Source organism: Lemur catta, chromosome 13 (genome assembly GCF_020740605.2).
Source record: "Lemur catta isolate mLemCat1 chromosome 13, mLemCat1.pri, whole genome shotgun sequence".
NCBI classification, from domain to species: Eukaryota; Metazoa; Chordata; class Mammalia; order Primates; family Lemuridae; genus Lemur; species Lemur catta.
In genome coordinates, this window is record NC_059140.1 from 67,480,937 (window position 1) to 67,625,115 (window position 144,179).

General features: G+C 42.5%; 1 protein-coding gene across 1 annotated transcript; it reads left to right on the forward strand.

The window, feature by feature from the left end:
- Positions 1 to 10,385: 10,385 nt before the first annotated feature.
- FOXO1 (forkhead box O1) lies at positions 10,386 to 107,538 on the forward strand. The gene is made up of 3 exons (XM_045567212.1): positions 10,386 to 11,460; positions 102,381 to 103,732; positions 104,212 to 107,538. Exons 1-2 carry the CDS (start codon positions 10,822 to 10,824, stop codon positions 103,716 to 103,718), a joined length of 1,977 nt encoding a protein of 658 aa, XP_045423168.1. The 5' UTR covers positions 10,386 to 10,821; the 3' UTR covers positions 103,719 to 103,732; positions 104,212 to 107,538.
- The last annotated feature ends 36,641 nt before the right edge of the window (positions 107,539 to 144,179 follow it).

Here is a 144,179-nt window from a genome sequence, read left to right on the forward strand (position 1 = left end):
TGGCGTAAACAACAGGAATTTATTGTCTCACAGTCTGGAATCGAAGACCAAGGTGGCAGCAGGTTTGGTTTCTCGTGAGGCTTCTCTCCTTGGCTTGCAGATGGCCACCTCCTTCCTGTGTTCTCACATGGCCGTTGCTCTCTGCAGACACATCGCTGGTGTCTGTGAATCCAAATTTCCTCTTCTTGTAAGGACACCAGGCAGATTGAGTTAGGGCCCAGCCTAACGGTCTTATTTTAGTTTAGTCACTTTTGAAAGGCTCTATCTCCAAGACTGTTCTGAGCTACCAGGGGTTGGGACTTCAACATATGTATGAGTTTGGGTAAGGGCAAACAAGACCCATTTAAAAATAATTTTTCCATTAAGACCTGTTTAGGAATTGATCATCAAAGGTAGAACCAAGAAGGTCCTTGCTAACAAAAAAATTTTTTCACACCTTTAAATGATTTTCGGTAACATTTACAATACAAATTCTTACCTTGTCTGTGTACTTTGAGCAACTTCTTTTGTTTTTAAATTTCAGGTCCTCCTGATATCTAATTTAAGACGTTTCCATGGTTCTCATCAGTTTTTGTTTATTAGTGACTGAATTTGTTGTATATTTAATTATGCTGTGAAAATAAGGTAGCATTTACACTATCTTTTAATAGAATCATGATGTGTACACACATACACACACACACACACACACACACACACACACACAAGTTAACATGTGGCTTTACAGTACAACTGCCAAGAATAACTAGTCTAGGAATAACTGCAGAATCTGATAATATAGGTGGTGTGCCTTGTTAGAATAATTTGTCTACATGAAGAGACAAGAATCTCTTTTGATTTTAAAAATGAACATCAAAATTAAGCTACTGCTTTCTTCCTAAATAAGTAATTAACTAGTCTTAAAAAAAGAAATCAAATCCACAAAAAAAAGATCCAGAACTTAGAAGCCACTATGTTCCAAGTCCGTTTAAGTAGTATACTTGTTACTATTGCTCTGTACAGTTTACTTTTCTCTTTTGAGAGAGCTAATTTTATAAGACTTTTTTGTTTTCTCTTCAGGAGACAGTCACTTTTCTCCAATTTTCGTGTTCTTAGAGGCAACATCTAACTCATACAAAATACATTGGGGTGTCTGAGTGGGTTTAGTTTTTAAGAATTTTATCCAAGAAAGAGCTGCAGAAAACCAAATAACACATTGTATTAACTCTCTTTTGCAATTATTTTCGAGAAATTTGCAGGATTGTTAAAATTGTTGTGCTGTTTTCTATGATAATATTATCTGTTAAGTGAAAGCTGCCAGTATCATCATCAGCTAAACTCCTGAAATGAGTCAGCTAACTTTATTTTTAACTGCTTTTTAATTGCCTGCTGAGACTATCAAGAATAATATGAGGATTTTTAAAGCTTTTATAGAAAATTTTGGTATATCAGATCATATAAAAAGGTGGATTAAAGATTCAGAATTTTTAACTTACTTCCATATATTTTTTCTTTTAAAACTCATAGCTATAGGGCATAAATAGGTAGTAAGAATCCCTGAGGCTGGGCTCTGTGGCTCATGCCTGTAATTCTAGCACTCTCGGAGGCCAAGGCAGGTGGATCCTTTGAGCTCAGGAGTTCGAAACCAGCCTGAGCAAGAGAGAGACTCCCCCGTCTCTACTAAAAAATAGAAAGAAATTAGCTGAACAACTAAAAATATATATAAAAATGATGAGCCGGGCATGGTGGCGCGTGCCTGTAGTCCCAGCTACTTGGGAGGCTGAGGCAGAAGGATTGCTTGAGCCCAGGAGTTTGAGGTTGCTGTGAGCCAGGCTGATGCCATGGCACTCTAGCCAGGGTGACAGAGTGGGACTCTGCCTCAAAAAAAAAAAAATAAATAAGTAAAAAGTCCGTGAAATGGGAGTCCTTCCTAAACTTTTGCTATGACGTTCCATAATTATACACATTATCTCCAAATTCACAAAGGACCACTTGGATTTTGCAACCAGTGTGCATAACACGTGAACACGAAGGAGCTGTAGTACAATTTAGAGCAAATATCAGTGATTTAGAAATCATGTATTTACCTGAGTTAAAGTAATTTGTATAGTAACAAAAGCCTACCCACGAGGTTGTACCAATGTCAGAGAACAAACATTTCATCCCTGCTTCAAAGTGCTTTAAGGCATTATTTTAATCCTTACAACACCTCTTCGAGGCATGTAGGTGGCAAGTCATACCAAGACGAAAATTCAAAATGCGGAATAAATGGAATGCTACTCGGGGAATAAAAGAGCTTCTAGTTGATCATGTGTTGTTGATTTTCTGCTTTTCTTCAGAGATCCATTTGTGATTTCACTTTATCATGTTTTACACATAGGACTAGCATCATGGCACACTTGTCTGTGAAGAGCCTCTGTGTTCCCACCGCTTTCTACCCACACCAGCTGTGGCTGGAGACGGCCGAGGGCCCCCACAGCCCACAGGGTGGGCTGTCACATCCAGAGCCCAGCAGCGAGGTGGGGGCACTCCCTTCCTCCCCCACCCCGCTTCCCCGGGCTTTGTCTGGCTGTTAATATGGCTGTGTCTACGATGAAAAACCGAATGAAGTATTAAGTATACAGCTATTAAAAAGAGATAATATATTTGGATGATTAATTTTGTTTTACTTGGTTATCATACAAAAGTTGGCATTAATCTTCAGCATCTGCTGATGTCTAACATCAGCTGGACGCCCTTGGCCAATGTCCAATGGGCAATTAAAACTAGCCCATCTCCTGGAGATGGGAAAACACCCAGGAGTGATTTTCCTTTTGTGATTTATTGGCAATTTAAACTGTTACCAGCTGAAAGGATGGTAGCCACGGATAAGCTCTTCTGACTAGTAATGGCCTCTGGTCTGTGGTTGGTAGAGGCGGCCTATCCTTCTCTGTGATGTGAGACTGAAGAAAAGAGAGCACTGCCTCAACTCTTAGATGAAAACAGGGGTCATTGACACCTGATCCCACCCCATTAGCATAGGAAGTTTTTCCTTTCTTTCCTCCCCACCTCCCGCCCCGTCTTTTTTGTTTTTCTTTTTTTGTTTTTTGAGACAGGGTCTTCCTCTGTCGCCCAGGCTGGAGTGAGGTGATGCAATCAGAGCTCACTGTAACCTCAAGTTCCTGGGCTCCAGGGATCCTCCTGCCTCAATCTCCTGAGTAGCTGGGACTACAAGCGTGAGCCACCACAGCCAGCTAATTTTTCTATTTTTTTGTAGAGACGAGGTCTCACTACGTTGCCCAAGCAGGTCTTAAACACCTGGCCTCAATCAATGCTCCTGCCTCAGCCTCCTGTCTGGGATTACAGTGTGAGCCACTGGGTCTGGTCTCTTTTCTTTTTTTGGAACCAAGAGTCTAGCTATTTTGTCCAAGCTCGACTCAAAGTCCTGGGCTCAAGTGATCCTCCCGCCTCACCCTCTACGGGAGCTGGGACTACAGGTGAGCACCATTGTGCCTGATGCAGTAAGCTTCTTTAAAGGTGCTTTAAAAATATTTTTGATACTTTATACTTACTTGGTGGGAGAAAGGGACATTCTCTAATTCACTTTGAGGCCAACTTCCAAATAGACAACACAAGGGTTTGTTTGTTTTGCATTTAATTTTGTTTATTGCCTCATGAAAGTAAATCTTGTGGCTCTGACTAATCCCCCAGTAGGTCCAACAAGAGAAACATTAAATATCAGAATAAAGCCCACGATTTTAGTTGTGAAATGTATGTTCATTTGTTCTAATCTAACTGCAAGCTTCTGAAACTCAGCTGAAAAAAAGGTTTTCTGATAAAAATTCAATGCTAATCACTTTGTTTGGTGGGGCTACAGCTCAGTGTGGCTGTTGAACTTAGTTTGATGTGTCTTTATTCAGGATGGGGAGAATTTTGGAAAGAGTTTCAGATAAATTAACTATTCCGGAAGGGCTGGCTGCCCTCATTGTATATGGTCTGAGACTTGTCTGTTTAAATAAGCAAGTGCTAATGGCTTGAAATCCCCTACATGGATTGTGTCATACACATGCAAACATCAGCATTATTATTGTTATTTATGTTCCGTCTCTGGGCTTCTTTCATTAACATAAACTGAATTGGTTTCAGACAGAGTTGATTACTTACAACTATCACCAGCCGGATCAATCCCGTCACGGCCTCCCAAAAAAGTCCAGATGTCAATTTCCTAAAAAAAAAATTTGAATCATCAAATTAAACTCTGGTTAATTTCTAGTCCCCTAGAAAAATCCCCACATTTTATGAAGGCAGAAAGTATAGTGTTAAAAAGCACATGAGCTCTGGATTTGGATAATGTTAAGTTCAAGTCTAATTATAATTACACAAACTTCTAAGATAAGCCCTTAGGTAAGTTTCTTAGTTTTTTGTACCTTAGTTTCAATTTCTGTAAAATGTGAATCATAATAACTCACATATTATTGGGTGGTTTGGAAGATTGATTCAGATAATAGTTGTAAAGTGCTTGGGTGCTTGGTCTATAGTTATTGTGGAAACTGTTAGGTATATATTCTGATTCTGGATATAAAATGATTCACAGTTTAGAACTGAAAACATTTCATACTTACATGTACATTTATTGATTTATAAATATCTTGTGTCAGATGATCTGCAAAACAAGAGGAAGAGTTTTCCAGGTTGAAATCTTCCAGAGCTCAAGCATGCAACATAGCCATCATATGTTCTGTTTTCAGTTTGTTGTTGTAACACAAAATTATTTAAAGTACACATGTCATCATATTAGACAAATCAAGTTTTCCTCCAGCACTGTATCAGCGATCAGTTAATTAGAAATTCTGTTTTTAAATGTTGAACTTTAGAATATAGAATATTCCGGAGTGTTTTAAAGGCTGTATTTACCACAAAATAGAAACCTGATATCCTGGAGAAATACTCACTATCCATCTATGCTGACTCTCTGGCATAGCATACTTTGCATATGGGTGGGCCCTGTGAGCCAGCCAAATCTGAAACTTGATAAGCTCTTACCTCCTGTTTTTACACCCTAACTGACACAGTGACTCCATGTATCATATTAAAAACACATGTACTCTAACTACACAGTCATTGCCTCTTGTTACTGATTTTTATCAACAAATGACAAGCAACAAGGCTAGTTACTAAAAAATGCTAACAGTTTCTTCTTCCTTCCTTCTTTTATTCCTGTCCTAGACTCTCTTAGTCAGTTTGTTTGCAATCACACTTGACTCGCTTTCCCTACTATAATGTTATGGAAATAGGGTGATTAGATTTGAAAAAACTAATTGATTATTGTAAAACAGCAATTAATTTCTTAGTGCTTAACTTGAACATTCATGCATATTAGTTTTCCAAGTAAATAAGTAAAATGCCTTGTTAAACTTCCTTTCTGCCAGAAATGTACTACCATCTGTGTTCTACATGGCAGCATTTTCTTATTCAATACATATGTCCCCCCTTTTTTGGAAGTATGTTAAGAGCTTTAATATGACAAGAAACAGAAATAAAATAGTGAAAACACATTGTGTTTCAAACACGAATGCAAGATTCACATTTGTGACATTCAGAGAATTTGGAATTTCATGTGCCATCCATTAATTTGATGGCAATTCTATGAGTCCTCAACGTTAGAAAAAGTTTTAATTCTAATGTGTATGCAGTTTGGGGCTTGGGAGAGTCATTTTATTGTCTCAAAGACAGGTAAGGACCTAGTGTTTAAAATAGGTTGAATTTCATCAAACAGTCTGAAAACTTCTACTTAGAAAAGGTAATGTCATGGACAGCAATGCAATAGAATGCAAAGAGTTTTGGTGTGAATCACACTTAGGAAATCTGAATTCTGGTCCCAGCACTTCACTAACCGTACAATGTTGGGCAACTAAATCACTTAAATTCTCAGTGTTTCTGTTTTCTGGCCTGTATAATGTCGGAGTTGTGTTAGACCAATACCAATCACCTACAAATCTATCACCTGGATACAACCATGGCTAATATTTTTAGCTGACAGAAGCAACCTCCAACCTTTCAAACATTGAATCACCAGTATTGTGGGAATGTCATTGCAACTCTTTGTCTAAGATTTAAATGCCTGCATTAAGAGTCTACCTTACAGATATGCTGTTATTTATTTAACCATTCTCTAGTGTTGGTTATTTAGATGATCTACAAATATGAGTTAGCATTCCTGCAGAGACCCACAAGTAGTTGCTCACTAACATGTAAAGTGAAGAAATAGTTTATTGAAGCTGACAAACACTGGCCTTTTACAATAGAGTTGAAAATGAATCGCTGGTTCATTGCCCAATGCTTTCCTTCTGTTATAGGTTAGTAGGCATCATCTTTACTTGTGATAGATAAGTGATTGGAGGTTGCCTCTGTCTTTTGTCCATTTGGAGTAAAATCATTCCAGCCCTGAGGACTAGTGGCCAGAACTCATACTCCCAATGCCTGCGGATGGTACATTTATTAAGCTTTCCCATTTCATCTCATTATTTCCCTCCAAAATGGTGACTGTGATAATATTTCAATTTTTTTCCTGCCTTAGCATTCCTTGTATCTATCAAATATTATTGTGTAATTTCTCCAGATAAATATTATCAATATGCATCACTAGTTATTAAAGAGTGACATTCTTAACTGTTATCAAATTATCATATCAAGGAAAATAAATCATTTTTGATTTCAAGGAATTTACCATCAAAACAATGGACTCTAAGATGCATACCACCTAGCATGTATGCAGTAGGCACTCTGTAAATATTTGTGAAATGAGTGACAAAACCCACAGGAAGTCATCTCTTAAGAGAAATGAGTGATTACTTTTGATCTCACTACAACTACCAGTTAATATGCCAGCTTTCAGGACATTGGTTTGAAGACCCAAGGCTGTGTGTTTTCAGATTTTTACTTTCTATAGGCAAACTGAAGCAAGGCTATTTCAGGCTGATAGCAGAACCTCCTAATAATTCAGATGAAATATTGGAAATGGACAACTGTTGGGGAAAAGGAACATGAAGTATGAAGTGAAGTACCACGACTGAAAAAATAAGCATCCAAGTTTTTCATGTACTCATTAAATTGAACTTATACTACCTGTTTTGACAAGGAAGAATTTAAACTAGAGATCCATCAAGTGCTGGTGAGGGGTAAATGTATTAATAGAAGTTTCTGCCTGGGAATTGATCAAGGGAGGGCCATCCCTCAGTCTTCTTGTTAAGGGTTAAGGAAGAGTCAATAGTTACCCTGAAAACTGCACAGAAAAGAACATCACACTGGTTTGTGAGATGGGCTTTGTAAGGATAAATTTCCTTTTTCATTTTTATTGTCCTTACCTGACATAAAACATTTTTCTTCCTTGTTTTCTTTTTTTCCCCAGTTTGGCCTCATGCAGCAACTAACAAGTGATAATGATTAGAAAAAAGCCTTCAAAGCAAGCAGCAACCACAAAACTCACTGAAGGAGAAGAGGACTTTTTCCTCCTAAGCAAAACCAGTGCTGACCTAATTACTTTGGCACCCTTCAGAGGGAGAAGACCTTTACATTTTTCACAAAAAAAGTAAAACCACTTCTTTTGTGATCTTTTTTTCTTTCATTATCTTACTATCATCTTTTTGTGTTTGCTTTCTTAATCTTTTAAATCAAACCTTCATTCAGCTCAGTGGAGTTCATCTAACTAAAATTATTAAAATCTGTAGGTTGACTGGAAGAAAATACACCACAAAGTTCCAATGGTTATTATTGCTTTATTAGGATTACAGGATATTTATACTTTTCCGTCTGTGTATTGAGGTTATTGATGGGAAAGCAAGAAATTGGAGCTCTAGCCCTGGTATTACCACTATCAGTGACCTTGGGCAAATCAGTTACCCTTGTGCATCTTTGTTTTTCTATCTATAAGTTAAAGGGGACCACCAAGGTGATCTCTAAGTTTAGTTTCAACTTTAACACGCTGTGGGTCTACATGAAAAGACAGTTTAGCTGGTTATGACCCTGATGGAAGGCCATTTGGCTGTGTCTTTCAAAATTACAAATCCATATACCAGCTGACCCAGTGACTCCCATTTCTGGAAATTCTTCCTATCGATAGATATATTTGTACAGATGTAAAGTGATAGTTATACAAGGTTATTCCTTAAAGAATAGTCTGTGATAGCTAAAAACTGGAAGCAATCCAAATATTCACCAATACCCTATGGTTCAATAGATATTTCGATACAATGGTAGGGTAGTTAGCTATAAAAACCTTTTAACATATATTTTTAATTTTTTGGACTTATGTGTCAGAGACATTGATGGTACATAGGTTCTGTGTGCCTGCTTCAAGTCAAAGCTTTTAAAATGAGCAAACAAAAGCAAACTATGACATTTAAAGAAACAATTGGACAGGATAGCCTCAAAGATTTCAAGGATTTGGGGAAGTCTGTAGGAAAACTCCCTTACCAAATAAATACTCTTCTGTGATTGAGGCCCTGAAAAACCGGAATAGAAAAGAAGGCAAGGCCAAATTTGCAGCTGGCTTCCTTTGCCAAGAATGATCCATTAGGGCACCGCCTATTTTTAGGGTGCGGCTGTTTGAATGGGGGCTGCTGTGGAGTGTAATTGGAAAGGTTAGGGGTAGCAACAGCTGTGCACTGGGGCCTTCCTTTAAGCTCATCGTCTGGGTTACTGAGGTCCCCTAGCGGCTGGCAGAGGAGGCCCAAACTTTCCAAATTTCCAAATAGTAAATGTGAAGAGACCACCAGAGGAGGAAGGTGGGAACCAACGCTATCCCCAATCCATCTGGCTCACCATCCCCACCCCGCCCATCCTCTGTATCAGTAGGAAGCTGTTATAAATGGATTATGAAGAGACAGGGGCGTGGACTAGACAGATGACAATGAGAATGTAAAGGAAGAAAGAAATCTCTCTAAATCTTTTTAACTTTTGTCAAAGAGGCCCAATTTTCTTTAGATGCCACTTTTTCAATTGAGGAATTACTTTTAAGAAAGAAAGGGAATTTTTTTAGAATTGGGAGCTGTCCTTTTGGACAAGATATTTAAAACCATACTGTGCATATTCCATCCTAAGTGATCCCATCCCTCTAAAAAGGAAATGCCTTCCATATTCTTCCTAAAAAAGCAAAACAAAACAAAACTTGAAAATTGTTTCTTCTGCTCCCTGAGACACAAGGGCCATTGTCTTCCTACCTTTGGCCCCAGTGATCCTGGACAGAACGACAGGACGTCCTGGACCTGCAGCCCAGATGAGAAAAGGTGGGTTGGGGGGGGGGCTGCCTGACGCTTGCAGCAAGTAGCCTGAAGGAACTTGCGCCCCAAGATTTTGGTCCTATACCCTTTTGAGTTTTTACTCAACATCCCATCGCTTCCATTCGAAATAAAAAAGAAGTAACAGGCAAATAGTTAAACTTAATTAGGAGTAATAAAGTGATAAGGTTCTAGTTAAATGCTCTGAGCCCTGAGCTCTGGACTCGGTGGACAGGGTATGAGGTTCCCGCCTAGAGTAAGAGGTTCCCACAGAGGGCATGAGGTCTAGGGGGCCTCTGGATCTGCGTGTGCAGTGAAACAGGAGTATCTCCTCCCCGCGCCGAGCCCCTCTTCCTCATTTCTAGCCTCTGAATCCGGCTGGCGGCTGCGGGGCTGGCAGGCCGGCCCCCGGCTACCCCGACAGGCAGCGGCTCAGCCCCGGGCGCGCACAGGTGGGTGCCGGCCGCGGGGGCGGCGGGGAGGCTCCCTCGGCGCGGACTTGACCGCGGGGCCGCGGCAGCGCGGGGTGGGGCGTGTGCCGCCCGCTCGGGGACGGAGGACTTGACAGGTCGCAGCGAAAGAAAACATTAAACAAAAACAAAACCCACCGATTCCCCACGTTGCTCCGCAAAGACACCGTGGGTGGAGCCGGGAGGGGGCGATTGAGCAGAATTCCGCGAGGCCGCCTACGCCCGCCACCCCGCGCCCCGGAGCGCGGAGCGGCCCCCGGCCCCGGCCCCCGGCCTCGGGCTCCGCATGGGGGTCGGGGCGAAGCGAGCGCCGCGTTCCGCCCGGGCTTCCCGAGTACTCGGCTTCGCTCCTCCGTAGTAAACAAAGTGTCGCCGCCGCCTCCACGCTGGTTTGCCTCCCAGCAATCAAAACACTGAAAGGGCGAGAGACTCACAGAAACACTCGAGAATTACCAGAAAATAATAACAGAGATCCAAAAAAATAAAAAAAGTGTGTGCGAAAGACAAAAACACCCCTCTACCCCCCACCAACCCACCGCCGCCTCCCCGTGGAAAACCGGCCCCCGCCCAGGCCGGCGCCCACTGGCTGCCTGGGCGGCGGTGCCGCGCTCCCATTGGCCGCGCCGGCTGTCAGTTGGGGGCGGGTCAGCGCGCGCGCCGCCGCGGGCGGGGGACGGCAGCAGATCCCGTAAGTCGGGCGGCCGCGTAGTCTCTGCAGCCGCCGGCGGCGCCGCCACATTCAACAGGCAGCAGCGCAGCGGGCGCGCCGCCGGGGAGAGCGAGCGGCCCGCGGCGTCCGTCGGTCCTTCCGTCCGCGGCCCTGTCAGCAGGAGCGCGGCGCCGGCTCCGCCCGGCCCGGCGGCTCTGGTCCGCCGTCCACTCCGTGCAGCGGATCCGGAGGAGCCTCGATGTGGATGGACCCACGAAGTTAAGTTCTGGGCTCGCGCTTCCACTCCGCCGCGCCTTCCTTCCAGTTTCCGTCCGCTCGCCGCGCCGACCTCGCCGCCCCCCCGCCCAAATCTCGGACCGGCTCTTCGCGCCCCCTCCCCCTCCGCCCCCAGTGCAGCGCTCTCCCCCTTTTTGGCTCTCCCGCGGCTGGGGGAGGGGCGGGGGTCACCATGGCCGAAGCGCCCCAGGTGGTGGAGATCGACCCGGACTTCGAGCCGCTGCCCCGGCCGCGCTCGTGCACCTGGCCGCTGCCCAGGCCGGAGTTTAGCCAGTCCAACTCGGCCACCTCCAGCCCGGCGCCGTCGGGCGGCGCGGCCGCGAACCCCGAAGCCGCGGCGGGCCTGCCCTCGGCCTCGGCCGCCGCTGTCAGCGCCGACTTCATGAGCAACCTGAGCTTGCTGGAGGAGAGCGAGGACTTCCCGCAGGCGGCCGGCTCCGTGGCGGCGGCAGTGGCGGCGGCGGCGGCGGCTGCCGCCACCGGGGGGCTGTGCGGGGACTTCCAGAGCCCGGAGGCGGGCTGCTTGCACCCGGCGCCGCCGCAGCCCCCGCCGCCCGGGCCGCTGCCGCAACACCCGCCGGTGCCCCCCGCCGCCGCCGCCGCCGCCGGGCCGCTTGCGGGACAGCCGCGCAAGAGCAGCTCGTCCCGCCGCAACGCGTGGGGCAACCTGTCCTACGCCGACCTCATCACCAAGGCCATCGAGAGTTCGGCGGAAAAGCGGCTCACGCTGTCGCAGATCTACGAGTGGATGGTCAAGAGCGTGCCCTACTTCAAGGATAAGGGCGACAGCAACAGCTCGGCGGGCTGGAAGGTGAGCTGCCTCGGGGCGTGCGGCCAGAGTTTGGGGGCGCGCTGGGGCAGGTGAAGGGGGCGGCTGTGCAGGTTTGTCCGCCCGCAAGTGCAGGGCGCGAGGGCGGCGCCTGCGGGGAAGAGCGAGCGGGAAGGGGCAGCCGCCGTGGTGGGCTGCCCGGGAGCAGTCGGGGGGCGGCGGTAGGTGTGTGCACGCGAGCGAGAGTTCGACTGGGACGGGGAAAGGGGCTGGTTTGGGAACCAAGAAAGTACGCCGAGAAGTGGACGTCAGAGCGGGCCGAAAAGTTTGTCAGCGAAAGGAAAAAGGGGTTCACTCGGAGCGGCTCCGGCGCCTGCCCCTTTTCGTCCCGTATCTCCACGGGGAGAGGCAGCTCCTCTCCGCCCCCGCGGCGCGCGTCCCCGGGGCCTTGCGCCGTGGAGCCATTTCCGCCGCGGCCGGCGTGGGAGGGCAAGGCTAGGGGCCCCCGAGCCCCACTGCCCGGGACCGGGCTACAGGTGGAAGGGCAGGCCGGGCACGGTGCAGGGCCGGTCGCCGAGGTTCTGGAGGTCAGTGCACATTTTGCTTTGTTTTGGTTTTATCCTGCGTGTCCTCAGCCCGAGGTAGCGCCTCCGACACGTGCGAAGGGGCGGCCACCGCCTGCGGAGCGCCGGCGCCCGGCTGCGCGGGGCGAGCTAAAGTTCAAGTGTGACCCTCGGCGGGGGCGGGAGCTGGCGGCGAGGGAGGGGCCGCGGGCGCAGGAAGCGAGTGCCTTTAAAGGGCCAGCGCGTCCGGGCCGTGCGCGGCGAGGCCAGGACTTTTCCGCGCGGGGAAGCGCCCCCGAACTTGGTCTTGCCCGAGGTACGCGGCTTTTAATTAGAAACTCAGAAGCTGTCTTAGGTGACCAGGCTGAGGACGTGTGTCTTTTCTCTTGCCTATAATAAAGTGTTACCGAACACGGAGTACAGATAAGGGGCAAGGCTGGGGGGCTTTGGGACTGTCTTGGGGGCGTCGAAGGGGAGGTGCGTGTCAAAGGAACGGTCGGGGACTTCCTGCCTCGATAGAGAATTGTAGATGAGGCCTCCTTTCCCGACGACGAGGCTAGGGGAGACTCGGTGAGGGCAGGCACATCTCGACCTCGAGGAGAGGGCCCCGCGGCCCTCGGGAGGACGCGCTCTGGGGAGGCTTATGCGGGCGGGGTCCAGTCGCTCTGCGGCCTCCCCACGCTGTTTCTTACTCCTCGGCAGGCGGAGAGGATTGCTGTAAAGGCTCTCTGATTGAACCAAACACCTTTCTCACCTTTCCTCGCCCCTCATCTTCACTGTGCAGCTTAATAAAGATTGGTCTTTGCCTGCGCAGTAGCACCAGGTTATTTTACGCATACTGTCATCCCTGTGGTTAATGTGTGTCAAAACGGTCAGGTTACTCACATCATATTGAAGTTCCTGGAGAAGGAGCTAGGATTCATTTTATGTTTTCCAAAGTGGGTTTTAGAGTAAAGGTGTCAATTATAACCTCATTACTAGGCATTACAGGGAATTTTACCAAGTGTTTCAAAAAGGTGAAGTGCCCCCTTAAGGCATAGATAAGCTGGCATCTGTTCTTTTAAGTCAGAAAATCGTCATTGTCTGCCAAATCTTATTTTACTTAACATTTGAATTTAAATACTTGACTGATTTGCTCATCTATCAATCCTACTTCAGTTATTATAAAGCATTTACTAGTAAAGAAAATTTTTTTTGGCATTCAAAGTACAATGTGTACTTACACCATTCTTTTATGTCCTTGGAAGTGGATACAACAATACTTCAACTTGGAGTATCTTTCTTTAAAGATAGAGAAAGGCAATGTTTTGGGATATTTTTAGTTTTGCCTCTCAAATGGCATTGTTAGTTAGGGTAGTATTTTTAAACTAGGAATATAACATCAAATCATCTTCTCAACCATTTTACTAGGTTCATACTTTTTCTAATTTTTTAAAAATGTAAATAACTTTAGTTTTTTTTTTTTTAAATTTACTTAGCAGAGCTAGGAGACCTATTAAATGTTAAGCATGGACTATCTGGAACTGGAGGCCAGTGGCAGGTCCTGGTGGGAACCTAGTGGGGCTGTGGAAGGAACTGGCTGGCTTTCTCAAATGAGTAAATGTTTCAGGTGTAACGAGAGGCAGTTGGTGCAAGTCAGATTACAGCAAGTGCATTTTCAGTTTGAGTAAAAGGGTATTTTAAGAAGAAAAGAAACAACCTGAACTGTTTTAACTCATAACTAGTCTTCTGGTTTGAGTTTTCATAAAAATAAGTTACTTGCTAAAACCAAGTTTCACTCTCAGATCTGAAAGTCTCTCCTGTTCTAAAGATTCATAAAAGAGAAATTTTACTATGACTTTTAACTTAAAACAAAAAAAATTCTAGTTCTTAAATGCAAATCAACCAAAACTTAACTGTTTTAGTATTGAGGAGACGTTGCTTTGGAACAAAATAACATTTCCTGTGATTTACTACTGGGAATTAGACTGAATCTTTAATTAAATGTAATTTCTTATGCTCTGTCTACTTCCTGAGGCCTGCCTGAAAATTTGAAAGCCATTTGCGTAGGACAAACTAGTTGGAAAGCTGTTAAAAAGTTCAAAAACTTTTAATATTGGTTCCTTAGGCAGTTAAGCACTGGTTATATATGAGGGATGTGCATGTGTGTTACAGTGGTAGGTTAAATCTGTCTTACACTTGTTTTAATCTTGGCTAGAACTGTCACGTCACATACAAAGTGGAACCTAAGACTTTTGGAAAATCCAGGATCTTTTAAACCTAGTGCAGTGTTTATAAATAGTGAAACTTCATTTCCATGACCTATTTTCTCACTTAGAAAGCCTTCTATGCTTGGGAAGTAGTATTGTGAACTTTGATTTTTTTTTTTTTTCAAATGGCAGTTTTGAGTTGACTCTTGTTTTTTTGTTTTGATGTTATTTGGAACGCTTTAGGTTAAAAGAATGACTTTGACTTCAGCACTTATTAAAGACATTTTTAGATTGTTTTATTATGTGATAGCTCAGATATTCTTTAATTTGGAATGAAGTTTCTTTAATTTGGCCTATGAACTGACAGTGGGATTTTCTTATATTTTAAAATTCATATTCTGCAATTTGGGCTTTTAATCTGTAGGTGAGTAATTTAGCTGCAGAGATCTCATTACAAAGATGGCTGCTTTCTTCCTGCACGTTTGATTTAATCCTGAGACTGAGGATTCAGTGGACTTGAGTAGAGGACCTGAGGCATCTTTTTTAGGTCTGATTTGATACTGAAATTACCTTAAAACCATTTTTATAGTCGGGTAAAAATTTGGATACTATACATGTATTGGGGGAAGTGAGAATGAGGAAAGAGAATTAAAAATGGGTGAGGGAGTTATGCAGCTGAATGTGATATTTTGTTAACGGCAGTAAGTTACTTGAACACGTCTGACTAAACATTTTGTTAAGAAATTCCAAAATAAATGCCAAGTCTGAATACCTTATTTGAGACTCATAAGAACTTTATTTTTACTTTTTGCCTATGGTTTTGTGGCACATCCCTGGTTTGGGAGATGGTGGGCATCTCCCAATATAAAAACTCCGGTTTTATATTATTTATTTTAGAGACAGGGTGTCACCCTTGTCACCCAGGCTGGAATACAGTAGCATAATCATAGCTCATTGTAGCCTCAAACTGCTGGGCTCAAGTGATCCCCCTGCCTCAGCCTCCTGAGTAACTAGGACTACAGGTGTGTGCCACCACGCTCAGCTAATAACAAAAATTTTTTGTAGAGATGGGGTCTCATTATGTTGCCCAAGCTAGTCCTCTGTTTTTGAATGATACTCACCTTTCTTTTTAAGTGGTAAACAATTTGACTCCTGAGAAGGCATTTTAATCTCATGTAAACTTTTCAAAAGTTAAAGTTCTCTGAGACCCCTAAATTGCCAAAAAGGTATCATGTTGGCAACAGACGCATATATCGCTCTCTGTATTTATGCTCTGCACAGGGCCCTAATAAGATGGGGATAAGGGGAAAGAATATTCTGGGGTAAGATAGAATCTCTTGTAGACTGTAAACATTTTGCCTGTCCTTGTGCTTCTAACCTCTTCATCCAAGTTCCTAAACTGCAGTTTTGTATGCGACTTTCTAAGAGCAGCTGTCTGTATTTGTCTGGAATTTCTTTGGAGGGAAGCCTGAACTATTTGCATTTTTCTGGAACACTGCTCTTGGAAACTACCTAGTACCCTGGCATCATGGGAATTTACTGTGTGCTGTAGCTTTGGGGCTTCCTGGGATCCACTTGGAAAGGCAGTACAAACCTCATAGTGATTGGGGAAAGCAACTGTTCAATTGCATGGAAGACCGAGTGAGTTTGTCCTTGGCTTCCCTGAAATTCCAAATTTGTCCTGGGCTTTATTGCAACAACTTGAGGAGACTTGCCCAAACCCCCAGCTTCCCTTGGGTCATTTAACCACCATTGTGCATACAAAATTCTGCAGTTTATGGTGGTGGTCTTGAGTTGTGAAACAGAGGACCAGATGAACTTGAAAAAATGTTTATTTTGGTATCTAAGGGATGAAGGCTTGTATTGTAATGGGTGTGCTACATACAAGTACACTTAAGTGTGGAAGAATTATTCCTCTTTCCTGATTGCTGATAAGGATTAACAAAAATCAAGTCAGTGGCACAGAATTCTTTGTAGAGATTACTACCTGTTATTTGTGGTCATCTAAGGAACAAATGAAACATGAAAGAAAGTAAATTTTTGTACATTGGTGTTTTCGTATGGTTCATCCTTTTAAAACACTACCCCCCTACCCACCACACCTCCGCTGGCATCCCAGTTGCCCCACCCAGTCTGCCTCTGGTTTATCAGTTTATGGGTCAAGCACTGCAGATAGTGAGTCTTGGGTTGACTTTTTCTTACCACCTGGAAGGCATTTGTGCCATCTTCCTCCTTTGCTCTTTCATCCATCCTCTCACAGCTTTGAAAAAAGCTTAAAAAAAAAAAAAAAAAGGAATGGAGAAAAGCACGTTAGTTTTGGTATTAAATCTAATACAATTGAAAAGCTAAATCAGCAACCCCTTTTCAGCGTATCAGTTAGTGAATTTTTACCTTAACAGATTACTTAAATAAGGGCCTAAATTCAGTATATGTCCTTTGTTTCAGACCTTATTCGTTACAGGGGAAGAAATTGAAGCGAGAGCTGTGAGTGTGATTAGCCTCTGTAGCCCCTGATTTTCTGGTTTTTGCTCTCATGCCTACTGAAGCTACACTCCTTATGGTCAGCAGTCACTAAGGCTGGGGTGGGTTGGGGGCCTGTGTCTAAATCTTCCTGTTTTTAAGTTCGCTTTGAGAAATCTTTTCTTATCTTGGACTCTATCCTTGTCTTCCCCCCATCTGGCTTTTCGGATTGGTTCACTCATTTTTCCTCTTCCTGTCCTCATAAGTATACATCAAGTACTAGTTGTGGACTTTTTTCCTGGTCTTTTTCTAGATGACTTACTCTCCTATTGCGCTATGTTTCCAGTTTCCTAAAGGCCGTAAATGTCCCCCTTTTACCTTAAGTTCAATGTGTCTAAAACAAAAGATACTACATGGTATATTTCCCCCTACTTTCAGATGAGATTCACATCTTTAGGTCCCCGGTTGGGTTAATGGTCTAGATAGCCCTTTCCCTACTTTTCATACCTGGATGTCCTCTTCATCCCTGTCATCTCATGGTGTTTAGTGTCCCCAAATCTGTTTACTCTTCTTCCTCAGGGTCTCCTGAGACTTTTGGTTTCCAGCCCCTAACCATTCCCTTAGTAGACCATCCTGTGCTCAGGGCTTGGATCATCTTGTGCCCCTACTGGAAATTCTTGCTTAGTCTCCAAGGCTCAAGTCAGTTCACCAACTTCCAGCATTCGCTCCTGCCCAGGGGAATTTTTGCCTTCTCTGAGCAAATTCCTGGTAATCTCTTAATTTATGCTGCTGTGTATTATAATTTAACTTAATGTGTACATGTGTTGGCTCCTCAGTTATATTGTAAATATATTGTTTGGGAAAAAAACTTATCCTTGAAACATGGATCTTTTATGTTTTAGCTTCCTGTGTGTTAGGAACATCACAGTCTGCATCATGTGAGAATAATTTAAGTAGTAGTATAACAGTGATTATTGTATTTTGAATAGTTTGTTAGAGTATTTTTTTTTTCCATTTATTTGTGAAATGATCACTGTGTACGAGATGTGCTTTCGAATGATAGAAATAACTCCAAATTTAGATGTAGTAGGGAGACCAGATGTGACATGTAAATAACTATAATAGTGGTAAGAAGGGTAAAGTGCCTTAGAAAAATATGAAGTTATGTATTGGCCATTGAGCTGGACCTTGAGAATGGAAGGTTATTCCCTTAATATTTCACTATGGAATTTTTCAAGCATTAAGCAATGTTGAATTCTACACTGAACGCTCATACACCGTATCACCTAGTTTCTGCTGCTACCATTCTATTACACTTGTTTTATCTAAATGCACATGTATCTTCTATCCATCCATTTTATTTTTTAAATTTATTTTTGGGATGACGGATTGGCATTCATAAAGGCAAGAAGATAGATGTGTGAAATTCAAAGTTCCTAAAGTATAGGTAGGAGGATCTCTATTGTCAGATTAAACTTGGACTTCTTATGAAAATTTGATTTTAAAACTGACATACAGGGTTTGGTAATATGCAGAACAGATTATGTAATTGACTTAATGTGAATAGTTGGCATTTACAAAATGTTTAGCTCTTTGCTTGATCTGTTCTTTAAAATTAATTTTCATGCACATTGTCTTGGTAGAGTGATTCAAAAAAAGGAAGATTACTGTTAAACATAAACCTTGTTTTTTTGAAAAACGAGACATTCTGAATTGAAGTCAGCAACTTCAAAATATACTTAAGGAAATTGTGAGGAAAAGTTAGGTTGGCTTAAAAAATGCTTCAAAATTTAAATGTCAGTTCTAATGTTGCATTAACTAAATAGTAGACATCCTGATAGCTTTCTCATTGCACTATATCTTTATCCACTAACCCAGATATAAGAACGATTATGAGGACTCAAGTATAAGAATGAAAGATTATGATGAGCCAAAGGAGATTAAATTTGGATAGACAAAACCCAAAATTGACTCCAAGCAGGCCTACAGGACTGAATGCATTCAGATTACTTGGAGTCATTCTGACCAGTTGACAATGAACCAAAAGGTTTATGCAATAAAAACGACATTGTGACATATGGAAAAGGACAGATTATTAAAACTTAACCATTTTACTAGTATGTTTCTGCCTGTGGCAGCAAACATTTTATTTAAAACATACCCTGCTGAGGGGTAGGAGACAGTTAAACAAAAATAGACTGAAAAACCCATTACTGTGGGGTTTTTGAAATGTGTAAGTTATCTTCCACGTGGAGAAAATAGCTTTCGAAGTACACCAGGATCTCACCAGGATCTCACGCTTGGGTGATTATTAATGAGGCCAGGTGAAACTAGTCAAAACCAAATAGGAAACAGCCTGAAATTAGCCAAGTCTTTTTTTTTTTTTAATCACTATTAATGTTTGTAGATCCAGTGAAATTTGAAATTACAGCTCATCTGTGTTCTTTTCATTTGTAAGTAGAGACGTTATGTAAAACATCTTTGTCCTTCAACTCATCTTGGGTCTAATTTTGAAGGGAAGAAGAAGTGTAGGGTCTTATCTCCCTCAGGGAGGAGAGGTAGAGGTCAGTTTGTAGATCTGTGGGGGAGACAGATCATGTCTTCTAAGGTAGCCTGTCCCTGCTGACATTAAGTTAGGTGAGTCCTTTAATTCTTAGGGACCTCTGCCTTGTCAGAGGAGAGTGCTACCTCTAAAATGTGGCCCATGAGTCTACACTGCAGCATGCTGATCTGGGAAGTATTATTGTCTTCAACCAGCCCAACCTTCTCTACAGCCCTGGCCTGCCACACTTGGAAATTTTGAGGCTGCTACCTTTTTCAGTGTCACTTGGTTCCAGAATCTCTGTACAGATTTTGGAGATCAAAATGAAAATTTTTTTCTACCTTGATTTATTTTTTCCCCTAGATGATATTTGTCTTAATTACAGTGTTGTTTTTTTGTGTGGCTTGAGTTACAGAGCTGGTCCTAATGACATGCCCCATGACTACCTGTTTCTGTTTGTTCTTTTTTGTTTGCTTGAAGATATTTCTTGGATAAATAGGTTTTTCTCAATTGCTATTCCTCACAAATATGGAAAATGGGTCATAGTTTTGGTAATCTCTACTTTTATTGTGTTAGAGATTTGATAAGGAACTGAGTGGAGAAAACATGTTTTTCTGTTTACAACCCTGGTTCCCCCATATTGAAGTTGTTGCAGTACTGCCTTGGCTCTGCTGGTGAGACGCCTCCACTATTTGCTCAGTTAAAAATTTGAAAGTAGCTAAATTAACCTGGCATCAGGGAGAGAACCTCAGTGGTTGCATTTTGTAACTGCAGTAAAAAACCAAAGAACATCATTAACCCGCTGTCTTACTTGGGTTCTAGGCAAGAGGGAAGCCTGAGGAAGGAAGGAGGGAGAGGGAAGGGGTTTGGACTGTGTAGGAAGATAAAGAAGATACCTTCAGTACTTTGGTATTCTGAAGAGTTAGCCCAGGCCTGGAGGCACTGGGCTTGCCTTCCTCAGGATTTCTCCTTTCTCCTTTCCTATCAGTTTAACTTTTTAAAATTTAGGACATTAGAGTTTCTCCTCCACCAGTTCCATGCCCTGGAAGCCTCATGCAGGTGGCCAAGGAAAGACCCCTCCTGTTGTCTGAGTGAGGAATCCCATACACAGAATGGGAAGGTCTTTGTCCCTGCAGGGTGGCAAAGGTGAGAGCGAAAAGGAACCCTACTTATTCTGTATCTGAAAAGAAATGTATTTAGACTTCAAATCCAACTTGGAGAGAGACATTATGATGGAATCGCCTAATTCCCAGGCTTGTAAATATTGTGTCCTTCAAAGCTTGAAAACAAGACAACCACATAAATATTTGAAAATGGTCTATACAAGTAAATGTCAAATATTTGAGACAGTTTGGGTGCTTGGAAGCGAGGTCAGAGGAAATGATTTGCATATGGTTTAGCTAGAGGCTCTTATTTTGGCAGATTCTCGAGGCAGTGACAGTCAGATGCGGATTTTATTCTATTTTGACATGAAAAAGGTTTTTTTCAGTTCTCACATAACTGTAAGCATAGGGTTGCATAAATAACATGAAGATATGTACGTTCAGTCACCATAATTTTGTATCAGAGATGATGTACCTTCATCAGTTGTGAGGCTTAACTTTTAGAATCATCAGTTTGTCATACCAGTGAGGGTTTAGTGTCAGGTTTCAGCCATGCTGTGATTGGAGTACAGGAGAAACAGGACTGCCTTAATGCAGTTACCTCCTCTGTGTCAGAGGAGCTCCCTCTGGAGGGGGAGGGAGGAGAGGGAACCTTGTAGAACTTGTAAATATCAAAGGGGGGTGGTTGTTTGTGTACTTGGTACCAAACTGGTTGCATTAGAAACATTTTCTCTCTGCATGGGTAGGTATGCAGACCATTGTGAAATTTACATGAGATGAATAGGAAAGCTTCCTGTGGACCATCCTCCCCAGAGAATCCTGCAATCTGTGTGACTGGTGTCTTTCCTTCAACCTTTTAGAACTTAATTTTCTCTTTAGCAGCCCATTATGATATTTACATACATTGAATTTGAAAGATTCTTGTATTCTCTCTTCTGTTACCTTGCAGCAGTTTCTTGAATTTGTGAAATTTGTGAGATAGAATGAATTATGTAAAGCCTAGATTTATGTTTGTCATGCATTTGTATTAGCGCAAAGACTTTCCAGTTATAACGCTAATTTTAAAACACTTAGCATTTGATGACTTTACATTTTAGAGGAGGTCGTGAAAGTGGTTTTTATTGCGTTTTTTTCTCTCTTTTGAAATATTTGGTATAACTAAAAAATTAATGCTAAGGAAATTTATCAGGGTTAAAAATTGTTGTAATTAGGGGTGTTTTGATATTACCCTCTTTAATGGTTTTGTAATTTGACACTTTGCAGTAGTGACCACTCTGTTCTATAGTAGTCCTCCTGTAGTATTGTGTTCTAGTAATCCTGGATGTTGCTTTCGGGTGCTTTATGTTTTTTGCTGTGCCATTTTGACACCTTTGATGATTGGAGTTATGCTGAGAGTATACTTAAAAAGTAAAAAGAAAGAACCATCTAGCTCAGCCAGTGTGGTAGCATATCTGTAGCCCCAGCTACTTTGAGAGGCTGAGGTGGGAGGATCCCTCGAGCCTTGCAGTTCCAGGCCAGCCTGGGCAACACAGAGAGATACTGTTGTTTCAAAAAAAAAAAAAAAGACAGAAAAAAAGAAAAAGTAGAATCCTGATTATTAAAATAAAAATTTAAAAAGCGTGGTTGTCATGAACTCCAAGGATTATCCTGCCTGGTCTTGAGTATTTAGGTGGTCCCTTGGAATCGGCCCTGTTCTTTTACTTAAGGAGTGGTCCCCCAGGGTCTGCCACAGCCCTGTCAGAAGCTGCCCTTCTTCATAATCTTTTTAGCCTGAAATTCTCCTTGGTGCCTAACCAGAAATAAATATTCTGAAAATAATCTATTCAGCTTAGTTTCGTTTCAAGCCTTTTAATAAGTAGTTGAATGTTAAGTTTGTGCCATCGCATTCTTTAGTGTGATTGCTTTATTTTGAACTAAAGGTAGAGAATGTGGGAGATGTGGAATAAAGTGGAAAGAATATTATGTTGATATAGATGTAGACCATATTTATATTGAATGCCCCCCAACACAAACTATTGGAGGGTGTATGTTTGAAGTCAATTTCTGTATTCATTGCATTTGATTTCATGCCTTATATGTTTCTGAGAAAAAGTTGTGCCATGTGATTCCACTGAACTGTGTAAATAACCTTGGGTCATCAAATGCTGAATATATTTATAGGAGGACTCTACTTAATTTCCTTTGTGATGAGAGTATGGAGATATTTTAATCAAAGACAAGCTGTTGATGGTTTATGGTTCTTAGACTAACCATGACTTCTGCCTGTGTTTATATAAAAGAGGCAAGAAGGAAAAAAGGAAAACACTTTCAACCACGGAAGTCATCAGTTGTCATGACTGACAACTTGGGGACCTCCAATTAAGCCTCATTTACACTCCCCACCCCCATTTTTGTTTCAAAGAACTCATTTTAAAGAGTACTTGGAGGAAGAAGTAACGAAGTCAGAGGGATAAAATGAGAATTTTAAACACTTCAGAATATAAGGTAATGCATCAGAAGGGTTCATTCATGACGAAATCCTTTGTGATCCTTAACTGTGTGAATATATCCCTGGGATTTGAAATGAAGACACCCTTCCCTCCCCTTTAGTCCTGTGCCCTGTTAAGCTTATGTCTGTGTGGCTTGTTGGGACTCGTTTAAAATAATGACATTGACTTTCGTTAAATTTTCAGTTTTGTGATGGAAAAAATAAAAATTTGTGATGGGCTTTTTGCAGGAAAGTTCACCTCCAGGGGAGGTGTCACTGTTCCCCGAGGTTGTTATCTTGTTACTCAGGCCTGAAACAAGTTAGCAGCCACCTTTCCGCAGACCTCCGCGGGTCATGTCACATCCTGGGCCCCCTGATCAGAGCGTAATGACCTGTTAGACTGTGTTTATTGTACAAATGAATTTGAAAGTTCATGAGGACAGCATATCTGAGTAGGTTTAGAAAACTTAATTTTTAATGTCCCTCCATCTTTCATAAGGCTGAAGCTTTTGGGTTTATGGTTATTCATTCTGGCTATAAAAATATTAATAGTATTTTGGTCTGGCCAAATATGGGGCATGACCTTTGACATCCTGCTTGGCTATGCTTGGGAATTTGACATCCTTCAATTTAGATGGAATGCCCTTGTTTTGTTTCCTGTGATAGTGTGGGGAAATACACATTTTGGCTCATCAGCGGAGGAAGACAGGAAAAAAATAAAATCAGAATGTACAAAGAGGGTGTTAATGATTTTATTTCTGCTGGGTTTGGATGAATAGGCATGCTTTTTATAGAAGTCTGAATTTAGGAAAGTATTAGTGCACAATATGAAGAAAATGCTCTAATCATATTTAGTTTTTGTTTTCTTTGATCTGGATTTATTTTTTGACTAGTTTGATATTTTAGGGGTTTTGGAGTGTTTTGCACTTAAGTACACATGGTAGAAAGGACTTTTTATGATTCCTTTACCAGTATTACCAGTACTAAGGATCAGCAGCTGAGAAGAGCTGCCAAAGGGAACTGGGGAAGCAGGTCTGTTTGTATTTCTCCCTGAGGAGGGGAGTGTTTTGCTACTACGAACTAAAAGTTGACATCTGTGATTCTGTTTCCTGAATATAATCAGAACCACCATCAATAATCACCGTGGTAGGGGAGTGCAAAATGGCTTTCCTCTCCCCTGCTAGATTTTTTTTTTTTTTTTTTTGCCTGGGCTGTTGAGTTAAATTGACATAAGGCAGATTAACAAGAGAACAAAAAACTACTTTAATTATATACGCACAGGAGTCTCACAAAATGTGAGACTGAAGAAGGGTCAGATAATTGAAGATTATATAGCATCCTCAGCTACAGGTTATGGGATTATGCAGATAAAGGGAAAAAGATAAAGAGACTCTTAACCACTCTCACTTTGACCACATGCTGCTGGCAGAGATCTGGGAGTCTGATGTGGTAAGAAGTCTTACCTATAACCAGCATTTGTCACGGGTGCCAGGATCCTGCAGCTGTAGCAGTCCTGGAGCCAGCAGTGTCTCAGCCAGTGAAGGACACTTCACATGGGGCACCAGAAACTGTAGGGGAGTGAAAAATGGCTTCTCTCCACCCTTATAGGTTCTTTGGCTGGTCTGCGAATTAAATTGACATGAAGCAGAATCTAACAGGAGGCAAAAAATCATTTCATTGCTTACGTACACAGGGGAGTACCACAAAATGTGAGGTGGGTCAGATGATTGAAGCTTATATGGCATCCTGAGTTATAGAAAAGAATAGGGATTTGGGGCTTGGGAGTCGGGGGTGGTCACACAAGTTGTGGGAGGTTGAGGGGAGGAATTGTATGGTGAATAAAGGTTGTCTTGTAAATTGCAGATAAAGTCTCAGGTAATAAACAATTGTCTGGAACAGCCCTCTTCCCCCTAACTGGTACTTTACTAATGTAGATTTCTTATAAAAATGTAAATTTCTTTTACAAAAGGACAGCTTTTCAGAGGCTCCTTCTGTGTCTGCAGTTTCTTAGAATAACCAGCTGGTATATTTTGGGGTGGCATAGTCTGGTCATATTTTAGGGTGATGTGTTCTGAGCCCCCAAAACTCCCCTTTGAATTGTCAGGGAATTCAAATATCTGAAATTTGATGAAATAGAAAGAAATTGTTGAAACCAGTTTTATAACATTTTCCTTTTAAAAGTCACAAAAGTCAACTTTTGCTTTAATTGCTTTAAACAGAAAACCACGATTCCCCCTTGCCCTTACATAGCCTATTAATAACAACAAAAAAGCTTCCATTGTGTTCATTAATTTGTTTTCATTTCCCATCTAAGGCTAGACTAGTGGAAAAGTTAGACTAGGCTAAGGGTAGACTAGTTGAAAATGTCCGTTGTAGAGAGTCTGTTCTGTTCTCAAATATGCACTAAATGAGGAGTGCCAGGGGCTCTTGAAGGTGCAAATCTAAATGGCCTGTATTACTGGAAGACTTCTTTTTGGTCACCTCCTACTCCCCCTTCCTACTTTCTCATCTCCGCTTTGCTTTCCTTCTCATTTTCAGCTCCTTCACTTAACATACTTGATTTGAATAAACTTCTTTAACCTTGTGCATTAGATGAAAAGTTTCTAAAAGGTCAGTACTGGTTGCAGGTGTGACTTTTACAGTCGCTACAACAATCCCCTTGTATTTATTACTGTCTTTGGAAATGGTCATTAAGTTATTAATAGAACTAATCCCAGTTAGAAGTGTTAGCAAGGAGATTTAATGTCTGACAAGTTGTATGTGTAGGAGTTCCTAGTGTTAGTATTCCTGTTTGCTTCTTGTGTTTTGGTTCAAGGGCTTTCACATTTATTGAACTGTGTGATAGAAGGTATGAAGTCATGGAGTCTTAGTTTGAACAGATTTTAAAACTATCACCAGATGCAGGAATCTTTGGTTTGCCATGTGGAGGTTTTGAGAATCCACTACCTTCCACATTGCTAAAAAAGTTTATTTCTGTATTGAGCCTATGATTCATCCTAAAATTCCCTCTTTTCCAACTCCTGGTTTTAGAATTGGGAGCTACATTGAATTAGCTTAATTTATTAGGCTATTGAATATGAAATGTCTGATTTCCTTCATTACTAAGTTTGACAGTTGCTGTCTCTGGCATTTCACTTTGACACTTCTTGTTTTATTTCTGTTGTGAAGGTACATCCTCAATCTTTCAAGCATATGATTTGGCTTGTGATTATCTTTCCAATTTTTTTTACAGCAATTTTTGTGAACCTATGGATAAATCAAAAATTCATGTTATTTTCAAATATGAGTTCCATTGTGCAACCAATACAGTGCAGACAGTTCGAAATATCAACGAAGTGTTTGGGAAGGGTGCGGCTAATGAACACACAGTACGTCCATGGCTTGAGAACTTCCATTCTGGTGATTTTAATCTTGAAAATGAGCCACATTGATGACCTGAGACCAAGGTGGATAATGATGAGCTGGAAGCCGTAGTGGAAGCGAATCCATCTCAACCTACATGTGAATTAGCAGCAAGGTTTGATGTTACTTTCCCAGCAATATTGGACCATTTGGACCAAATGAGCAAGGTAAAGAAGCTGGAGAGATGGGTTCTGCATGAATCAAATGAGCATCAGAAAAGAAATCATCTTCAAGGCTTGCCTTTCTGTGCTGTCACATGGCAAGCCATTTCTATACCATATTGTTATATGTAATGAAAAATGGATTCTTTTTGACAATCACAAGCATTCGGTACAGTGGTTGGATAAAGATGAAGTGCTGACACAACAGTCCGAAACCAAATGTTCATCAAAAAAACCCAAGTATTTCCCCTTCAGATACATGAAGCCAATCACCACAAGTCTTCTTTCCGAGCTAACTAGTCCTAGCTCTTTAGTAAGCTCCTCAGAGGACTTAGATTTCTATACTTGAGTATCACTGACCAAATGCAGAATCACAGTCTTCTCTTCTGGATGGGGAATGACCAAAAAAGTACACAGTGGGATTGGTAGTGCCCTTGTCCAGGGACGCAGGCTTCTGGTAGGGTGGCCTGAGAAAGCCTGCATTGGCTTTTGGATGCTGTGTACACCTTGACGTAGAAGACGGATGAAAGGACACTGCTGTAGAGGCCTGTGTTTATTCTCCCCAGTGTTTGGAGGGCGGCGGTGATGCGCTTTACAGTGGGCATGCACAAGCCATAGGCTGCATTAAACAAGGCCTGTAGGAAGAAATCCACAGGGGAGTGAGCTAAATGGAAGCTACTCTGTATTTTAGTCTTTTAAGCTAAAAATATGTAAATATGTGTTTGTCTTACCATCTTTTTCTAACTTCAGTTTGTTCTGGTAAAGGACCTTTGAAATGGGCAGGGGAAGGGCAAGAAACCACTTTTCCAGCATCTGATAGTCTGGATGTATAGATGTGAACTTCCACTGAATATGAATTTCTCAGTCCATGCCTTTCTGTGATACGTAGTTAACCCATATTTGGCTTTTGGGAAGAGAGAACAGCGAACCTGTGCAGAAATAACAAGGTGCGAGTTAAGTAACCATAACCGTTTTAGTATGATTCTAGGTGTGCGTTGTCACCACTTGTTCCCGTTGAACTAAAAAGCTTTTGTGTTTTTCAGCATTGAAACTTGAACTCTGTCTGCAGCAATAGGCTGGTTTAACAAATTCAGTAACCTTCCTGCCTCATCTGTGTTGAATGCTAAATTACTAACTTTGAGATGACGATGGTGGTGGCTGCCTTTACATTCTGAAGTTCTTGATTTTAATTTCTGGCCTAGGGAACATGAGACCATGAACTGGAGAAGTATCTTAATGTTAGTAAAAGGTGTTAAAATTCTCAGAGTGGTTTGGGTTTTGTGGTTGAATGAAGATGGGAGAGAATGCTGCCCCTGGGTTTTGGGTGAATAATTCCATAGACAAGCATTTTATATGTTGAGACTACAGAGGTTTGACCCAGTCAATAAAAAGCCAGGCTTTGTATAATTAGGATCTCCCAGCACCAAGGGCTCTAAGCTCCTGTAAACCACTTTAGAAGTGCCTGAGCCACCACTCTGTGTGTGACCTGGCATATCCCATGGGACTCATCTGCATGTCTTACATCATGAATTTTTCTCTGGCTGCAGTTGGATTTGGCTTTCACCCTATCTCTGGCTTGTAATCTGTAGTTTCATTCCCCCACCCTAATTTCCCCTCCTAGTAACTTTTTCCTTTCTGTTTGAGGCAACAAAAGTTCTCACTCTCCTTGTCATATCAGTGCACATGGAAGCTTTGCCTGCTTGGCTCCCCTTGGGATGGGACGAGGTGGTGGAGGAAGCATCTAGTTCTGTCTTGATCACAGTTTGTTGGGGATAGTGTGTTTCAGTTTCCTTCTGTCTCAATTTTCTCTCCTGTAAATTTGGACAGTGATAATTGGCCAGCCACATGCTTGCAGATCTTGGGACAAAAGGTGTTGGTTAGATACATTTTCTAGCATACCCTGGGTGGATGTCCTGTGGTCACCAGGGTGATCCAAAACTGATGTTGGGGTCCGTTCAGAACTATCAGCATTCCTCTGGGTTTTGCTTGTTACAATGCCCCCATGTGCCTAACCCAGGTCTGTAATTTTGTATTAGGAGTCTTCAGTTCTGTTTCTAGATTGGTCACTACATAACTTGTATTTAGGCAAGTCGCATAACTGCTTTACTAGCTTCATCTGTAAAATAGGGTTAATGATACTGCTGGGAAGTGCTTATACGACAAGTTGAGATGCTCAGAGCTAGGAGCTGTGTAATTATGCCATATTACACATAGTAACACTAACCAAAATACTTGGACTTAAAATTCAAAGGACCTGAGAGTTTGAGGCTTTCATTTTTTATTTATGGACTTTAGGATTATGTGGAATATTTTTAGATAAACCCCCAGATCAGAACCAAAGAAAGGACCAAAACCTCTACATATCTTTCCTAACTTTTCTAGTAATTGTAGCAAATTTGATAAGGGCACTCCGGAAGACTGTGTTGTTTTTGTGTTCTGGAAGAACTTCTGATGGGATGGGAAGATATCTGGCAGCACAATAGAAAATCATATGTAAACCGATTCCAATTATGTGAAGTATCTTTAACTCTGCATAGGTATACCTGGGAGGAAGTACACCCAAATGTTAGTGCCAGTGGGTTGTATTTGGATTGTATAAATATGGGATAAGTTATTTATTTTTCTAGAGACAAGCTGGAGTGCCTTGATGTAATAATCATAGCTCACTGTAACCTCAAATTCTTGGACCCAAGCGATCCTCCTGCCTCAGCCTCCTTAGTAGCTGGGACTGTAAGCGTGCTCTATCATACTTGGGTTTTTTGGGGGGGAGGGGGAAGGAAGTGGAGGGTAGAGACTGGATCTTGCTAAGTTGACCAGGCTTGTCTCAAACTCCTGGCCTCAAGTGATCCTCCTGCCTCCTCGGCCTCCCAAAGTGCTGGGATTACAGGCATGAGCCACCATGTCCAGCTAGTTATTTTTTTCTTTATAAGCAACAAACACTTTGAATAGAAGCATTAAGGTTTTTGAAATGAAAATGCAGCTTGTAGTTTTCAGGCTCTCCTCGAGAGAACATTGGATTCAAGTTAAGTATTGAACTTGGAGGTTAAGTTACATTGTTAAAGGGAGGACAGGAGGGCTAGAATTAGACTTTTAAGGGTCTTCTATGTGCCAGGCAGTGAGACAGGCCTGAGCTGATCACGTTAGGATCCCGAGGGATAAGTTTGCCAAGTTTATATGTGGTGACAGGCATGAGAGATGCGGTTTTGGAGTATAGTTTCCAGTGTAAAGGTAAAGATGACAGACATTATTGGAGCAAGTACGCAGTGCCCTATAAATTCATTTTGAGGGCATTTACTGACTACCTCTAGATGGGATTTTGGTTACCCTTGCTACATATCTCAGTAATTCTTAGGAATATGTGCAAAAAACTTAGAGAATTGTATTGTTTTTCAAAACAGTGAAGTTAGAGTAGCTATGAAAAATAGCTAATGTTTATTGTGTACTTACTATACCAGGTACTGCTGTAAATGCTTTTTATGTATTATTTAATCTCATAAACATAGATATTATTACTATGGCCAATTTGTAGATGATGTAACTGAGACACCAAGTTAAGTGATTCGTCAGCATCACACAGCAAGTGATGGAACCCAGGTGCTGGTGTTTAATCTGGATCTCTGACTCCTAACCACTTCATTTTGCTGTGTCAGAGAGAATGATTGCCTTTGGAATCTTGGAGAAAAAAAACTAAATTTAAAGCTCTTAAATTTAAAATTGGAAATTCTAAGGTAAAATAAAATTAACAGACAAATAATCAGTTAATTATTAATAATCGGGATCTAAATAATTAATGCACATACTGATAATCCTAGGTTGAAGTTACTGGCTTGTCTAACTGATTAACTAGACTCTTAAAGATGAAAAAGTACTTTGATATAATGAGTCTTTAGATTAGTGAATTTTCTTGTCTCCGAGGAGAAAAACTTGGGTGCATTTGTGGTAATGATGAATGAACAGTTGGGAGGGGTTAGCGAAGTGACCCGGGTGGTGTGGCAAAGAAGAGCTGCCCCCTGATTTCCTCACCAGATGGATGAGAAGGCTGTGTGTAGTTGTCACCACTGTCAGCTTTCACCCACTCCCCTATAGCGTTTAGAAGACCAAGGAAAAGTACTTCCTGTCACAGGGGGATGGACTTACCCCATGGATGCTGTGGGGTTGGCAAATAGAAATAACAAACACTGACCCATTTGAACAGAAAACTTTGTTCTTGGGGTAAGCTTAAGCTTCAGGAAGGCTGCTGAGCCCTCGTTTAATGGACAAGGACAAAATGAAATTCTTAAGCTGCCATCCATATTTTACTAAGTGCCGGACAGTCCTGCTCACCATTGGTACTGTCTCCATGCATGCACAGGAAACTAGGCCACAAGAGGCAAAGTGACCTGCTTCAGGCCATCCTTTTGGAATTGCAGGCCCCGGGACTCAGAGCTTGGGGACGCTAAAGCTGTCCTTCTCACCAGATCATTAGTTGGCCTGTGTACCTCCTGGAGTCCCCTTAACTGAGAAAGTCTTTTTGGGGGATTCTGGAAGATGCATGGAAAAGAGAAAATAAGTGTGGTTCAGAGGCAGTGGTGGCCTGGGCTTCAGAGTCACACGTTGCGTGGCTTAGGACCCTCTTCCATAATCTTCATCCTGCCTCTTTTTCCCGTATATCCTTTAAAAAATCTACAGCAGTTCTTTGTTTTAACTCCTACGTACGTAGCTTGTATGAAGTAGTGGGCCATTAGCTTTTGTTTGCGCAAATGGTTCCTCCTAGATGGATAGGGTTTTAGCATAGGATTTCTAGAGGTCTATTAATATTTGCTTAAAATAGTGGAATCCTGTTCACTTAAGTAAAAGGGCTCTTTGGGGCAGAGGTCCTGTACTGTTTGGAACTTTGAGTATTGTCACCAAATCCATTCAAGCTTGTTAAACTTAACCTTGGACAAGTTAACATCTAAGTATAGATTTTCTCATCTGTAAGAAGAGAATAGTACTTCCTGGGGTGGTTGTAAGGGTTAAGAGATTGGAGTTGCCACATAAGACAAAGCTTGCTGTTTCCCTTGTCCGTGGTCATTTTGTTTTCAGAGATTCTCAGTATTTCTACATTTCTTCCTGTACTGAAGACTGGGCCACTGGCTCTCAACTGTTTTTGTTTTTGTTTTTGTTTTTAATTTTTTTGTTTGCTTTCCCCCCTGCCCTGGGGTGTTCGGCAATTCAGGAAACATTTTTGGTTGTCAGAGCTTGGTGGGGTGGGGTGGTTGCTACTGGCATCCGGTGATGAGAAATGAGGAATGCTGCTGAACATCCTACTATGCACAGGATTGACCTCGCACAGTTAGGAATTATCCAGCTCCAAATGTCAACAGTGCTGAGCCTGCAAAACCCTGCTCTAGACAAAATTGCTCTATATTTTTTCTGCACTAAAACTCTTTTTATTTGCTGGGCACGGCGGCACTCTCCTGTAGTCCCAGCTACGCAGGAGGCTAAGATGGGAGGATCCCTTAAGCCCAGGAGTTGGAGGTTGGAGACTGTACTTCAGCCTGGGCGACGGAGTGAGACTGTGTCTCCAAAAAAAAAAAAAAAAAAAAAAAACCGTTTATTTGTTGTTTATTAAGTGACCTCAAACAGTTGGAACAAACAACTGAGAGAATTCCTGACTTAGTTGCTGCTACCTTTATTTACCTGCACCTAAAACTGGAGGAATGATGCAGGGCTGTGGGCTGCTGGCACCCCACTCTCTCTGGGGGAACCGAGCGGAGTTGGACTGTCAGCCAGAGGCTTGTGACCTCCACGAAGAGATGGCACAGTTGCCCCCTCCCCAGGATTATTGAGCCTTCTACGTATCCCTGCTTCCTTTTTTTAATTGTCTCAGCTCCAGTTTGAAGTTACTGAGGTGATGAGCTGTCCACTCCCTCCTCCTACCTTCCTTCCATTTCAGAACTTCCAGCAAAGTTTTGAAGTTTCTTACGCTCTCTGTGCCCTCAGCCGAGTGTGAATACAGCATTCATCCTTCTGCCGATCTGGTCTCATCACTGCCATAGAGGGCATGTGTTTTCTTTTTTCTTTTTCTTTTTGAGACAGGGTCTCACTGTCACCCAGGCTGGAGCGCAGTGGCCTCATACAGCTCACTGGGTGTGTGTTTTCTTAGGGCCTTGGCTGCCTCCTGGATTCCTAGGTCTCTGGGGTGTATGTTGGCAAAGCGCCAAGCCTGGCCTGTCTCCTCACACCTTTAACCGGTGAACAGCTGCTGCTCTTCCTCAGGCCCTTCTTCCTCCTCCTCAGACTGCCTCTTTTGGCGCCTCCTTCAGGAAGCTTGCCTTGATTTTTCTCTCCAGTTGAACGGGATTTCTCTCTTTGATTTCCTATAACAAGCATGCTCTCTCATGGAACTTCTCCTGGGTGAGTCTCTTGCCTCAGTATCTCATTGGCCTGCAGGCTGCTCAGGGCAGAATTCTGTTCTTTTCTCCCTCCTAGTCCCTGGAAACATGAGTTATAGTTCTTCCCACATAATGGGCATGACCCAGACATTTAAAAAATTAAAAACTAAAGATTTTTGATGGGGAAGAAAAAATAATTTATTCTTTTGTATTATATCTTCCTTACATTACATCGCTTTAATATTCCTGTATAAGTTATCTCATGACGATGATGATGCCAGAGGTTCTCATCTGGCTTGACAAGTTTTTCTAGTAAAACCTTTTAAATTACTAGGTCCTTAAATGACATTATCTGGTTCACTGCTGTCATTGTACTAAACTGACCCTATACCAATCCTTGCTGTTCCTAAATTTAGAAAGGGAAAGAACACTCCACAATATTCCAGTCTTCTCTGCCACTGGACTCTGCTGGCAGAAAAACAAATTTCAAGAATTTTTTGAAATACAAGAAGTTTAAAGTGGACAGATGCATCATTGTTGACTGAATAGTGGACTGTAGGTGGTAAAATGTGTACTGCAGTTTCAAAATGACCCTAAGTATGAAGCTTCCAAGATTTTAGTCTTCATCTGTGATTAAACTGCAATTTACAGATGAACACAAACCTTTAATGAAATTCTGTAGTATTGGTTGTCTAAATAACCAGTTAGTTCCATAAAGTTACTGAGGAAGTATACTAGAGTGGTTAAGAGCTTGGGTTTTGCTAGTCACACTGCCTGGGAGGAGACTGCTACCTTCAGTACTTAACCAAGTTTGTCACTTGGGCAGTTGACCTCACTGTGCTGTACTTTTCTCACCTGAAAAATGTAAATACTAAACTCTTATAAGTTGTAGGCATTGAGCAAAATGTGTAATGTGTTCTAGAGCAGTGTTTGGCATGTAGGAAGTATTTTATAAATGATAGCTATTATTATTACTTTAGCATAGTACAGAGCATATATAGAACACAGAAAATAGGAGGCTGCCATTTTTTGAGGTGGTTAAGATTTGATAGATGGAAGACTTAAGGCTGAAATCTCAGGAGGACCTATTATAAGCTTTTACACTGGGATCAATAGCAACTGCTTACTGCCTCTCTGCTGCTAGAAGGGCTGCCACCTGTGTTGTGCTGGGGCTCTTACTGTCTGATTTTGAATCCAGACTTCTTCCACTTGGCAAGTTGTTAATCTTTATGCCTCAGTGTCCTTATTTATAAGTGGGGCTAATGATGATCGAGGGTTGCTGTGAGAAGCTATACATGAGTTAATACATGTGAAGTGCTTAAAGAACAGTGCCTGGCACCTAGTCAGTGTTCAAGAAATGTCATTGTTTATAATTACTGTCATTTATTCAGCTTGTACTTGGGCCAGGTATTGTGCTAGGCTTGCTGTAGACATTATTTCATTCTTACAGCGATCTTTCAAGGTAAGTATTATCATCACCATTTTACAGGTCAGGAAATGGAGACTGAGAGGGGTAGAGGCACTTGTCCAAGGTTGTAAAGCTTGTTGTGGCAAAGGTTTAAATGGACCTCACTGCTTTTTCTATAGACATGTGCTACTGTAGGCCTGTGACATACATGTATTTGGGTCCCTGGGGAGGGACAGCCTGACCACTGGGAGCCCTGTCAGGCCCCCAAGGATGGGCAGGGCAGAGGACTCACCCTGGTCAGTGGGTGTGCTTGACACCCTGACGACCAGCCCTTCCCACGTGTAGAGGGTAGCGATGAGAGGTGAGAAATTTCATTTAAGGGATTGCCCAGATATGCCATCCTTTAAATTTTCATCTGTAAAAATACTCTTGCCAGAATTGTGGTGAAAATATTTTCCTTGTCGTCTTAGCAAGGTATTCGTTTCAATAGTGTTTGGCAAGCAGATTATTGAAGCTAAGTAAAAGCAAAACTGACTGGAATGATGATTTTTAAAAAACTGCCTCAGCAATCAATGTAAATAATGCCTCCTGTTCCTCACGGATTGCGGTATTAAACTGTAAATAAAGCCCTTCTTGGGTTAAAGTGTTCTTTATTAGAAACACTTAAATTTTTTTCTAAGTACTAAAAAAAACTTATAATGTAATCATTCTGTAAAGCTGTAGATATTTAGTAGCCTGCAGAAAAATTTTGTGATCTTAAATCCATTCCTCCTGTCTTTCTTACTAGGAGGAATTAAAGAAATAGTGAATGGGAACCAATATTTTTCTAAATCTTTTTTGGTTAGTTAATGCAGAATTAAGCTTTGGTTTCTTTATTGAAAGGCTCTTCTGTAAGCATTTCTGATGTCTAATACTTCCTCTCAGACAATATTGAACAATGCCAGATGCTCTACCAGGTAGTTGTTTTATATATTTAATTGGTTATGAATCATAAATGATGCAAGCTAGTTTAGAGGCTTATTTTAGTGAATGATGCTAAGTTGATGTTGAATTTGGAGAGGGTTTTGTTGTTGTTGAGAAATTGAGACCAAAGCCACTTTTCTTGATAATACACTTAGAGTGACTTATAAATTGTGTGTATGCTCCTGCAGCTTCTTGTTTGTGTTTACTTTATTGAATGTGGAACTGTTAACTTGTTAATGTCTAAGTGACATTTGTTATTGTCTATACGGCATGGTTATTATATATTTTGTATGTAGTCATGTTGACATGAAACAGTTAAATTGTTGAGTCCTCTGTTGCAGATTTACCCTAACACAAAGCAAGGCTTTGTGGTGTCATTGGGAAGGATCTAAAAGGACTTTGTCATGGGCAGTTTTATTAGAAAAGTGAAACTTCTTTAGATTTCACTGTAAAATCACAGACCTATAGAATATCAAGTCTTGGTACCATGTCACAGGTATGATGCGGGCTCACAGGTTGGTGTTGAAGAACTATTGTCAAGTATTAGATTGTACAATAACTCATTAAGAGAGTAGGCATGAAAATTCTCATAATTAGGTTTCCAACCTTGGTAGTGCGTGTTTTACTTGGTACAGTACTTTGTAACTTTATTTTTGTGACCCTGGGTACTTCGCAAATATGAACAGCATGCATTTCTATTGATATGTGCTTGTGCTAAGAGAAGTTGCGTTCCTAAAGTTGATTGTAAGGAGCCCTGTAAATTCTTTCCTTTGCCATTTAGAAAGTTATTGTGACTAGGTATCTTTTAGATGTGGAATGGATAAAGACATCCACATTTGTTTGGTTTTTTTTCATAACAGCTTTATTGAGATATAATTCACATACCATGCATTTCACCCATTTAACGAGCACAGTTCAGTGGTTTTTAGTGTATTCACAGAGTTAGTGCAGCCATCACCGATTTGCAGAACATTTTCTTTATCCCCAAAGAAACTTGTACCCATCACCCCTCACTCGGCCTCCCATACTACCTCCCAGTCCTTGGCAACTACTGCTTTACTTTCTGTGTTTATTGATTTACCTATTCCAGTCATTTCATATAAATGGTATCATGCATGTGTGATCTTTCCTGATGGGCTTCATTCACTTAGCGTAACATTTTCAAGGTTCATCCATATTGTAGCATGTATCAGTACTTCATTCCTATTTATTGCCAAATATTCCATTGCATGGAAATACTGCATTTCATTTATCCATTTATCAGTTGGTAGACATTTGAGTTGTCCCCACTTTTTGAATTATTGCTATTATGAATAATGTTGCTGTGATTATTCATGTACAGTTTTTGTGTGTATGTATGTTTTCATTTCTCCTGGCTTAGGTATATACCTAGGAGTGAAATTGGTGGGTCATATGGTATGGTACTGTATGTTGAACCTTTTGAGGAACTGCCAAACTGTTTTTAAAAGTGGCTGTACCATTTTCTATTCCTACCATGCAGGGTATAACAATTCTATAATAATTTCTCTACATCATTGACAACACTTTTTTATTTTAGCCATCCTAGTGGGTATAAAGTGATACCTCATCATGGTTTTATATTCCATTTTTCTGTTGGCTAATGATGTATTGACTACCTTTTCATGTGCTTATTGGCTGTTTGTATATCTTGTTTGGAGAAATCTGTTCAGATCCTTTCCCTTTTTTTAAATGGTGTTATATGTCCTTTTATTACTGTGAGTTTTAAGAATTCTTTATGCATTCTAGGTACAAGTGCCTTATATGATTTGCAAATAATCTCTCCCATTCTTTGGGTTGCATTTTTACTTTTTTGGTGGTGGCGGTAGTGGTGTCCTCCCGACCCCCCCGCCTTATTTAAAGTTTGTGGTAAAATACACATAACATAAACTGGGGGTTGTGGCTCATGCCTGTAATTCCAGCTACTCAGGAGGCTGAGGTGGGAGGACTGCTTGAAGCTAGAAGTTTTAGACCAGCCTGGGTAACATAGAGAGACCCCATCTCTTAAAAAATATACTTAACAAAATGTACTATCATAACCATTTTAAATTTATTGTTCCATGGCGTTAAGTACTTTCACATTGTTGTGCAACCCATCACCACCATCCATCTCCAGAACTCTCTTCATTTTGCAGAACTGGAACTCTGTGCCCCCATTATATGATAACTCTCCATTCCCCTCTCCCCGCCAGCCCCTGGCAACCACCATTTCTGTCTATGAATTCGACTACTTTAGGTGCTTTATATGAGTGGAATATACAGTGGTGTTCTTTTGTGACTGGCTTATTTCACCTAGTATAGTATCCTCAAGGTTGATTCATATTGTAGCGTGTCATATTCCATTCTACGTGTATATCATTTTGTTTATCCATGCACCCCTTGGTGGACACTTGGGTTGCTCCCCCCTTTTGGCTATTGTGAATAATACTGGTATGAATGTGGATGTACAAATGGTGATGGTGTCCTTTGAAGTACAAGTTTTTAATTTTGATGACGTCTAGTTTATCTATTTTTTTCTTTTGTTGCTTGTGCCTTTGGTGTCAGGTCTAAGGCATGTCACTGCCTAATCCAAGATCACAAAGATTTATGCTTATGTTTTCTTCTATGAGTTTAATGGTATTAGTTCTTACATTTAGGTCTTTCATCCTTTTGAGTTAGTTTTGGTGGATGCTGTGAGACCACAGTCATAGTTTATGGAATGGTGGCTCTGAACTTACGCTCCAGTTGTCAGGTCTGCTTCGGTTGTGCTGAAAAGTTGGAACATAAACTCTTTTGACAGGAATCTCTTCTTCATAACACTGCCACTCCCCCAGCCTCTTTGGGCCCAGCATGATTGAGAACTCTGGAGCAAAGACTTTGGCAATAATGATTTCGTGTCCATTTTTCTTCATCATAATGGCTTCATTCTTTTTCTCCCTTATCTCCCCCACAACATAACTTCCCTCCCCAGCCTCTTTGGGACGCGGAAGTCACACCTGTGTGGAGGCATTGCCCCTTTGGTTCTGGTTCTGAACCACATTCCAGCAGTGGTAGTCCTGAGGGAATCTTTGTATTGTACCTCAAGGCAACTTCCCTCCCATTTACAGAGTTAAAAAGATTTAAACAAAGAAAATGATAGAGTCGTGTTGCCAAAGCTTGTTGCCTTCGCAATACTTTAAGGGAAAAATAGGCTCTTTTGCTGTTTGCCAGACCAGTCATTGACAGGCTTTTCCCTGGTTTTTCCACTGTTGACAAACAATTTTTGCTCTTCAGTAGGAACAAAAACACAAACAGCCCCAGACTGTTTTGAAGGATTCCCCCTGGCTTGCTTGTGCATAACCTGCACCCAGATTTTCTGTAGAATCAGAGATTCTCAGGGTTTCAGTTCCCCTTGCTGTTTAAATTAGCAGGACTTGAATTCCTAGAACAAAATGCCTAGCGTTGTGGCAGGACTGGAGTTCCTGGTTTAGCTTCTTAACATTTTAAATCTTATTTTTTGGAGGTGGAAAGGTAGATGATACTATCCATTTTTTAAGTGGTGGGCATTATTTCATAACTTAAAGATACTATATGTTATAATTAAAGGTTCTTATCACACATTATGTTTATGGGCTTGAGTGCTGAGCACAGGAAAAGCATAAACCCAGCCACTTACTCTTAACAGACCCTTCCTGACCACCAGTTCCCATCTGCATTCTAGGTCTTCTGGTTTCAGAATGATTTACACTCGTTCCTCTAGCACGTATTTAATTGCCCTGAACCTGCTCATCTGTAGCTTCCTCTTACAGAACCCCGTGCCCCACGGGGAACCTTTGGCTCTGTGGTCTCCTCCCAGGTTCTAGCCGCGACTCACAACTAAGAATGTGAAGGGAGGCCACCAATGGGTGGGCCACGTCTGTATGCAGATTATGTATTTCTAATCCGAAAATCTGAAATCAGAAATGCTCCCAAATCCAAAACATTTGAGTGTCAACACAACGCTCAAAGGAAATGCTCGTTAGAGGATTTTGGATTTTCAGGTTAGGGATGTGTTACTGGTAAGTATAATGGAAATATTAAAAAAAAATCTGAAATGTGAAACTCTTCTGATTCTAAGCATTTCAGTTAAAGGGGGTACTCAGCCTGTGCTTCATATATGTCTACACATTGTGACGTTTAGGCAGCTTGAAACCATTGTTTTAACAACTACTCCTTGCCATTTGTTTGGTGGGCCTCTTCAGCCATGGTGGTCTAATCATTGTAGTCCAATACATTGTTGAATTCAAATATTGAGCTCTTACGATGAGCAAGGCTTTGGGCTGGTACTTAAAGAGGCGGCACGCACAAGATCTGCTTTTGAGGAATTTGCACAAGTGTATCTTCAGAATAAGAAGGTGAAGGTTTCCACATACTCCATGTTTATTCACTGGTGGCCTCACAGAGTGTCTGTGGTAGTATAGGTACTGTGTGAATTCAGGGGAATGGGAGGTGAGCCTGTTTCAGAGAGGTAGCTGGGGGGCAACTTGGGGAGGAAGATTGAGCCTGCGGGGCTTTAGATGTGTGGAGGTAATGACTCTCAGCATTATTTTGAAGTCCTTCCACACTACCAGTTCCCGTCTGTATCTTGTCAGTAGGTGGCCATCTCCCCATTTCACAGATGAAGACACTGGGCTTCTAACTAGGCATGTGACTTAGCACAATTGAGATTTGGGTCTAGATTGTATGAGTCCAAATTCCACTATACCTTTTACAGGAAGTGGTAATAGCATGAAAAAAATAAAAGGGGGCTGGGTGTGGTGGCACACACCTATAATCCCAGCACTTTGGGAGGCTAAGACAGGCCGATTGCTTGAATTCAGGAATTTGGGACCTGCTTGAGCAACAAAGTGAGACCTCATTTCTACAAAAAGTAAAACTAGCCAGGCATGGATGGTGCACACCTGTAGTCCCAGCTACTTGGGAGGCTGAGGCGGGAGGATCGCTTGAGCCCAGGAGTTGGAGGTTGCAGTGAGCTATGATGTGCCACTGCACTTCAGCCTGGGCAACAGAGTGAGGCCCTGTCTCATTAAAAAACAAAAAACAGGTAAAACCCAGAAGAAGACAAGTTCAGATAGCACAGTGAGCTCTTTAGGATTGAGGGAGGGAAGGGTGAAAAATGAAAAAGGGGTCTAGGGGGCCATCCAGGGACACAGACTGTTGAGACAAGTTGTGAGTGAGAGTGTCCAGGAAGACAGATTTGTGTGTGTTAAGCACCAGCTTTGTTGAGGAATAACTGACACATACAATATGTACGTATTTAGAGTGTGCAATTTGGTAAGTTTTGACATACATGTATGCACTTGTGAAAGCTCACCACAGTCAAGAGGATGAACATGTATCCACCACCCTGAAAAGTTTCTTCCTGCCCCCTCAAAGGGTGCTTCTTTAAAAACAAACAAACTTCATTTTGAAATTTTTTTAGAAAATAAGCTTAAAATTAGCCAGACATGGTGGCACGCACCTGTAGTCCCAGCTACTCAGGAGGCCAAGGCAGGAGGATCTCACTCGAACCTAGGAGTTTGATGTTGCAGTGAGCTATGATCACACCACAGCACTCTGCGTAGCACAAGTGACAGAGCAAGACCCTGTCTCCAAAAAAAAAGAACTTTCATATACCTTTTACCCAGATTCACCGGTTTTTAGACATTTTGGCACATGACCTTGCATTCTTTATGTACATACATTTACACACACACATACTTTTCCCCCCATCCTGTTCAAGAGTAGCTTAAGAGTAGCTTATATAAGTGATCCTGTTGTATTCTTTAATGCTTTAGTGTGTATTTCCAAAGAACAAGAGTAACCTCTTATGGATTCATAGTGCAGCCATCACATTCAGGAAATTTATTAATACAGTATTTTTTATTCTATGTTCCAGTTTTGTCAGCTTCCTAATGTTGTCCTTAATATCAACTTTCTTTTCTCTTAGTACAGAATCCAGTGCAGGGTTACACAGTGCATTTAAGCATTACCTTTCTTTAGTCACCTTTGAATAGTTCCTTAGCCTTTCTTTGTCTTTCATGCCGTTGACAACTTGGAAGAAACCAGACCAACCATTTTATATAGTGTCCAAGGATTTTGAGCAGGAAGATTAACAGTTGAGAGGTGGGTGTATGTGGTTGGGAGGGGAGCTGGAGGGAGTGGCCTTGTGCACTGATTCTGAGAGGCCTAGGTGAGTGGAAGCCACAGCAGGGAGCATTGGTAAAATTGCTTGGATGTGGATAGAACTGGAGAAGCAGCAGAGGTGATGGCAGGGCTCTAAGGCTTATGATCTGGAAACTTAAAGAAGCAAAGAGGGAAGAGGCAGAAAGATAAAGATGGGAAAGGGCTGTTTCATGAGTTGTGTGTATACATTTCTGCTTACTGGACACCGTGATACCCCTGGTGGTAACTGTTGAGAAAAGAGGTGGTGAAATTTTAGGAGCTTTGGACCCTGTGGCCAGATTGAAGTTCATCTTCATCGCATGCAGGGCAGTTGCCATTGAATTCAACCTTGGGCACGTGTTGATAGCTTTAGATGGAGGAAAGTTTGTTCTCTAGCTTTAAGGAATTGAGGCCAATGTCAGGGAAGTTCATGGGCGGGTGTCTGTGCAAGTGAAACTAGACAGCCTCTCCTGAGAGGGCATGTGGAAACCTTCTCCTTAAGGACAGATTTTGAAGGGTAGGTTTTGATGGAGCTTATCAACTTTGTTATGTAGCCTAGTGATCATTTCTGTGGGTGTTTAACAGTTTACCACATACAAGGAGTTACCTGTAGATCTTTTATATAGTAAAGAAAAATTTAGGCATCTTTAGTGATGTGCGATTCTGTTTATAATCCCTGTGATGCATAAATGCATTTATACTTTCTTTTACTGGAAAAGAACATCTCAGAGTGTGGGGTAGGAGCTCTCCCACCAGTAGGACAGCTTTAGAAAGTTTTAAGTTTCATAAACCATTTATCGCTTACATTAAACCATCATAATGCCTGAGACCAGTGCTCTTACTTGGTTCCTTTGTCAAGAGACTTGCGAATACTGCATCCTTAAAAGTTTTTACAATGTTTTGAGAAGTGGGATTAGTTAAAAATACATTCTATTACCAGAATATCTGCTGGCTAGGATTTGTTTTTCTATTATTCTATCTCAATAGAATATGTCATATAGCAGGCATTTTCTAAAATAGTCTTATCGGCAGTCACCAACCTTTTTGGCACCAGGGACAAGTTTCATGGAAGATAATTTTTCCATGGGTGGGAGGGAGGCAGAGCTCAGGCAGTGATGCAAGGGATGGGGAGGGGAGCTGCTGTGGGCGTGTGGGGCAAGTTTCACAGAAGACTGGGGGAGGCAGAGCTGGCAGCAGAGCTCTGAGGCCTGGTCTCTAATAGGCGATGGGGTGGGGGGAGGGTTGGGGACTACAGTCTTAGGTTTTAAAATAGAAGGTAGTAAAGATGAAGAAGGCTTTCCACCCTTGTCACTGGTCCCTAGTCAGGGACCAGGTCCATTATTTAAACTCTCTTGTTTCTGTTTCAGTATCTATAACATTTAGGATTTGCTGAAAAGTGATTCATTAGCATTGGTAACTGCAAGTGATATAAATTATTGATACCATATTTGTTTTATGTAGGGGGACAAAGAGACCCCTTGAGTTAGAGCTTTTGATTGATGAATTTAGTATTTAATGATTAGTACATTTGTGCATGTCATATTAGTTCTAGGTCTTAATAAATAATTTATCATTATGTCAGATTCGTGATAGTCATGGTGATGCTTTTATTTCCCACTTTTTCCCCCCACTTTGAACCCAGATTAACATATTAGTTTGTGTTCCTCTCAATTCAGTGCGGTAATTCCATTGCATTAAAGCTTTAAGAATTTTTGTCTACTGATAATCCACTTAACTCTTATCACAATAAAAAGTACTCATGATTTCTACTGACTTAAATTTATCCAATCAAAACTTCATATATTATTAGACTTTTGGTTACTTTGAACTAGCATTTGAAAGCATGTTTTATGATTGGTTGGCAAAGAGCTTTAGAACACAGATCTTAATACTGAAATGGACATTGATAAATTTTCTACCTAATGGATTGCCAGAAATATTCTTTGTTATACATATCAAAAACTGTGTGTAAATCTTGATGAGAGAGTTATTTCCATCACTGAAACGCTCTGTTGAAAGCTGTGATCGTATGTTCCATGCTTACAAAGAAAAGATAACTGGGTTGTGGGAGTGGGTAATTCCATACGCTTTCAAAATTTCCAAAAAATAATTCAGACGGACTTGATAAACTTTAGAAAGTATTAAATTGCTATGCAGTGCCCCCACCTGCCAAGTTGCTTGGCTAACTTAGTGTTGAACTTACGATGAGATGGGTGCTCTGGCCCTGGGATTCTCGCAATATGATGTGAATCAGAACCAGAATGTTGTAAGTGGTAGGGTAGGGTAGGCAATACCTGGTAAGTAGTATTTGGGTATTCTTCTTTGGCACAACATTTAGATGTTATAAAGGAAAACATTGCTGCAGGTTCTGGTAACTTTTTGTGAAGCTACTATAGTACAGTATCTCTATGTTCTTAGGAACGTCCTGAGTGATATATTTTTGCAGTAGTATTAGTTAACAGCTTTAATAATCGTTTTGGCTTGTTTTCTGTTAATGTTCCCATCAGGCTTCCCTAGGTCACAGTTCGTAGGGGCGTGGAGTCTTAGACTTGAGAATAGGCCACATATCCCTTTGCAGTTCCTCCTGCAGAGGGTCACTCAGGTCTCGTTTATCTCCAGTGACAGGGAACTTTAACCGCAGTTCCCAGAACTGGACCCCATTCTCTTTGTGGGATGCACTCTCGCTGAGCAGAGTCCCCCTTAAAGTGAGCTAATAAATACTGAAGAGCTCAGCCAGTCCTCTAGATTTGGTGCGGCTGGTTCTGAGTGCAATGAGACTTTAATTTCCTGTGATCTGGAAACTGTACATTGGTTACCGCAGCCTAAGGCCACAACACCTTTTCCAGAATTTCTATCACTCTGGTGTCTCATGTAAAACTTACAGTCTGCAAACATTTCTCTGTCGTCAAACACATTTCCCTTAGTTTCCCATTTTTTTTTTAACCGTTGAACTTCAATTTTATGTTGATTTTAGACCCAGCATTCTAACTTGGTGTAATTTAATTCTGTTGATTTTATTGCTTTTCTTTTTATTTCTTGTTATTTGCAAGTTTGCTAGTCTGTCTTCTGGGTTATCATGTGATACATGACACAAGGGAATAAAATACAGAAGAAAAAAGTTTATTTTCATAATAGTCAGCAGTTAGTAATAACCAATGCCCCCACATGGTCCCTAGTGTCACTTAAAAAAAAAAAAAAGCCTTGTGGTCTACCAATGGATAAATGTTTTATGGTCATATTTTTGATAGTTGGAGAAATGTATCTCAATATAATGGTTGTGTTATTTTTCAGAAGCTAGTTTTCTGTTTCCATTGTTCCTCTTCCCCTTTAACTGTATATATTTCTTTCTTTCTTTCTTTTTTTTTTTTTTTTAACTTTCCCCCATTGGAGAACTTAGAGGAAAGGTGAATAAATGCAAATTAGGTGATTTTGTTTTGATAAAAGGGATTCTTTCAACTCAGAATTTTGCTGTGCAGATGCGTTACTGTAGTAGACTTTAAGTCATAAAATGATTGGCATGGGCTTAAACCTTTGAATTACCCTGAAGCAGATAGTGCCTTGGGGAAATCTCCTGTCTGGAGAAGTTGTTTCTTCGTGAGCAGAGCAGCCTTCCTAACTTCCACACTTACTTATAGCTCTTGTTATTCTTGGGGAATGGGCAAAATAGGGGAAAACTTGGAAAATAATTTTTAAGGGATTGGAATTTATCAGTTATAATAATAAAAAGTAGTTTAACTTAGAAAAATCATATTTGCCAGGCATAGAGCTGTGCGCACTGTACATGTATTACTCCTTTCATCATCACAATCCCGGAGCAACTCTCTATTATTAACCCCATTCTATAGTTGAGGAAACAAGCTCAGGCAATAGTGGAATTGTGCAGAGCTGGCACAAGGTTTGGCAACTTTTGTTCGGATATCTTCGACTTGGGAAAGATAGATTTGCCTTTTGTCAGTAAAGAACCTCCTTGTGACAGCCAGTACTTCCAGAGTTGATGTCTCAGAGTGTCGTATGGAGGCTCAGCCAGTTCACTGAAGGTGATGGTGGTGGTTAAATAAACACCCCCTCTAGAAGTCTAGCTCTTCCCACAGTTGTGAAATTTGAGATTTTTATTTTAGGATGAAGGCTAAGTGTTTAATAGTATATAAGCTAATATTACATAAGAGAGAATGTAAAGCTCATTAATTAGCAGAAATTATATAAATCTTATGTAATACTATATACAAGTATTATGTAATGCTGAAGAATGATGCTAATTCAATATCTTTTGAGCATGTTTGGGGCTACTCAGAAGATACTTGTTGCTTTATGGTTTTAAGGAGTGGGAAGAGCCCTGTTTTTGGACTTCTTTCTGCTGCTTGAATGCCATGGAAACGAAAACTGAGCTGATGTTATAGACAGGCTATTTGGTAAGAGCATGTCTAACTTCTTACTCCATCCATATAATGTAAGATAATGCTGTCATTCTTAAAGAAGAAATCAAAGCTTAGATATTTTAGGTATTAATAGATCACATAGTTAATAAAAGGTACAACCTGGGGTCAAACTCAGATCTGTCTTCAAGGCTCTTGGTTTTAACTGTTGTACTATTCTCTATTCTTCTGCTGTTCAGTAAATGGCAATTACTGTCCTTTCCACCATCAGCACTCAGCTTAGCCAGATCACCTACCAAAACCATCCTGTACCATGGAACACAGCTCTTGGGAGCTTGGAAGAAGAAAGACAACTAGATATTTCAGGTTCTCAAGCCTTGCACTACTCTGGAAGGAGTCTCTAGAACAGCAGATGATGCAATTTTGGTAGACGTGTCACATGTTGATTTCTTTCTTTCTTTTCTTTCTTTCTTTGACAGGGTCTTCTTCTCTCACCTGGGCTAGAGTGCTGTGTTATCACCCTAGCTCACAGCAACCTCAAACTCCTGGGCTCCTGCCTCAGCCTCCGGAGTAGCGGGGACTACAGGTGTACACCACCATGCCTGGTTAATTTTTTCTATTTTTAGTGGAGACGAGGTCTCTTGCTCAGGCTGGTCTAGAACTCCTGAGCTCAAGCAATCCTCCCGCCTCAGCCTCCCAGAGTGTTAGAATTACAGGCGTGAGCCACCTAGCCAGGCCACGTGTTGATTTCTATTTTGCCAGTGCAAGGATCAGGCCTGAAGTGTGTGTGAGATGGGGGCTCTTCCATTTCCTGTTTCCGATGATCTGAGGCTTGCACTCCGGAGCTTTTCTCTCTCTGCAGAGAATTTTGAATGTAATACCTCTCATCTGTTGTATTACAAACAACATATGAAACAACCAGGCTTCAATTGGTTAGGAATCTCTGAAATGAAAAATGAAATGCTGTGTTAGTTTTTGTTTTCTTCTTAGTTACTTGTTCAACATTGTTAAAATCTTTTCTCTTATTTTCAGATCATAATTTTGTTTCCCAACAACAAGTTTGGTTTTCTTTCTCTCCTTTCTCTTTTCTCTCTGTCATAGTCTTTCTATCCTCTCCTGTTCCTGCACCCAAATGTAAGTTAGGAGAGGAGTGCTGGCCTGTTGAGGCTTGTGCACTGTGTCTCTGTTAGATGGGACTGAGTTTCCCTTTCTAGCTCTTGGCTACTAGGAACATCTTACCTGATCTTTTTTTGGGACAAGAATCTAAGCTCTGATGTGATTTCTCGCCCTTCTCTCTTGTTAGTGATAAACATTGTAGTAAACTTTCACCTTCCTTATTCATCAGGGATAGATTATTCCCTCGACTGTCATTTCTCTCCCTGTCACCCCGTTTGAAATTCATGCAGAAATTAGTACTTTTGTATAATATTTAAAACTAACTGTTCAGTTATTTATGTTTAACATGTTGACTGCCACACTAGAAAAAAAATTTTTTCCTTGGAGCCATGGTGTTTTATTATGAAAATGGAGTAAAAACTTCAAAAACAAGAGTCCTTTCTAATTTCATGAAAAATTTGTTATTTTTATTGTCTTCTGTGCATGAGTTACATGCAATTAAATTGTCCATATTTTTTTTTCATTCTTTTTTAAACATTAACTTTTTTTTTTTTTTTTTTGAGACAAGTGTCTCACTCTGTCACCCAGGCTAGAGTGCCATGGCATTGGCCTAGCTCACAGCAACCTCAAACTCCTGGGCTCAAGCAATCCTCCTGCCTCAGCCTCCCGAGTAGCTGGGACTACAGGCATGTGCCGCCATGCCTGGCTAATTTTTTCTATATATATTTTTAGCTGTTCATATAATTTATTTCTATTTTTTTTAGTAGAGACGGGGTCTTGCTCTTGCTCAGGCTGGTCTCGAACTCCTGAGCTCAAACAATCCTTCTGCTTCGGCCTCCCAGAGTGCTAGGATTACAGGCGTGAGCCACCGCGCCCGGCCTAAATTGTCAATATTAATTGTAACAATAAGAACGTCAACAAGTAAGATTTTCACGAATCAATTGCAGTTACATATGCCCAGGCTCCAAACTAATGTGAGTTAAATACAACTCACATGACAGTTAATGTGTTAAGGTGAGTTGGATCCAGCAGGGTGGGTGTGGGGAGGTTATGTCTGCATTTGCATGTTAGGATAAGGATTCTAGAGCAGAAGGAATTTCGGTTGAAAGAACACCTGGGAAACTCGGTATGTGTGTGTGTCTAGTATTTGCTGTGAGAATTGACCACTCCAATTAATTGCAGTTGCCACTGGAGGTTATTTGCAGCATTGCCTTGTTAACCTGTTTCCTTGGTCCTTTCTCTGTCTGTCGCCTTCCCTCTGGCTCCGGATATAGACTGCCAGGTAGTGTCAATTTTGTTCTTTTCATTTCCTGGTTCTACTGCAGGTCTTGATTTTATTGTGTCTTTTCTCCACAGCCCCTTGCGCCCAACCTCACTGATCAGCTCTGTCCTAAGCACAGAAACACAGCTTCGTCTCCCTCCTGTGTTTCAGTCTTGTTCTGCCTGCTTGGTAGCTTCTCATACTCACCTCTACAAAAAATGAAATTGCTTGTCATAGCCTTTCCGTGCCGCCCCTTCTACTGCTCCTGCCTGTGAGTTGGCTGACTGACTTACTGTCCTTCCCAGGAACACTGTGTCCTCTGCTGCATCTGTGTCTGAAATCCTTTTCCCACCTTCTTCCTGCATTGTCTCATCCTTGAGACTCCTTTCCTCCTCCACAGAACTTTCTAAAACTGTTCTGGTTCTTGTCTTTTTATTAATTTTTCCATTTCTTTCCTCTATACTTGAAACATGACCCGGTCTTCGGAGCACTCTGACTTGATTTTTTGTTGTGTGCTAGGGTGTGCAGCATTCTTATCTCAGTAAAGATACTTGTTTTTCATTTGCATAAATATTCAAATTAACTAAAGTGCTGTCGAATTCAGGAAGAAAACATTTTTCCTTTCCTTCCCTACCCTACATCCATTTTATCAGCAAATGCTGTCATCTTCTCCAGATTCCTTCACTTCTCATCCCTTCTGCAGCTACGCCTGGTCCCGGCCACTATAATTTCTCTCCTGGTTGATGGTTGTGTCTCCTAACTGGTTTTCCTGTTTCTGCCCTGGCCTCCCTGCAGGGGCCTCAGTGAGCCTGTGCTCCAAGCTTCCTCTGGCTGCCTGGCTCCCTCAGTGACCTGCAAGGTTCTCCATGGCCCGGTCCCTTGTTGTTTCTCTGACCTCATTTCCTTCATGTCTCTGGTCACACTGGCCTCCTTTCAGGCCAGGCATCCTCCTGCCTCAGGACTTGGGCACCGTCCTTTGCCTCTGGAACACTCTTCCCCAAGGGTCTGTATGGCTGACTTCCCTCGCCTCTCCTCGCTGACTCAGTGCAACCTTCCTTGGCCTCTCTGTGGATAATCACAGCCTCCCTGCATCCTCCATAGGCACCAGACACCCTCCTCTGTGTTATTTTTCATAGCACTTGTTGCCGTGTACCTTCAGCGTATTCTGCAGGTCCATCTCCCTGCTGCAGGGCACAGGCTCCACAAGCACAAGCATCTTCTGTTTGTGCATTCCTGTGAACCTGGGACATAGTAGGTGTTCGGCAACTATTTGTTGCATGAATGCACTTTTCAGCTACCTCTGCATTCACTGTGTGAATTCCTATCTTACTGGGGTGGCTGGGGTGGTTGTTCACTGGGAACATGGGCCTTTTTTACTTACCTGTATTGTAATGTCTTTTGGAGCTTTGCAAACACCTCCTCCTACTGTGTTTGTGTGTGTGTCGGTTGGCCTCATAAGTACTTAAATGTGGTTTTCAAGCCAGGAAGGGATGACCTTCCCAGGAGAAGCTGTATAATGAAGTGTGTTAAATAATTGGCCTTATTTTATACACAGTTTAAATCCAGCAGGCCCCGGATGAAGATCTGATTAGGGGCTCTGTGCCCTGTGGTTCTGTGAGTTAGCACTCTGTTTTCATTGCTGTCTTTCATCCCTGACTTTCTGGACTGTGTGAGTTCGAATGGTCTAAATGTTTTTGGAATGGCTGAGGTGGTTGGAAGGCTGGCCACCAAGTCCCTGCAGGGCCCAGAACCTAGGTCTTCCACTGACTGTGGCACCAAAAAGTTTCTAGAATCATTCTCAGTAACAATACCTTCTATGTGAAGACTCGCCCCTCTGTTCCTTAGTTTTCCTATTTATAAAATAAGATGGGCACCGACTATTTTCAGGTCTTTAACATCTCCAGTGACCTTGAACCTGTAGGTTATTTCTCTGGATAGCATGTTCCGATGCATTAAATGTGGTGCCATCATGTTGCAGGATCATGCTTTGAAATGGGGGGATCCTGTTCCTTGCAGTGTTCTTGCCTTTCTAAAGTGGACTTAGCTCCTGGTCAGCACATACCCTGGTAGTTAAATGTATCTAGTTTTAAAATTTCCAGCTACCAGAGGAGGCAGGGGGACAGTAGGGATGCAGCGTATAGCAATTTGGCTTTTAGACGCGCCCTGGCACGGCCAGGTGGACTTGCACAGCACCACTGGCACCAGGTTCGTTCCATGGGACTTTTCCAGCTTTCGTCTCTGTATTCAATTTTGTCCTTATTCCTGAAACAGAGTGGCCACAGAAATGAGGAACTAGAACTGTGGAAAATACCTTTGGAAACCACTATGTTGCATGGTAGAGAAAAGGTAACTGCCGATGGTTCAAATGCTGGGTTGGATGCTAGTTTTTTTTCTCCTTTTATTTTTTTCTCTTTAAAAGAGGGGCCTGATTTAATGCTCTACACAGGCTCTTAGAAAAGCAAGCCGTTTATTTAATGGTACCAGCCATGAGGGCCCACCTTTAATCCCATGAGAGCTGTCCCAGCCGTCCTGGTCACAGAGTCCTGTTGGAAGGTGACGCACCTGCAAAGGCAGGGCTACTAGGCAGGCAGGCAGATGGCTGCGGTATGGCCCACACTCGTGTTTGTTCAAGTGACCTGAATGTGCTTCCTCTTGGAGGACCTGTTTTAAGTGCACACGCTAACACCACGTAATCACCCGCTAAACCTAACCAAGTGAGAGTCAGGAAATTCAAATTCATAGTGCCTCTGACTTGGCCACACTGCCCCCACACATCACGGTCTGGAGAGAGTACCATCTAGAGTAACAGTCAAATTGCAAATGGGAGCCCAGTTGCTGTTGCCGTGGGAACTATGACTTTGAAGTTCCAGACTTTGATGTGATTAAAGTCACAGACTTAAGGTCCCTCTGTGTGTAGTAACTTTTTTTTTTTTTTTTAACACCAAACGGAAAATAAAAATTGATTTCGATCGGGGATGGTTTGGAGAACAGACCGTGAAGGGAGAAGGAGGCCTCTTGCAAACCACATGCAACCATGTCACATCTTCATGTGCCAAGGGAGGAGAGCGGTGACAAACCAGTGACCTTTCAGCTATGTCTCTTCCTACTTCTGGACGTTCTTCACACAGACCCTGCCCTCCCACATGCACGCCACCCAAAATAAGAGGACGCATTTGACTGTGCTGTGTTTTGTTGACCAAGTGATAATCCTGATGGAGAAATAGGGTTTACAGGCATTAGATTTTCTTTTTTACCCAGATTTCAAGGTGGAAATACTTAGGATCATCTTAAAGCCTTCATAAAATTGTGGCTGATGAAAGTTTAGTTCTTGCTGGGGAAAGGGATATGAGGAAAGGGAAAGCAGAGTTTGTAGGTCATTCTTCTAAAAGTTGCCTTTAAATTCTCGATATAGTAGCCTCCCCTTAGATGAGAGAGAGATGTTCCAAGACCCCCAGTGAATGCCTGAAACTGCAGGTAGTACTGAACCGTGTGTGTGTGTGTGTGTGTGTGTGTGTGTGTGTGTATAATAAATATACTGTGTTATTTCCTATACGTAATATACCTATGATAAAGTTTAGTTTATAAATTGAGCACAATACAGTAACTAATAATAAAATAGGCTGATTAAACAATATACTGTAGTAAAAGTTATGTGAATGTGGTTTTTCTCCCTCTCAAAATATCTTATTGTGTTGTACCTCCGGTAACTTCATACCAGGGAAAGTGAAAACATGGATAAGGGGGGGACCACTGTACCAGTAGTGGAATTGACTTCAAACAAACAGGAAATGCTGTGCCTGGGGTATTAAAATTTCTTGGCCGGAGATACTGTAGGGCCTGCTTTCTTTTTGAAAGAAATCTAATCTGCCTAGGTATGCTTGCATGCGTGCATGTGTGTGTGCACATATGTGTAAACCCCCCCAAGAATCTCTTCTGTTTTCTTCCTTAATAAGCTTGAACACATGAGGTGTCTGTGTCATCCTGTTAATTTCGTGGAGACTCTGTAATCCCCCCTCCCAGCCCCCATTAACAGCATGCTCGCTTCATACTTGACTGTCTATGAAGTGCTGCGTGCCTGCTGTGCTCTGTCCCTTTTGAGCTTTAAGGACCCTGTGGGAGAGGTGGGGAAGCCCAGATTTCACCAGAGAGATCCAAAGTCTCCACGGTGCCACAGCTAATAACTGGAAGATGGGTAACTGGACCCTCAAGTTGTACCTTTTCTGCTAGGCCTTTAAGAGTCTATCACCCCTTACCCTGTCTTCAAGGCCTGCAGAAAGGCAGGCAAAACCTACCCCTTTAGTTCTTAGGGTTTTTATTTTTTTGCTGTTGATAATACTGTAGCTATGGTGGGAGGCGGGAGCTGGCAGGGCTTGTGAGCCGGTGCAGAGGTCTGCCTTTTAAAACTCACTCCTACTTGAAAACCACACCATCGCCACCCCCACCCCAACAGACAGCTTCTACTGTTTGTCTTTCTCTTTCCCCATTTTGTCATCCGTGTTTAGTGGCGAAAGAAGAGTCAGGTGAGGAAGGAATGGGTAGGTAAGTCTGTTTCAAGGAGGCGGGATGGAATTAGGGCTTAATTCTCAGTGTGCGATGATATTCTGAAATACACATTGTATGTACCTAGTATGGACCACAGTGAAGGTTGTTTTTTCTTTTAACAGTGAACCTACAGTAATAGCACTCTAGCTATTTGGGAAACAAATAAGATTGCATTCTGACACAATATCATAAACATGAGATCTCAAGAACTCATGAGATCATGTAGAATGTGTTTAAATGAAAGGACAGAACAAAACTTAAACTGTTCTGAGGATATATTGCTCACTCATTATTTTATCCACCCAGATACGAGTTTTATAGTTTCTATGCAGTATTGATGCCTAGAGAAAAAGTATTTATTTTTGATAAAGGTACAACTTTTCCCCCAACATCTAGTTGAGAAGTTGCAAAAAACTATAATACTTCGGGTTCCAGAATTTAGGTATATGTTTATATATAAATACATGTAGTTTTATAAAACCTGGCAACCTTTACAAAAGGTGGTAAATGATTTTGGCTGCCTTTTAACAGCATTATCATGTGGTTGACCATTTAAATAAGGAACACTTTATCTTGATGAAGTGAATGCATTTAATTGGTTGTCTTGGGAAACCAGGGTATTTGTTGGTTACAAGCTTAATTTTGGGTGTTTATATTACTTTTCCTTCTAGATGTTTGTGAGACATTGTTTTTATAGCCTGCATTGAAACATTGCTTTTTCTTTTTAAAATGGATTGTAGTGTAGAGCTTTGTTAATAAAAAAATTAAAATAAAAATGGTAAGGCAGAATGACTTAGTTATTTTTATATTTTCCTGTAAAAACAGCCTCAGTTAAGTGAGCCACAATGAGCCATGATGTATTTCCTCCATGAGGATGGAAAATAAGCCATTTATTATTTCAGGTCTGACTCACAGTGAACCTGCTGACACTGGGATGTTTTAAAATCATAATCATAAGGAACAGGTTAGGGCAGAAACTTGGACGCTGTGCCTAGGATTACCTGCTTATTACAATGTTTTACAACTTGGATGCTTTAGGTTTTCTGGCACAATGTCCTAAACCTCATACGCTAAACACCCCCTTGTTGTACAATTATTGCTTGCCGGTTTTAGATGGTGCCAAATAGACAGATGCCTCATCATGATAAGCATTTTGTAAATTTCACTGGTATAGACATATATATATAGGTTGTTATCTCCTCTCTCCTCCCCAGTACGCTGGGCTCATCTTCCTCCCCAAAGAGAGACCAATGGATGCCCTCAGTTAATAAAAATAGGGTGCTGAAGAGTGAGGGTGTGGCAGGTAGATGCACCACGTCCTCAGAATTGAAAGATGCATGATATAAAATTACATGTGATTGCAAAGAAAGCCAGTTACATTGCACACAGTTGTCAAAATTGTCTTATGGTAATAGATGTGTGCTTCTTTACCAATGTATTAGATAACGAGATTTAGTGGCGGGTCACTGTGATTTTTGAGGTGGTGATGAGTAAACGATATTTTGAGTTTTGACTGCAGCTGTAATGTGAAAGTGTCAGATTTCTCTTGGTGTCAGAGTCACAAGTACTGTCAATGCTCACTATGAGATGTTGTCTATATTCATAATTCAGAGAAATGTTAAGTTTTAATGGGTGGTTCATAAAAATAGAAATATGTTTTTTCCTATCCAAGATCACTAATCCCTTAGTTCTATCCCACGGCTCCAGGTTAAAAACCTTTGGCCTTGGGGATTTTTTCCCCCCTGAAGAATTTCTTTTAGACATCAGTTGGAGTATATGCAAATCAAGTCTTCCTTGAGGACAATGCCATTCTGCTGGTCTTGGTTCAAAAGTAGGGAGGAATGTTTAACTCTGTTTTCCTGGTCAATTTAAATGATCTATAGTCCAAAATGGAAAAATTAACCTTCATTTTCCTAAGAAAACCACCAACTCCGTCGACATCAAATGGATAGATGCCCTCAAACCTGTATTTTCTGTGGGGAGGTGTTAAAGGGACTTAAATTTATGTGTACTCATGCATAATTCTATACACACTCCAGGCACATTAATACTGCGTATACTGGAAAAAATATAAATTGGAAATTACATCCTTTCCGAAGAAAGTACATCCTTTTCCTTTTATAAGACAGAAGAGAAGAATAAAGAAAGGAAAGAAATTAACCTTGTCCATGGCAAGCAGAAGGAAAAATAAGCAGTAGGTCCCCAGTTTGATATTCTGCCCTCTGGATGACTTTATTGCTTACTGTTTTTTTCATCCAAACGATAATTTTATTTCAAGTCTATGGAGCTTCAAAAATTACAAATGATAGCGATAATTAATCAAACTTGAGTAGTGTTACTATTGAGCCATGTGCTAGAATCAAACTGGCAAAATTAAAGGACATTTACATTGGGTGTCATTGTTTACTCTTACTCTGATTCGGAGGTTCTTTAAAAACATCAGAAGGCAGCGTATTTTAACATTTATTTCAGCTGAGGGTTTTACAAAAGCCTTTTAAAAATCTTTAGTACCTGCAGTGAAAGATACACGTACTCCTTCCCACCTACCTGTAGGATCCATCATATGAGCTGAAAATTATCTTTAATAAATTAACTGATCGTGACAAATCTTACTGCTTTGAAGGAAAAAGGAGGCATTTTGTGAGGTGGTAACTGAAAGGATGACTTTTTCTCCCACCCTCTTACATAATACCTATCTTAAGAAGCAGTGAAACACTTGAAAATGGCACTTTCATTTGGAGACATTTTCTTTTCTGAAGAGAATTAAAATAAAAGATGGCCTAGAGAAATTAGTAACATGGAATTTTAAAAGAATAAGGTTGTTGTTGCTTTGTTTAACAATGAGTTGATACTCTTAAGGGATAAAACAGTGATAGATAACCAGAAACATGCATTTTTGACTTGAAAGATAAGACATTGTATCAGTCAGCTTTTGCTGCATAACAGCTACCACAAAAAAATCTCAGTGGCCTACAATCATAAGCATTTATTTCTTGCTCATATGTGTGAGGTTGCCTGTTTATGTATGACATTTGTCTCACTTTGAAGTCCTGGCTGGAAGGTAAGTGACTATATGGGGTAAGTTCTTTGCACATGATGGTGTCAGATGTGCAAGAAGGTAAGTGTTACTGCATAAGTATGTGTCAGGCCTCTGCTAGCATCAGGTTTGCTAGCATCCCATTGGCCAAAGTTAACCATGAAACCAAGAAGTAGGGAAGGACACTTCACCCAACAAGGGGCCATGGAGGAAAAATTGAGATGAAATTTTTTTTTTTTTTTTTTTTTTGTGGTTGAGACGAGTGTCTTGGTCTTGCTCAGGTTGGTCTCAAACTCCTGGTCTTAAGCAATCCCTCCTGCCCTGGCCTCCCAAAGTGTTAGGATTACAGGCGTGAGCCACCCCCCGGCCCCCAAGACCAATAATTTTATCCTACCACAAATGCTAAAAATGTTAGCAACTGAGAGGAGCATTTGGCTATGAGGTTATATGGTGTTACCATATTGCCTTTGGTTTTTGTTGTTTCCTCTGCTCCAACAAACACCAGCACAATTTTTCATATGGATGTAGACTGAATTTATTAATAATAAACTGTGGGAGATGTGTTACTATCAATCAGTAACGGACAAGAAAGCGGGGAAGTGAATTAAACCAAGACTTAAGAGATCAGGTTCAGCTACACTCCTGTTGGGGACCCCAAGCAATTCGTGTAACCTGTCTGCATGGGGCCTCTTGTTCAGTAAAATGAAGATATCAGGCTAGTCCATCTCCTAAGTTCTTCTGACAACTAGAATTGAAATCTGTAAATACAAGTTTCATTTATTGGCACCTCAGTTGCCATGTGTTGGAGGGTATAGAACTTGATAAAGGGTCAAAGGCAATAGCAATGACTTTAGTAGCCAAACAGGGTTAAATAGTGGACATGGAGTATACAGAGGCGTATTACCTGCATGTACTATACTAAATAGTGTGAAATAATGACTGTTGAATGCTGAGTTTCTCCCACTAAGTTCTAAGCTCCGAGAGCCTTATTTACTTACTCATTCATCCCTTTATTTAGTAATTCATAGTGCCTAGTGCAGTGCCTGACTTACAGTAGAGCACACTTGGAACAAATGAAGGAAGAAGCAAGCCTCAGATTAATGAGGGAATAGCTTCCTAGCCTAAAAGTGTCTCCAAGAAGAATGATGGTTTTCTGGTTCTTATTTCGTGACTAAGATGGATGGCTGGCTCTCTGCTTCTGGGGATTTGGAATGTTACAGTAGTCCCAGGATTGCAACATTGATGTAGACATTTGATCTGTGCTGTGTCTCCAGGATTTTGCTAGGCACTCAGGGTCAGGGAAGAAACATGGTTGCTGCCCTCACATGATTACCACCCTGGTTTCTGTGTGGAAGACAGATGTGTAAACAGAGTTGTGGTGCCACGTGCTGCCTTCTGTGTACCAGAGAGACCTGAACAAGGCATGGGCGGGGGGGCATGCAGGAGGCATGAGGAAACCTCACTAGAAGAAACTTGAATCTGGTCTCCATCGAGGAGTGGGAAGAAGTTAATCAGATCTAAGGGTTCATGGAGAGCCTTCTGGGAAGTGTGAAATGGCACAATATATTTTGGGGGCCCAAGGAATGAGTCTGAAGGGAGAGGCAGGGTGAGACTAGTCCGCAGAGGAGGGCAGGGTTAGATCTGAGAGCCTTCCATGGACTTACTGTTTACCTGACGGAGAAAGGAAGTACCCAACGGGTTTTAAGCAGGGTCATGGATGTGGTCAGATAGGAAGGGCAGTGTGGAAGTTGGATGCACAGGGAGGTGGGACCCTCAGGCTGCATTATGACTTAGGGAAGATGGGGGGGGCAGGAGATGAGCTGGGATATCACCTGGCAAGTAGTGGGCAGCATGGACATCCACTATCACAGCCTTCCTCAGTGCCTTTGGGCACCTGCCTCTCTCCCCACCCCTATATGGAAGAGAACACGGTGAGCCATCACGTAAAACTCCTTTTCATAAGCTGACAGAAGTTAGTGTACTACTTCTGAAATGTTGCTAGTAATTGGAATAGTTTGTTTTGGGCTAGATAGCTGCAGGCGACAGGGCAAGTGTGGGATAGTCTCAGTGTTGAAGCGTGATTTAACCTCAGTTTGGAAAATTATCAACTCGGTACATTTGAAACCATCTTGGTCACCAAAGTAATGGATGTTATTTTCATCTTCAGTTTTTACATTTGCTTAATGTCACTGGGTGACATCTGGGAAAATTGTATTTACAGTATTTTGATTAAGTAGAACATGCCGCTGCTTTCTGTGTCAAAATATTTTTTCTATTGTCCCTGATTTGTTGATATTTATTATTGCCTGGTCCATGTACATCTTCTAGGTTATTAGGGTGATATTAGCTTTAAACACTTAGCCAATATTAAGAGGCATCTTTTAGTGGCTAGTGTCAGCATTATTGGTATAATTTGTGGCCTCCTTCCACACGCTGGTGGTTTTTCCAGCCCTACATCTCCATTGATCACCAGTGATACTGTTCCTCTGCCTTAAGGGGCTAACTACTCAGAGCTTATCTAGCCACTGATACTTAAATATTGCCAGCAAGTGACTAGAGAGAGGTGGAAAGGGGAGTATTGGGGGTATAGGGTCACCACTGGGTTGGAAGCACCGGGAGAAATACTTGGCCCATGCTTCAAAAGAGCTCTGGGCTATAGGTAGAATTTCAGTAGGCTAAGGCCGTATTGGGGTCAGACCGAGAGGAGATTCAGGCTGGTAGGAGTAGCCTGAACAAAGGGCAGGAATTGAAAAAGTACAGCATGGTTGGATTTGGGTTATTGGAGTAGGGAGCTGTTGAGTAGGGAATTTTTGTGTGTGTGTTGCTGACAATAATACTGACATGTTAAATAAAGTTTTAAGTACCAGCTAGGAAGCGCTGGAGTGCTTAGAATTGTAACAGCATCTGTGCACACTCTGAAATTATCCTCAAAATATCCTGGAAACACCCACTTACTCCTCGATTAGGAAATAAAATGATATGGTCAAGCAGTGAATTTTAAGAGTTTTATTTTCTAATTTAGTTATTCCTGTAAACATTTACTAGTAGCGACCTTTTTCTATAACGTATGGTTTTGCTGACTAACAATGAGGACTGGATGACAGTTGATGATTTTAAACATATATCAATATAAATAATCATTTTGGAATATTTGAGTTACCAATTCTGTCTGCCTAAAGGGACTTTAACATAACTGAGCATAATTTTTCTGAGAATGTCTATTCCCTTACTATTGCAAACTCAAATCTTTTAAAACGTAAAATCAGGGTTTTTTTCCCCCTCCCCCCAGTAACTGAGGAATATCACTACCCAGTCCTATTTGGTTGATTTTTAGTAAATCAAGAACTATATAGCAGTTTTTAAAATTCTGGAAACAAAGACTTCAGGTTTCTATGGATTCAACAAATATGATCATGCTTAGCAAAATCTGCATTTCTGAGGCAGTTTAAGAACCAGAGGAAAGAGTTTGTGTCCAATAGAGACCAACTAGATTTTAGGAACAAGTTAACATATAGTTGTTTAGCTGTCTATAATGTTAAATACACTTCTGGTTTCTGTCTGGAAAGAAAAATATTTTAACCTAGTGGTGTGTGGTTTGTTCTTACACATAAAATTGTTTTTAGGAATCACAGTAATATTTACAAATATGCATGCAAATAACAGTTATCTGGTTCAGAGTCCTGTTGTCTGTTAGGACATTTTTAAAGACGAAAGCTTCTAGCTGAGAAAGGCCTGTGGTGATAAGACACTATCAGCCTTCCAGTTACCTGCAGTACAGATTGTGTGTGTCCGTCTGCCTTTTCATGGATGCTGGTGCCTTGTTGCTCTTGCCTGACACTAGTGTGATACTGGGCTGAAGGCATCTGAATCAATTCTAATGTCAGTATAAATAGCACATGGGGAGACAAATGTGTTAAGAGAACCACATAGAGACTGTACCATGTATTCCAAAGGCAAGAAGAATTAAAAAAATTATTTGGCATCAAGCTAATTATGAGATAGTTGAGCACACTCAGTCATGTGTGCACGTTAAATAACATGTATATACACGCACGTACACATACAATGTCACCATTCAGATTTTCAAAAAGATGGACTTGTAGAAACAAGTAACATTCAACTCTTACACATTTAAAGTGTTAATATTAGTGCTTCTGGATGGCAAGTCTTTATTTTTTTTGGTGGCAGTTGCAAAATTGAGGTTAATTCTATCACATTGGAAAACAAATCACACATTTAAAAAGCCATCCTCTATTCTTCCCTGTCTTTGCCCTGTTGGCATGTATGTTTAGGGTACATGTAGCTTTCTCACCTGATCTCTCCTCCCCAGCACATCACAGTAACCCACATGCTCTCATTGCCCTGACGCACACCTCTCCTGGTTGATGTGGCACTCCGCCTGCTCAAGCTACCCTCTAGGACAGTCGTTGAGTTCTGTTTTTCTTGAAACTCAGTTGTGCCTTTTCAGACATGTTTGTGCAGTGGTGATTGTTTTTCTGATTAATAAAGGTTAAATACTAAATGACCCAATTAACAGTGAATGTGAAAAAAATTATCTTTAGGAAAAACTAAGTTGAACCCTTTGGTAGGCTTACGTTGCTGATATATGAGGTATGGTCAGATTCTGTAAGAGATAAGGGGAAACCATGAAGAATTCTGTAGTCAGATTGCTGTGCAAGGGTTCAGGTTGAATAGATTCCTTCTCTACTTTGAGAAAACCAAAATTGTAAATCTTTGGTGACAATACACTGTGGGTTTATAAGGACCCAGCCAGAGGACCTTGATTCAGAGGTGGTGTCTTATCTCAAGCCCATTAACCTGCATATTTTTAAGGTGCATGTTTAAGGTGTATATGTATTTTTAAATCTTTAATATCTTATCTCATCTTGTTTTTGATTCATCAGCCAACTAGGGTCTTGATCTGGTTTGGGCTGGATTGGGATGGATAACAAACACCTTTCAGCCCTAGGGTCAGTGACATAAAGAACACCAACTACCAAAAGCTGAATCTAACCTGCTCTGTTTGGGGTACATCCTGTTTCTCTTCATTACCTCACAATGAAGTAATAGCTTTATCTTAAGTGTGTACCGAGAGAAGTCTAAAATGCACAGCCAAAATAAGAAGTTGGAAGAGACCTTAAGAACTATTGCCAATGCCCTGAATGAAAACAGGGGAAATGGCCCTGCCAGGTTGTGATCTGCATGGCAGTGGCACAGCTGAGGGAGTGACTGTGAGGCCATGAGTGGATGTAGGGTGTGTGGGGTTCACATCCATCTCTCACTCATCCCACACAAAGTTGCCTCTGCATTGGGACTTTGAACTCTACTAATTTTATGGTAGTGTAACTTGCAGAGGACTTTATTATCAGATAGGTGAGCTTGGTAATACGTTTTGTTTTGTTTTGCATTTGGTGGAGCCATCTTTACATATGTTAACCAAGAAGGATTTGCTCTTGACCTACACCTAAACCTCAGGCACAAATCCCGGAAAAGTCTTAAATGATTGACAGTTAGTGGGGAAAGGTGGCTTTGTAAATCATGCTTGCTAGAAACAATGCATTGTGTTGGAATGAAGTTAAAACAACACTTTTTTTTTTAATGTAAATGATCTTGTGTAGAAAAACATGAGCATTAAAAAAGCTGTATTAGCAATTGAAGATAAATGTCTCCCAGTTCATTTTGAAATTATTTTTTACATTGCTTGTGTGAATTTCTTTCTTTTTTAGGCAGAACAAGTACATTGATAATGCATCTCCCCCCACCTTCCACATGTAATCCCTAGGGGATCTGTATTAATGAGTTTTATGCTTTGAACTTAAAAATTTTCTTGTTCTCCAAAGTGAGACTGGGGAAAAAGAGAAAATGCTTTTAAAATTTTCTTTGAAAGCTTTTATTTATCTCACATACCTATTCCTTTTGAAAATTTCTCTATGTATGCCAGGCTTAGTTTTTTGCAATGGGCTAATTTAAATGCCAGAAAATGTTCATATTCACTGTCCCTTGGCTGCTCATGTCTCAGTTCTTTTTGCTGAGATTCACCTTCAGAAAGTGTGGGAGGAGAAGCATAACCTACATACAATTAAGGCATAGGCCAGTTATTTGTACTTAGTGGGAAAAAAATTTTTTTTTTAATTTTACTTAACTTGTTCCTGCCGTGATGCAACTGAAAATAAAAAGAAAGCCAGAATGCTTGTCTTTGCTTTAGTGATGGGACTAAGCTTCACATGAATTTTTCTGAGTGTGATTTCAACCAATACCTTTTGGTTCTGAAAGCTATGTATATACAAATTCATTATTAATGATAACGTAGGTACCTCTCTAGAGAGTTCTAATTACCTTATTAATATTTGAAAATGTAGATAATTCTGTTTTTTTTAATTACTCCATAGGTCTGAACTGAGGATCTTTGGTGATTTTTCCATTCCAAAGTGTTTATCAAATCAAGATGTTAATGATAAAACTGCTTGTACAAAGATTCTTAGTTATTGCTCTGTATTTTTTAAAAAAAATTGCAAAGCAAGAACATCTTTTACAAACATATGACCAAAAAGGTACCAATCTGACCAAAAAAAAAAAAAAAAAAATTTAGTCACTGAGAATTTTAATGGGAATTCAAAATGTATTATGTTGAAGAATCAATATTTAGTATCTTGGGTAATTCAAAAGATTGATTTATTCAGGTTTGCTAGGGGACTTGGGAACAAATTAGTGTTTAGATTTGTATGTATAATTTAAAAATATTTTAAAAATTTGAAAAATAGGGAAGGGTTGGCCATATTAATTACGACTACTGTTTTTTTTGTTTTTGTTTTTGTTTTTGTTTTTTGAGACAGAGTCTCACTCTGTTGCCCGGGCTACAGTGAGTGCCTTGGCGTCAGCCTAGCTCACAGCAACCTCAAACTCCTGGGCTTAAGCGATCCTACTGCCTCAGCCTCCCCAGTAGCTGGGACTACAGGCATGCGCCACCATGCCCGGCTCATTTTTTCTATATATATTTTTAGTTGGCCAGATAATTTCTTTCTATTTTTAGTAGAGACGGGGGTCTCGCTCTTGCTCAGGCTGATCTCCAACTCCTGACGTCGAACGATCCACCTGGCTCGGCCTCCCAGAGTGCTAGGATTACAGGCGTGAGCCTCCGCACCCGGCCTACAACTACTGTTAATGTTTTAGCTGTGCTTCTATTTTCTTTTCTTTGCATTATCTTTTAAAAATCACTAGTTAATGCGAGGTTTAAAACTTGCCATCTTTTTGACAAAGTTTAGTCAGCAAATAATGTAAAATAATGATCATTGACAGCATAACTGGAAAGTGACTTGAGCAAATAGAAATTACCTTCAAGTCAAAAGATAAACTCCTTCTTTATATTTTCTGTTGTTATCATTTGGAAAATAGATACATGTCTCATTTTAGGGGTTCTAGTTTAATATCCTCCAAAGACCAGGCTTTGATGACCACATTTATTATTTGTCATCTGGTAGAAGTCACTATAGTCTGGTGAAGGGGAAAAAATGGATGCAAAGAAGGGAAGACAGAGGGTATTGAGCTATAACCTGTGGCTGTGGGATAATTCTATATGCACACTGGACACACACAGGCTTATATTTCCAAATACACCATTACTGAGCAAATGTTGATCTCAGGTTTTCTGGTTTTCCATCTTTTAGGCTTTTATTTGTAATGGATCTTTTGAGGAAGGACCGCTATTGATTGGTCGTAAATCATCTAAGATTTGTGATGATTTGGAAGTCTAGATAAAATCTATTAGGCCCAATTTGAGCAGAAATTTGAATGCCTAATTTGGCGTATTGCCTTCAAATTCTCATTGGTGATATGCAAATTGAGTTAGAGTCCTGACTATTTAAAGCACTTTAGGAGTAAATTAGATAGTTTGGAAGCTCCTTTAACTCTTTCAGAGTACTAGGCTACTATTTAGTCCACCCAAACAGTAATTTACTAAGTTTAGCATACACAGACAGTAATTTACAAAGTAATACCTTGAAGATGCTGGAAAGAGTTAATGAAGCTTCTTCAATACCTTGTATATTTTCTGGGAGAATCTGACTCAGCATTTGCAGTAGTTGGATTTGAGAAAAAGTCTTTAATAAAATCGAATGCCTGTTAGAAAGGAATTGTTGGTAAATTCATCATCTTTCAGTTTTTGTCCCACTCTTTCCTTACTCCTGTCACGTTGCAGACTCCTTTTTCAGTCTTCTGTGCAGTTTCTTGGTAGTGCCCTCTCCTGTGGCTTCAGCCCATTGCCTTGACACACACATGGCTTCTGGAGGTCTCATTCTTCACCTGCCATGTCCGCATCTCCACATCTTTTCTCCTGAACTTTGATCTAATTGGTCCACTCATTGGGGGCGAAATGGCTAGCTTATTGTTACTTTAAACTTGCCTCCCTGTCTGAAACTGGTTTCTTCTGAGTTCATCGGGCTTGGAATAGCACTTAGCACCACTCTTTTGTGAGAATGACTTTCAGTGCTGGAGCTGTGTGAAGACTCCATTTCAACCCTCTGCCTCACAGTGGAGTTGGGCTTTTTGGGATTTGGCCTCTTTTCCCTTCTCTATGTTGGCTCCTATCATCGCATCCTTCCATACTTGGATCACTGCACTGGTCTTTTCATCGGCTTGCTACCTCCAGTTTCCTTATCACTGTACTTTGGGCAAGATGACTGTCTCTTTAATTATATCATTCAATTCTTAAAACATCCTTAGACGTTATCTGCTACCTTGAAGATTAAATCCTTTTTCCTGGCATTCAAGGCCAGTCACCATCTGCAGCTTCCTTTCTTAACAGACTCCTCTATCAGCCCCTTCCGTGCCCAGGGGCATCCTCCTCCCTCCTAGTTATTTTATTCATTCTCTGCTCCCAGCAGGGCATCCCTTTTCCCTGTCTACACTGATCTTCTAGAACCACTCAATGAAAGAAGCGAGGCTCAAAAAGACACATTCTGCACAATTCCATTTGTATGAATTTAAATAAACAAGCAAAACTATGTGTGAGATGTCAGAATAGTGGTTACCTGTGGGGAATGGGCCTAAGAGACTCTTTCTAGGGTAGGGAGAATGATCCAGGTGGTTGTTACATTGGGGTACACAGATGTAAAAGTTCATCCAGCTATACACAGCCTATTTGAGCACTTGCCTGCGTGTAAGTTAAACCTCAATAAGACACAACTAAAATAATGCCCACCTTATAAGGCTTTGGTGAGGTTTAAATAATATCATGTGGTATATAAAATGCTGGGTGACAGTGACTGGCATGTGGGGGGAAAATCCCATCTCTTTTATAATAAGACAAAAGTAGTCTTCCTCACTCTTATTTATATAGCAGATGTATTCCCTGACAAGACTAACTGTGCAGACAATTTGGCCTTGGAGACTGTTGTGTGTTTGTTGTGTTTTTCACTTGACTTTTATTGCCATGTTTCTGCACAGTTGGTATCCTTGATTTAATGTGGATATTTCTTATTTATTTTTGGTTATAGTGTAAATATGTGATCACTGATAGAAATAATGGCAGTGTGACATGTTGTGGAAAGCTCATAGTAGATTAAAAAAAATTTTCCCCCAGAGCATTGCACCCATCAAAAAAAGAACTATGAATTTATCTTTAAATTATTTTATACAACAAACTTAAGATTTATTTTCTCAAGTCATCTAATTACCTGGGAAGCATCCATAAGTGGGATTTAAAGAAGGGCATAGTACAGGTTAGTGTTAGACTTTAAAATGGGTTGAAATGATTTTTAACTTGAACTATCTTGCGAGATTCTGTTTGGCAATCTTCAGTGTATGTATGAATCACTTGGGGATCTTGTAGGTTCTGAGTGAGTTGGTCTGGGCTGAAACCCGAGGGTATAGTGGCTCTGGAACCACACTGGAGCGGCACGGAGTTAAGGGTGCATTCAGGTTTAGAGATACGACATTATGAAGGGCAAAACAACTTAGCTCATAGAAACCACTCCACAAATTTGGGTGGGTAATGACCTTGTGAACCACATTTATGTAAATATTCCTGAAAGAATCCATTCAAGAAAGTATCAGCTCTTTTAGAGTTTTCATGTTGTGCAGTCTTTTTCATGCTAGTGGAAAAGAGTGGTTGATTTCATTAGTTTGTTTTTGTTCCCTCTTGCAAACAGTGTATTAGTAGAAACGGTCGTGAATTTTAGGGAAAAATTTAGAAATAACTCCATTTGTGTGAATGCCACTTCATAAAAAAACCAAAAAACTAAATTAAAAAATACCATCCTGCCCATTTGGTACTGTACTCCCTTCACAATACTTGACAAAATTGCCACCACTGTGCCATATGCCCTTGAAGAGCCAATTTCACTGGCTTTCTGTCCTCCCACTGACATGCGAGTAGCTTTCCATTCCCCTCCTGAACTGGGGCCTCATTTATTCCCTTGTCCCCTTCTGCCTGTCGTAGTCTTGACTCAGTCTTGATTTTATCCCCGTCAGCCCTTGTCAGCCTATGATTCCAAACTGGGAAAAATCCAAGTTACAAATTGAAAACAAAATCCCGACCCGTGGAAGCTGGGAAAGCCGGCACTCAGAGGACTGGTCCCCGCAGGCCACCCACCACCATGGCAGGTTAACAGGAAGAATGTGGCTCTGCCTGCCGTCGGCTCCGGGCATATCCCTTTCTGTTTGGGGACTGAAGTACTGGACACACACGTTATGAAATTACTTAATGAAGATTTTCTAGCACCCCTCTAATCCTCTGAAAAGGCCCTTTCAGCTGGAGAAGGGTGTGTGGGCAGCGAGAGAGGAGCCTTCCCACTGCTGAGCAGGGCCCCTCGGATGCTCCCCGGGATGCGCGTTCGCACTCCGAGCCTGGCTGTTGCCTTCTGCCCTGAATTGGCAGATGAGACTTACGCAGGCTCAAGGGAAGGTTTTTTTATAGGGCAAGACCCGTCACTGAGGGGAAAATGTAGGGTTTCGGCTCCCACCTTGACTCAGTGTTGCCACTTACGTTTTGACACAGGAGACCTTGTTTAAGGTATGATTAAGGGCCTCCAGATGGTGGGCTGTCATTTATAGGTCCTGATCACATACAGGGGTGCAGCTCAGACTGATAAAAATGAGGCCCAGGGGTCACTCTATCCGAAATGTGTGTAGTTGAATTACATAGGTGGTCCTAATGACAAAGATGTGTTCATTTCCCCACCACCCTCTTATTGGGGGGATCTCTGCCTTAGAGAATGAGAGAATAGACTCTGAGGTCGTGACTAGGGGCTCATCTCTTACATCAAGCTCCACGAGCCTTTCTTTGTCTATATATGTGGTGATAATAATAGCCCTAAATACAGTCCAGGGTTCTTTTGGGGATTGATTGAGAATATATAAGCAAAGGCTGTAGATATTAAAGCATCAATCACATGCAACGATTTATAAACTAGGGTCTTCCAGGTTTTTGCTTTCAAGTAAATAGCCTTCGTCATGTGATCTGTACTAAACTGGCAGAACAAGGGCAGTCCTTTTCTTCTTATACCATGCTTTTGGAGATGAGTTGCTTTTGACACATTCTTTGTGATGCAGGGAGATGGTACCCAGATTTAGGCTCTCTTCCTCCTCTTTGGGGTACTATGCTGTCTTCTTGACAGAATGAGGATGAGAGGAGGTGGCGGGAAGGCAGGGGAAGATTATTGATGAGATGGCATTGGGGACAGTGGAGAGAACTGTTGCATGTGTGTGATTTACAGTCTTTTCTGTATACTACAATGTGTAGATGAGGACACAGAAATCAAGAATTATCAGTAATGTCTGAAGAGTAGGTGTTGCTTGCGTGGAACGTAAGCTTGTTGAGAACAGAGCATGCTCAGTGACATGAATATTTAGTACACCACAAATTGGGATTGGTTGTCTCAGTTGGAGAAGGGTGGCCCTGATGGTGACAGTGATGATCCTACCCTCGAACACTCACTGGGCCAGGCACCAAGCTGCTGGGCACTCCAAGTACAGGATCTCACTGGAACCTCACTAGGTACCTATTGTCCTTATTTTATAGTTGGGGAAACAGAAAGCCCAAGGTCATATAACTAGTAACTGGCAGGGATTTGCGTCAAGATCTCAGACAACAAAGCTATACCTCTTCCTAAAACTAGTTTTAAAAATTTTATTCCTTAAATATGGAATAGCCCACAAAGGCTATATGTAAGGTAGTCTTCAGAAAGCTTATATTTTCACTAAGGCACACAAGATTGCAGAAAGAAACGATGTTAGGTGTTGCTGTTAATAATGATGGGCCTATTTGAGATGTGCCCTGCCCCATGGTCAAGAACCCTGGCTTTCCCGTGGGCTGTCGGGACAAAAGGCTCAGGACTCCTAAAAAACAGCTCATTGGAGAGCAAATGGGTTTAATTTCCTTTTCATGTAAGGAAAGATTAACTTTCATTCAAACAAGTACTTCTTGGTCCATTTGGCCACTGAGTAGAAGATTTACATCATGTTCCATAGCTCTTATTAGCCTTTACTCTCCCTTTGTTGTATGACACACACTTAGGCTGAATCCTCCATCCCCCAACTTGGAGCAAATTCTGTTGTATTAAATAACCATGATGCTATGTATTGAATATTTTCATACTTACTGGACTTGGGCCCCTTCCCCCAAAAAAGAAACTATGCTGACAGTTCTACGGGGCTTGGTGCTATCCAAAAGTAAAAAGATTCACATGTCACTGTAACTAGCCATCTAAGTTGTAAAATAAACATACCATGAAATGTGGCTTTTGTACCCCCTATATTTTATGGCCTTCCTACAACACAAAGAAACGATAAATGTTTGAGGTGATATGTATGCTAATTACTCTGATTTGATCATTTCACATTGTATCAAAATATCACTCCGTGCCCCAAAAATATGTACAATTTTGTGTCATTAAAAAAAAAGTGTAGCGTGAACTGGCATCAGCATCCCCTGGGAATCTCAGCCCTGACCCCAGAATCATAACCTGCATTTTGACAAGATCCTGGGTGATCCTTGTGCATGTTCAAGTATGAGAGAAGCTCTAGTTCTTTTGGTACTCGGCCCTCTCCAAGTTATTGGCGAAGCTTATTGAATAGAGGCTTTTTCTTTGTTACAAAGCCTGTTTCCCGCTGTTTCAGAGCTAGGCCCTGGAGAACAGCTGTCTCAAGTGTAGCTGTTTAGCTTCATGGGGTGTTTTGCTATTTCTGGCAGTGAAGTCTGACTTACTTATTAAACCTCCTAGTCATTAGTCATTCCATCTCAGTGTTCTCTGCTTATGTTGCATTGTACTCCATTTGTAATGTAAAGCTAGTAGGATGTTCCTTTGTGGGGGGGCCGGGAAGAGGGGTTCATCTTGGGCTCATGAAAGTATAAAAATCAAAACCAAATATGTAATAGCTCTTGTAGGTACTATTGAAGATAGAAGCCCATTTATATAATCCAGATGACAACCCCACACACACACACACACACACACACGCATGCTCTCTCCTGCCTCCATCTAAGTGCTCTTTCTTGCAGAGGAGTATGAGGCTGAACACACAGAAAGGTGCTCCCACTGTGGCAGGTTGAACTTCATCATTTATTGTCCATGCATTCTGTTCTCTCAGCAGCTGGATTTAGGCACCTGGGCCTGACCCTGTCACTTCCTAGCCTTGTGACTTTGGGCAAATAACTCTCTCCCTGGGCCTCAGTTTCTTTACCTCCAAAATGAAAGAGTTGGGTTCCAGCACTCCACCCTCCCCACCAGCCCTTCCTCTCTTCCTCCTCCACCTTGACTGCACTGCCTTCTGCCCCCGTGGACTCCCTTAAACTCTAAGAGCCTAGAAGTGATCAGTGTGTGTCTTTTACTACCCATTAACTGTTCAAGGAGGGAGAGTCCGTGTTCATGTAAGCAGAGACAAAATTGTGAATTTATTTGAATTTACATTATCATTCACTTGATAATTATACAGTTGTCTTGGAGGCCCTTCAAACAGAAGACAATACCCCTTTATGAAATATTACCTTCCCCCCATTTTAGGGGATGGGGCTCACTAAATCCTTTTCAAATTCAGAGACATTAGGAAATCTTGGATCATTTTAGTATTAAATTTAATATTAAAATTGTGGGTGGTTGCAAAATCAGCCCTTGTCTAAGGGGACCTCATTAGGTGGTTCTCTATAATGGCGACAAAGTGGCTTAAAATGTCGAACCAAATGTAAATTATCTTAAAGCCAAAAGTTGAGTTTCACTTGAAAGCCAATGAAACATCTCTAATTAAGGAGTGAAGAAGGATGTTGGAGAAGGATCCAGAGCCCTCAATTTTTGTTGTATTACATTGGGATAGATATTACTGTAAGCCAGACTATTCTTTATATAATTAATACCATTTGAAAAAATAACAGAAACCTAAATTTTCCTTTTCCGTTACTGGTGGTAACGGAAAATATAAATATAACCAGCTCATAGGTTGGGATATCCAGTAGTTTGCATAACTTATGTATTATCATGGTTCAAGTTTGAACTTGAAATATTTTTAAAGCACACTAGACAGTGATAAGAACTTTGCTGCACTTTTTTACTGCCTAAATAGAAAACAGTAACATTTTGGAATGATTGTAAATTGGTACTTGAGACTCCAGAAAGTGAACAGTTTTTTAATTGCTGGATTATGTCGGCAACCCAAGATTCTGTACTCCTCCCCCTTGAGTCTTAGATTTTAAATAGACTCATTCAAAATGCTTCCTTCTCGTCTTGAGTCACAGTTGATATTTTAGCAGTGTTAAGTTTTATAAACTAATTATTATGTAGGCTGTGAAATAATTGCTTATTGGTTTGTTAATATCATAAACCATGTGCCTTTTTAATTATATTTAATAATATGAGGCCCAGGAATGCTTCTTATACTCCTTTAATATTTCATGGCGAGACAGTAGGGGCCTGCCATCACTGTGAAGCAGTAAAGTAATTTAAGGGATTGGAAAACAGGAATTGGGATTATTGAAATTGGAAAAAAGGAGGGAGTAACTTAGATTCTTTTTCAGTTATTAAAAGTCTAGTTTCCTGACTTTGCTAAGTACTGCAGAAAGACAAATGAAGTGGAAGACAAAAGTTTTGACCTTAAGGAGCTCACATTCAAGGCGCGAGTCACCTGACACTATATTTAGTTCCAGCTGTATTCTTCCAAGGGGCAAGATAGGAGAATTGGAGATATTCAGAAAATGTTCTGGAGGAATGTAGTGATCAGGGCACCCTTCATGTTTAGTATTTCTTCTACTTTTTGGAAAGTGAAAAGCTGTGTCCTAGATCTTTGAAATACAGACTGGTCTGTTGCTTTTTCAAATTTTAGGTAACTCCTTCAAAGATATTGCAGGCCTAGAAGTTGGTACAGGACAGATTTTTCTGTCCTGAGTTTTGGTAAGTTGTTTTTTTAAAATGGAAGGCAGGACACAGGTCCTCAAATTAGTTTGTCTGGAATTTAGTAATCTAAGAGCTGGAGATTGGAGGAGGAGATGGGAATAGCATGAGGATTAAGTGAGATGGGGATCACACCTTCTGGTTTACCCAGTTTGTTTGGAAGAGTGATACATGGATGATACACAGTGTTGATGGTGTTGAGGATGCAGGTGCCATAGGTAGTGAGAATGCAGCATGCCTACAGATTTATTTAATCTGCTTGCAAAGGTCTAACTTACTTACCAAAAATTTCTAACAGTCTTTGCCATAGTTTTAAGTTATGTGCTATACCTGGGAAAAATGTACAACCAGCAGCTCATAGCGAAGGTGTGAGGATTAAGAGTTAGAAGTTGAGTAATGCCAGCCTGTGCCGCCATTTTGTCCTCAGCCTCCCATTAATTGAAAATTTGGTTTCTTCAACAGAAGACTTGGTTAAACAATAAAGTGATTGGGAAGATGTTGTCACACCCTGAAATATCTATCATGATTTTGACTTAAGTTAAAAATATACATTGGAACCTCTTATCCAAAGTGGCATTTCACAAAAGTCACTGAACAAAAAGGCCTTTATTGTCAGCTTTTTTCATTCTGAGATTGCACCCAGAGCAAGATTGAGTGTTTTTGTAGAAAAATGTTTCTTTTGGAACATAGATAAAAAGTTGACAAATTTAGGATGAAAAGTATTTAAATTGAGTATCCTATATGCACTCCCACGGTAGCAGCTATGTCAAGAATATACAGAAACTTTTTTTTTTTTACACTATATCTCTTTTTTATTCATCCATTCAATACGTACTAAGTATTTAATACCTACCAGGATCATCCTTGTGGCTGCAGACCTGCCCATGTAGAGTTTACAGTTCAAGCAGCAGAGACCGATAATAATTAAATAGTATAAAGTATGGCATGGTGACAGATGCTTTGGAAGAAAGTTAATAAGGAAAGGGAGGATGCTGAGTTCTGGGGTGGCTTCATTGGGGTAACATTTAAGCAAACGCTTGCAAAGTAATCTTTTCAATTTTATATCATGTACATTTCCTCATCAAAAAGAAATATTAAGGAAAAGACCATGTGGCTTAAACTCTTTTGACTATACTGTATCATTCTGTCCCATACAGTGGGAGCCCAAAGATGGGAAAGGTGGCTGAATATGGAGTTGGAAGGCTTTGTATGGAAGGAAATGCTAGTTTCAGTTGCTTAAATTTTTATATTGAAGGCTTTGAAGAGATGAGATGATGCATTCTATTGCTGAATAACAAAGTACTCCAAACCTTAGCAGCTTACAACAACATGCAGTGATTATTTCACAGTTTCTGTGGGTCCGGAACCCTGGGCCCAGCTTAGCTGGGTCCTGGATGGGAGGAGATTACCCAGGGCCCGAGGGGAGGTGGAGGTCATGGAACATCTTAGGTGCTGTCTGCCATGTGAGATGTCTCAGTAATTCTCATGTAAAACCTGGCCAGTCAGGCTGGCCTTAAGACCTTGGAGACAGAAAAAACTACATCTCTTCCTGCCCCCTGAGGAAGAAGAGGAGGAAACAATTTCCTGACTTTCTTTCTGGTTCTTTAATCAAATATAACACCCATTGCAGGGAACAGGGATTATAAAAATAACAAAACAGTAGTAAAATTACAAAGCATCTATACTTTATGGTCTTAAGCCTTCTCAGCTCATAGCCCCACAGGGTATTTCCTCTGCCAGGCTCCACTCTGCTGTTGATCCAGCCCTCCTGGGTGCTCTGCCTACACCTGGGATTCCCGCTCTGGCCTCCGGCTGCCTTGCACTGACCTCTTAGGCATCATCTCTGCTCCCAGAGGCCTCTGGGCCTCCACTGCCTTCTGTCTGTCTGCATTTGCACCCACTGTGGCTGCCCCGCTGCTGGTGGCAATTCCTTCCTCTTGTGAGCCTTGCCTTCTCCCCCAAGGCCTGTCCGCCTGGACTTAGTCGTGGTGCCGTGTGTCCAGAAGCGGGAAGCCACCAAGCTGGGAAACTCTCTGCATCACCACCCTCCTTCAGCAGCAAGCTACAACTTGCCCTCTGCCAAGTGTTTGTCCCTCCTGGGTTTCTCAGTATTCCCCACTCTGGCTTTGTGCTTTTTGACAGAAAGGGCCTCTGTGTTTCTCAGTTGATGTGCAGCTCAGAGTGATGGACCTCAGTTGAGCACCGCAAGTGGTCTTCCTCTCTCCTTGAGACTGGTGGCCCCCGCACCTGCACACGTCCTCCACCCATCACCAGGGCCCACTGCCTAGAGGCCTTCCAGAACCTGAGCACTAGGTACCTAGTACTTTCAAAACCAGAGGGAATAAGAGGAAGAGGAGAGTACACACTAAGTAGAAGAGGGGTTTGACAGCCAGCTCAGAAAGTGGAATGTTCGATGAAAAATTGTGATCTGGCCCTGACTTGACCACAGTGCAGTATATCAACGTAACAAAACTGCACTTGTATCCTGTGAATATATACAAATAAAAAATAAATGGGGGAAAATAGTGATCTGAACAATTCAATATTTTTAAAAGTCCTAATACTGCTGTGCTAGGTGAAATGTTTAATTTTGCCCAACCCCCTAGCATTTGATTTCCTTGAAAAAGAAAAAGTGCACAGAAGGCATTAGTCCAGTGTGATACGACACTGAAATTGGAACAGCATTTCTGCACATCTCCACATTCACACCCAGCTTCCATTGACAGCAAAGCTGAGCCCATGGAATAGGTTTGAGCTTTTGAGACTGCTGGGATAACCTGTGCTGTGGAGATGGAAAACTCTGTTGAAGTGTCTGGCTTTGTGCTGTTTTTGGTTCATCTTCAGTATGTCAGCAGTTCTGATTTCGAGGTGCCATGTTTTAGCTCTTGGCTTACCACTGGGTGGAACGGTTGGTGTTATATCTACCCTGAGGAGTATTCCTAGGTTCCTCTCTTTCCTTAAATTTGGTTGGATCCTGAGAAACGCTCCTATTTTCTTAGACTCACAGAGGAGTCTAAGGGTCTTCGGAGACCATCAGATTAACAGAGGAGACTGAGTGGCAGGATGAAGGCTGTGTTGTAGCCACCAGGCTCATGAGTCACAGCAGGTAGAGCAGGGCTTCCCGGCCGCTGGCTCAGTGCCCTCTCCTACATCTGATGTCTCCTCACAGCTGTGTCACAGTAAAAGCAAACCGAAGGCAATCTCTGTCTTTATTTTTAACCTTATTGCAACCTTGGCAGATGAATGCTTCTCTCAATCTTGAGAGATAATGCCCCACTTCTTCTTTCTTTCTTTCTTTCTTTTTTTTTTGAGATAGGGTCTTGCTCTGTTGCCTGGGCTAGAGTGCAGTGGCGTGATCATAGCTCACTGCAAACTCAAACTCCTGGGCTCAAGTGATCCTCCTGCCTTGGCCTCCTGAGTAGCTGTGACTACAGCTGTGCACCACCATGTCCAGCTAATTTTTCTATTTTTTTATAGATATGAGGTCTCAGTCTTTCTCAGGCTGGTCTTGAACTCCTGGCCTTAAGCAATCCTCCTGCCTCAGCCTCCCAGAGTGCTAGGATTACAGGCATGAGCCACTACACCTAACCAATGCCCTACTTCTTTAGCTCTGGAAGAGGGGCATTTGATTAATGGTCATTTTCGAAAGAAAGCTACTTTGGAGACAGTTAACTGCTTAGAGTCTTTATGTAAGAAGGGACCCAAGAGCCTCAGGGAGGAGAGGATTTCTCTGTGGCCTTTAGGCCATGACATATATTCCTCTCATGTTGTTTCGTTTGTATCATCTGGCTTAGATGTTATTAGATGTTACTAGTCTAATCCAATTCCCTGTTTTACAAAAATAAGTTTTTTGTTTATCTGAGTGTGTTCTCTTTGCGTCACTATAGTGGAATAGTCATTCTTGAACAGAAATCATAGCTTTTTAATCTATCTGTAACATTTTAAGACTTGCTTTAGGGGGTTTAAAATGATAGTATTTTTACTGGGTAGGGGCCATAGCAGTGGGGAGAGATGGGAGAGAGGCTGCTACAGGACAAACTTGCAGACTTTTGTTAAATCTTGTTTCTTGGTTGCAAATAATGGCAAAAGAGCCAGTATACTAGTATTCTAGTATTCGCTTCTTCACACGGTTGTTTCCAGATGCCCTGTAAACACCTGCTGCTTCTGGTCTTGTCCAGTCATGCTTGGGTGACCAGCCCCAGAAGTCTGACAGCTCTTCCTGTCTCGACTCGCGCCAGTCCAGAACAGCTGAGCAGCCCCCACGGGAACAGGGGGACTCCTGAAAACTGTTCCACTGTTGACACACAGAAGCACATTTCCTCTTTCTTAACTTCCAGAAAGAGTTGCTGTCGTGGCTTTGAAATTTGTTCTGAAACAGAATACACTCAAAGGATTCTGTTAATCTATTCTGATTTATTTAGGAGGCAGCAGCATTCATTACTTGACTTATGTTAGTGGTTAATTAACCAAACTAGAACATGTTCCTTTTTACAAATTGAATGCTGAGAGAGTAACAAAGACCAAATATTTTACAACACAGATCTTTGAGTTTGAAATATTCTATTCTATTTTGCAGCAACTTCAGGTTTTAGTGACACTTAAATACTGTTGCTATTATTAGCAAGTTTTGAATTTTAAGTAAATTAAAATGGAAGTTGTTTCTAAAAATAATACAGATTATACTTAGGTGAGGGTTTGTTTTTTTTTTTAAACTCCATATCATTGCTGACAAGGAAGGCCTTGATTGAGGAGAAAATGTAAATTTTATGCCAATATCTTCTTGTTTCAAATTGGCAAGAATTGGATTGAGGTGTTGAACTGTGTGTGAGACTAGATATGAATTTTTGAGATTTCTTTTGATGTGGAATATTCTTGCAGCCATTTCTTGATGATCTACCTTGATTGTCTTACAGACAGTTGGCATCAGCCGCACTTTTAAATCTCTTGGGTTGTTGACTCATGGTGACTTTGTGTTGGCGGACCCTGCCGTTCATTCTGCCAAGGAAGGCTAGCTCCGTATTTGCTCATTCCGAATTCCTTAGCGAAGATTTGGTTGAAGATTTCTCTGATTAGGTGGGGCCTTAGCCAGTGAGAGTTGAGGAGATTAGATGGACAATAGGGAAATGATCAGATTGCTTCCTAGCCCCTTTAAGTTGGTTCTTCTTAGGGTAACTTTTTGGCTTGAAGTAGCCTCCCCGCCCCCCAAAATCATATACACTCAACATAAGGATGAATATTTGTTCCAAAACTTAAAAAATATTTTTTCCTGGACTTCAGGATTCTATGAGCATTTGTTTGCTTCTGTTAGAAGTGCTGATTGTGGAGGGTTTGACACCCTCATTTCCATGAGGTTTTTAGCCCACTCAGTGGAGGAAGAAAAGGTAGGCAGGGAATTTTGTTCCACTTGTGACATCACTTGGCCTGTCCAGATTCAGATGAATCGAGGTTGGTAATGAAGGTGGAGAGATCCGTTCTGCAGATACACCCCAAATCCCTGAGCATACAGTTCAGGCAATTATAACCAGAGCCTGTCTGAGGAACACCCTGATCATTTGGACAGGCAAGATGGGAGACGAGAACTCCCCTAACACCCTCCACCACTCAGTTTTTGTATGGTTAAATGGGCATTGATTTAAATGTAGGATTCTGCTTGCCTGAACCCCTAACCTTTTGTTAATTGAATTTAATCCTTCACATCCCAGGCTTCCTCCTCCATAAGAGATGTGAGGATATGGAAAATAATACAGCTTTTTGCACTCTATGTAATTTGGATATAATTTGAAAAGCACCATTCTCGCCTGAAAAAGTTGGTACATTGATTCTCTTTCACATGGAAGACTCCATGGTTTGCCCCAGGGAGTCATCCTAGGGTGGCACAGAGGCAGAAACCCATTTCCACCACCAACCCTCCGGCCCTTCTAAAAGGTGGGGAAAGGATGCTGTGAACACCAGAGACAGCACTTTAATTGGATAGGTTTCATAATTAATGGCTCCTTAAGTGAAGACTTCTGTTTCATTCACCTTTCCCGACCATTTGGTAGAAATTGCAAGGGACTGGAGGGAGAACAGCACATCTTGGTTGGCAGACGCTGTGAGCAGACGGGGATGCAGCACAAGGTACACAGCTAACTCCTTCCTTGAAAGGTGGAGATTTTCCCCAAGCACTTGAAGGAGATTTGGCTTTTGTCTAGAGAGACATGCTCTAAGGACTGCCTTTGGGGCCACCCTAGTAATCATTACAGTTAATACAACACCAGCTTCTCTCTCTGTTCTCCATTGCTGTTTCTTTCAGCAAACGTAACTTTGACTCCTCAACTAAGGGTACCCAGCCTTGGAGAAGGGATGAAATTCAAATAAATACATATTTTTATTTGTATTTGAAGGAGAAGTTTAAAACTGGTCATGTGGGTAACTGTTTGGCTTATCTGGGCTTTGGAGGCATTTTTGTGTTCCTTCCCTACCTGTCAGCGCCTGCTTCTCACTGTGGTCTCCTCTGTTCCCCCTTTTTACTTTGTTCTGAGCCCTTCCCTGGCAGAGGAGGTCAGGCAGGTACACGTGCCTTCGGGAAGAAGGTGGTGGAAAAAATATGGAATAATGAGCCCTTCTGATTTTGGATTCAGCAATTTAGCATTGGTGCAGTAGGTGGAGTTATTCTTGGAGCCCCAGTTTGAAGATTGCTGTGCAGAAACCCATCTGTGCCACTGGTTGCCAACATTTCTGGTACAAATATTGTCATTTGCTCTTGAGGCAATCTGCTATTTCAGTCCTAGATGCAGTTTTGTAATGTGCTGGGCAAAATAGCAGAGAAAAAATATCTTAAGTGGTGGTATAATCTTCAGTTTAAAAACACTTTAGCAATGTTTCCAGTAGTGGATTGTTCAGCGTGTCTCCTTTGCTCGGCTGTAAACATAATCTAAATTCATTTTTCCTCACTTCCTGAGCCATGGTTCCCTTGTGCTGATTCTGCACGTCAGTAACTTCTGCACCCAGTGAAAGGAAAGATGGAGGGAACCCTTTGTCCAGGTAAAAGGTTTAAGTAACAATATTTCTTTGAAACTGCACCCTGTGGAGGTTTAGCATGCCATGTTCATTCTGTTGATAAGAAAATGAATCACTTGCTCGAAGTTACCTGATAAAAATTATCAAACATGATTCTACACAACTGTTTCCCATTCAGTATCGTTCCCTGTCCCAGACGGTGAGAGTCACATCTTCTATGCAGGTTGCTGAACAGCTTCACAGAGGCACCTCTGCTGCCTGTGCCGAGTAGGTGCTCACTGAAGGTATTGGGGTCTCTCCAGAAACCCTGGGGTGGGGCTGCGCTACCATTTTGTTGGGCCTTCATTACTAAGTGTTTCTTAGACAGAGAGAGCATGTCCTGTAGGAAGTAGTACATTTCCTTCTGTTTCTGTGCTTTCTCATTTTCTTCCCATCCTGATACGTAGTGAGAAATCCATTTTACAGTATGACTCAGCACACGTGTGCACACACATGATGTGAGCTTTACAAAATAGTACTGTACTTAGCCATGTATGTGAGATGTGCTTGCTTTATTTTATTAATCAAAAAAATATGCTGGCCTCAACCCTCTAAATTGATTTCGCTGCTTTATGGATCGCGACCCAGAGTTTTAGCCTGTGGGCTTACCCAGATTCTTTCAAAACCTTCATGTCATGGCAACGGCCTTGAAGTTAGGGGGGAGAGAGAGATGCGTCCATATATGGAAGAGTGGCCGACAGGGTAGAAATGAGGAGGAGGGAGTTCACAGGTCACCCAAACACACACTGACTGATTTGGGCTGAGCAAGTAGGTAAGTAGCTCCTCTCTGGATTAGTCTCATGTGGAAGTAGTTAAAATTATATACTGAATTAAACAGCCTCAAAAGACTGTTTTTCTCCAGTCCTGGTGTGATTGATGAGCCAGGACAGGGTTTTGCCCCTATCTGGCCACCTCACCATTTAGAGTGTTCATTCAGCCCTTGAAGATGGACAGCCGCTGGGCTTACTGTCCTGGATGAGGTTTCATACTCCTTTCCCTCAAGATGAACCTGAGTCAGTGCCACCTGACTCAAATATCTACAGAAGCTTTGATCCCATGAAAATACCTTCTGCTTTTCATCTCTTCAGGGTAAATATGAGTTCCTCTTGCACCCTGAAGTCAGATGCAGTTGTCAGAAATGTAAAGGAATTTCTACGAGATTGTCAGTGTTTGATAAGAAACTATTTACTCTGCAAAGCTGGAGTGGTGGAAGCTGGTGTGCTCTGGCTGGGAGAGGGCTGTCCCCTGGCTTAGTGCCTCCTGCTGAGTTCCTGCCTTGCATGTTGGTGTGTGGAGCAGCAATCTTATCAAATCTCCATTGTCAAGTTGGCTGTGTATGTGTTCAAAAGAAATACTCTGTATTAAAGGGGAAAGCGGGGGAGGAAAATTCCAGGAAATTAAAAGGTGAAGTTGAAATTCCTCATTCACTAACTGCAGCTTGTTTTTCCTTCTGAAAAACAATGATGACTCAAAAATTGATACCAGAACTAACTGGCTTTTATCCACAACCTTATATTTTTTGGACATATTTTCTTAAATATCTGTCTAATGAATTACGTTGTATTACTTGGTGTTAATAACTAGAAGTCCCACTATCATAGTGTTTCTCAAACTTGCCTGTCATATGAGATATTTGTTAGGAATATTCTGGGACTTTGTCCTCCCTGTTGAATCTGAATCTGTATGGAATAACTATTTGGTGTTCCCAAGCCTAGTGGCCAGCAGTATCATGACTGTTGTCCTACAGATTCCTCAGCCCTACTCCATACCGATTCAGTCCTAATATCTGAAGCTTCCTACAAGATTCTGACCATTAGCCTGGAGTGGTAACCACTCATTTATTCAGTTACCTTCAGCAAAGGGAAATTGACTTTACGTGCTTGGTCATTGGGCTAGTTATTAATAATAGAACCAGAAATCCCCTTGTGATTTCTATTGATTGGTCCAAATAATATTTACATCTCAGGTACTGATGAAGTAGGCAAACAGGAGCAGTTTTGAGATGGGTGAGCAGGTCCATGTCCGGCAGGTGCATGGATTGTTGTTCAGCCTTTTGCAAAGGACAAGTTTTGGAGGTGGCACTGGAATTATTTGAGGAGCTTTTTTCCAAGCCATATACAGTGCTGCCCCAGCTATCAGATAGGCATGTGCCTGTATCGTGGCATCGAACAGTTTAGGGAGCCAGCTTGAGTTCTTCCCTTGTTGGCTGCTGGCCATTTGTTCTTCTCTTACAACTGTATGCAATACAGGTATACTTCGTTTTGCCCTTTGTTTTGTGCAATAAAACAGATACTGCACTTTTTATAAATTGAAGATTGCAGCTGCTATGTCGAGCAAGCCTGTCAGCACCGTTTTTCCAACAGCATGTGCTTACTTCACATGTCTGTGTCACATTTTGGCAATTCTCACTGTATATCAAACTTTATTATTATAATAAGTGATTGTTTATGTTACTATAATAATTGTTTTGGGGGTCCCTGAACTGTACCATGTAAGACAGAGAACTTAATCAGTCAATATTGTATTTTCTGACTCCTCCAACAACCAGCTGTTCCCATCTCTCTCCCTCTCCCTTTTCCCTCCTCTCCTCAAAGGCTAGAAATAATTCAGCTTATTGAGAAAAGGCATGTCAAGAGCTGAGATATAGGCCAGGAGTTGTACTTCTTAAGCCAAACAGCCAAGTTGTGAATGCAAAGGATCAGTTTTTGAAGGAACTAAAAGTGCTCCTCCAGTGAATGCAAGAATGATAAAGCAAAACAGCCTTACTGCTATTGCAGAGGAAGTTTGATTGGTCTGGGTAGAAGATCAAACCAGCCTCAACATTCCCTTAAGCCAAAGCCTAATCCAGAGCAATGCCCTAATTCTTCAGTTCTGTGAAGACAGAGAGAGGTGTGAGGAAGCTGCAGAAGTTTAAAGGTAGCAGAGGTTGCTTCATAAGGTTTAGGGAAAGAAACCATCTCTGTAACATAAAAGTGCAAGGTGAAGCAGCAAGTGCTGATGGAGAAGCTGCAGTGAGTTATCCAAAAGATCTAGCTAAGATAATTGATGAAGGTCGCTACACTAAACAACACATTTTCCCTGTAGACAAAATAACCTTCTATTGGAAGAAGATGCCATCTAGGACTTTCATAGCTAGAGAAGAAAAATCAGTGCCTGTCTTCAAAGGACAAGCTGACTCTCTTGTTAGGTGCTAATGCAGCTGAGACTTCTAAGTTAAAATCAGTGCTCATTGACCATTCTGAAAATCTTAGTGCCCTTAAGAATTATGCTAAATCTACACTGCCTGTGCCCTCTAAATGGAAAAACAAAGCCGGGATGATAGCACATCGGTTTATAGACAGCACATGGTTTACTAACTATTTTAAGCCCACTGTTGAGACTTAAAACTCAGAAAAAAAAAGATTCCTTTCAAAATATTACTGCTTATTGTCCATGTTCCTGGTCACCTAAGAGCTCTGGTGGAGATGTACAAGGAGATTGATGATGTTGTTTTCATGCCTGCTAACATGACATCCATTCTGCAGCCCATGGATCAAGGAGTAATTTTGAATTTTAAGTCTTACTTAAGAAATACGTTTTGTAAGGCTACAGCTGCCATAGATAGTGATTCCTCTGATGGATCTGGGCAAAGTAAATTGAAAACCTTCTGGAAAGGATTCCCCATTTTAAGTGCCATTAAGAATATTCGTGATTCATGAGAGGAGGTCAAAATATCAATATTAACAGCAGTTTGGAAGAAGTTGATTCCGACCCTCATGGATGACTTTGCTCAGTGTTCAAGAGCTCAGTGGAGGAAACCACCAGACGTGGTGGAAATAGCAAGAGAACTAGAAGTGGTGCCTGAAGATGTGACTGAATTGCTGCAATCTCATGATGAAGCTTGAATGAGGAATTGCTTCTTATGGATGCGCAAAAGAAGTGGTTTCTTGAGATGGAATCTACTCCTGGTAAAGATGCTGTGAACTTTGTTGAAATGACAACGAAGAACTTAGAATATTACATAAGCTTAGTTGATAAAGCAGCAGCAGGGTGTGAGGGAATTGACTGAAATTTTGAAAGAAATTCTGTGGGTAAAATGCTATCGAGCAGTGTCATATGTTACAGAGAAATCTTTCGTGAAAGAAAGAGTCAAATCGATGTGGCAAAGTTCGTTATTGTCTTGCTTTAGGAAATTAGCACAGCCACCCAGCCTTCAGCAGCCACCACCTGATCAGTCACAGTCATCAACATTGAGGCAGGACCCTCTGCCTGGGAAGATTATGACTCACTGAAGTTACAGATAATTGTTAGCATTTTTTAGCAAGAAAGTATTTTTTTTTTTTTTTGAGACAGAGTTTCACTCCGTTGCCCTGAGTAGAGTGCCGTGGTGTCAGCCTAGCTCACAGCAACCTCAAACTCCTGGGCCCAAGCAATCCTCCTGCCTCAGCCTCCCGAGTAGCTGGGACTACAGGCATGCGCCACCATGCCCGGCTAATTTTTTCTACATACATTTTAGTTGTCCAGATAATTTCTTTCTATTTTTTTAGTAGAGACGGGGTCTCGCTCTTGCTCAGGCTGGTCTCGAACTCCTGACCTTAATCGATCCACCCGCCTCGGCCTCCCAGAGTGCTAGGATTACAGGCGTGAGCCACCGCGCCTGGCCACTACCTTCTATTTTAAAACCTAAGACTGAAGTCCTCAACCCTCCCCCCCACCCCATCGCCTATTAGGGACCAGGCCTCAGAGCTCTGCTGCCAGCTCTCCCTCCCCCAGTCTTCTGTTGCTGCCACACCTCACACTGGAAAAAACATGATGTAAACAGGGTGACAGCTTCTAGGGACACCAGAATAGAGCCTGAAGGATGAGGAACCCATATAGAAAAAAAAAATTAGCCGGGCATGGTGGCGCATGCCTGTAGTCCCAGCTACTCGGGAGGCTGAGGCAGGAGGATTGCTTGGGCCCAGGAGTTTGAGGTTGCTGTGAGCATTCCAAACATCTGGGAAGGCACAGAGGCCAGTATAATTAGTACTCACGTTCCACCTCCCAGTTTTAACAAACACCACCCATCTAGCTATAAATAGCCTTCTCACCTCCCCAGGGGTAGCCACTAATCCCAGAGTTGGTGGGCATCCTTCCCACCAGAAGCCTGTCCCCTGGCTGGTCTGATAGATGGGATCCAAAAACCTCTGTGTAGAATCGCCTTTTTATAAAGCTTTACATAAATGTTATCATTCAATGTAAATATCATTCTGTAAGTTGGCTTTCTTTTAAAAGTCAGCATTATGTTTTTGGTATTTATTCATTGTTGTTACATGACCTGACATGGCCCCATACTTAACAGTAAAATCAGGAAATTGAAGCCAGACAGCTTGAAAACCTTAATGGAAAAAATGCAAGAAGAAGTGGGTGGTGGGATAGAGTTTCTGTTGAATTTTTGTATAGAACATTGTCATTTATGGGAAACTAGTTGATTTGAATTCAGCATTATTTTGAATAGCCTAATATCAGCTTAATGAGAATTAATTGCACGTTGTATGAAAAGTTAATTGTTTTAATTTACTGTGGGTGTAGTTACTGCAGTTTGGTCCAAACAGGTGAAAGTTAAGATTTGTAGCATAAAACAGGAAGCAGATGGGGGCTAATTAAAGTTCTGTTGACGATAAAAGGATGACTGATCAAGGAGCAGCTGGTTTCCCAATTTAAACACAATTTGTACTATTGTATGAGGACAGCCCTGCAAGTTCTCATGAGTGTCTTTCAAAGGTGAAGGCATGTGCTTCAGCAACAAGTGTGAAGGCTGTTGCAGTGCTATTTGTGTTCACTCTTTTTTTTTTGCCTTGAAGTAGTGTCCTTTGGGAATTTATCCAAGAGAAAGGGGGAAGGGATCACAAAACTATTATTTTCTGTGGTGCTTCAGCTACTCTGTACCTGTTGTCCTGGAGAAGCCCAAAAAGCCCTTTCTGTATTCTCCAAGAAAGTGCCCAAGCATTTGATTTTATTTTATATTTTTTGTTACTTATCCCAACCCCTTCTCCTGGTGGGTTTTAAAATGGTGCCCTGGCCATAATCCAGAAAGGCCCGTGTCTGGCTGACAGAAGCGCTGGGTGTATATGCATGTGTGTTAGATAGTGCCAAGAGGTGCTGTGGCAACTTTCTTGCAGACTCACCTTGTTCTGAAGTGTCTTTGAGCTTCTGGCCGTGAAATGTCAGGAACTTTGGAACTTATTTTGCTTGATTGTGCCCTCGATGACTTTCACCTTCATATGACAGCATCTTTTGTTGCTACTGCTAATAATGGTTACGCAAACATTAAGAACAAGTGGCCTGTGTGTGTTTTGCCTAAAGAACACACCAGCACTTGGTTCACTTCGAATTTGTTCATGGAGGGGACATGAGGTCAGATGAGGTGTGCCTTGCCTGGAGTTTAATATTTATAAGCGCTTTATAGGATTATCTCATTTTTAATCCTTACAAAAATCCTTTGAGATGGCAGTTCTTAGCCCCATTTTGCAGATGAAGAGATGGAAACCTGGAGAGGTAAAATTGACTCAGTCATGGTCATGCATTTGCTAAGTGCCAGGACTGGATCTATGATCTGGGTTTGTCTGACAACAAGCCCATGTTTCTTGGCACTGTGCTTTACCAGTTTTGTGTAAAACTATTGTCCTATTCATGCCCTCCTGCTTAAGGAAAGATCTTCTGTTTCCTAGAAGAACAAAAGTCTTAGGATATAGTTTGCAAAGTGCAATTTATTGTTTGGTTTTGCAAATAAATATATATACACACACACACCTCTGTGTGTGTATACACATCCATATATATCTGTGTATCCGTGTTTCACTTGGATATAGTCTACTTCATAGGAACTCTTTTTAATTTTTTCAATGAACGTGTTAAATAGGAAAATGCATAGGTTTTTTGTTTTTTTGCCACAATATCTTTATTCTGATTTTAATGATATACGTGCTCTTTAACAACAACAGCAGAAAAGACAATACACAAAGATAAACTAGAAAGTGAAATTCTCTATTACATTAATCAGCCAGAGGTAACATCATTACATTCATCAAGATTGTCTTGTAAAAGGAATAATTGACCACATAGAGCTCGTATATTTGGCAATAAATAGCACCTTTATTTTATTACAAATAGTGTGCCTAGAGGTTTCAGGGATGCCATGATTGCAGTCCATTGTCAGATGTTATATACAGACTTTCCAATCCTAGGTGCTGTTTTTGCCCATTTGGGTTCCACACTGGTTCCACTACTTATTACACTGATGGGTTCCTCATCCTTCAGGCTCTATTCTGGTGTCCCTAGAAGCTGTCACCGTGTTTACATCATGTTTTTTCCAGTGTGAGGTGTAGCGTCACAACCAAAGCTGGAGAGTTTTCCTGGCCTGGGAGAAGTTTCAGGATTCTGTTATTTTTTTCACTCTTTTGTCTTCTCAGCAAATCATCCTAAAACACTTTGCTCCTGTCTTCTTTCCCCTTCTCTTGTTCCTTCCTCTACCCTGTTTGCTTTTCTTCCTCACAAAAAGAAGGGTTTAGGGAAGTAGAAAAAATTTAGTCCTCTCCTCTCCCCTGGTAACTCTACCTTGTGTATTTTTAAAGATGTTGACTATTAGCATAGGAGGTTTGGGAGAGAAGAGTCTACTGTGGGGCCTGCTTCATACTGAGTAACTTGACCTGGGTTGGATAGTCTGCGTCTGCTTCATTCTTCAAAGAGTAAGAGGCATGGTTCAGTTATTTCCAGCAGCAAGTCCCACAGAACACCTGGGATTTCTGAGATGCCTTTAGGACAGGTGCGTTCTTTGGTAGGAAGTGTGGGCAGCTCTGGGACTTTCAGTTAGAGCTACTCCTTCTACCCTGGGCATAATTATAAAACCTCACAAATGCTTTATGTACTTTATGCTTTTTGAAGCAGTTTTATCCATTACAACTCCTGTGTGAGGCAGTTAGGATGTGCATTATTTTCCCGCTTTATAGACAAGAAAGCTGAGACATACAGGATATAAAATCTGTCCGGTCATACATGTGACCACCTTCTTCCTGTATTAGATCACCATTTTCCAAAGTGTGTGCCACTAAACATGGATTTCGTAGTATAGTCAAGAAGTGTGGTCCAATAAACATGATGGGCGGGTATTTGTGTGTGCATGTTATTCCACCCACAAAACTAGAAGTCTAAGTTACTGGAGGTTTTTGCTTTGTTTTGCTTTGTTTTATGTATTTAATGTGAAGCTAGTGTAGTAAAGGCTCTAAAAACCCTGCAGTTAGGAAACCTGCTTAATTCTTTGTAGCCAGAGTATCCAAAGGTATTTCTCAATGAATTCTTTTCACCCTACAAGGAACCACTGTTTTATGGAGCACATGTTGAAGAATGCTTTACTAGGCCACAGTGTGCTGCTTTGTCCTGGAATTACTTTGGGGGTGCTGCAGGAGACCTCAGTGGTTAGAGGAGAATCTGTTCTTTGGGAAACCTGCCAGGGGAGAGTCCAGGGGATGCTGTTACATGGGCAGTGGCTGGAGATGCTTTGGGAGTAAACATGTCCTGGAGGTGGTGTGGGATGGGAAGCTGGCTGCAGGAAAACCGTGTCATTATGTCGCTGTCAGCACCGTGCCTCTGGTATTTCATATTGAGTAGGATTTTAACCAGAATACACAAAAGTTCTCAATCTACAGGATCAGCATTCTAAGACCATTTGTCAACTTTGTTAGCTAAGGATCCATGAACTGTGGCCGGAGTGCCAGCTACAGCGTTTGGCAGCTCAAGGATGGACTTAAGAAATTTGGACCCAGAACAGCATGTCACTGCATCTTGGCGTGGCATTTGATGAGGCACATACTCATACTGAGGCCGTCTGCACCAACCCCCTCCGCTGCCTTTTCTTCAGTACTTATTAATCAACTTTGCTTGCAGTTGTTGCTCTTGTTAGATTGGCAGTTGCTGGGAGGAGGGGATGGTGGTAAAGGTGCCAGGGCAGATTCTGCACCCATCTCCTTAATCAGCTCTGCTGCTTCCTTTTAGTGGAAGTAGAACCTCTTGATAAAACTTTTATTTTGAAGCAGCTTTGTGCCAACCAGGTAGCAATGATAGATTATTTTGCATTGACATCTCAAGCCAAGGAAGCAAGTCCAACTTCTTAGAACTGATGGATCTTTTTTCTTTGTTCTGTTTTGTTCCAGGCATTGAGTCGATCAAAAGTTCACTTACAGGCTGGGCACGGTGGCTCACGCCTGTAATCCTAGCACTATGGGAGGCCGAGGCGGGTGGATCATTAGAACTCAGGAGTTCGAGACCAGCCTGAGCAAGAGCGAGACCCCGTCTCTACTAAAAATAGAAAGAAATTATATGGGCAACTAAAAATATATATAGAAAAACTTAGCCGGGCATGGTGGTGCATGACTTGTAGTCCCAGCTACTCGGAAGGCTGAGGCAGTAGGATCGCTTGAGCCCAGGAGTTTGAGGTTGCTGTGAGCAAGGCTGATGCCACGGCACTTTAGCCTGGGTAACAGTGAGACTGTCTCAAAAAAAAAAAAAAAAGTTCACTTATGGTATTTTAAAATCCAGAAGATAGAAACTCTGAATTAATGGAGGTGATTAGTTTGCTTGTTTGGTTTCATGGGGAGAATAAAAGGATCCTAGTAGGAGGAATGGCTGAAAGGAGTGCTACGAAATAGATGGGCAAAGTTAACAACCGGAGGTGTGGCATTTCTCTAAGCAAGTATTCCTTAGCTGTCTTCCGTAAAATGATTGGACATAGTATTAGACTCTGACCGTCCTTCAAGAAAATATTCAAAATATTTGCACTACATGCTGATGTTTGTTTGTTTGCTAGTAACTTTGTGACTTTTAGACACAGTTGTAAGTTGAATGGCACCAACTTGCTTTGCAACAGCAAGGAAGCAGTTAGAGGCCAGGGCATCTGGCTGGTGGAAGAATGAGATAGAATCTGCAGAGTGTAAGGTTTACATCACAATCATGTGCTTTTATAACCTACTTCTGATGGGGGAGGTGGCCATCAACCCTTTAAAAATTAAAGAGGATTTAGATCTCTTGCTTTTTAGTGTGTGTGTGGGAGAGCAGGGGAGTCTGGTGCCTTTCACAGTGATGGTGGGTGGTGGTGGGGATTAATTATGGTAGAAGTCAGGTACCATCTCAGTTTATCCTCACACCCCTTCGATCCAGCCAAGGTCTTGGCCCTGGATCTCTTAGGTACCCACGAGGGTGTTGACTGACTCGTGAATAATTTGTTGTAGCTTTATCCATGTTTATGTTGAATAATCCATGGTTACCTTGTAGGGCATTATTTCCTTTAATTTTCTTTTAGCTGTTCAAAACAACCTGAAAGATGTTGTGGTCGGAGCCTAGACAATGACCTCAAGAAACAAAAATAAGCCTCCAAAATGTAGGAGCTGAATTTGTATGCCAAATGTTGTGAACGATGGATATATTGTATCAAAACACAGTCGATTTCATGAGGGGGGACTTTAAAACTTGTTTTGAAAGCAAATGGTCCCTGCGCCAGCATCCTGCCCTCCTCTAGCTATGAAAAAATCAGAGATTATACCATGAGTTTCAAAACAAGCAAGTATCCTTCAAGTCATGAGACAAAAAGCCCAACAGCTGCTTGAATGTAAAACCCACTGCTTACAGAGAGGGAGAGAGATGGCACTGAAGGTGACACTTGTTTCTGGAGGCCGTCCTCTCCACACAAGCCGCAGCAGCTTCCTGTTAGGTGGGAAGGGAACCTCGGGTGCCTTTCAGGCTGGAGAAGAACCATACCCAAAGACAGCAGCTCCCTGCGATGCTTTTACTCATCAAGAGAAATTTATATGCACATAAAAATACAGACACCCACACATATTTAAATTTTTGAATATTCAGAAATATCTTTCTTCTTTCCAAGCAGGGTCCTAACTCTCCTTCTCTCCTACCATCTGGGTGGGAAGATGGGTTTGGTGCTTTCCGCTGGGTTCCCTGTTGTAACTTTATTCTGTTGTCTTCTGATCTCGCACTTGCTGTCCTGTGCGTTGCATGCAGGATAAAGTCCACGCTCCTAGCTTCTGTTTTAAGCGCTCCCCCCCACCCCATCTCTTTCTATCTCCCTGTATCTGTGTCTGGACTCAAATACAGACACACTGACCTTCTCCCTTCCCCTGACATTCCTTGCCTATTGTTTTTCTAAAAAACTTTCCTCACAAACACTAAAAGCTAATCTTCCTTGGGCACAGTATAGATGGAATATTTAATACTCAGCAGTTCAGTAAGTATTACTAGTTAGTATTGCCTTCTTACAAACAAGGAGACCAAAGCCCAAAGATTGCGGATCACTTATCCAAGACCACGCAGGTGGTGACCGAGTTTGAATCCAGGCCTGCCTGGTTCCCCAGCACATGCTCTTCACCACCACATGGCACGCCCATCGCCTTTGGTGCATGTTCTGCCCTTACATCAAGAATTTGCTTCCCCTTTTATCCAGCAAACCAAGTCCTGCCTTTCCCCTGCACCCCCATTCCAGGTCAGGTCTGTCTTACTCTGAGCATGCCGCCCTCTTGGTTTCGTGTCTCAGCCTTCCGCACGTGCGTTGCAGGCCTGTTGGAGGCAGGAAGAACTTCATGCTGCTTTGTTGTTTCCAGAGTACCTAGTATACAGTAGGGGCTCCATAAATACTTGTTGAATGAAAATTACATTGATCGGTATGGATTTGGGTGAATTAAAAGATCCTGATTTATGTTACTGAAATGTGAATGGAAATAAATTAATGTCTGAAACTGTCAGTAGATTGAAATAGTTTACGTTAGACTCACTTCAGCGAGGCTTTGCTCAGCTTCTTGACTAATTTGGGTGGATTTTTCGTGATAAAAACGAAGGTAAAAGTTCATCTTTGGTTTGCATTCCAGTACAAACACCCGACTCAGAGTCGTATGAGATCCTTCCTCGTTGGTGCCCCCCACTGCAAAAGCTGTGTTCTGGCACTGGCGTGGGCAGAACAAGACGTGTTCTGTTCCGTTCCCGATTCTCTGAATGGGCCTTTTGGAATATAGTCAGGTGTATGTATAATTAAACAATTAAATAACCCAACCTAGAAAACTCTCTTAAGGAAAATACATTTTATTTTAAAATTGGCTTGCTACTTCTAGGTTGATTTATAGCTACTTGGAGGACTAAAATGGTTATCCAATATATTGGTGTCTGTCTTCATAAATTATTATATTTTATAGAAATGTATGATAGACTTTAAAAATAATTAAAATGTAAAACTTCTTTTAGGGGTGGTCGGTCTCACTGAAGAATGTTTTAAACTTTGTTCAGTCACTAACAGTTCTAAATCATTCATTAGAATCATGATTGGGTTGTCAGAATTTGACTAAATTACTTTTCTCAGTAATAAAAATAAAATAAATTGAAATACTGAAAAGACTACATGTTGGTTCAGGCAGAAACGGTCTTTGAGAGGAGCCAAAGTGATGTGCTAGACTGATCTTACTGCTCATCTCATAGTAAAGTATGCGAGACAGTGGAGCTGACAGTCTCTTAAGGAAAACTTTGCATTTTGTTCTAGAATATCATGAATTTCTGGAAGAATTTTCTAGTATGCTTGAAATCATCAGCATTCTTTACATTTATAAAATGTCTGTGTTTTCCAAACATGTTCTTACTTAATCTTCACGGCACACCTTTGGGTTATGTGGTTCTGAGGCACCAGGGCATCATGCAACTCGGATTCTCATGTGGAGTTCATAGCCTAAGTTGGTCACAGACATACACACCCTGCCTTCTGGTATTCTTTCTACTGAGCATGTTGGCAAATATATAAATTTAAGAAACATGGAGAAAAGGCACCCCTGAGTACACTAATGGATATGCTGTGATGGAAAACTATAGCCACAGTTCAGAGCATCCTTGGATATAGAAGCTTGGAAGAGATAAAAACCATTTGTACTTGTGTGCAAGATTCCAGACACAATAATTGCTATTCAGTTCCCTTTTGGAGGAAATTCAAAGTAATTAACACTGAAAACAATGGGAACTAAAATTCCAAAGAGGAGTGTAAGGTGTACCATCCGTAATTATTGGCTCATGAGAGAAGTTCTAATTTACCATTGGTTTGAATTATCCTAAGAAATGGTTCATTTGATCATCCATTCATTTTTCCTTTGCTAGTTTCTAAGTATTTAAGATAGAGCAAACAGAATTCTCTGTTGTTTTTCAACCCCAAACAACAAATATGTATTGTGTGGAGCCCGTGCATTTTAAAAGATCACCACCTCCCTCAAAATGGTATTTGTAACTTCCAGAGGCCACTGTGGGATTTTTGTCTTTGAAGATTTATAAAGATAGTCTTGTACTCTTAATTTGTGACTATGAAATTGTCCATGTTTCCAAAAAAGACATACTGCAGCATTAAAGTACAAAGGAAAGTTTAATATAAGGAAAAATTCTCCAGACAATAAGGTTTGTTTAGTCATTCGAGTGAGGACCTCCAGGTGGTGGTTCAGGGTTCCTTTTTGTCCTACCTGACATTCTCTCTCCTCTCGGGAGCCCCAAGAATTCATAGTGGGATGTCCCCAGGTCTTCTAAATTGTGGTTCCAGGACAGACTCACTTTGGAGACTTGCAGAATCCCCTTAGCCTGGAATAATCTTGGGAAAGCAATTCTTCCTGGGCTGGCCTGCCTAGACCTGAGACCAGATTTTAGCTGCAAGTCCTGTGGGCATCACTGACACAGATGTGCTACCTTCTGGCAGAGTGCCAGTGACTGCATGGGGATACAGAGGCCACTTCTCTGGCTGCTTTTCTGTTTGGTGGATGCCAGGTTTTCAAAGGAGGTGAAAATGCTGCTCACAGCATTAGGTGCTTCCCTTGGTCTTACAAATAAGCAGTGTCACTCGTGTTAGGTCTGTGCTGATGGGGAAGCGTGGCTTTAGGGTGGACGAATTGTGGAGGGCCTTGAGGGGTCATGGAATCTGGGCTTTTGGGTAATGTCATGAAAGCAGCATTACTGAAACATGTATTGGAGTTCTTTTGGCTTAGCTGAACACACCTGGGCTTCTGGTGGTGCCGAGGGAGCAGCAACTCGTGAGGGTGTCCATACATCTTTGTTCAGTGTTGTTCTGAAGGACGGTGTAGAGAGCAGGGCTGTTAACAGCACACCTGCTGTGTCTGAGTAGAACTGTGGTCTCCTTACTGATGTGGGTCCCTGATACCTGTGGGAAGCTTAGGAACAGCGCTGGCTTGGGCTCAGTCTCCCATGGTAGGGGAAATTTTACTTTGGGGGAAATAATTCTGGGCCCACATAGTTTTGGTAGTATTGGGTCAGCCAGTCACTTTTGAGAGCTATTTGATTTGGGACAAGCTCTTAATAAGTTTGGAGATGTGGCCCCTAAACAATATATATACTCAGCAGTCACAAGTCATTGTTGCTTTAGGCTTCCTGGGCAGAATAATGAGCAAGTTAGCTTCAAGATTCTATATAAACCGTACAGGAAAACCCTACATTGCAAATCACATGTAATTCAGAGTGTTATACTTTATTGCAATTTGCTGCTCTTTTTATAATCAAGATTATCATATCTGGGTCCTAAAATAGGGGGGAAAACCCACGTAAACCTAGACTTTGTATTAATACTTTAATTCTTTTTACTAAGAGTTAGCAGTTCTTAGTATGTAGACATCCAATGGATTAATTCTTCTCTAGCTTTTCCATATAATAAACATTTAGAATAAAAGCAATTCTAGACAGTACATGGGTAGAAAATTGTTCTAGAGATTTTAATCTGTCAAAGTTTCAGCATATTTGCCCCTGAATTTATATTCATAAAGTTTTTCATTGGCTTTTATAAACAATTTGGGCATACACCTTGCATATACATTTACCTAACACGAATAGGATTAATGGGATCATCACTATAACTGACAGAATACTCTAAGATTCACTTTAGTCCTTTAACATTTTAGAAAACATTAAAATTGATCCAAGTATTGATATGGTTATGCTTCATTTTGTGCCTAATTTAATTTCTTCGTCAGAGGAGAAGAGATCCTAATATGTTCCTCGTTTTTGGTTTTTATTTTGTTTCGCCTAATTCTTCTGGTAGCCAAATAGATAAGGTAAGTTAATTGCATTGTAATGCTGTGTGTTTATAGAACCGTTGCAGGTTAGAAAAATTGTGTGGCCTATAAAGTAGACCCAGATTTTCATTAGGAAACAGAATCACTTTAGCAACAAATGAGTTTCCTCTTAATATTCTCCCATGGTGGGGCCCTGTGTGTCTCAGGCAGTCATCAGGCAAGAACAGCAAAAAGAGTTCGTATAATGGGAAGTTAATTAAATTGAAGTTTCAGAAAGGTTCCTTTAGGTCATGAGCGGGCAGGGTAGAGGAGTTGTGGCGACATGTCCCTTGTGGACATGGCAGTACCTGGTCTCCGTGCCTCACTGGGGAGGAGGTGATGAGTGGGTTAGAGGGTCGCCAGGGATGCCTGCACGCTGCGCTGAAAATAATTGATCCCAGGGGAAGCGAGCTCCACTTTGAAATACTTGGTAGCCCACAGATCCCTTTAAAAAAGGCATTTAAAAGAATTTTAGCTAAATGAAATTTAGTCTCTGAATATCTACCACGGGGACCTTATTAGCCAGGGTTGATGACACGCATTTGAGAGTTGGTCTGTTGCTTATGTGGCAGTGTTAGGTCCAAGTGTATGACAGGGGGAGGTAGTTTCTGTTTTCCAGGCTTTGCTTAAATGGATCCGTCCACATTTAGCACCTTACACGGAGGCTGTAGAAGGAAAGTGATTAAGGTACATGCCTCACGATATGGAGCAGAAGGGAAGATGCTTGCATCTAAGGGAACGGCTTGTTTCAGCCTCACCTGCATTGTTTATAGCTTTGTCTTTTGGGATGCTTCATTTCTTTTTTTTTTTTTTATTTCAGCATATTGTGGGGGTACAAAAGTTTAGGTTACATATATTGCCCTTGCCCCCCCTCCCATCAGAGCTTCAAGTGTGTCCATCCCCCAGACGGTGCGCATCGCACTCATTATGTGTGTATACACCCATCCCCTCCCCAACCCACATCTGCCCCACACCCGATTAATGTTATTCCTGAATGTGCTCCTAGGTGACGATCAGTGAACCAATTAGATGGTGAGAACATGTGGTGCTTATTTTTCCATCCTTGGGATACTTGACTTAGTAGAATGGGTTCCAGCTCTATCCAGGAAAATACAAGAGGACTTCGTTTCCGATAGTGCGTGGAACACAGGGCATTGAGTGGTATAGGGGACTTCCATCTTCATTTTCCGAAAGTTAAGGGCTTTGCCCTTCCTTTCACAAAACTGTAGCTTCCTTTGAAACAGGGTTTTCTGGTGGGACACAGTTAAATTTTACGGTAAAGTGGGGAAGTGCTGTGCGTCTTCTTTTTTTAATCACTACCTTCTGAGAAGCAAAGGCTTGGTGTACTTTAAGTACATTTTCTGTTCTATCCCTGAAGGTTTTTTCTTAAATCCTCACATTACGAGGTTATTGGTTGAAACGTTACTCTGAAATATTTAGGCTTTTGGCTCATAAAGAGCAGGCAAACCATGGCGTCCTCCATTTCTGTGTCGCAGAGCTTCCTGCTCCTGGACCTGTAGGCTCGTGGTGCCTCTGCCTGGCTTCTTCCTTGCTCAGGACCAGGGTTCCCTTCGTCTGCACCTCCCTCTTCACTGAACATTGGTCTGCAGTGTGTTCTTGAACTCCTCGGCTCTTGGGGGCTCTTCCAGAGTTTGCTCTCCATAGAGCCAATGCTTGTGTGTGCCTGGTGTTTGAGAAGAGGAGAGAGAGCATCTTCCTGATAATCGCCATCCTGGATATAATCCGCCCTGAGTCACTGCTGCGTCCCCCCAGCTTCAGCAGCCTCATGCACCCTCGCGTGCTCTGACACGGGTCACCAAAAAAGCCAACAGAATACGCTAGTTAATCATCTTAAGGGGTATAAAATGCGGTTTTTCTGCCAGTGGAGGATTGCAGCTCAGTTGTGAGGCCAGGAAACAAGCCTGAGGAAGGCCGGCTGCCCGTGAAGCAGGAGGGTTGTGATGAGTGACTTTAACCAAGCTGTAACCGTTCATGATGGCGTCAGCATTCCTGTTTATGTTTTCTTTTACTTCCTGTAACAAAATGGCCAGTGTTCATTGCTTTGACTTCGTGTTGGGGGATGCGCTAAGCACCTTGCCTGCACCTTATACCATCCAGTCCCTCACAGTCCTCTGTGATGCTCACGCCTGGTTTGCAGAAGCAGCAGCTGAGGCTTTGTGAGAGGGACTCAGACTGGCCGGCCAGTAACTCTGCCTCCAGAGCTGGCACCCTGGGTTCTGCCTCACTGCACACCTCCCAAATCCACGAAGCGTCTCAGGACACCTTTGAGTTCTTACATTTGTCTTTTGGGTACAGTTTTGCATGAGAGCATAATCTCCCGTGTTCTTTTCTCAGTGGAGGCTGCTTTAATGTGGTCATATTTTCCTAACTTTGGAACGGTTTGCCTCAGAGATAAAGTTGTGTAGGGCTAAATGTGTGTGTACAGTGGTTTGAGACTCTATAGCGAAGGATTGGCCAGGGTGGGTGGGGGGAGGGGAGAACATTGCATGTTCTTGGTACTTGTTTTACATTTCTTTTAGGACTGAAGCCCCCTGTGGTTCTCCTTTCTGTAAGTGAACACCCATAAGCTTTACATCTGCATTTTAATCTCTCTGAACTCTGTTTTCCCTAACACAAAGCAGGGGTTTTAGGCCAGATGATCCTTGCAATACTTGCCAGTTTGGGGAGGCTTCAGGTCTCTGTCGACAGCCCTGGGGTCGTGGAGAAGCAGTGAGACCTCAGTGCACACTGAGGGCAGGGGCGGGGGGAGGTGTGGAGTGTTCTTTGGGATGTTCAGGCGAGAAGGAAACAGTTCTGCCAGTTCTGGGAAGTGAAATCGGCCTTATGGAAGGGCCTTAGGTACATAGATGAGCTATTCTTAGCAGACCTTGTGTTGCAACACCTTTTCAAGTTGATTTACGTTCTGTCTCTTGATAACGTGTGTCTATTGACATCTCTTGTGAGAAGAACGACTGGCAAAAGGTCACGTGTTTTCCTTGTGTTTGCTAGCAAAATGGATTATTTTTAAAAGTTGTTGTTTTATTAGCAACTCTACTGGGAGCTCTGTGTTGAATAGAGATTTTCCTATTTTCTGTTGAGTTTGTTTTCACTTGTGGACGTGCAGGAAGAGATGGTGTGAAAGGGAGGGAGGAGGAGGAGGGAACAAAGGCCACACTGGGAGTCTGTGCAATTTGCACGCCTTGAGAAAGTTCACAGAAATTAGATACAGTGCTTTGGAAAAATCTAGTTTGTCTAGCATTTTGAAAGAATTTCTAGAATTTCTGGAACAACGAGTTCTTTTTGTCATGTGTTCCAGTTTCTTAGCGTGAAGCGCTTTTTGTTGGATTTGGTGGCTTTTGCTCACACCCACACACAGGGCGGCGGACCGTTCTAGGCAGCTGGGGGTTGGGGGTCTCTGGGGACCTTTCCGTCTTCCCTACGAGTCCCCACAGTCTCTTCCACAGGGTTTCCTCCGACGATGCTCACGTCTGAAATTCGCACCTCAGCTGCTAGGGTTTCCTGCCACAAAGAGGAACCCACTGGAATAAAAGCAAATCATGGTGTGTAAGTTTATCACCTGTTAAGGCAGAAAATGAGTCTTGTAAACTAGTACACAGAATTGTCTCTGCTCCTTCAAGGTGTGCATATGTGACCTCAGGCTTCAGTGTCTTCCTCTGATTCTTCTCAACAGTGGATAAGCCACGGAGGTGGTTTTCCAGCCAGTCAATGGTGTTGCAGCTAGAGTCACCAAGCTTTGCTTTGAGCTCTAACTGGACACGGCATTTTCTGAGTCTCAGTTTCCCCATTTCTAAAATGATGTCAATAATATTTATTTTATAGGATGGAATGAGATGTATGGATACTAGTAAACTATAAAACAAAACACATGTAGAATGTACCAAGGCCAGGGGTTCATGAGCAGCATGTATTCGCTTAAGTTGCTGGTTAAACACAAAGAGCCGGGTACTCTTGGAAGCGGCAAGCAGAAGGGAACGTGGAATGCAGCAGTGATGGGGCGACCTGCTGACAGCTGGTGGTCTCCACGCAGGCCGAGGGCCAGATGCGCATGTCAGAAGGCAGAGTGTCCAGGGAAGCCCAGGGCAAAGAGAAGTGGCCGGAAACGAGGTGAGGTTCGGCTCTCAGGAGGCCGGGAGTTGCAGGCAAGAGGCCAGGACCAGGCGCAAAGAGTTTTCTAGACTCGACTCAGGGCTAGTTCCTGTTCCCTAGATTGTCTTTATTGGGGCCTCCAAGCTCTTGGAAGTCTACTGCAATAGACTAGTGGTCTCTAAATGGGATTTTTAAAAATCACATACCCTTTTTGATACTGCGTGTATTCGTTTATACAATTCAAATTTATTTGTGTACATTATATAACACATTTACAAATATGAATTTTCAAAGAATGAGATAAAAAATTTAAATGAAAGTTGTAAAGATTTCCTCCTGCACTTCAAGGGCTGATGATTGCTTTCGACAGTGGGACCAGGTGCATCCAAGGGAGGGGACATATCAAATGACCCTGTCCCTTGCCCTAGGAGGTCTCAGGGCCAGCCTTAGCGCCTGACTTCTTCCAGCCACAGAGTGGAACAGGGAAGGTGGCAGAACAGGGGTGCTCGATTGCCACGGAGACTCCAGTCCATGGTCCATTGAAGTAGCCCTGCTCTGACCCTGCCACTGCTTTTTTTTTTTTCTTTCCCCAAATACCTATATCGTAGAAGCAAGCGCCACTGTTTCTCACACTGTCCGTGCCCAGAGCCCTGAGACCCCTCACCCCTCACAGCACATGTGTGATGCCCACACACAGCTCAGCAGCAGTGCCGCGGAAAGACTCAAGGACTCTAGTGGCGCTGACTGGCAAGTGCACTGACAGTCTGGCCTTAGTATTTGAGTCTAGTTCTGAGGCCAGATCTAGTGTGTAGAGAAAATGCCATGACTGTTTCCCCCAAACCAGTCAGTTTTCCCAGTAACTAACGTGTAAGGCTTCATGTTAGTGGGAATAGCATGAGATGTGATTATAAAGAAATGAGATAAATGTTTATGATATGGAAAAGTCTGTAAAACACAGGCTGTTTTATAGATGGTGTTATCCCGGTAGTGACAACAGTACATCAACTAATAATAATTGAGGTGAGCATTTTACATGTATTATCTCATTGAATCTACACAGCAGCCCCGTAAGTGTAGGAAGTGTTAATCCATTCAGCAGATACTTGCATCCTCCCGGTGTTGGTGCTGTGAGGAAAATGTGCAAGAAGACAGACGAGGTCCCTGCGCTCACCTGGGCAGCTTGCTGTGTAGTGAGGAGCCCAGCACACCCGCAGGGACCTGACACAACAGAATCATAAACTGCAGTGAGTAAAAAGGTCCCACATTAGAGCTGCAAGATGGGATGGGATTATCAAGAAATGCTTCTGGAGTGGACAGTTGCGCTGAGACTGAGGCTGTGGGGATGGTGGTGACCTTTGGCTGGAAAAGGTCCAGGCTCCTGGACAGTCCTGTGTGGGTCATTTTCTGTCCTGTTCAGTGGCTCTTTATGTGGACTTGTTCTTTCCCCAGGTAGATCACAGACTTCCAGAGGGCAGGCTCTGTGTCTAATTCCTTCATGCGTCCTTTGCACAAAATAGGCTTCAATAAATGCTAGTTGGCATGAATTGGTACATGATGGATAAAAGGTGTGTAGTGTGTAAGGCCTCACATTTTCCCTCTAACATTTTTGGATGCCAATCAACAAATGTTTGTTGGCTATATCTTGTGTGCAGAGCATCCTTTAGTGGCTGTGAGATTAGAAATTAAAAACAAGCTTGGCTCCCTTGCCCTGTAAGTCATAATCTGGTCCATAGAGCACAGAGAACGCCTAAGAACAGCCAGCAGAGCAGGCTGAACAAGCAAGTACACCGTGTTGGCTGCCTCCCCTCCCCGTCTGAGCTCATCGGGGCAGGCTCCCCAAGAAGAACGAGCTGCACTGTTTGGGGCGCCCAGGCGAGCAGATGGCAGAGGGGGTGTGCACAGAGGCTTTCGAGTGGGCCTGCGGAGAATCTCCACGGCAGCAGGAAGCCTGGGCTGCGGAGAAATACAGCTAGTGGAGAGATTGGCTCCAGATTGGCTGACTTGTCTTTTTCTCTAACGACATCACGCAGAAATGCAGGATTTGGGCAAGTGCTAGTGCATGAGCCTCTGTCCCCACACCCTGAGAGTTCAAGAAGGTCGTATCAGAGCCCGGACGGTGGTGTGTGGCTCTGCTGCGGAGTCCCACGGGCGAGCTGCGCGTGCTCCCAGCCCCGGCGGCGTCTGCAGGGGAGTGCACACACATCATCGTCAACAGCAACACGCACTTTTACAAGATTTACCTCTTCAAACCCTGCCCCTTAGAGATCGTAGCTTCTTAATGTCCTGCTGGCTGTGTGAAAAACAGGAATTTATGTAACAAGCCCTGCACAGCAAACCTTTTCCTGTTCGGAAAAAATTTTTTTAATTGTTGGCAAAGTTAGGAGACAGCTCTGTTACTCAAAGAGCGACCTGAAATGTCCTCTTAGAAAAAATATGTGATATGATGTTTTGATAAGTAAGGGATTGCTGTGGCTTTTTTTTTTGAAGTCTAAGTAGTGAATGAGTGTACGTCCCACCCGACTTAGTAAATGCTTGCTTCTTTAGCTTTTTAAAGATTTGATGATTATGTCTTCTTCGGTCTTGTTAAGAATGTCCCCCGGCTGTACCTGCCAGGGATCCAACAGAGTCGTCGTGGATGTTGTAGAACGGCACCCCTCTCTCCCCAAGACAATGCAGACAGCCAGGAAGCTACTATCTGGGAAGATCTTTCTTCCCCCTTTATCATTAACTAAATGTGACAGGGACAGGAGTCAAGCTTCCTCTCCTCCAGAGATTTCGTCACCGCTTATCTGTGTGTCTATTGTGTTCAAGGAACAAAACTGTCATGATGGAATATTGTGCAAATGCCCAGACTTCCAGCATGTGGACAATGTTGCGGTCAGAGTGCTGGGCTGCATTCTAGCCCTACCCCTGGGGCAGGACTGCTGCTTTTAAGGAGGAATTGAGAGCTCAGTGTGCTGCTGTTTGTGGGCACAGGGGACGAGGCTGTGGCTCCATGAGAGCCCGTGCGTGTGCTTAGGGCCTGCCCGTAGGATCTTGGGAATCTTAAGGAGTGAAGACGTGGGAGGGAAATGTCCTCAGGCTCTTTTAGGGATTCTTGTGTGGAGTTCAAGCCCCCGAGTCTTCCTCACAGCATGTCTTGAGTGGGGGATAGATCACAGATGGAGAGGAGGAGAGGGAGGGAGAGTCTTGGGACCAGGAGATGGTCACTGCCACGAGCTCACACACCTGCCCAGCGTCCAGCTGGGGTTCACCGTGTCTGACCCACATTCCCTGAGTGCCCTGGAAGAAGGGCTTGTCATGCAGCTGCTGTGTTGCAATCCTTGGGCGGAGTGTAGCACAGAGGGTCAGAGGGCCATTTGGAGTGTGGATTTCTGAGTCTCTGACTGTTGGGCCTTACTCTGACTTTTTTGTCTGCTTTTAGAAAGTGGGATTCCCCTCCCACCTCCATTGTGTTTTCTCCCTCCTTTTAGTGAGAAGAGACTTGAGCTCTGGTTCGTGTTAGAGCCAGGCCTCATCCTGCCGTGCAGAGGCTCTGCTCTGGCGCAGGGATTGGCACTCGGGCCTCTGTGTCCCATGTTGATGGCATGAGGATGTGGGCACTGTGGCTGCATCTCCGGGTGACCACAGATCCAGCCAGAGCCTTTTTGTGGTTGAGAGGGGCCGCAGGGAGGCAGGGTGCTCGGTCAGCTGAGCCTGGCACCCAGTTAGCAGAGGAGGCCAAGGAAGTGGGGCGGGGGCGGGGGCTGTGCAGCAGCCCTGCTTCCGGGGGTCCAGGGCACCCACAATGTCACTCCTGGGACCAGGCCTGTGAGGATAGGCTGCTGAATGGACAAAGTGCAGTCACTGTGTGCCCTGTACCGTGCTGGGGACACAGAGCTCTACATGGCCCCTCCTTCTGAGGAGCTCGCAGCGCCCCCCTTTTCCTTGCCCACATGTGTCCCGCAGGCCCTCCTGAGTGAGTAGGTGAGTCAAACTGGGGCTATTGCGTCTGCATCCTGGCTCTGGTGTTTGTGCCGAAGCTGGTACGGCCGTCTCTGTCTCCTTACCTTACATACGCCGTTGCGGGGTTGTGTGTGAATACCTCTGAGCGCCTACCCACACCACACTGAATAGGGACACAGGACGTAGAATGGTGGCATCCCGTGTCCCCAAAGTTGGAGTCTAGTAACTTCCTCCTGGTGACTGCTTATGATACACCAGGCACTGCTGAGCATGTTTGTGTATCTTGTGTACTCCATGTAACAACGCTGTCAGGTGCTGTTATTTATCCATGTTTTACAGATGAGGGATATAGGGGCGCATAGTGGGGTAAGCAGCTCCCCAAGGCCATGTAGGTAGTAAGTAGCAGAGCCACTTAAAGTGCTCCAAAAAAGAGGGGGGGCAGGGGTTGGTTTTCTTTACTAATTGGTATAGGGATATACGTGGCACAATGAGCCATAAAGCTGTACTTACTTGAATTCTGGAGCTCTTTGCATTCTCTGCCGTTTCCTCCCCTCCCACGTTGTGGTCTTGGACAGAGTGTGCCCCCTGATGCGATGCCATGGGGCTGGCCGGTGGGGGTAGGGTGGCAGCCGGGGATACTACCTGAATTTAAGTTTTGAGGCGGGGCGGTCAGCTTTCTCAAATAAAACCAGTGATTGTGTTTTTCTTATATTCACTTATGTTTGCTTAATGGGCTTTAAAAAGTGTAAATGAATCTAGGTCTTACTCGTTTTGCAGCTCTTAATTCTTGACTAGGAATATATCCTGCTTCATCTTTTTCTTTTCTATAATCATGTACGCCCAGTAATATAAAAGTTTTCACTTTATATAAACGGCATGTTCAATCTGAAGAGAATGGGCTGTAGTTTTAGGGGCAGTAGAATGGAAAGAGTTTTTGATAGCACTTTGATACGGAGTACTGTCTGCATTGTAGCTAAGCAAAATCTGAGTGGTTTTAAAGCCAGTTCCTGTAATTTCCCCCATAAAATACTACAGTTGCATAAAAAAAAGTGTTTACAGTAATGCTTATTTAATTTTGTCCCCCCATTAAATTAAGATACAGATACTCTTTAAGATAAGATACTATTTTTTTCTGTGCCATTTGAGGTCTTTTTTAATGGGTTCAGAGCCATTATGACTGTTCAGATTGAAATCTGTACTGTCAACTCTTAAAATTTTATGTGTCTTTCATGTAATACATGTTGAATAGTAAGTTTTCCAGTTGGAATATTGTACTTCTAACACGGTGTTTTGCTTTACAGAATTCAATTCGTCATAATCTGTCCCTGCACAGCAAGTTCATTCGCGTGCAGAATGAAGGAACTGGAAAAAGTTCTTGGTGGATGCTCAATCCAGAGGGCGGCAAGAGTGGGAAGTCCCCCAGGAGAAGAGCTGCATCTATGGACAACAACAGCAAATTTGCCAAGAGCCGAAGCCGGGCTGCCAAGAAGAAAGCATCCCTCCAGTCTGGCCAGGAGGGTGCTGGGGACAGCCCTGGATCTCAGTTTTCCAAGTGGCCTGCGAGCCCTGGCTCTCACAGCAATGATGACTTTGATAACTGGAGTACATTTCGCCCTCGAACCAGCTCAAATGCTAGTACTATTAGCGGGAGACTTTCCCCCATCATGACCGAACAGGACGATCTCGGCGATGGGGATGTGCATTCTATGGTGTACCCACCCTCTGCCTCAAAGATGGCCTCTACGCTACCCAGTCTGTCTGAGATAAGCAACCCTGAAAACATGGAGAACCTTTTGGATAATCTGAACCTTCTCTCATCACCAACATCATTAACTGTTTCGACCCAGTCTTCACCTGGCACCATGATGCAGCAGACACCATGCTACTCGTTTGCACCGCCAAACACCAGTCTGAATTCACCCAGCTCCAACTACCAAAAATATACATACGGCCAGTCCAGCATGAGCCCTATGCCCCAGATGCCTATGCAAACACTGCAGGACAACAAATCAAGTTATGGAGGTATGAATCAGTATAACTGTGCACCAGGACTCTTGAAGGAGTTGCTTACTTCTGATTCTCCTCCCCATAATGACATTATGACTTCAGTCGATGCTGGGGTAGCCCAGCCCAGCAGCCGGGTTCTGGGCCAGAATGTGATGATGGGCGCTAATTCTGTCATGTCAACCTACGGCAGCCAGGCATCTCATAACAAAATGATGACTCCCAGCTCGCATACCCACCCCGGACACGCTCAGCAACCGTCTGCGGTTAACGGGCGTGCCCTGCCCCATGCGGTGAACACCATGCCTCACACCTCGGGCCTGAACCGCCTGACCCCAGTGAAGACATCTTTACAAGTGCCTCTGCCCCATCCCATGCAGATGAACGCCCTGGGGGGCTACTCTGCGGTGAGCAGCTGCAACGGCTACGGCAGGATGGGCCTTCTCCACCAGGAGAAGCTCCCAAGTGACTTGGACGGCATGTTCATCGAGCGCTTGGACTGTGACATGGAGTCCATCATTCGGAATGACCTCATGGATGGAGATACATTGGATTTTAACTTTGACAATGTGTTGCCCAACCAAAGCTTCCCACACAGCGTCAAGACGACGACACATAGCTGGGTGTCAGGCTAAGAGTTAGTGAGCAGGTAAGTTCACTCCAATGTCAAAAGACCTTTTGAAAAATAGGGCTTAAAAGAGGAACACAGTAACTTGCCATGCATCTTGCATAGTTAGGACTTCTTTGATACCAACTAACTGCCCCTTGCAGAGAGGCATCTTTTGTGCATTCTCAAGCCTTTTTGCGGCTCATCAGTTTTCCTTTTGAGCTTAAAAGAAAGCTTCCTTTAACTGGTTTAAAGACTTTCTTTTGACAGTTAGATGGCTTCATCTTTTTAGTAGCTTTTCAATAAATGAATATATTTGATACAAATCAAATGCTGAAGGGTTTTTGTAAAGTGGAACTTTTCCCCATTGAATGATTTGAGAGCTGTTTTGAGAAAGCTCTAGCTTTTTGCCACTAAGTTTGTCTGTCACTCCAGTATGTTAAGTTGAATTGATTTTAATTCAGCTATATTTTCATTGTGTCTGTGTATGTGTGTTGTGTGTGTATTTTATTTTTTCCTAGGCTACACCTAAAAGTACTTCAGATTGTCTGACAGCAGGAACTGAGAGAAGCAGTCCAAAGATGTCCTTCACCTCCCCCTTTTACTTTTCTTCATTTAAAAAAAAAAAGGCAAGAAAAAAAAACCTCCCTTTTTTTCCTTTCGTCAGACTTGGCAGCGAAGACATTTTTCCTGTACAGGATGTTTGCCCGATGTTTGCAGGTTATGTGCTGCTGTAGATAAGGACTGTGCCATTGGAAATTTCGTTACAATGAAGTGCCAAACTCACTACACCATATAATTGCAGAAAAGACTTTCGGATCCTGGTGTGCTTTCAAGTTTTGTATATATAAGCAGTAGATACAGAATTGTATTTGTGTGTGTTTTTGTTTTTTTTTAAATATCCATTTGGTCCAAGGAAAGTTTATACTCCTTTTGTAATACTGTGATGGTCTCATGTCTTGATAAGTTAAGTTTCTGTTTGTACTACCTGTGTTCTGCTGAACTGACGGATCACAAAGAACGGAGGTTCTCCGTTCTGCACCTCCACTGAACAGCTTCAACCTGTTCACGTTGCCACAGAACTCACATGAGAACCAAGTAGCCTGTTATCAATCTGCTGAATTAATGGACTTGTCAAACTTTTGAAAAACAAAAAAGAGATTAATGCCAGCCTTGTACAGGTCTTTTCTATTTTTTTTCTTTGTTTATTTTGTTATTTGCAAATTTGTACAAACATTTGAATGGTTCTAATTTCCAGATAAATGATTTTTGATGTTATTGTTGAGACTTGAGATCATTTTTGGAATAGATATTGAACTGTAATGTTTTTTCTTAAATCTAGAGTCTACTTTGTTACATAGTCCGCTTGTAAATTTGTGGAATCACAGGTATTTGGGGCAGCATTCATAATTTTCATTTTGTATTTCTAACTGGATTAGTACTAATTTTATACGTGCTTAACTGGTTTGTATACTTTGGGATGCTAATTGGTGATGTTTCCGACTAATCTTAAATCATTGTAATTAGTACTTGCATTTTCAACGTTTCGGGCCGTATTTGGGCAGAAAAGTGATGTATAGTTATGGACACTTTGCGTTTCATATTTAGGAGAACTTAATATGTTTTTATGTGTGTATTTTAAACAAATTTCATCCGCTTCTATTGAACTGTGCGCACCACACAGTGTCAGGTGTTCTGATAGGTGCCCGTGTGTTGCATTGTTACAGTGATTCCTGGGAGGCCTCATCATGTTTGCAGATCAGAAAGGGAGAGCTACAGCTAAAACCATGCTTCTTTGTCAAACTGCGGGTTCTGATCAACCTCACCTGTTTGAGTTTAGCTGCAGCACAAGTTTCCCCTCCCAATCATGTGCTCTTGTTTCGGGCCAGGGGGAGGCTGGTTTTGTAGCTGTGCCCTGAGGAACGATGTCAGCACTCTCTTCGTCCCCATCTCCCTTCTGCCCTGTGGGTTACTCAGCGTACTGTGGAAGTTTAAGTTGAAGGAGGGAATTTACAGTTGGGACTGGAGTGATTTGTAGAATGCTTTGTGTTCGTAAGGACAGATGGCTACCAAATGGAATAAAGCTTGTTTAAAAATTGGGGCAATTAATTTGAAAACCAGCAAACCAGCTGTAAGTTGTGCATTTGAATTTATTTTAAAAGCCTTGGCTTAAGTTAAGAATTTGAAAATTTCTTCAGCCTTTAGCAACCTAGCATATAATTCCAATCATTATGTTTTAATACTTTGCAATTACCTGTAACCGACAGACCAAGTTAATTGGCTTTGTGTCCTATTCAGTCCATTAGTACTTTCAAGTCACGTGGAAGCCCAAGGTCATCACAATAAAGGGAACAGGCGCACAGCAGTGTTCTTCGTGCCTTCTTGAGAAGGCTGTGATTTCTGTGTGCATGGCCCAAATCACACTTGCTTTGTCTTGTATGTTAATGGCATCTCCATTGGCTTGGTTTTCCCTACATGTTTAACAAGAACACAAGTGCGCCTGATAGATTTCCTACAGGAGGCCAGCGCTATTGTAAACTTCCCAGTGTGACTTTTATTTTTTTTGAAAATTCATTGTGCAGCTACCATTCTAACCATCTTCATTGTTGGGCACTCCAAGATATGATGCTGGGTTTAGAAACCTTAGTCCCTCTAAGCAGTGTCCCCTGTGCATGTAATTGAACTTTTTGGTGCCAAAGTACTCATGTTCTCACTTCTGTCACTGTGGACTGTCACTTTCCTCCCATAAGGTTATTGCATCATTACACAGGAGCCTCAGAGCCCCCCGTTCGTTCATTAAAGAGGCAACTACAGCTAAAGTCGCTGTTAAAGTCTTACTGCCTCATAGAGTGATGTTTAGAGAGATGTTTCTTCCTCCTGAGCCTGTGTAAATATCCCCAGCCCCCACCCCCATTTTTTCTTTGTTTTGAAATCTCAACAGGAATCCTAGGTAGCTCTCCCGGTACACTGAAGTCCAGAGAAAAACATCTTGTCTGTCTGGAAAGCAAACATTATTTGGCCTCTGGTGGTTCTTTTTCTGTAAGAATACTGACTTTCTGGAGTAATGAGTGTATCAGTTATTGTACATGATTGCTTTGTGAAATGTGCAAATGATATCACCTATGCAGCCTTGTTTGATTTATTCCTTCTGGTTTGTACTGTTATTAAAAGCATATTGTATTATAGAGCTTATTCAGATATTTTAAATATAAAGATGTATTGTTTCCGTAATATAGATGTATGGAATATATTTAGGTAATAGGTGCATTACTTGGAAAGTTCTGCTTTGACAAACTGACAAAGTCTAAATTAATGAACAGGTGTTGTATCCCAGTGAGCAGTAAATCAGTGAAACATCCCAAGAAGAGGATAAGGACACTTAGAATGGAAACAGTTCTCCAAAGATAAACTATTTGGATTTGTTCAACTGCTGGATATATACTGCCAATAACCCCCTCCTCCACCTTAATATTCTTACATCCAGCTCCTAAGAGTTTTTAATTTATAAGTGATTTTAAATGAGAAGGTCTTTTTAGTTTGGGAGTAATCAGTAAAACAACGCGAGGTGGTTTATACAAACAAAACAGCCTGGCATTGTACGTGGCCCCTCCTTGAGGTGTAGGGCACAGCTGGCAGTGTGGCCAGGGATGGCCACGTAAGTCCCGTCGGGACACAGTCCCACCCGCCCACATTTCACTACCCAAGTTTAATAACAGTGCAGATTCCATGTTCCTGTCCCGATACTCTCTGAGAAGTGCCTGATGATGCTGATGTACTTACAGACACAAGAACAATCTTTGCTATAATTGTATAAAGCCATAAATGTACATAAATTACGTTTAAATGGTTTGGTGTCTTTCTTTTCTAATTGTGTAGAATAAGCTCTTTATTCGGAATTTTGTGTGTGTGTAGCTATCCTTAAGTTAAATCTCATCAGCCACAGTGTCATGGTTTATTCAAAGCTGGTATTTCCTTTGGAGGAAGGGGGAACAGTCCCTCTGGGACCAATCCATAGCCCCCCGAGATAAAGAATAAGCACAATCCCTGGTAACAAACAACCCTGAAGTACTTCATCTCTGGAATGTGTGAAACTGCATCTGGGCCAGTAATTACTAGGCATGTGAAATTGCATGTCAGAACAGACCGTGCTAAAGGTGAAAACACCTGAGGGCAAGTTAGAGTCTGACTAGGAGGTCACAAGGCAGACACTGGATGGTGTGGCTTTCCAGGAGCACATGTGCTGCAGCCACTACTGCCCATTTGCTAAAGGAGGAGGACCAGCCCTCCTTTAAGTGGCTGCAGATCAGAAATTTTTATGTTTGCATTTAAAAATGCCTGAGGAATGAGCTGGGATTAGATGAATGTGGTTAAAATGCATTTTTACTAATAAATCAGTATGAAGTCCAGTCTTTTCTTACTTCTGACCAGGCAAGTGAATGAATGGAGTAGCAAGGAAGTAGGTTATTCTAATGTTTATTGATTTAGACACCAGAAGGTCACTTCACCTTTCACAGTTGTATCATTTTGAGTTTTTTTTTTTAACGCTCTTCCAGCAGTGGAACCCTTTACTTTAAAATACACAGTAGTCAGAAGACCAGTGTGTAGAAGAGAGAAAAGCATCTACTCCCAGATCCTGGGGCTCATGCACAGATGAGTTTGAAAACTGCTGATCTAGTCCAAATGCAGAAAACCGCCTTGATCGTACATACCACCAGCACACACATCAGCTGGCCTTGCATAGCCCTCTTTGCATATACACAAAATCATGCATCTGATGTCATTGCTTGAGACCAGTGTCCAAGTTTTAATTCCTAAGAGGGAGCAACACAGCAGGAAGGTTTCCCTGGGAGGAGCTCAGTGCTTCACTGGTTAAGCCTGGAGAGACTCAACTTCCTAGGACAGTATCTAGGCCCCTGCTGTGACCAGAGATGACAGTAGAATCCGGATGTGTACCTAGGATTTTTTTCTTGACCTGTGAACCAGCCACACTGGAGGACTTTGCCTTGGCTATTGTTTCTCCATGTTTGAGGCGGCCTATAACAAAGATGGTACTAGTTAAACTTATACTGTTGGTGTGAGGTCAGGAAGGTGGAGTGCTGTTCCAAGAGATGTGTCATGCTAAGTGGCAGTCTCTGAAGTGGACACCCTCACATGCACATTGGACCTGGCACCATTTGATAGTGTTCACTGAGCCTGCAGCTGGGCTGTGGCTTCTAAAATGAAAGTATATTCACGGTAGTTTTCTTTATTGTAATTTATTATTTGGGTGTAAAAATTGCTCTCTTGGTAACTTACATACATGGACTATGGGATTTTTTGAGTTTAACTGGAAATAAAATGAATTTCTGATGACGGGGGAAGGGAGGTAGCTGTGTGCTGGGGTGGAGGAAGGAGACAAGCAGGTAGTCCTGGGAGATGGTGGACGATATGTCAGGAACCCAGACATGAAGTGGAGCCGTAGGCCTTAGAAGAAGCTACACAGTGTTTTTGGGCATTTAGAAGTTAAGAGAGAGCTTTAGTTTCTGAAGTCGACTGGGAGAGGAGGGTTTTTGTGCGAGTGTCTAGCTTTGGCAATATGGCTGTTACAGGGGAAGCTTTATGCTGAGAAGATACCCACCTGTTAGAGGAAGACGGGGAAAAAGACTGAGGCCAAGTTTTGTTAGCTTAACTGGGGGCGGGACACTTCCCACCCCACCTCATCCCCCAGTATTTTCCATAAACTTCAAGGCTGAAGGAAGTTCTTGCCATTAGTACCTTTTTCATGTTCACATCCCCAGAGTGAAAGTCTTGTTTGCTTGGCAGCCGTTCGTGGAAAGTAGAGATTTACATCCTTCAGAAAGAAAGAGGGTCACTTTGTGATGGCTTCTTAATCATTCTGTGTGTATTACTTCCATGAGCTCCAATCCCAGACAAGCAATTTTTACAGAATTTCTACCAAAGTTAAACATTGCAGATGGCAGCATAGGGACCATACTGGGTTCTTGGAGTTACTGCAAACATGACCTGGGTTGTAACATTACTAAAGTCGATGACCTTGGATGAGACAGCTGCTTAAAAAAGGGCTCGCCCAATGCACACTAGTTGAGCTGTTATTTCCCAAGAAGTTCCCCTACCATGGACCTGTACTAAAGAAATACAGAGACATGTTAGCTTACTCGATCTTGACCTCACGCAGTCTACAGAGTAGACTCTGTAGGACTCCACCTCCATGTGCCCTTTGTTACCCATCCATCTGGAAGACAGGGAGGGAGAAGAGGCGAGGGGACAGAATGAGGCCGGTCACCCAGTTCACAAGAACAGATAATTAAACTTACAGGAATTCTGTGAGCTGATTTTAAATACCTCCATTATTAATTAAATTAGATAAATTTACTGTTATATTTAAAAACAAAGTAAATCCTCAGAATCATCACTCTAATTACTACATTGCACTCATTTGCTGCTGAGGTTACTGAGGGCGGCTGTGTCAGTATGATGGGGACACTATAATGGTGTGCTACTGCCGCACTGACGCTGAACAACGTTTCAGCTTCACGAATGCAATTTGAATGAGGGTGAAAAATAATTTTACAGTTAAATCAGAAGCTAAGTTTATTGATAAGTCTATTGGGCAAAAAGGAGATTGGGATGCGAGTCCATTTGTCAACTCCTGGTCAAATTGCCACCATATGTTGGCAACAGATACATGCCACCGTATGTTGGCTACACCATATTTTGACTAAAAGTTCAGCAAGAATCAATGAAAGCCTTCTGTGAGAATCAATTGACCCAGTAGAATGTACAGTAAAGAGTATTGTATATTTTATTATTTGTAAATTGCTACTCATATCAGCAAATTCCTAATAAATTTATGTATGTATATGCAGACATTGTTACATTGTTTCCCACAGAGCAAGTGGTTAAAACATTTCCTGGCACATCACTGACTTGTATGAAGGCATTAAAGGACTAGTGATTTTGAGGACCTCAAGGAACAGGCTGACTAGGAATAAGGGAAAAGAAGGAGGCTGAGGGAAGGTCCAGGGTGTGGTCATGGTGGCAGGTGATGGAAGAGGGATGTTTGGATTCACTCTAGGGGCTGCACTTGGGATCGGGAGGGCTGCATGTGACCTTGAGGCTGCATGTTCCCTTCTCCTTGTAGGAGCTGATGAGTCCTCAAGATTGGATGGGGCATGTGATACACCTCAGAGCTAACCAAGGGGACAGTGGGACTTGGGGTGGAGAGAGAGTCACATGCAGGTGCCAAAGCCCTTGATCTGGGGAAGAAGACAGGAGGCAGTAGCAGGTGGATGTCAGTGACCTGGAAGGGTACACGGTGGGGTAGCTGGATGCTGTGAGCATCGACACAGGACCTTTAACATGAGGGTGGAAGTGGAAGGTTCTGGAGTTGGAAAAGGAATGCAACAGGATGCCAGCTCTGCTTTGGAGACTCATCGTGTGTCATGGGAGTAATTACACTTGCTTACTGAAGTTACTGTGGAAACTAAATGACCTGAGTTAACCCCCGGTCCGAGTGCCCAGCACATAAAAAGGGCTCACAAAATAGGGGTGACCAAACATTCTGGTTTCCTTAGAACAGGCTGTCATCCCAAAATGATTATTAAAAGCACCTCTCATCACTCTCAACATGTTCAGGTTTGGGTGATTGTACGTTCACCGTGTCATCAAATAACTGCTCTTTAATTAATTTCCAGAACCCTCACCTCACAGTGGACATACCAAGAGCCCCCAGTGGGTGAGAGGTCCCGGGGAGCCCCGTGGAAGAATCTGTCGTGGGCTGGAGGGTTAGACTTCTGAAGGGATGTTAGCCTCGAGTCTGAGTAGCATACATTAAAATCTAATCTATGGCATACCATGGTCCCCTCCAATTCAGATGTGGAAATCAGTTGTGGAGGGTGTTAGGAGGCGGGGCCTTTGGGAGGTGATTAGGTCATGAGGGTGGAGCCCTTGTGAATGGCATTAGTGCCCTCACAGAAGAGACCAAAAAGAGCTACCTGGCCCCAGGTGAGGATACAAGTGAGAAAGCACCATCTGTGAACCAGGAAACGGGCCTGGATCTTGAACTTCCCGGCTTCCAAACCTGAGAAATAAACCTGTTTTCTATAAACCAGCCTACATATGGTGTTTTGTTGTAGCAGCCTGAACGGACTAAGACGGTACACAAGGTCCATCCCAGCCTTCCTTTGCATTTTCATCTCTACCCCGAGGACCTTTGATGCTTCCAGCCTTTTTGCAGGTTGGAAGGTCTGTTTATCCAGAATGCCTTTCACCTCCCTTCCTTGTCATTCAAGGTCCAGCTCAAAGCCTTGCCGTACCCTTCAAGCCCACCCCAAGCCCCCGTATCAGAGTTATGACACAGGTGAACCCAATGAGTTCAGAACGCCTTTTCCAAATACACACGTGTGATTGATTTTAGCTGTGGCTAAATAACAGTAATCCTCAATAATCCTGCTGGGGCAGCCCTACAGCCATCCCACCAAGAAGTTCAGAGCCGGGCCTGCCTGACTTTGGGCCATCACCAAGCTCCCAGTGAGTCTAAAGTGACTGGCCAGTGCACTTGACCACTGGACACAGCCAAAGGCATTCCTCTTTGGTGAGCCAGTCCTCGGCTGCCAACATTCCAACAAATTAAAAGCAGACCAAGAAGCCCCAAGTATTTTAACAAGTCTGGAGCTGCTATTCACTTTCTTCAACCAAGGCAAGTACAAAGATGAGGGAGAGGATGAAGAATGATAAAATGTCTAAAAAGGATCGGTGGCCTGCCTTCCAGCCAGCCCTCTCCACGGCTGCAGAGCCCTCCCCTTCCATACAGCTTTTCTCTGGACTCCAGGGACGGAGCCAGCCTTTCACTTAGCTCTTACCCCCAAAATTGCCATTGATAACACTAAGTGCCAGTTTGTCTGCCTTCCCCCTGAAGGGTTGCATGTCTATAGAAACAGCTATGTTATGCGTTGTGCTAATCCTGGGACAATTATAGCCTCTGAATTAAACAAAAACAACAACAAAAAAAACCCAGCTGGTCACCCTTAATTAAATAGATAGTTGATTTGTTTTCACATCCCCTCACCTGAGAAGGACATAAGCACTGTCATCTGTGGATTTGCCTTAGTGTTGTGTCATTGGGCTGTCTCCACTTATCCCCAGCCAAATGGGATTGGATAAAATACGTGGAGTTCATGTTCTGATTTTTTTTAAATATTATTTTGAAACATTTGAAATATTCAAATATTTTTTTGAAATATTTTGAAATGAAATACTATTTTGAAAGGAAGGTAATCGATTGCCGTCCTTTGCAAGATAAAACTTCTTCCTACCCAAACAATGGCTTGGTAAAAAGGAGGCACGACCTGAAGTCAGGCAGTTGTGTTTAGAAATAATTTGTGACGTTGTGATAAAAACAGACCCTGATTAGAAACTTTCATTTATTTTTGTAAACACATCCTTGGAGACTTCAAAAGTTCTTAGAGCCCTGTTAGCTATACTTTAGACACTTATCTTTAAGTTTCTAGTTCCCCTCTGACTACTTTTTTCTGTCTTCAGTAATTGGTATTCCATTAAAAGCATGGATATAATTTTCAAAACCCTGGATGGGGCTGGCTGGAAGCATTTAACAGCTGTATGGAATCTCATGTAACCATCATGTGCCTTTTTTTGGAAACAACAATCTGAGCAATTGTCCTTGTCTTTTGTAAGAAAAATCACATGCTTAAAAAAAAAATAGATGACTAGCAATAATTCTGTTGTCACTTGGTTACTGGCAGGAGTAGGGAGAGAGGGAGGAAGACATACGAAAAATGCTTTCTTGGATCCCTCAGCCACACCAATCTGCAAACCTTTCTGGAGTAAATAATTTCCTTTGTCATTTCTGGGTAACTAAAACAAGGCGTCGGAATGTTTCCAGGCTTGGGCATTCTGTTATGTAATACTTCTGGAGTCTGAGTTACCTTACATTGCTCAGAGAGTTGGCTCCAAACCCAGCCGTTTTTCCCCCTGCTGGATCTGAGTGTTGGGGAAACTGATAGGAATTGAATGAATGAAAATTCAATCTTTCTTATGGACAATAATGCCCTCTCGGGGATTAAAATTTCTTAATTGGCAGCAAGAAGTTTGAATCAGCTTTGCATCCCAAAGGTGCTGTTCCAAAATCAAGCTGCCCTTTGCCTCAAATGTCCCATCCAGGAAGAGAGCTGCAGCCTTGCCCCTGCCGGGGAGGCTCCTGTCACTTGTGGATTCCAGAGAATAAAGGCCCCTAATATGAAATGTGTGAAAGCAGCAAGGTTGGGCATTGACCAGAACAAAGCAAGTGTTGGGATTGGGTGTTCCTCTGCAAAGTAAGCTGATTTTTTTTTCCAGAGCAGTTTTAAGACTTGTAGAAGAAAAACTACAATTAAGAGAAGTGGATGGATTATTAGGAAAGACTTTTTATTTAAAAAGTTTTGTGATTTTAATAGCACTTTGCATTTGTAATACCTTCCATGAGAGGATACCAACCACTTCTGCCAATGCAAATTCCTCAGGCTCACTTCGAATTAAAAAGAGTAGAGCAAACCCATTTGCCCGTGGGCCACAGACTAGTGAAAAGTGTCCTGTGGGAGGGAGGGGAGCTTAGTTAGCAAAGCCCCTGAGGGAGCCTGTTGTGAAGAAACTTCAGAAATGAGACATGGTCTTTCTCAAAGTGTGAGCTACTAGCTGTGAGCAACAGGATTACTTGGGAAGATTTGCAAAAATGCAAACTCTGGGGTCTCCTAGACCCATGAAATCATAGAGTCTGGATGGGGGTATGATGGTGGAGAAATCTGTATTTTAACTGTCCTGGGTGATTTTTATGAACGCTGGAGTTTGAGACCTGCCCCTAGTCTATGGAAATGCTGTCACATTTTCTGCTGTTCGTTCATTCATTCATTCAGCAGTTCCATTTTTTCGCTAAGCACCTGCAGTGTAGGAGACCCTGTGCAGGGTGTGGGGACAGCCTAAGTGGTGAACAGGACAGACACATCCTCCTTCCTCTGGAGGCTGGCAGCCTTCGCTTCCCTCCAGCCATGTAGTGAGGGTTAGCAGAAAGGAGTCATGAAGTATCCTTTAAAAATAGGCGACTTGGAGCAAATAAATACTGGGCTGATACCAGGCCTTGAAACTCTAAAATTTCCGTCATTCACCAGAGGACTTTCCCTGCCTGGCCGGCTGTGGGTGCTGCATAAACAAGGTGGACGGCCTGGCTGCCTTCTCCCTAGGTGCTTACAGACCTGGGCCTCGTTTGGCCTCTCATCTGGTCTTGCCAGCATGGGGACCGACCCCTGGAGAGCACCCAGCATGGGGACTGACCCCTGGAGAGCACCGTGGAACGGCGTGAAGGCAGTTGGAGCCAAGAGGCAGAGCTGGGGACACAGCCGATTTGATCCAGGGGAACCTTGTGCCTGAGCTAGCTGCCTCCAGGCCCGGTCTCAGAAAGGTCTGTTTCCCATTGGAAATGAGGCCTTTCTTTCCTTTTCTTTCCTTTTCTTCTTATTTAGTATGGGTGGGAGAGAAGCAGCCCCTCATGCAAGATCTTTGAGGGAACTTGGCTGGCCCAGCTGTTGGCGCTGAGATGAGCTTGCCACCCGGAGCACTGTGGCCTGGGCTGGCGGACACGCCTCGCCCCTGGGCCGGGGGCAGCTCCGGGGCGGAAGGCCTCTCTTCCAAGCTGGTGAGGAGGGAGCAGCAGTCAGATCGGAGCCGCCCTGGGCCAGGGCCAGACACTCCATGATGATAACACATCGGCACTTCATTTGGGTGGCGTCCTCAGGCCGAGCTCTGTTCCACGGATCACTTGTAGTCACTGCCCCTGTGGCTGCCTGAATTTTTTTTTGTTTGTAAAGTGTCCCCAAAAGTAGGACACAAATCAATCTCTGTTGCAAAAAGCATCATAGCCAATACAACCTAACCTTTTCCGGTGACTCAGGGTCATCATTAGGAACATGTGTGATTTGGGCAGAGTTGGTGTCCAGAGATGTTCTCAGCACTGTTGAGGCAGATCCTGATGCTGGACCCTGTCCTTCCTCCCCACTCCCTTGCCTTCCTCTCTCTCTCCCTCCCTTCCTCGCTCTCTTCCTTCTCTCTCTGCCTCTCACTGTTTTTTATTATGAAAATTTTCAAACAAAAAAAAAGGTAGAATTAAAAGCATAATGAACCTCCATGTGTACTCATTACTCAGGTTGAATAATTATCAACTCATGGCCAAACTTGCTTCATACACAGTTATGGATCAGTTAATGACGGGGCCATGTTCTGAGAAATCGTGGTTAGGCGATTTTGTCATTCTGTGAACATCACAGAGTTACTTACACAGATCTAGACGGTACGGCCTCCTGCACACCTAGGCCGCATGGTGCAGCCTGTTGCTCCTAGGCTACACACCTGCACAGCGTGTTAGTGCACTGAATACTGCAGGCAATCGTAACGCAATGGTGAGTATTTGTGTAGCTAGATGTATATAAACATAAAAAGGTCCAGTAAAAATACGGTATAAAAGGTTAAAAATGGCAGGCGTGTGCAGGACACTTACCATGAGTGGAGCTTGCAGGACTGGAAGTTGCTCTGGGTGAGTCAGTGGGTGAGTGGAGAGTGAATGTGAAGGCCTAGGACATTCTAGTACACTCTGTAGACTTTATAAACAGTGTGCACTAAGGCTACACTAAACTGATTAAAATATATTTTTCTTTCTTCAAGAAAAATAGCTTTCTGTACCTTTTTTACTTTATAAACTTCAATTTTTAAAAAATTTTTGACTCCTTTGTAATGATTTAGTTTAAAACACAAGCACATTGTACAGCTGTATGAAAATATTTTCTTCATAATTCTATAAGCTTTTTCTATTTTTAAAATTTATTTTTTATTTATGTTTTAATTTTTTAAACGTTTTTGTTAAAAACTAAGGCACAAACGTATTATCAGCATTATTGTCTTCCACCTGCAAATCTTATCCCACTGGAAGGTCTTCAGGGGCAATAACAGGCCTGGAGCTGTCATCTCCTGTGATAACAGTGCCTTCTGGAGACCTGAAGGACCTGCCTGGGGCTGTTTTACAGGTAACTTTTTATGTAGGTAGGAGGAAAACACTCTAAAATAATGATTAAAAAGTATAGCATAGTAAACACATAAACCAGTAACATAGTCGTTTATTATCAAGTATTACACACTGCACATAATCGTGCAGGACTTCTATACGCCTGGCAGCGCAGCGGGTTTGTCCACACTGGCATCACCACTGACATGGGAGTCATGCGTTGCTCTATGGCATTGCTTGCTAGGTGACAGGGACTTTCAGCTCCATTGCAATCTTACAGGCCCACCGCCGTATATGTAGTCCCTCATTGTGTGTGTGTATATATATACGTGCCCAATAGCTAAAAGTGAAAAATAAGTGCCACAAGAGGTTTGAAAGTGAAGTTAATTCGCAGCTCATTCTCCCTGGGCTGGTGAGCTGGAATGCACTGTCCCTGGGATATGCTGCGTGGGTCTGGAACAGGCCCGGGAAACAGGGATACCTTCTGGGGTAGCGGAGGGTTTCAATACGCAGGTTTGGGCTGGGGGAGTGGGGCTCTCACTGTGGATGGTCTTTTAAAGGTCTGGGCCAAAGCATGAGGGCCAGAAAGTACAGGAAAGTGGATGGGTCAGTCTGGCTGGAGGTCGTTGCCCTGGATGGGGGCCGGAGGGGGCCGGGCTCCTCTTGTGCCTCAGGACTGTGGGGAGCTGGAAGGACTGTGGCCTCAGCAAGCTCCAGAGTCAGGGACACAGAGGCTGAGCCTGTCCCCACTGGCTCAGGAGCAGCTAACAGTGTATGGAACAAGGGGCTTATTTGCAAGGGCCTGTGGAGGGGTGAGGAGACGTGTGTGTGCAGAGAGGCAGGTAGAAGGCCCCCATCCCCCAGGGGCGTTTGTTTTGTGGATGTTGGGGTCACCTGGGAAGCAGGTGTGGCCTTGGTTCCCTGTCCTTGGCTGCTACCTGCTCCGTGTCTCACTGTGGTGCGAGGAAGATTCCTATCTCGACAAGGAACCACACCTGCTCAGAGGGAAAATAATCTCCCTGTCAGGCTCTTTCACTTTCTGGGAACCAGCTTACTGGCCCAACAGCGTCACTGGGCCCCGGGGTGGTCCAGAAAGCTTCCGTGGGTGGTCTGGAGCACCCTGGGGGTGTGTGGTGTTTGGCCTAAGTCTCTAAGCGGCCCCGGTCACTCCCCGTGGAAATGCTGTCTCCGGGGCTTGCCTCAGGTGTTCCTAAGGCAGGTTCGGGTTTGGGGATGCATGTGCCGGCTTCTCATGTCGTGGCTAGACAGCACCCGCTGGGCCTGTTTGCTCTCCCTTGCTCTTCGCTCCCAAGTTGTGTCGGGAGATTTGAGGAACTTCTGACTCATCTCAGCGAGTGACTGTGGCCTTTTTGCAAAAAGCTGTGTCCCAAGGGAGAGGCAAATGTGACCCAGGTAGGTGCCAGCAGTCACATGGCTCGCAGGGATGACAAGCTCAGACAGGACTTTATGGCTGAGTGTGATGGAAACCACAGCACATGATTCTTGGGAGCAGGTCAGTGCTGGCTGGGAGGATGTTTGGCTCTGCTTGTGTTTCAGCAGTCTGACAACGGCTCTAAAGCCTCGCAGCTGTGAGGTCTATCAGGTACTGGAGGACTTTTGGACTTAGGTTAACCCTGGGGTCTTGAGACTAGAACTTCAGCTTTAAAGAATGTAAGCAATGAAACAACACTTAGACACGGAAGCCCGCAAGCTCTCTGCGTATTCAGTTCTTACTCACTCTGGAGACGCTGCTAAGAGAGGCCTTTCCAATCATTAGTTTTCTGAAGAAGTGGACTTTAGATGTATTGCCATGTTTCTTCTTCCAGGAGTTGACCCCTAGATGCCCAATAAATATCCCCTTGATCTTCTGGGAGCCCAATGTTTTTACTTGGTCCCATTGGATACAATCGAGCTAAGTCCTTCCTGAAAAGTTGCAAGTCACCCTAGGGAGGGCGCTTAGCCTGGCCTTAGCTACCCCTTCCTCTTTGCAGCTGTGATAGGGATTGATGAAAGGGATTAGTACCTAGAGAACCGTGCCCTGCCACGAATGCAGGCTCTGGGCCTCTCTGTGTCCCAGGCGGGAGCTGAGTGGGAGGCAGGAGGAGTGGTTAACAGGGCTGGAATCTGGACGCAGGCTCAAGGTCAAAGCCTGGCTTGTCCACCTACCAGTTATGTAACCTTGGGCAAATGCCTTCCCCGAGCTGAGCCTTGCTTTTCTCATTGCTAAAATAGGATGAGAAGACCTTGCTTTCCGGCTAGCTGGGAGGAGGACACGGCGCAGTGACTGTCAGCCTCCAGCTCGGTGCTGGGCATGGAGGCCGCTTGTCTGTCACTGTTAGCACCCGCCAGTCTGCTGCCGGGGCTCTCTTGGTTTCCTCCATGTGGGAGATCTCAGGATCTTCATTTTCAAGAGAGGAGGTGGAGGCGAAGCAGCTGGCCCAGGGCGCGGGTGGTCAGGGGTGGCGCAGACACGGGCGCGAGGCCTGCCCGGCTGCTCTTTCCATGACACCAGGCCTGCTCCGGAGGTGACAGGGCCCGCCAGCCTGTGTGGGCTCCGAGAGACGGCCGCAGCCCTTTGAAGCTCTTTTAAACTTCTTCACCATTTCAGAATCATCACTGGAAAATTCTGTTCATCAGACATGCACCCTGCCAGGTCATCCGGCAGCCAAACTGCTCTATTTTTTTTTTTTTTCTTGCCAATAAAACAGGCCACAGGTCCAGCTCTGGTTCAGTTTCCTGCAAGCCTTGGTGTTGGGAGTTATCCTTGCAACCGGTTTTGGTCAGAATGTCTTAGGTGCCAGACATGGAGGTAAAAGCTTTACCTGCGTTACCTCATTTAATGCCTGCATCGACCCCGTAAGGAAGGAGATTTTATTCCTATTTTCCTGAAGCGGAGTCTGGGATTGGAAAGGCTGAGAATTTACCCTATGTTGTTGAATGGAGCCTATCTGTCCATACCATTATGGATTGAAAGGCGTCTCCCAAACTCTTTTTTTGGAACTGATGATTCTGGAGCAAATAACCCAGGATTCAAGAAAAAAAGAGGTGTTGGAAGGAATCCCACTGTATAAATCAATAAGCAACCATTACACGGAACTGTGGTGTAACCTTCAAGACTTTGTGGGGCTGTTACACCAACTTTTGCAGGGAAAGCTCACTTCTACTCAGAATCTTCCTTTTCCAACATTACTCATAAATGTGTAAGCTCTGACTTTTGTGCAGAGCTTTAAATACTTTAAATTGTGCAACAAAAGAAGCCATTTAATAGTCTGGGGCTGAACTTCACCAGCTCGACTATAGTATTAATAATGATAGGGCGCCGAGGCATAGCCTGCGTGCCGTACCACGACGTGCACAGTGACTGAAGCACACCCAGACCACTTATTAGCAATTCAGCTCCCATTTGTGGGGACACATTCATGTATTGGCGGTTGGTTTCCATTTTCATTGCAATATCCCAGAGATGGGAGACAGCAGTTCCACACTCTGTATAGTTTCCAACCTGTGGGACGTGAGTTACGGTGGTGTTATTTATGTTATCTATTCTCACAAATCATTTGTATTAATATCAAAGGTGAAAAGTTAAGAACTAAATAATTAATGGAGAGCAAAGTGATCCATTAAAAGACTTTCTCTTCACTACTGTTTCTCTTTTCTTTTTGTTTTTTCAAGTCATCGTTTTATTCCCCTACTCTTTATTATACAGAATTTCTAACATGCACAAGTGTAGAATAACATAATGATCCCTATGTGCTCATTACCTGTTGTCCCCAATCTCCCCTACACCAGAGTATTTTGAAGCAAAATGCTTTGAATTATCTGTAAATATTTGTAAATACTTCAGAATTTATCTTGAAAGATAAGAACTATTTAAAAAAAAAACCCACAATGTGATAACCATGCCTTAAAAATCAGCAATAATTCCTTATTGTTCCTTAGTGTTCATATTTCCCTGATAGTCTGACATGTTTTTTTTAGTTTTATTGAGGCATAATTTATAAACTATTAACTTCATCAATTGTAAATGTACAGTTTGATTTTTAGTAAGTTTATGCAGTTGTGCAAACATCACCACAATCCAGTTTTAGAACACATCTATATTTTAAATAGTTTGTTTGCCATTGGGATTTTATTAAGGCCCAGATACTGTGACTGTCTGTCTTTTGAGTCTCTTTTAATTGATTGGTTTGCCCTCTCTTTTTTCCTTGCCTTCTTTTTTCTTTTCAGTGAAGAAATGAGTGTTTGTCTTTAGAATTTCCAAGTCTAGATTTTGTCAACTGCATCACTATAGTGTTATTTAACATGTCCCTCTTCCCCTGTATTTCGGGCAGACTGAGTTTAGAAGCTCCATCAGGTTCAGGTTAAATTTGTTTTGTTTTGTTTTTAGCACAGTTGCATACATCACAGAAGGTGTAGTGTACTTCCATAGGATGCCAGGGTGGGTGATTATTTCTCTCTTTGTGATGTTAGCAACCTTCGGTGATATTGCCTAAATCCATTATTCCATTAGGATTGCAAAATGAGGCTTTTTCTTATTTCCGCTTTCCTTCTTCCTTTATTACCTGGAATATTTCTCTAAAGATAAACTTCTCCTCTTAAACTATTTGGTAATTCTAAAGTTTAATTCGAATATACAAGGCAAGATAAATGCTTAATTCGTTTGCTTTATTTACCATTTTTCAAAATAATGAGTTTATTCCCCAGTATCCTTCAAAGGCCACTGGTGAGTTTTGCTTTGTTTTTTAGTGTCATTATAAAGTGCGAGGTTGAAACATTCTGAAGTATTTCAGTCTGTTGTGGTTATTATCCTCTCTGATGCTCAATTGTTCCATCTTTGGCCAGTAAGAATCTAGTCAAGTTGGCGGGACGTCAGTTCTTTTGGACGTGACTCTAGTAGTTTTTGGTAGCTTCTTTTCTTTGTGGTATGACAAAAATTTGCAGGATTATCTGGTACATTTTGTACCAGAGATCTGGAATCAGTGACTTTCTCAAGAAGCACTGGTTCCTTTCAGTGGAAAATTGTGTTAGAGATCCCAGTTTGGGTGCTAGGGGCTCATTAGGACAGGATAGGTCGTTTTTCAATAGGATTTCTAGTGGATAAAGATAGAATGTTTAAGATAAAATACATCATTAGTTCATACTGTTCTTTCCAATTCAAATTCAGGACCATAGGATTTTATGTAGTCCAATTGGCCTTACGTTTGTATCTCCTTCCTCCACTCTGAACATTCTCATTTTCAACCACACCAACGTAATCACTTACTTCCTTTATCAGCACACATAGCAGCCTTAGAATAACTATACCAGCACTACTACAAACAATATGCTTACCGAAAACAGTTTAAACTCTTAAAAGTTGTTTTTTCCCCCTTTTCTGGGATCTTCTACTAAGGAATGTATTAATACAATAACATCACTGAGTTTGTTTGTTTTTAAAATTCAGAGATGAGGGTCTCACTATGTTGCCCAGGCTGGACTTGAACTCCTGGGCTCAAATGATTACCCACTTCGGCCTCCCAAATAGCTGGGACTACAGGCGTCTGCCACCACATCAGGGAGGCAACATCACTGAGTTCTAAAGTCACTTGGAGATAATCTCTCTGTGTGGTTATTCCAGTAAAGGATAAAAGTTTGAGTTTGTTTGCTTCATTTCACTTTCACTTTTTTGGAAGTGCCTTTTTTGTTCAATAGCTTTATTGAGATATAATTTACATATCATAAATTCACTCGTTTTAAGTGTACAATTAAATTCTTTAGTAAATTTATAGAGTTGTATAACCTTCACCAGAATCTAATTTTGAATAATTTCCATCACCCCAGAAAAGCATCTAGCACCATTTGTTGAAAAGATTGTCTTTTCCTCCTTGAATTGCCTTGGCATTTTTGTTGAAAATCAATTGACCATAAGCATAGGATTTCTTGATTTTTAATTCTCCTTCATCCATCTGTGTACCTGTCTTGGTTACGATAGTTTTATAGTAGGTTTTGAAATCAGGAGATGTAAATCTTCAACTTTGTTCTTTTTTCAATATTGTTTTGGCTACTCTAGATCCTTTGCATTTCCATATAAATTTTAGAATCAGCTTGATGATTTCTGCCAAAAATGCCTGCTAGAATTTATGCCAGGGTTTGCCTTGAATCTAAGATAAATTTGGGTAGTGTTGTCATCTTAACAATATTGAGTCTTCCAATCCATGAATATATAATGCCTCTCCATTTATTTAGATCTTCTTTAATTTCTCTCAGCAATATCTCATAGTTTTTAAGTGTACACATCTTCAAATTTTTTTTGGTTAATTTTATTCCTAAGTACTACAGCCTTGAACTCCTGGGCTCAAGCAATCCTCTCTCCTCACCCTCCCTAGTAGCTGGGACTACAGGCACTAGCCACAATGCCTGTGGCTAATTTAAATTGTTTTTTTTTCCACTGTGTTGCCCAGGCTGGTCTTGAACTCCTAACCTCAAGTGATCCTCCTGCCTTGGCCTCTCAAAGTGCTGGGATTACAAGTGTCAGCCACTGTGCCTGGCCTGTTGTTTTAAACTTCAAATTCCAATTGTTAATTGCTAGTAAAGGAAAGCAATTGATTTTTCTATAGTAAGTGTGCAAATTTGCTATATTTGCTTGTTGATTCTAATTGATTTTTGGTGATTCTTGGAGATTTTCTACACGGACAATCATGTCATCTGCAAAGACAGTTTTATTTCTTCCACCACAATCTTTATGTATTTTATTTGCTTATTGCACTAGTTAAGACTTCTAGTACAATGCTGGTTATGACTGGTGAAAGAGAACACATTTACCTTTCTCTTGAGGCATTTAGGGGAAAGTGTCTAGTTTCTCACTATTAAATATAATAGCTGCAGGATTTTTGTAGATGTTCTTTATCAAGTTGAGGAAGTTTCTCTCTATTCTTGGTTTGCCAAGAGTTTGTCATGAATGAGTGCAGATCTTGTCAAATGTTTTTTCTCTAATGTTTAATAAAATTATATGATTTTTCTTCTTTAGCCTGTTGATGTTGGGGGTTACATTGGATTATTTTTCAGTGTTGAACCATCCTTGCATATCTGGAAGAAGTGGGCTTGGTCATTGTTTATAATTCTTTTTATATATTGTTGCTTTCAATTTGCTAGGTTTTTTTTGAAGATTTTTGCATCTATGTTCCTTAGAGGTATCGGTCTATAGTTTTCCTTTCTTGTAATATGTTTATCTCATTTTGGTATTAAGGCGATGCTGACCTCATAGAATGAATTAGGAAGTGTTCCTTCTGCTTTTATTTTCTGGAAGAGATTGTGGAGAATTGATATCGTATCTTCCTTAAATGTTTCGTAGAATTCACTAGTGAAACTATATGGGCCTAGTGCTTTCTTTTTAAAAAGGTTATTAATTGTTTATTCAATTTATTTTATAGATATAAGCCAATTCAGAGGATCTATTTCTCCTTTCTGAATTATAGTAGTTTGTGTCTTTCAAGCAATTGGTTCATAATATCTAAGTATCAAATTTATGGATATAGAATATTTCATAATATTCCTTTATTATCCTTTTAATGTCAGTGGGGTCAGTGGTGACAGTTCATGACATTTTAAAATGGACTTCTAAATTTTATCAGAAGTAGTTCTAAAGACTGTAATTTCCTACCAGGCATGGAGGCTCATGCCTATAATCCCAGCACTTTGGGAGATTTAGGCAGGAGGATGGCTTTAGCCCAGGAGTTGGAGGTTGCAGTGAGCTATGATGATGCCACTACACTCTAGCCTGGGTGACAAAGTGAGACCCTGTTTCCAAAGGAAAAGAAAAAAAAAGACTATAACTTCCTGTATATTGTAAACTGCATTGCTTTTTTTGGAAAATTAAATGATTATATTGCTTTTAAAAATGTTTCTTATGAAATCTAAATGCCATATTAATTTGATATTTGTCATCATCTATATACAGCATGGAATGGCTCGATTGAGCTAATTAACATATGCATTACTCCACCTACTGCTATGGCTTGGATATGGTTAGTTTGGCCTCACCAAGTCTCATGTTGAAATTTCTTCCCCAGTGTTGGAGGTAGTGTCTGGTGGGAGGTGTTCGGGTCTTGGGGGTGGATCCTTCATGAATTGCTTTATGCCATTCTTGTGGGAGTGAGGGAGAGCTGGTTGTTGAAAGAGTCTGGCATCTCCTCCTCTGTCTCTCTCTCTCTCTTCCTCCCTCACATGTGATCTGCACATGCCTAGCTCCCCTTCACCTTCCACCACGGTGGAAGCTTCCCAAGTCCCTCACCAGAAGCAGACGCTGGCGCCATGCTTCTTGTACAGCCTGCAGAACCACGAGCCAAATAAACCTCTTTTCTTTATAAATTACCCAGCCTCAGCTATTCCTTATAGCAACGCAAACGGACTAAGACATGTACTTATCATTTTTAGCGGTGAGAACACTTAACATTATTCCATTTTCTCCTTGAACTTGTAGTTCCATTTCGTTCCTCCCCCAGAATCTTATCTTAATATAACTTATTTTTATGCTCTAAAACCTTAACACTTTCTTACAACATAAAAAGCAACATTTTATTGGAAATGCATCTTGTTATGAATAGACTAGGTCTCCCTTTTAAAATCATAACTAGTTCAAATGCCCATGGCTGAATATGACTTATTGCTTGAATGGCACAAGGTTCAACATCAATTCTGTTACTTATTTTGATTTTCATAGATGTAAGTGCTAAGAAATCTTGTCTGCATACCTAAGTAGATAGGAGTGGAAAGTTTCTGTTAGAGAAATGTCACTCAATTCTCCGAATTCCTTCTGAGTTAAATGCCAGAAATCACTGGGTGATCTTTCATCAAAAATTATTTTTAGATATCTGTAGTGAATAACTCTATTAGAGACTTCATCCATTTTGTTGAAAGCAATGAATTAGAAACTACTTGAACTGTGAGAAGATATTTTATTAATCAGTAGAGTCATTGCCCTTTCTCAAAAGTAACCTCAACATTTCAAATAAACCTTTGCCCGGCACCCTGCAAGTTTTGCATGGACAATGCATCATTATAAGATTTCAGATGAGGGAGAGGTAAATTTATTTTATAAAATGGGGAAAGGGTCTATTCTGAAAGGGGAGGTGAGATGTGGGAACTTGTAAGATACTTGGCCCCAGTTATGCTCGAGTTTAGGACAGAATGCAGGTAGAGCCTGATGCTCCGAAAATTATTTCCTTTTAACTACCTAGGTATGCCTTGGAAGCATTTTGTATACCTGGGAGTAGGTACCCTATTTTGAAGACCCCGCTATGGAAAAGGCAGGAAGGTATCCTTAAACATTAACTGCCGTGTGAGTTGTATTTTTAACTCATGCTAGTTTTGACCCCAGGGCCTCATGAAGCATATGTAGCTCACACGTCTCTTTGCCTTGGGAGCTGTGAGAACTGTTTTTCAAGTTGCATATAACTCATGCACAGAAAACAATGAAGAATAACAAATTTTTCATTAAATTAGAAAGGCTTGTTTTGTTTTCAAAGTTTTTATTCTATTTTCATAATAAAACACTGTGGCCCCAAGGAAAACATTTTTTTTTCTAGTGTGGCAGTCAGTATGTTAATGACATTTGATAAGAGAACTGAAGGAAGGTAGCTCTCTGGGGGAAGAGCACTCCAGGCCGAAGGAACCCCAAGAGCAAAGGCCCTGACGCAGACGAGGGCTTGGAATGTTCTAGCATTGCAAGGAGGCCCACGTGAGTTGCAGCAGAGTGAATAAGGGAGAGCGTGGTAGGGTAAGAGGTTGGAGAGGCAATGAGTGGCATATTAGGTCTCAGAGTCCAAGGTGGAAATTTGAGGTTGTGTTGTGAGATGAGAAGGGTGACTTTCTTTTTTTTTTTTTTTTTTTGAGACAGAGTGTCACTTTGTTGCCCGGGCTAGAGTGAGTGCTGTGGCATCAGCCTAGCTCACAGCAACCTCAGACTCCTGGGCTTAAGCGATCCTACTGCCTCAGCCTCCCGAGTAGCTGGGACTACAGGCATGTGCCACCATGCCCGGCTAATTTTTTCTATATATATTTTTAGTTGTCCAGATAGTTTTTATTTCTATTTTTAGTAGAGACGGGGTCTCGCTCAGGCTGGTCTCTAACTCCTGACCTCGAGCGATCCACCCGCCTCGGCCTCCCAGAGGGCTAGGATTACAGGCGTGAGCCACCGCGCCCGGCCGAGAAGGGTGACTTTCCACTGGAGGATTCTGAGTTTGGGGGTGACATGAACCGACTTCTATTTTGAAAGGTTCACTCTGGAGGCTGTGTTAATTGTCACATGGAAATATTCTTGCATTTATCATTTCTGGGGAATTTACTAATGCTTTTTCTGAGTTCACTGCTGTGGATGGCAGTTTTAGCTGTGCAGGATTACGAACATAATCCGACCCTTGAGGAATTGGGGGCTGCCAGTTTGGCCTGGGTGTGGTTCTTTCTGCTTTATAGGCCTCAGAACTCTTGTAGTCGAAAGGGAGCCACCTCCTTCCTTCCTGCCTGCCTGCTGCACTTGAGCCATAAATGCCAGGGTTTGGGAGTCAGGTAAATGAGGCAGGGCCCAGCTGACGACCTGCAGAGGCAGATCATGGAATGATAGACAGAAGCTGTCGCAGGTCAGTTCCGAGGAAGCAGACTCTGCAACTCAGATCTGTGTGGGGGAAGCTTATTGGGAAGTGCTCTTTCAAACATTGCGTGTAAGGAGCAAGGGAAGCGGGAGTGGGCAGAGGGGGATGCTGACTCCGAGGCCGTTGCAGCACAGCTTTGACCATCCTAAAGGAGAGTATCCCTTTAGAGTTTTCTCCATTACAGTGTGCGGCCCAGGCCTCAAAGCCTTCCACATCAACCGGTCCTTGGTTGCGGTGGCCCCTGGAAAAGAGATGTGCTTGGGCCAAGAGTCGTTCCTGGGACTTAGGGACTTAGCTGTGAGCCCTCGGCTGCCAAGACTGCAGGCAACCTGGGGATGAGTGTCTCTGTCTTGAAGGGACTGTCCGGGGGGCACACCACAGGATCCACACAGATCATTGTCTACAAGAGCCCTTTAGGGGTCATCGCCAACACCTTGCTGAACGCCAGACATCACCATTTTGAAGGTAACGAAACTGAGGCCCGGAGAGTGTACCAATATTCTCTATCTGTTACTCGCCTTCTCACCTGTTAATTACAAAACACAAAAATGACTTTAACACTTCTGCCTTATTTTCTAAGAGAGGGAGAGTATAAAACGTATTCTTAATTTTAAAAAGTCTTTGCATATTTCAACAATAATTCACCATTATTGTTTGTGCTGCACATTGTGTGTGTGTGTGATTTTTTTTTTTTTTTGAGACAAAGTCTCACTCTGTTTCCTGGGCTAGAGTGCCGTGGCATCAGCCTAGCTCACAGCAACCTCAAACTCCTGGGCTCAAGTGATCCTCCTGCCTCAGCCTCCCGAGTAGCTGGGACTACAGTTGCTCGCCACCACACCCGGCTAATTTTTGTATTTTTGTGGAGATGGTGGTGGTGGGGGGAGTCCTTGCTCTTGCTCAGGCTGGTCTCAAACTCCTGGCCTCAAAGCAATCCTCCTGCCTCAGCCTCTCAAAGTGCTATTAATAGAATTATAGGCATGAGCCACTGTACCTGGCCTATTTTTATTGCTTCAAAATCGTTGTTTTACTTCACAATAACTGCATGGACTGTTAAGGCAATGACCAAATTCACTTCTCACCCATTCTGTGCACATCCTGTTTCCCTCATTGGTTCTCACGTTATTCATTACCATTGAAAATCTGCTCTGTGCCTATGGCAATGAGAGGACTGAATTTATAACACTGAAATAATTTCAACCAGAATGAAGTACACTGCTGAGATAATGTAGTTTGCTTTGCTTGGGTGGTTCTGTCTTCCTGAGTTCATTGTGAAAGAAGCGTCTTTGACCACCCAGCAGTAATGTTCCCTTATTTATAAAATATTTTTTCCAGAAATGAAATTGCTTGGAACTGAAACAACCAGATTTTGTAATGTGTGGACCAGATTCAAACCAATTATAAGAAGACATTTTAGAGACAATTGGGGAAAAATCAAATACATTAACGTGATGTGTTACTTTTCTTAGGAATGATAATGGACTTGTGGTTATGTTAAATCTAAGTCATTATATATTAGGATCAATATGAAATATTTACAGGTGAAATGATTTGAGGTCTATGATGCCTTAAAATATTCTAGAAAATAGGGGAGAATAGATGAAACAAGAATGGCAAAATGTTGAAGCTGGGTCGTGGGTATAGGGGTGTTAATTTTTACCACTTTCTTGACTTTGGTGTGTATTTGAAAATTTCCATAATAAAAAGTTTAAAATGTTTTTTTTCCTTGTCTGGTTTAAAATGTTTCATTTTACTGGATAGAAGCTAGAAGAATGGGTTGTGTAGCTCACTGCTGAACTTCTGGCAGTGTAACTGTCCCAGTCTGGGGACGAGGCCTAGCCCAGCCTGCACAACTGCCCGGCTGGCCCGAGTGCAACTGTGCTCAGCCTCCCAGCTGGGCAGTTCCACCCGCTGTGGGGCTCAGGGTGAGCCCTGGCTGAGGAAGGGTGAGCTGACAGAACAGGCAGGCCTGGGTGCACACCTGGGGCACACCTTTCATTAGCCTTTGTGATCTTACCTGTTGCTCATGCTCTCTGTCTCATTTATCAACTGGGACTGGTTTGAGGGTTAGAAATAATGCATAGAAAGTAATCAGTGTATAACTGATGTCCAATACAATGCTAATTGTTATTGATAAAAAGCTGTTTGTTCTTCTGTCCTGGGAAATATTCCTGCTTTGTCTCCATGTGGTGGGGGAAGTTTTTCCTGGGAGTCCATCTTGGTCTGGGAGGAATGAGTCCCTGTCTCTGGATTTCATCCATGGGGTCTTATGTCACCCTGAACAACTTCTGCCTTTTAATCTTTTTATGCAAGTTTATTTATCACTCTGTCTTTAGGACTTGGGTTAAGAATTTGAAATACATGTTTATTTAAACAGGAAAATTAAACATGAAGATTTGGGAGGAAGCTTAAAATGTCTCTAAGATATCTTTTTTTTGTTGGATGGCGAGATGGTGTTTTTTTCTTCCTTTGGGAGTTGCTGCCCCGAAGTCACAGGGCTAACCAAATAGGCATCGCTGAGGATCCTGATTTCTCTGCCAGGGCTCCATCCCCTAAAATGAGGGAATTTCTTCCTAGGTGCAAAGTGGAGACAAATAATAATAACAATAATAATAATAATAATTTCACACATTAATATTTCTCAATAGTAATAGTATTTTTATTAACTTTTTCTGCTTGTAAAAGTAACACAACATGAAAATCTACCCAATTCTTTGATATACTATTTCATTAGTTTGCTCCACAAGTACTTTTTCAGTTTTAAAATGCATAGACTCATCATTTCCCTGGTTTATCCTGACAACATGCCTGTCAGCTGGACAGGTGGGAAGGGTATCACTCAGCGACAGAGAAGGCGAAGGCGAAGGACTTCATTCCAAACACGGGATCTCACTTCCACCTTGGGTTCCATCCATTAATTAGACCCAGGCTTTTCCTTGGGCAGATTATAATCCACCCATTGATCTTAAAGTCACGCCTGGTTAATTTCCCAGCTGACAACTGCCACCTGCTCCCTCCCCATGGGAATTTCCCAAGGGGAACCCAGCCAGCACTGACTCAGACAGCCCACACCTCGCCCAGCCTTCCAACAGCCACCCTTCACCCACCTTGATCACACTTGAAGGAAATCAAAAGTAACACCTTCTTGGGAAAGGGCTCTGGCCTCTCGCCATAGATGATACTGCCTCCCACTCAGCAGCTGCAGTCTTGTCCATTCAGACTCACAGATCCCTGCTGCTGGGTGGGAGTGACAGACTTTGAGTCTCGAGTAATCCCCTACTCCTTTGCTTGGGGAGAGCAACAGAGAGCACACTCGTTCCTCTTCCGTGGAGTCAATAGGTTCTCTCCATAGGTTCCGAAGTCAAAGCTTTCAGCAGAGAGCCTTCCATCGACTGGCAGTGCTTCCTTGTCTCTGGGGTTGCAGCTGGATGTAGACGGGAGCTACCACTTACAAGTACACCGTGTGCCAAGCACCGTGCTGAGCAAGGCAGTCAGTCTGCCAACAATAATAGAGCCCCTGGGAATACAGTGTGAATAAAGCTTTCCTGACGCTTATAATTCACGGAGGTGACAGCCAGGGAACAAGGGCTTAGTTGAGCAATTAAGAGGGACAAAGCACTGGGAAGAGAAGCCCAGGGCACTTTAGGAGTCTATAACTGACATTACTTGATTCTGTCCTTGCAATAAGCTCTGGCAAGTAGGTATCACTCTCCCTTAGTTTTCAGACAAGACAACTGAGGCTCAGAGAGTTTAAGTAAATTTCTTAGTGAAGGGGGAGTGCTGGGATTGGCCTTGGTGAGTGTCTACTCTCACTTAGTGCTACTTAATGCTCTTATGCAGAAACAAAGCTACTCACCATTGTTGGAAGCGTACATCTTCTGTAAATTTAAATTTGGAGGCATTGTTCCATGAGAAAATCAAAGTTCTTACTTCTATGGAGAGGTTTCAGAGAGCTATGAAATTTCTGAAACTGTATGCAAATTTTACTGGGTATGTGCATGTATTTCTGGGGCGAAAGTCCCTAGATCACACCATGTTCTTTGGGGACCAAAAGGTTAATAACCACCGCATTGGCCCATGTGTTCACAGCCCTGCACCTGACTCTGTTCTCAGCCCACCCAGCAGGCAGCTGAACAATCCCAGTGCAAAAAAAGGGGGTGTTCATTGGTCCCACATTTTTGCAAGTTGTCAGTGGTGATGGTTGAGGCTCCCTCCATGTCTCAGTCTTGTCCCTCCCCCTTCCCTGCCAAGCCCCATGGTTGGGTATGAAGAACAGGTGGTATATCCTTCTGGGGCACCAAGAACCTTGTCCTAATACACCTCTCGCATGTGTTCAGCGGGGCCTGATAAGCCGGCATTTCGGATTGACAGATATTGCATCAGTTTCCTGGGCTGCTGTAACAAAGGGCCACAAAGTGGGTGGCTTAAAACAACAGAAATGTGTCCTCTCACAATTCTGGGGCCAGAAGTCTGAAATCCAGGTGTCCAAAGGCTCTAGGGAAGAATCTGTCCTCGCCTCTTGCTGGCTTCTGGTGGTGGCTGGCAACCCTTAGCCGTATCACTTAGTTCTGCCTCCTCATGTGGCTGGCTTTCCTCTGTCTCTGCGTCTCTCATGGCCTTCTTATAAGGACACCAGTCATTGGATTTAGGGCCCCCCAAGACAGTGTGACCTTAACTAATTACATCTACAAAGACCCTATTTCCAAATAAGGTCGCACTGTGAGGTTCTGGGGTACATGAATTTTGGGGGGATGCTCTTCAACCCAGTACTGACACAGTCTTCAACCTTGTCTTCTGCTGACAAAGTGCTTCTTAAGAGAAAGCAGGAACATCCAACGCCTTCTCAGTAGTTTTTGTAGTTGTGTGAATGAGTTTTTCAGGTCTTTTCCCAAAGGCAGGTTCTGTTAGAGAAAGTAGGCGTGAGGTTCCTGGGGAGCTGGGTGAGGAGGACACATACTCCCCGCAGGGGAGGGCAAACGACTAGGTCTGCTGGAGACACCAGAGAGAAATCTTTTATCGGTAGAAGAGTTGCAAAGGTGCACACAGGTTCAAGGGGAGGGAACATAGACCCATCTCTTGATGGGGAACTGTCACTGTCACTCTCTAAGGATGAGACATATATTGCTGTCCTTGGAAAACTGTCTGTCACAGACTCTGACTTGGAGGAATGAAAGGCCTGGATGTGATTTCACAGGAATATGCATATGCAGGAGTAACGGCCTAGAAAGTAATCAGTCAGACATCAGGGGTCTGGGGTCTAAGATGCCTCCCTCGGAGGACTTCTGCTTCAGAAACCAAGGAAATGGCATCAGCCCACAGAAACTGGGCTTGACTTGTGCGACTGACAACCACTGGGCAGTAGTGTTTAATTCAACAACATGAGTTTTGAGCTCCCCTTTCACGCGGTAGCTATCGGTGTATGAAGACAGCATGACATGCATGTCCTGAGATGCCCTCAGATGCTCACAAGCTGCTTAGCGACAGTTGTGATCAGTCCTGGGAGAGCAAGGTGATGGGAGACAAGAAAAGGGAAAGAGAGGCAAAGGAAGGAAGAAGAAATAAGCCTGAAGAAAGACAGGAGAAAGAAAAAGATGGAAAGAAGATTTAAAAAATTTTTCCCATATCTGTCTGAGTCTCTTAACTTTTCTGCTCTAATATAATTTTTGAGCTCTTTCCCCACAACCTCACACACAAACTTTTAACTTAGGAGGTTCTTAGGAGAAATTTGCAATAATCCTCTGTGTAGACAACATTTTTATTTTTTTAATCTAAATACTCAAACTTCAAGACTCCTTTTTGAGGTAAGCTTCAAATCCCTACTGGAGAGCTTCACAGTTTGCACACTGTGGACCAGTGGCTCATTGTTTCGTTTCGTCGTGTTCAACCCCTTGGGGCGCCAACCTCCAGCACCCAGCCTAGCTGTGGCCTCTCCTGCGGGTTCTTACAGACAGACGGGACTCCCGTGGTGGGGCTTGAGCAGGGAAGGTGACTCCTGCTCGGAGGATGGCCTCGTTCTGTGTCATGGGGGAGAGCCTCGATGCTCAGTTTATCTGCAGCTCCACAGAACTTTCTCTGTGAAACTGAAGAAGGGAAGGGGTGCCAGGAGCTTGTGTGCACCCGGCGCTCTCTGTAGCTCAGGGGCCTTCCAGGCAGTTCCACCGCCAGCCCCTACTGCTTCTGCTGGAAGGTCAGTCTGGGGCCCATCTGAAGGCCTGCAGAATTGGTCCCCTGAGCTGAGGAGGCTTCTGATATTTCCATTTTTTTAAATAATATAATATCTAATTTCACTTATTGGGGTATAATTCACATTCCCTACAATTCACTTATTTATTTATTTATTTATTTATTTATTTATTTATTTATTTATTTATTTATTTGAGACAGGGTCTCACTCTGTCACCCCAGCTACAGTGTAGGGGCATGATCATAGCTCACTGTACCTCCAACTCCCTCAAACTCCTGGGATGGAGGGATCCTCCTGCCTCAGCCTCCCAAGTAGCTGGGACTACAGGCACGTGCCACCATGCCTGGTTAATTTTTCTATTTTTTGTAGAGCCGGGATTTCGCTCTTGCTCAGGCTGGTCTCAAACTCCTGACCTCAACCAATCCTCCCGCCTCAGCTCCCACAGTGCTAGGATTAGAGGTGCGAGCTATTGCACCCTGCCCCAATTCATTCACTTAAAGTGTACTAGTCAGTGGCTTTTGATATATTCGCAGTTGTGCATCCCTTGCTCCAATCAATTTTAGAACATTTTGGTCACTCCAGAAGGCAACCCTGTACCTGTCAGCAGACACTCCCCATTTCCCTCAACCACTCTCCCCTACACCTTCACCTCTAGGAAACCACTGACCTGCTTTCTATTGCTGATGGAATTGCCTATTCTGGATTTGCTTTTTCATACAATAGCGTATGATTTCATGGAATCATACAATACGCGTTCTTTTGTGACTGGCTTTTTTCACGGTTTTCAAGTTTCATCCATACTGTAGCATTTATCAAGTACTTCATTCCTTTTTATTATTGAATACTGTTCCATTTTATGTATATAACACATTTATCTATACATCAGTTGATGGACATTTTAGTTGTTTTTACTTTTTGATTATTATGGATAATGCTGCTGTGAGCATTTGTGTGTGACTTTTTGTGTGGACGTGTTTTTATTTCTCTTGGGTATGTGCCTAGGGTTTGAATTGCCAGATCAAATGGTAACTCTATGTTACACCTTTTGAGGAACTGTCAGGCTGTTTTCAAAACAGATGGCTGCACCATTTTATGTCTGCACTAGTGGTGGAAATGAGGGGTCCAGTTTCTCCATGTCCTCACCAACACTTGTTATTTCTGTCTTTGTTATTATGTTCATCCTGGTGGGTATGAAGTGATTCAGTGTGGTTCTGATTTGCCCTGCCCTGATGGCTAATGATGTTCAGAATATTTCATGTACTTATTGACCACTTGCAAATCTTCTTTGGAGAAATGTCTACTCAGGTCCTTTGCCCATTTATTAATTGGGTAAGTTGTGTTTTTATTATTGACTTTTAAAAGTTCTTTATATATGCTAGATACAAGTCCCTTATCAGATATACGATTGCAAATATTTTCTCCCATTTTTGTGGGTTGTTTTCTCACCTTATTGATAGTGTTCTTTGCGGCACAAAAGTTGTTAATTTTGATGGTGTCCACTTTTTTTTGTGGTTGTTGTGCTTTTAGCATCATAGCTAAGAAACTATTGCCTAATCTGTGGCCACAAAGACTTATGCCTATGTTTCTTCTAATAGTTGAATTGTTCAGCTCTTTCATTTAGGTCTTTGACCCATTTCGAGGTGATCTCTGTATATGGTATGAGGAAATTTCATTCTTTCACATGGGGATATCTGGTTTTCCCAGAAACATTTGTTGAAAGGACTATTCTTTCCTCATTGAAAAGTCTTGGCAGCCAATATTATTTTTGTTCCAATTTTTTTATTGTGATAAAGTACACATAAATAACATAAAAATTACCATTTAACCATTCATTGTTATTTTTTATGGCATGGAAAAAGCAATGAGAAACTAAAGAAATTGCAGAAAGATTTCTTGATGAATCCTGGACAGTAATGATGCATGATATTGTGCTGTGTATACGCAAGTATTATCTCACTCAATCCTTGCAACTCCAAATGGTAGACTATGATTATTGCCATCTTATGGATGAAGAAACTGATACTTAGGGAGGTTAAGAAGCTTGCACAAAGGTTAACTGCTAATAACCAGTGGTCTGGGCTTTTAATCCAGGCCCAGCTGACTCCAGCACTGGTATTAACAATTCTTGGCTCATGCTGGAAATAACAACAGCAGCTAACTATGTGTCAGCCACTATTCTGAGCATATTACTAACTCATTTCATTCCTACAATAGCCATATGAGGGGAGTGTGCTACTCTTATGTCCACATACAGATGGATAAACCAAGATGCAGAGAGTTTAAATAACAGCCCAACCAGTAAGTGGTGGAAACAGGATTTGAACCTAGAGTCTTTGACTTTTAACCACCACACTATAGTCTTCAAAACTTTGTTGCTGCCGTTTTCAATTTTCAACTGCAGCTCCTCTTTTTGGATATTTTTTCAGTCTATTCATTTGTAATTTCCACAAATAAGTTGCTATAATTTTGCCAGGGCTCCTTGACTCTAGGGTTGCTCACTATAAGAGTCTTAAAGAAATTTCTAGGAAGTATTTTTGTCTTAATGAGATGAGCAGTTTTCGTAACACTGAGCTTCTGCTTTTTCTAAATTAGAGGAGTTACTTGTAACGACAAGGGCATCAATAGAACCACACTGAACCCGACCAACCCCACTGTGGGTTTTATTTAAGGCAAGATGGATGGCTGTAGGTCCTTGAGGCCTGTGTGTCATTGTTCATGGCCTACATGAGTATAATAAATGCTGCAGTTCAAGAAGATGACTGGTACGATGCTCCCCGTTTTTACTGTTTCTTGTAAATCATGAAATGTCAGAGCTCATTAATTCCACTTGTTCTTTTTGCAGATGAAAAAAACTGACTGCCCCAAAGGTTATGAGACTTGCCCAGGACTTCTGATCTCAGTCCAGGGCATTTCCTTGTCCCTAGGCTGCTTCTCGGTGATGTCAGTATAGTTGTTTTCTTGTTTTTCGGGGCAGGGGGCGAACGGTCGCAAGGTGTCTGCTGCTCATGTCTTAACAGTGGAATGCAGGATGATATAATGCTTTTCAGCCATTTCATTGTGAATTTACTCCAGATAGTTTTTGTTTAATCACAACAATATTTCCTAGGTTGCCAGGCAACTTGGCAACAGAGTTTCAGGCTTTCTTGCCAGCCAATGATAGGGAAAGATTCTCTCTTGCTTCTAAAATGAACTTCTCTTGTTCTCTCTTTCTAGATTTGTGTTCACTTTGTGTTGAGGTCAAAGAACCAAATAGGCACAGAGGACAAAAAAGTGGGAAAAGCTAATTTAAGAGGAAATGAGCATCCTTCTTTCTGGTTCTTCTACCTGAATTAGTGGATGGTGTGGACATACAGTTTGTGCGTGACACCGTGTTAGGTGGGAGAGTTGGCACTTGTCCAACTTTACATTAAAATGCAACATAGACCTGGCTAAAAAAAAGTCACAACTCCAGGGGAATTCACGTAGGTCAAATGTGCACCCCTCTCTGGAAGGGCTTTTGTCAACTTTGGAGCAGAAGGGCAGGCAAAGACCCGGTGCACGTAAACCACAAGTTCAAAATGAAGTGTGCGTGGCGGGGCTCTTCCCTCGCCACCTTGAGGCCTGGTCGTCATTGGTGCAACAGTGTTGTCGCCCTGAGGAATCCTCTGTGGAAATGGGAGAGGGTGATCCCGGAGGATGCTGTGAAACTGAATGAATGATTTGTGATGAGAGGGAAGTCGAAAAGGAGCTGCTGTGCTGTGGTCATGAGTTCTGCTGAGGAAGATGCTCCTTGTCCCCCAGCAGGGCCTCTCCTGGCATTCTAATTGCGTGGCTGCCATTCATAAGTGTCACTTTCTCTCCCATTGCCTCGTGCCTCTCGTGACCTCCCTTCTGATGTCTCTGGGCAGTGAGGTCACTCCTGGGGTTGTGGCCCCTGACGGGGGGCCAGATGCAGGACTCCGCACCGTGCAAACCCCTTAGGTCACCGGCTTCGTGGAGGCCGTTGTCACCCTCGTCCCGACTCCTCCCTGCCCTGCCTTCTGTCCCCCAGCTCCCTCCTTCTTTTCTTTCGGTCCCAGCCCCTCTTTTTGAGTACTGTCTTTTACAACATAAAACGCAGATGTTTGGCCCTGTTTATAGCCGCACTTCCCGCCCCCCTCGCTCCCGCATCCTGCAGCACGCATCCACACTGGGCTTCCTTCATAAACAACACTCTTCCGGAATTTCTCTGATCTGATTTCCTCCCCCTCACCTTTGCCAGAATCACATTCGCCAGGGTTTCCAGTGACTCCTAACCTTCAACAAAGAAGGACCGTTCCCCATGTTTGGTCATCCATCCAGTAAAGCTGGCTGCACGCTACCGTGCTGGACGCGTGAGATGGAGGATGCAGTTCCTGCCCTCAACGCACTTCCATTCCAGCTGAGGAGAAAGCAAGAAACAGACACTAATCTCGGGCTCCCCAATCAAGCTGAGGGTGGAAAATGCTTCCTAAGACTCTCCATAACTTGGTCGGTTGGCTTATTAATTTATTGCTTAATAGCTTTCTTTGTCTGATCTACCTAGTTTGCCTTTTAATCCAAGCTACTCTTACAGCCTTTTTGGGAGATAGGTATGTTCTGTGACCCTGTCTTTATAAAACCCCTTAATACATACTTTAAAATGCCTACTATATGCAGATCAAGGCTGCAATAACATAAAAATGGAAGAAATTGAGAATATAGCAAATTAGAATTCATAGGAAAGCAAGAAGGAACTGTTTAACAAAAGAAAAGGATAACAAAACAGAACTCGGAACAAGTTAGAGTGAGAATCTAGTCTTTGTGGGCATTTATTGCCAACAGATTATTTATGAACATCAGTAGTCAGGATTCAGGGATGCTTGTTCAGCCAGCAGGTGCCAGAGGACGGGGCTGGCAGCTCATAGCTGGCATCTGTTCCGATTGGCTGTTGCCAGAGGGTATTTATGTCAATCAAAGCCCCAGCTCAGGCCCCTTCCCTTTTGCAGCTGTGTGAGGGCCCAGTAAGCTGTGGTCATGTGATCATGTGTTTGTATAAAAGTTGTACAAGTAAGATAAAGGACCTATAGTTGGTTAAGACCACTATCTCCTTCCAGTGTCATTTCATATCTGTTCTACTCCTCCCTGGAATTGGTGCTGCAGGCATTTTAGGGCTCGGCCTAAGGGAAGTGGAGTTGAGCAAACACTTCATTTGGTTAGAGGGATGTATTTATGAGGCTCACAGTCACTTCTGTGTATAGTTAAATATTTCTAGCCACTTTTGTGTAGGAGTGGCTTCCAGAAATCCTTCCAGGGCCCATTGTGCTGACTCAGCCAGTTCCATGACTGAGCCGAGGGGAACAGGCGCTAAGGGACCCGGCACCAGAAGCAGGTGGATAATAGAAGAAAATCAAGGTTTGAAATGAGAGGAACCAGAAGCTATTCTGTGATAAATTGCCATCAGAAGATATGTATTTTTTTTTTTTTGAGGCAGGTCTTACTCTATTGTCCAAGCTGGAGTGCAGTGGCACGATCATAGCTCACTGCCGTCTTGAACTCCTGGGCTCGAATGATCCTCCTGCCTCAGCCTCCTGAGCAACTGGGACTACAGGTGCGCACCACCACACCCAGCTAATTTTTCTTATTTTTTTTTAGAGACAAGGTCTTGCTATGTTGCCCAGGCTGGCCTCAAACTCCTGGCCTAGAGCAATCTTCCTGCCTCAGCCTGCGAAAGTGCTGGGATTTCAAGTACAAGCCACCATGCCTGGCCAGATATGTAAAACTTTACGCTGAGGATTCAATGATCAGCAATGCCTTGTCAAAACAGTTCTCTCCTGCCCAGTATATACTTGATGATGCAGCCTATACAATTATAAATGCACCGTATAAAGAAATTATTCTTCATATATTTCCATAGGCAATCCATAGAAATATAATGTTAACAAGTGATTTGTAACAATATCAAATCATAAAAGCAGTAAGGTATAATAAAGATAAAATCCTTGAAAAGAAGTGATGGATACACTCTTGAATTCTTTACAATCGAATTAATGAAGAGGGATGAATCTGGGTCATCCCCAAGACCCCAGCAAGATGGGCCCCTGCTCTGGGCCTTGCTCTAGGGGACCCGATTATAGCTTTCCTCTTTGCCCCGCTCCACGGGTGAGGTGTCCACAGGGAGCGAGAAGACACTTGCCTTTCAGTAGTGTTTACCCCTGGCACATTTTTGATAAGAAATCTATACCTGCTGGCCCACGTTGGAGACAGATATCTGGAAAGCACTTTCAGGAAAGAAATTCTTAAATCGCCCTGGACAGAGAGTGGCAAACAAGATCATACAGCTAGTATAGCAGCGACAGCCAGACAGTAGAAAATGAAGTGCAATTTCATGACATGTAAAAAATAGCCACCCTCTTAGGCCACCCTGCAGGAACAAGGGAGAGTCAAGTGTCTCAGAATAACAGGGTTAAGGGGAAGTTGGCTGGTGAGCAAGGTCTGTAGGGAGAGAGTGCCGTCTTGACGGGTGGATGTTGGCTGGCGAGGCCGCGACGGTGAGCGCCAGCAGGAATGTGTGGTGACCCTTGCATCCTGCCCGCCGTGTCTGGCTCAGGCTGCAGCCAAGCTACAAACCGAAATGAAAATATCCTTCTAAGGGTATTTCAGGTTCAAAATCCAGTTGGCTCATTGGAGGAAAAGGATATTATCCGATGACAGATAGTGGTAGCCAGTGTCTGACTCTTACTCATAGAATCAACATATGCTGGGAATTCCAGAGAGGTACATTCCAGAAAGCCTGCATCCTAGCGCTTGACGTCTGGTTTAGGGAAACAATGGGGTGCCAAGGAGGGGAAGGCGTGTGTGTGTGTGTGTGTGTGTGTGTGTGTGTGTGAGTGTGTGTGTGAGCTTAACATTCATCTCTAGTCATGGTGTGACTGTAGTTAGAAGGTCACTCCACCATTCCTCAAAAGCTTGGGGATTCCTCCAAAAACTAAAGTATGATGTTTGCTTTTACTCAGTCACTTCACAAATATCTACAGCAAGCTTGCTCCGTGCCAGCCATTTGTGCTAAGAAGTGGAACGTAAAGATACAAAAGATAGTGTCCCTTCCCCTCGGGTTTTGCAAATCTAATAGGGGGCTTACGAATTATGCTCTGATAAAGAATGCCCAAGAGGAACTGGCAGGACTTGTTAATTCTCTGGAAGTTGGCTTTGGCTGAGTTATAGTGAATGAATTTCGAACTGGGAGCAAAGATGGATGCTTAGAGTAAGTTAATTTCTGGGCTCCAAGATCTCCTGTCTCATAACAAATCTATTTCCATTTCAGTCTGCTTTTCAGCACAGCAAGGTCAGCTGCCTCACTGCCTCCTGGGTCTCTGGATGAGGAGAAGTACAGAGAGCGTTCAGTAAAAGGTCACGACTCTCTGTTACTAATCTTGTAACGATCCACTAAGTACAAAGCCCGCCAGCCGCTCCTTCCGAATGGGCCCATTGCTGCATTGATGGCGAGGGTGGCTGATCTACAGTGCAGGCCCTTCATCTGGAGGCCAGAGCACCAGCTGTTGGGAACTTTGCCAGAGCCGGCGTGTACTTGGGTTAACCCCGAGAACTAGCACAGTGGCTCTGCTGTAAAGGCACATGCTCCTCCCTCAACGAAGCCAGTGGGGCCAAAACAGTGGAATGTTTTCAGGGCTGTAATGTGAGTAAATTATGAAACAAATGGCAATGAAGCCAGTGCTTTATCTTCCTCCAAAGCTGGAAACACGAATGCTATTCTGTGCTTTAAAGTTTAATGGTTTGTAGCAATAGTGCAGAACATTCTTACATTATGAGGTACCGGCTGTTCTGTATGGTGATCAGCAAGTCTAGCTGACGGGACTCCATGTTCGGGGAGGAAGGGAGAATCTCCGAGAACAACGGACCAGAGAAGTGGATAAAGCTTCCATAAGAAGTTATAGTTGGTGGTGACAAGGACTGCCATGTAGCTATAGTCTTGCCCCTGTGGACTTTGAAATTAAAGTAGCAGAAGGAAGACTCCTGTAGTTTTAAGCATCTCATTCACTGGGATTGTGGGCTGGTTCCTAAGAAACAACCAATTGAAAAACAGGAGCAATCAGCTAACAAATATTCCAGGCAAATGGATGCTTCTTTGCTCTTACCTTGCTTTTTCAGCTAGTTAGTTTGAATTATTTGTGTGGTTAGAAGTTAATGCTTATGTGGCACGATTTGCTTTGTAATTCAGAAGTGATGATAATGATAGTTTTTCTTGAATATATTTAAATTCATTGTTATGCTTGACAACCTCTCAAATCTCTCAGACATCCTTCCTAAGTAGAGCCTTGAGCATCCTTCAGTGCCTTGGACAGGTCTTTGAATGTAGCAGGTGACTGGAAGTTTGGCAGCTGACTCTCGATGATGGTGATGGTGACAGCTAGTGTTTTACCTGCTCATGTGCACCAGGCTGTTTATTCTGCATTCGTGAGCTCATGTAATCATCCTCTGAGTCAGGAATCTCAGCTCCACTTCCTAGGTGAGGAGACTGAGCCGAAAGGATAAAAAACGAGTCTATGTCCACACGGTACATGAGGGACTGAGCCGGAAAGGGACCCTGGCTCAGTGGGTGTTTCAGACTCTAAAATCTAAGCTCTTAGTCACTTCACTGTGCTGACTTCATGATACTGATGAACCCTATTTCTCTCCTCACCAGATAGATGTAAAACCATAGAAATCAACAGTTTTTTTTCTTCCTGGACAAAGATGTTATTTTTGCTTTAGAAGATCTCTCTCAGAGATTGAAAAAAAAAAAAAAGCAAAATTGGGAACCTAGTCTTCCTGTAATGGGATATTTGCTGCCAGGTCCTGAGGAATATCTTTTTTTTCCCTTTTATTTTTAGTTGATATATAATAATTGTACATATTTATGGGGCACAGGGTGAGATATTGATGTGTGTATACAATGTGTCATGACCAAATCAGGATCATTAGCATATCCCTCACCTCAGTTATCATTTCTTTGTGTTGCGAATATTCAAAATCCTCTCTTACGGATTTTTGAAAGTGTATGCTAAATTATTGTTAATTGTATTCACCCTGCAGTGCTACAGAACACGAGAGTTTACTCTTCCTATCTAGCTGTAAATTTGCATCCTTTAGCCCACCTCTCTTTACCCTCCCCTCCCCGACTTCCCCATCCACTAATAACCACAATTCTACTCTCTCCTTCTATGAGCTCAGTTTTTGTTTTTAGCTCCTGCATATGGGTGAGAAAGTGCAGTATTTACCTTTCTCTTCCCGACTCATTTCACTTAACACAATGTCCTCCAGGCTCCATCACATTGCTGCCAATGACAGGATTTTATTTATTTATTTATTTTTGAGACAGAGTCTTGCTCTGTTGCCCTGGCTAGAGTGCCGTGACAGTCAGCCTAGCTCACAGCAACCTCAAACTCCCAGGCTCAAGCGATCCTCCTGCCTCAGCCTCCCAAGTAGATGGGACTACAGGCACATGCCACCATGCCTGGCTAATTTTTTCTATATATATTTTTAGTTGTCCAACTAATTTTTCTATTTTTTATAGTGATGGGATCTCACTCTTGCTCAGGCTGGCCTTGGCCTCCCAGAGTGCTAGGAGTACAGGTGTGAGCCACCATGCCTGGCCAGGATTTTATTTTTTAATGGCTGCATAATATTCCATTGTGTGTAGACACCACATTTTCTTTATCCTCTGCTGATGGACACTCAGGTTGATCTTAGCTATTGTGAATAATGCTGCAATAAACACGGGGGTGCAGGTATCTCTTCAAGAGACTGATTTCCTCTTTTTTTTATTTTTTGGATAAATATCCTGGGAAGTATCTTAAAAATGGTGTTCACTTTGTCATTGACAGATGCTCCCTCCCCTGCTGTTAGCTTCTGAAAAAAAGTAGAAACTCAGACGATGGGCCCTGTGGGTCTCGTGTGGCGTCTCTGGGTCCGGCCTGAGTACCCTCATTCACAGGCCGGGTGGTTAAATCTAAGATACTTGATGATCCACGATCCAGGAGATGCGCGGAGATCAGACAGTTTGCCTCCCACCCAGCAGGGAGGTGATGGGATTTAATGTAGGCAAAAGTGATTTCAGTCTCTCTGTTGGAAGATGTAAGCCAACCGGTGGCACGACTTTTTCTGCCCTAAAACTTGTTATCAAAAAGATTCTCCAGGTTGGGCAGCCAAATACATCTTTAAATTAATGTTTTTGAGACACTCCTCCCTAAAAAAATAATATGAAAACAGACAAATGAAAGCATAGGTCTGTTTAGGGTTGTGCATGTTGTTTCAGGGGTCCCTCTCAGCTGATGCCCATTGCCCCCCAGTGTAAAGCCTCGGCACCGTCCTGGGGAGGGTCGGGCAGAAAAGCAAAGAGCCTGGACTCTGTCCTGCCTGCCGAGCACAGAGCACAGCCCGCAGGGAGGGGAGGATCCTCCCAGAGACGGCTGTACTCGCAGGACAGGGCAGGGACTGCAAGCGATGGGGGAATGGCCGCTACTGCAACATTATTAGTGATCCTGACCCTTCTACCACGGCTTATTATGTTGACTGTAGTCTTTTACTTTTTAAAGCAAAAATACATATGTTGTCTTGTTTTTAAGTTTTTACTGGACACCTGTGAGGTAGGTGGTGCAGAGATGA

What these genes read in the sequence shown, in the direction of transcription:
- FOXO1 (XM_045567212.1), top strand. Translation starts at nt 10,822, where the DNA reads ATGGCCGAAGCGCCCCAGGTGGTGGAGATCGACCCGGACTTCGAGCCG. An exon ending in ACAGCTCGGCGGGCTGGAAG is followed by an intron (nt 11,461 to 102,380) that starts GTGAGCTGCCTC and finishes TTTGCTTTACAG; the next exon opens with AATTCAATTCGTCATAATCT.